At 38.9% G+C, this 142,423-nt stretch overlaps 10 protein-coding genes, 1 long non-coding RNA gene and 1 pseudogene across 20 annotated transcripts in view; 9 read left to right on the top strand and 3 right to left on the bottom strand.

Annotated features, from left to right (window-relative positions):
• kiss1ra (KISS1 receptor a) overlaps nt 1-11,502 on the top strand; it is an 11,525-nt gene extending 23 nt beyond the window's left edge. Inside the window, exons 1-5 of the mRNA XM_032530475.1 lie at nt 1-1,299; nt 2,539-2,663; nt 6,666-6,801; nt 6,996-7,234; nt 8,583-11,502. The exon at nt 1-1,299 is cut by the window's left edge and continues 23 nt beyond it. Coding sequence (XP_032386366.1) covers nt 1,041-1,299; nt 2,539-2,663; nt 6,666-6,801; nt 6,996-7,234; nt 8,583-8,963 — 1,140 coding nt within the window. The 5' untranslated portion in view covers nt 1-1,040 and the 3' untranslated portion in view covers nt 8,964-11,502. The remainder of the gene's footprint in view (nt 1,300-2,538; nt 2,664-6,665; nt 6,802-6,995; nt 7,235-8,582) is intronic.
• A 29,146-nt stretch (nt 11,503-40,648) lies between these two features.
• Nucleotides 40,649-53,162, bottom strand: LOC116698543 (uncharacterized). Its single transcript, XR_004334245.1, has 3 exons — nt 53,002-53,162; nt 43,867-43,869; nt 40,649-40,668 (listed from the first exon to the last, which is right to left on the bottom strand). It is a non-coding gene; the product is annotated as an uncharacterized LOC116698543 (long non-coding RNA).
• Nucleotides 53,163-71,547: 18,385 nt separating this feature from the next.
• LOC116699816 (ATP synthase subunit g, mitochondrial-like) lies at nt 71,548-83,295 on the top strand (annotated as a pseudogene).
• ift22 (intraflagellar transport 22 homolog (Chlamydomonas)) lies at nt 82,771-86,081 on the bottom strand. Its single transcript, XM_032532579.1, has 5 exons — nt 85,738-86,081; nt 84,531-84,616; nt 84,207-84,293; nt 83,919-84,121; nt 82,771-83,833 (listed from the first exon to the last, which is right to left on the bottom strand). Exons 1-5 carry the CDS (start codon nt 85,774-85,776, stop codon nt 83,685-83,687), a joined length of 564 nt encoding a protein of 187 aa, XP_032388470.1. The 5' UTR covers nt 85,777-86,081; the 3' UTR covers nt 82,771-83,684.
• Nucleotides 86,082-86,119: 38 nt separating this feature from the next.
• LOC116699804 (outer dense fiber protein 2) lies at nt 86,120-93,831 on the top strand. 3 transcript variants are annotated; one of them, XM_032532564.1, is made up of 17 exons: nt 86,120-86,270; nt 86,639-86,801; nt 86,919-87,042; nt 87,151-87,282; nt 87,429-87,503; nt 87,815-87,886; nt 87,989-88,105; nt 88,197-88,382; nt 88,495-88,604; nt 88,994-89,129; nt 89,399-89,509; nt 90,105-90,209; nt 90,662-90,820; nt 91,224-91,324; nt 91,431-91,593; nt 91,931-92,056; nt 92,331-93,831. In XM_032532564.1, the coding sequence occupies exons 2-17, from the start codon at nt 86,647-86,649 to the stop codon at nt 92,505-92,507; spliced, it is 2,049 nt and encodes a 682-aa protein (XP_032388455.1). In that variant the 5' UTR covers nt 86,120-86,270; nt 86,639-86,646; the 3' UTR covers nt 92,508-93,831. The 3 variants fall into 3 exon arrangements, with proteins under 3 accessions (XP_032388455.1, XP_032388456.1, XP_032388457.1); XM_032532565.1 differs by lacking the exon at nt 90,662-90,820 and having other exon boundaries at nt 86,122-86,270; XM_032532566.1 differs by lacking the exon at nt 86,120-86,270 and having other exon boundaries at nt 86,633-86,812.
• A 1,279-nt stretch (nt 93,832-95,110) lies between these two features.
• LOC116699811 (CCN family member 1) lies at nt 95,111-97,537 on the bottom strand. 2 transcript variants are annotated; one of them, XM_032532576.1, is made up of 5 exons: nt 97,310-97,537; nt 96,989-97,202; nt 96,523-96,876; nt 96,160-96,365; nt 95,111-95,650 (listed from the first exon to the last, which is right to left on the bottom strand). In XM_032532576.1, the coding sequence occupies exons 1-5, from the start codon at nt 97,343-97,345 to the stop codon at nt 95,348-95,350; spliced, it is 1,113 nt and encodes a 370-aa protein (XP_032388467.1). In that variant the 5' UTR covers nt 97,346-97,537; the 3' UTR covers nt 95,111-95,347. The 2 variants fall into 2 exon arrangements, with proteins under 2 accessions (XP_032388467.1, XP_032388468.1); XM_032532577.1 differs by having other exon boundaries at nt 96,523-96,873.
• A 5,079-nt stretch (nt 97,538-102,616) lies between these two features.
• bcl10 (BCL10 immune signaling adaptor) lies at nt 102,617-104,382 on the top strand. Its single transcript, XM_032532578.1, has 3 exons — nt 102,617-102,929; nt 103,488-103,776; nt 103,893-104,382. Exons 1-3 carry the CDS (start codon nt 102,879-102,881, stop codon nt 104,294-104,296), a joined length of 744 nt encoding a protein of 247 aa, XP_032388469.1. The 5' UTR covers nt 102,617-102,878; the 3' UTR covers nt 104,297-104,382.
• Nucleotides 104,383-105,343: 961 nt separating this feature from the next.
• LOC116699806 (mucolipin-3-like) lies at nt 105,344-110,744 on the top strand. Its single transcript, XM_032532567.1, is given in 14 exon segments — nt 105,344-105,564; nt 106,110-106,381; nt 106,498-106,665; nt 106,772-106,925; nt 107,236-107,247; nt 107,250-107,319; nt 107,404-107,500; nt 107,620-107,719; nt 108,001-108,113; nt 108,590-108,739; nt 108,864-108,965; nt 109,075-109,197; nt 109,333-109,539; nt 109,679-110,744. Coding segments are annotated over 14 exon segments (1,827 nt in total). The 5' UTR covers nt 105,344-105,446; the 3' UTR covers nt 109,820-110,744.
• Nucleotides 110,745-110,890: 146 nt separating this feature from the next.
• Nucleotides 110,891-117,318, top strand: ssx2ipa (synovial sarcoma, X breakpoint 2 interacting protein a). 3 transcript variants are annotated; one of them, XM_032532568.1, is made up of 14 exons: nt 110,891-111,131; nt 112,109-112,255; nt 112,472-112,638; nt 112,755-112,964; nt 114,256-114,366; nt 114,460-114,595; nt 114,667-114,742; nt 114,837-115,014; nt 115,160-115,307; nt 115,514-115,650; nt 115,875-116,048; nt 116,144-116,261; nt 116,441-116,594; nt 116,723-117,318. In XM_032532568.1, exons 2-14 carry the CDS (start codon nt 112,213-112,215, stop codon nt 116,865-116,867), a joined length of 1,797 nt encoding a protein of 598 aa, XP_032388459.1. In that variant the 5' UTR covers nt 110,891-111,131; nt 112,109-112,212; the 3' UTR covers nt 116,868-117,318. The 3 variants fall into 3 exon arrangements, with proteins under 3 accessions (XP_032388459.1, XP_032388460.1, XP_032388462.1); XM_032532569.1 differs by having other exon boundaries at nt 110,928-110,993; XM_032532571.1 differs by lacking the exon at nt 112,109-112,255 and having other exon boundaries at nt 111,036-111,131.
• Nucleotides 117,319-117,325: 7 nt separating this feature from the next.
• LOC116699814 (guanine nucleotide-binding protein G(I)/G(S)/G(O) subunit gamma-5) lies at nt 117,326-119,490 on the top strand. 2 transcript variants are annotated; one of them, XM_032532581.1, is made up of 3 exons: nt 117,326-117,572; nt 118,486-118,628; nt 119,015-119,070. In XM_032532581.1, exons 1-2 carry the CDS (start codon nt 117,492-117,494, stop codon nt 118,609-118,611), a joined length of 207 nt encoding a protein of 68 aa, XP_032388472.1. In that variant the 5' UTR covers nt 117,326-117,491; the 3' UTR covers nt 118,612-118,628; nt 119,015-119,070. The 2 variants fall into 2 exon arrangements, with proteins under 2 accessions (XP_032388472.1, XP_032388471.1); XM_032532580.1 differs by lacking the exon at nt 119,015-119,070 and adding an exon at nt 119,207-119,490 and having other exon boundaries at nt 117,331-117,572.
• A 1,173-nt stretch (nt 119,491-120,663) lies between these two features.
• LOC116699808 (alanine aminotransferase 2-like) lies at nt 120,664-136,138 on the top strand. 4 transcript variants are annotated; one of them, XM_032532573.1, is made up of 12 exons: nt 120,664-120,902; nt 125,224-125,410; nt 129,205-129,294; nt 129,504-129,612; nt 129,773-129,906; nt 130,584-130,827; nt 131,331-131,410; nt 131,827-131,963; nt 132,111-132,285; nt 133,425-133,580; nt 134,841-134,953; nt 135,815-136,136. In XM_032532573.1, exons 1-12 carry the CDS (start codon nt 120,868-120,870, stop codon nt 135,879-135,881), a joined length of 1,527 nt encoding a protein of 508 aa, XP_032388464.1. In that variant the 5' UTR covers nt 120,664-120,867; the 3' UTR covers nt 135,882-136,136. The 4 variants fall into 4 exon arrangements, 3 of the variants coding, with proteins under 3 accessions (XP_032388464.1, XP_032388465.1, XP_032388463.1); XM_032532574.1 differs by lacking the exon at nt 125,224-125,410 and having other exon boundaries at nt 120,796-120,902; nt 135,815-136,137; XM_032532572.1 differs by lacking the exon at nt 120,664-120,902 and having other exon boundaries at nt 124,834-125,410; nt 135,815-136,138.
• Nucleotides 120,909-123,220, top strand: fuz (fuzzy planar cell polarity protein). Its single transcript, XM_032532575.1, has one exon. It carries the CDS (start codon nt 121,251-121,253, stop codon nt 122,556-122,558), a length of 1,308 nt encoding a protein of 435 aa, XP_032388466.1. The 5' UTR covers nt 120,909-121,250; the 3' UTR covers nt 122,559-123,220.
• Nucleotides 136,139-142,423: the final 6,285 nt, after the last annotated feature.

Here is a 142,423-nt window from a genome sequence, read left to right as displayed (position 1 = left end):
GTGTCCTTGCTCTTGCTCATACTACAAAGCCGTCAGCATCGCCTTTGCTCAGCTCTCTGCTTGAGTAAAGTCCAGGCTGAATTAAAGTCAACTCAGCTGTGCCTGACGGGTGATGCTTCAGGTTGTTCATTTTTTAAAACAACACATTTTGGAAGACATGCTTTCATCAGGGTTAGAGAGCAAATATCAACAAATACAAAAGCCCGTCTTTTTTCTTTGAATCGAGTGACTCTTGAATGGAAGGTTAAGACACGGAGAGAAAACATGCTTGAACCACACTACAGAGAAGAAGAGCGGTGGAACTAAGAGAGGTAAAAACAAACTCAAGGAAAGGAAGCTTTTGTTTTCCTTTGGGTGTTTGACTACCAAGCTCATAGAAGACATCTGCCTCTCAGGAAACACTCTGCACCTTATGAACAAATCCCCAGGGCTGCTTGGAGCCCTGCTCATCTCACCAGAGAGCAACACAGCATGCTTTAAAGCTGTCAGGGGCAATGTGGTGGCAACAGTTTTCATCAAACCTAATCTGAAGAAAAGAAGCATTTTCTCCTCTCATTTGCCTGCTATTCTTCTTTTCTAACATATTATGGTCCTACATTGGACTGCAATACAAAGAGCACCTATCCGCAACTTGACGGTTCTTTGTCCCATCTTGTCTGTCCTTCTTTTCACTCTGTCTTCTCCTTCCTTTCACCTTTTATTCGTTGGTGCAAACTAGTCCCTTTGATACCTAACTGCTTTCTCTCCCTCATCCATTTCTTTTCTCCCCTATTGTTCCTCGTCAGCCCTTCCTACCTTGCACTTTCCTCTTCTTTTCCAATGCATATCCCTTGCCTGATTTTTTTCCTTTTCACCTCTATTTTCCTCTCTCTTTTCGACAATCTATTTTTCTCTCCTTTCTTGAGCCTGAGGGCACCAGGACTCAGTGGCTGAGCGCATACTGCTCATTGTCACTCCTAATTGCCATTTCTTCTCGACCCGCTCACCTCCGTGTTTTTTTCTCTTAACTCCCTCACTTTTATCCTTCCTGTCCTGTCACAATGTACTCTACCGCGGAGCTCTGGAACTCTACGGAGCAGGTCTGGATCAACGGCTCCGAAGCAAACGTCTCTCTGGGAAGACATGGGGTTGTAGAAGAGGAGGAGGAGGAAGGAGATCAGCACCCCTTCCTCATGGATGCCTGGCTGGTCCCCCTCTTCTTCTCTCTCATCATGCTGGTCGGACTGGTGGGCAACTCTCTGGTTATTTATGTCATTTCCAAACACAGGCAGATGAGGACAGCAACCAACTTCTACATAGGTGAGTAAGAGCAAATCCTAAATCCAAACACAGTTTATCCTGGAGATCAATGGGCTAGGATGTTTACTTTATCATTAATTCCCACTGCATCATTTTCAAATAAACCCTATAGCTATTTTATACAGATCTCTGTCTCTTTCATCTATCCAGAAACAGGGTTCAAAATAACTGAAAAGATGAATTTAATTTCACTCACTCTCCATTTGCCCAATTAGTCCACAGTTATGCGTGAAATGTCCTTGTTAATTACAGGTTTCCCTTTTACCATTAGGGGGAGAGACAGGTATTACAAGATAAGGCTTACAATGTGTTTGGCTACTCTGTGTACAATTTTCCATGACAAAAAAGGGAGATATGCAAATGTAGCGCAAATTGTAACCACCTTTCCAGAGAAATGCATTTATACAACTTTTCTTGGGATATTTTGAGGATTTTTTTCTCAAATTTACGGTGTTTCCACACATACTTTTTGCATAAAAAAATTGAAAAGGTGCATAAAAACAGGGGGATGGATAGATTGTCTGGGGAACTTTATTCATCTCAGGTGTATCAAGTAGAACAAGATAAATCCAAAGTGCGCATTAATCATGCCTCTGCCTCAAGTCTCCTCTGGTTTTCAGTGCACACCGACTTGAATCCTGGGTGATTGATTTTTGTTGTTGATGTCAATTACAGCCCGTCTGATAGAGCTTTGACGTCATCTGTCACTTGGGAAGAATTGCATAGGTAATTGATTACCGGGGTCCACAGGAGAGAAGAATTAATAGAATAAAACACATGAAATAAAATGGTCTCTTTCTGGAGTTCTGGGATTTACCACAGAATCCATTAGTGTCTGCGTTTGCATATTGCACTGTATATGTGACATGAATTCGATCTTGGATAATATTTCAAGGCCAGAGCATTAGATTAGTAATATTCAGCAACTTTAGATTAACACCTGCACCATCTGCCCACCCTTTCATACATATCAACATAATGGTCCAGCTACTATAACAGAATTAGATCAGCTAGTAAAACAAATCGGAAAATATGTGTGCCGCAATTGTCCCAATGACAGATTACATAGGGAAAGCAAGATCAACCTGCTAAAGTATACCCATTGATGGTAGTGGGATGTTGCAAGAATCTGTGTGTGTGTGTGTGTGTGTGTGTTTACATCCTAAAAAACATAATCTGTACAACACTGTGCTGTAGACTGTATACACCAGACGTGTGTTGTATTTTCTCTTTGTACAGCAAACCTGGCAGCCACTGACATTATCTTCTTGGTGTGCTGCGTGCCCTTCACTGCCACCCTCTATCCTCTCCCTGGATGGATCTTTGGTAACTTCATGTGCAAATTTGTTGCCTTTCTACAACAGGTAAGCTAGCATTATCGCATTCATAATTATATTTTTCCCGGCTCACAAATGTCCTCTTGCACATAATGACAAGTTATTTTTGCTGTGCTTTATAAAAAAGAAACTGAAAAAATATGTTTTTTTCAGATTTGCTCTTAAATTATGAAGTAAACCCTAATTATCCAAATTCAATAAATGTACTCACAGTGATGACAGTTAGGATTTTGGTACAATAAGCTGCCCTTCATCAGGAGCAGACAAATGTACACTCATTTCGTGACTCAACTGTGTGTCATAAAAAAAACATATTTTTAATCCAGTCAAGGAGGTCACAGCTTGTCCTTTTAACATTACAGTAAAGGTCTCAGGGAAGCTTCAAGCAACAATGAAAATCCAGCAAAAAAAAAAAAAGACGGGTGTGGGGGAGAAGCACAAACAAAAGCAGCTGTTAATTTAGAGCAAAATGTTTCTACAAGTTGCAGTAACATATATGTCTATGTGTGCCACCATCTGACCCAGGAATTAACATGATACAAGCCTTCCGTAATCACACACCACCCCCAACCCTCCCCCACACAGTTGCTAGTAGCTAAGGAAAACTCTTAAAAAGCTTATTATAATAACTTATATTATGGTTTACCTGCTTTCGCATTATCACTTTAACTAGATATTCAACTTAATTTTAGCGTCACTTACAACACTGCAATGTGGTTTTTCTTGTACTATGGCAACTGCACTTTACTTTACAATACCTCATGTGACGCCACTTCACTTTACCTTACCTTACTTTGCTTCAGTCTACCTTTCTGCACATTGTCTATTGTTTACCTGTTTTTCTTGTGTGTTTACTTGTTTGTTTGTTTTTGCTTGCATTGTAGAGAATTGCTGCTGTAACAAAGGAATTTCCCCGTTGTGGGATGAATAAAGTATCATCTAATCTAATTATCTTTACTGGAGTTTCTGCACGTTTCTTAGCTTTTTAGCAACTCATTTGGCAACGGCTTGAATGTAACTGACGTTCATTAAAGTCAAAATGTTACGCACGAAAGCTTTAAACCCTCTACACATGATGAAAGCCATCTTCTCTCTATTTAAAGAGTAAAGATGTTGAGCCTTGAGGCAGCCTTTACTGCTTGTTTGTCGATGACCAATGCACTAATGGGATGACAGCTTTATGCAATGTTGCCTGAAAGCAATTCATGTTGAACAAAAAAAACGTATTGCATGTGAACATTAATACATTTTTTGGCCACTCGAGGACAACATCACAAGCTGTGAACACAACACTGACATATTGTCAATCTATAAAGTTATTATTGTGAACATGTTATCAAACGGGATCTTATTTACATGTTCAGCAGCATCTATTTGGAGTTGTGTTTGTAATCCTAAATCTGGAATTATGCTTCTCCAAGATGCACATAGGCAAACATGCACAACATGTTTACATGGATGTTTCTTTTATATTTGTATGTAGTTTATGTTTATTTCTGTTTTTTGTTTCCATTTCGAAGCGACCTCCAGACAGGAGTTGAATCAACGAATCAACGTCTCGGTGTTCGCAGATTTTACGTGCATCTTAAGAGAAGCCGCTCAAATACAACATCACTCTTTCTTTTAGCTCTGTTTTTGTTTCCACCAACCCTTAAAGGAAATATATGGCTCTTTAGCTGATATAAGCTTCACTATGTTCAGCAGCTATTTAATAAATGTGCCTGTCTGCCGTTTGGTGCTGAGCAGGTAGTGTAAAGTGGCTTTTTAGAGCTTTTTAGCTGGAAACAACATCCTGCACTGTTTGGAAACTGTGTTGATGAGTGGTGATATTGAACCAAAACAATTACTATGCATGATTTTTTTTTTATCCTTTGCTAATATGAAAATATGGATTAGGGATGTAACCTATTTAGCTTCTTCAAAGAGGATAGCCAATTTAAATATGCTTATATATACACAACGTGTGGCAGGGAAAGGGCATGAAGCTCAGACATTAAAAAGCTTTTTTCTCTGCTACACTGTAATTAAACTTAGCCATGCACTAATAACGGTTCACTTCTTTAAAAAAATGCTCAATTGCAACCCAGACCCAAGTATCTTGGAAAAAGTACTGTTGCCACAGCTCATGTAGTTAATAAGCAACCTGTCAAGTGACGCAAAATCTAGGCCGTCACTGTCCCCGGGAGAAAAAAAGTATGTTTTACTTTAGAAAACTGAATTTGGAGCCCTTGCGTAGCTCACCTGGTAGAGCGTGCACCCTATGTCCTAAGGCTCAGTCCTTGTCGCAGCAGCCGCAGGTTCAACTCTGACCTTTGACCCTTTGCTGCATGTCATTCCCCCTTTCACATATTTTGCTGTCCTGTATGATAAAAAGAAAACCTAGCTTGACTAAAATATGCAGTAATTTTAATTCATTTTTTATTTTGTTTGGCGATTGAATTACGAGTGTACCTTGTTTATTATGAAGCTAAAAGGGAGGAGACAATCTTGTCAAGAAATGTTTATTTGAATGCAAAGTGACTGTGTTCAGGACTAATTAGAGCATAAAAGAGTAACATGTCAGTCCGAGAGGCAGGCCAAAAACACAGGCAGGCAGGCAGAAAGGCTAAAAGCCTTTTTAATTGAAAAGACAGAGCATGATTTAGTTTATTTATCTGAACATAGAGTCTTGTAGCTACCCTGTGAGCTTGTCATTGGTGAAACATTGACTCTTGCCACAGTCTCACACATTTGCCAAAGAAATATGGACCATTAACTTGAGCAGTGTCTCAAAATTTCCACAATTCAAATGGTAACAGCTGTGAAATGAACTATGCATGCTGTGTTTACATTCAGCATCAGTCTCTTTTAAAGCAACATTAGCAGCAAGCCTTTAAAGAAACATCCTATTGTGTTGAGGAAAATCCACATTTTGCAAAAGATAATACAATCTTTCCTCATCTCACTAAGAGAAAGAAATAAGAAAAGAAATAAAGATGATCTAAATATATTCTCTTTGCAATGTCAAAACCCACTTCTCTAAACAGATATCATGCATTGAAGATAACAACGTAGTGTTTTGTTAATAACCCAGGCGTCTTAAAAATTGAGGGATTACGGTACCCATGTCCTCCGTGGCCTCAACATTAAACTCCCCATGAACCCTTTCTGTCGCTCTCATCATATCCTTTGAAACACTGATGAGGTACTCCAAACCTCTGGAGAGTAATGGGCGCTGGCTTTACAGTCACAGATATGAGGTGGAGAGAGAAATAAGCAGATACATAGACAAAAAGGGACAGAATTAGATTCTCTTTTGAAGAGAACATAGAGAGAACTTCTGACCTCTCATTTGCAACCCCTGCTGCACATATTTCAAAGCAATATGGATATATCTACATATAACACAGTTTGGCCCTCAGAGGTCCATGCATTTGAAGTGAAGAGAATATAATTTGGTGCGTGCTCTACTAAAATTAACGTATAGATGTGTATTAAAGGAAAACATCTATATATACTCTCCATTGAGCATGCTTTGTGCTTTACTACATGATGACTGAGACCTGAGTAAAATTATGAGTATTTTGTAGCAGCAGGGGATGTCTGATAAAAAATGTTGGAGACCGTGTGAGTCAAAGTCTGCAAGTACCTGAACATTTTTATTGAAACATGAATCGTACATTTGGACTAGTTAACATTCTTCTGTTGTGCTTAATGAGGGGTGATTAACTACAAGGATGCATAATGACACCATTAGAAAAGTGATGGCCAACTTCTGTTGCCACCCAAACTTTTTTTTTCTCTTCCTTCCTTGTGCATAAAATTATTTGAAGCACTGGAAATAATCACTGACATTTTACATCGTCAAACAACTTTACAAAATTTGCTACATGAGCTTTTTTCAGTTTGAATGCAAGATGTTGGATCTTCTGAGTCCTAGTGTTGTATTTCTACGGCCAGGATTGGGATCACAGTGCATGTCAAATTTACAAATTTGCAGAAAAAATTATTTATGTGTAAATCATTTGTTTGTTTTACTGTATTTTCCAGGTGACAGTCCAAGCCACCTGTATCACTCTGACAGCTATGAGTGGGGACCGCTGCTACGTCACAGTCTACCCTCTAAAATCCCTCCGCCACCGCACCCCGAGAGTAGCCATGATGGTCAGCATCTGCATTTGGATTGGTACGTCCTGCTTGTTTAATGAACTTCTAATTACTCTCCCACCATTTCCTCTGAGCACATTTAATCTTAATTTTTTTAATGAATTTACCTTACACATCTAACCACTAATAATACTAATTGCATTTACAGTAGGTTAGGGAAATAGTGTACATGATCTCAACTACTTCAACTAACGCAGTCTTTGTGCTTCCCAGGCTCCTTTATCTTATCTAGCCCAATTTTAATATACCAGCGTATAGAGGAGGGTTACTGGTACGGCCCGAGGCAGTACTGCATGGAGAGATTCCCCTCAAAGACACATGAGAGGGCTTTCATCCTCTACCAGTTTATTGCTGCCTACTTGCTGCCTGTCCTCACTATCTCCTTCTGCTACACTCTGATGGTAAAGCGGGTGGGCCAGCCAACTGTGGAACCAGTAGACAACAACTATCAGGTATGGTGTTTTGCTGTGTTTTGTGTTGGGTTGTTTTGCTTTGTGCTTATTTGCAGGCCCTTACTCCTAATTTTCAACGAATTAAAAGTTGGCACTACCTGTCACTTTATTATATTTGTTATCTTGTCATTGATGTTAGCGGTCTTTAAAAATGACCTGAAAGTGGCTATATGTAACTTTCAGTTTGTGCTGATTCTAGCGGCTGCTTTAAATAAAAGCAGTAGTGTTTCGGCGCCCGAATAGCTTAGTTGGTGGAGCGGGCGTCCATATATAGAGGTTTACTTCTCAACGCAGCGGGCCTGGGTTTGACTCTAACCTCGAGCCCTTTGTTGCATGTCATTCCCCCTCTCTCTCCCCTTTCACTTCTTCAGCTGTCCTGTCAATTAAGGTCTAAAAATGCCCCAAAAAATAATCAAATAAATAATTTAATAAAATGGTTTTGTTTTTACCAAAACCTTCTGTCGTAAAGGCCTTTTACATGCAATGCTTATTACCCAATGTATTACCAGGTTAGCGTTACTGGGACGTAAAAAACAATTAGGCCCAGCCTGTACAAAAAAATCTCATGTTACCTGCCTCTCTGAATACCAGGCTTTTTCTGTGTATCTACATGTGTTTCCTACCAAAATTTGTGACCTGTCAGAATGTTGCCGTAGCGCTGTTTTGGTTGACCCTCACCACTCTCATAGTGTGTTTTCAGTTAAAAAGATCTAAAATCAACTCTACAGTACCATCTCAGCAAACAAATGACAAACGTGGTGAACACAGAGGAGCATTTAGCAGCTAATGAACCAGATACTGTATGTCCCTCATGAGCTGGAGGTGGAGATCAAAACCAGAGCTAAAAGTAGAGAGAATATTGGCCTTAGACAAATGACTCCATCTGAATGATGATGTCACTCTGTAACTGCTAAATGTGTAAGTTGGCAACTGTTCATTTGGTAAATCAACTTTAAAGGTGATAATACATCAGTGTTGTATTTCAGCTTGTTTATACTGCCCCAAATTGGCAAAGAAATCTGTAATTGCATGCATTAACAGTTTGTGTAACTCTATGAATTGCGAATTGATGCAATTAAATATCTGTTCAACATGAAAATGTTTTAACTTGATCATAAAATTCATGCTTTGGGCATTTGTAGGACTTAAACGCCCATGCTGCAGTCAAAGTCGGTTCACTAGCTAGCTTATTGCTAACGTTGGTACACTGGCTGTTTGGGGCAAATAAACACAGACCGCACAAACAGTCAATTGGTCAACTTCACGCAAATAGTGCAAAGTGAAAATTCACTTTTCTTTCTGAACACACTTCCAGAAGATTCCGCTCCTTTCATCTTCTCCTTCTCAGGTCAACCTCCTGTCTGAGAGAACTATCAATATTAGGAGAAAAGTCTCCAAGATGGTGGTAGTAATCATCCTCCTCTTCGCCATTTGCTGGGGTCCCATCCAGATTTTCGTCCTCTTCCAGTCTTTCTATCCTAACTACCAGCCCAACTATGCGACATACAAGATCAAGACATGGGCCAACTGTATGTCCTACGCCAACTCTTCGGTCAACCCTATAGTTTACGGTTTCATGGGAGCCACCTTCCAAAAGTCCTTCAGAAAAACCTTCCCATTTCTCTTCAAGCACAAGGTCAGAGACAGCAGCATGGCTTCCAGGACTGCCAACGCTGAGATCAAGTTTGTTGCTGCAGAGGAAGGCAACAATAATAATGCAACAAATTAAATCTGACAGTTAGAAATAGCAAGAAAGAGGTTATTGTTTATATCCACTGCAATCTCTGCAAGAAAACAATAAAAATAATTAAAAAACTCCAGCCATGGGTTCATTGTGTGAATGGCTTCACAGAGAAATTGGCTGATTACGAAAGGACATACTGTGTTTGACAGACACATTTTGGTTATGTCAATAAATACATTAATCAATGAATTGATGTGGTGAAACAGAGACTCATAATACAGATGGACACTAACAGTGTTTGGCACAATGTGTTACCTGTTTGACTGTCAAGGCCAGGTAGCACTGGCATGTAACATCATCCATCGAGCTGCCAAACACCACAGCCAAATAGCACAGTGGCAAACATCTGATAAGGAAAGATGGACTGTCGGCAAGAGCCTTAATTCCTGTAAGAACATGGCTGACAGGGTCTAAAGGCCAGGAGGTGATTAGCTTAGCTTAGCATAAAGACTGGAGGCAGGGGGAAACAAATAGCCTGGCCCTATCCAAAGTTCAAAAATATGTCGACCAGAACCTCTAAAGCTTATGAAGTACTGTAACTATTGGATTTGTTTAATTGGACTATTGTTCTTTAAGAAATATTAGCATCACATAACTCCCCACAAAACTACAAAAAGCTCAGGGGCTAAGATGCCAACCCTGAACATTTGTTGCATTTTTCTCTCCCTCATTTTCTATAATTTTTAACATAAAAACAAACAAGCTAGCTAATTTTCCTCATTTCCAGCCTTATGTGAAGGTAAGAACTGTAGATCATATTGGAGTCATAGTTATTTTCATTAAGAGTTTCCAACTTGTAAATAGTATTCACGTCAAATTGCACCACCAAAGCGCAGCAACCCATTACTGCCGCTGTTACTTCTTCATCACCCGGATTGTTGGTCTGATTGGTTGAAAGAGTATCCAATTGCGTACAGAGCCATTTGAACTATGCCCGTTGGTCACGCCTCATGCGCAGAGGAAATACAGAGCAGACTCCCCAGACCAATGCTCAATCTCAAATTTATAAAGCTTGGCTTGGACTGGTCATAGCTAGACTAATGGGAATATCTGTTGTCGAACGTAATTTAAGACACATTTAATCAATGTGGTGTTATGTTATGAGTTCACAGTATTTTTAATCCTCAAACAACCAACTCTGTAACCACACAACCCTCTTTAGTTTTCTTCAACATTAGATTCTTTTCTACCATCCATCCCACATGACATGATCACGGCATTGATGCACAGACAGGAAAGTGAATAAGCACATTTTCCCAAACTATCACACTATTCCTGTGAAGAATCAGGCTTTATTTTGATGTTCATTTGTTGAAGTCTGGATCTGCACAGTAGAGCCCCTCTCCTTTCCCCTGGTAAACTTGCAACCCAAAAAACTAACCAAAACACTAAAAGTTGTACGTATTTCCATGTTTTCATCAGCAATGTTGTAAGGCCAATTTTGCAAATTCTTCTCTGTTGTCCGTTTTTTTTTCTTAGTTTTTTCCTCCACAGTAACAGCTCAGTATTTTAAACTTTAATTAGGTTAAAGTCTCTTTTTGTGAGAATCTAACAAAGCATGCTGCCAAATGTGATGCGTGGGAGCTGGATAAAGCAGGGGTTATGATTGGTGAAGCATGGACAGTAGTTACCTTTCTTTTGTGTCCCACACACAAACATTCACACCTTCCTCAATACATGTGCACATAGTAGAAACATGCACACACAGTTATGCACTTTCACCAGGTGTTGTTTACTGGAATCAGTTGTCACATCTTTGATAAACAGCCTTGTATGATTTTGTCAGGAGGACTCAATTGTAAATGGGGGAGGTGACCCCTATGGCCTATTCTCTGTAATTTGAAGGATAACTTGTTCAGGGAAAAGCTGTCTGGAGATGGAAAAAGCCTATCATTGTTAATATATATACTTAACCCCTGTCAGCTCATCAGTTCATCACCTCATTTTCTATCCATCCCATCACATTTAAAATCAGAACTTTATAAAAAAAAGCATACAGTGTCCCATGGCAGAGATATTTGCCCATCCATCCCATCTGGAAACCTTTTACTGAGCAGCCAAAAACCTGTGGTATGGTGTCCAGGCTCTATCAGTTTTTGGTGATATCTGGCCACTTAGCCTTCTTATAGAGAGGTTCTGGAAGCGTGATTGCACAGACCCGAGCATTGATTTTAACTGGCGTGATGTATGGTCTAACATTCCAGACGTTTTCACGCAATCCAGACCATCAGCTGATTCACTACAATTTCATTCATAGGACATATCACCCCTGTGAAAATGCATCACATGAAAGTAATTAACAGTCGTACATATCTTCACATGATCTGGGATTGCTCTCCTGTTGGTCAGTTCTGGAACAATATTGCATCCAAAATATCTGCCTTGATTAATGATACTGTAACTGTTACTACCTGTGTGTTGACTATGAATGATTTGTCAGCCCTTTAGCTCTCCAAAATTCAAAAATGTACTGCATTTGCTGGACTTAGAGCTGCTAAGAAAATGATAGTAACATTTTGGAAACCATCTCATGACTCGTATATCCATACATGGACCCTTTCCTTTTGGGATGTCATATACATGGAGCTCTCTACGACTCGTCTAAAGGGAGCGCCACAAAAGATTTTGGACTCTTTGCTCAGCATAGCTGAGTCCTTAAAATCCATGCTGTAGACTTTTGTTTCTGTCTGTGCATGTGTTTTTGTTTGTGTGTCTTGTTGGTGAGCAACGACGCATTCCTATGTCCCAGTGTATTGGATGTTAATTGAATAATTAAATATGATCACAAAAAAGGACTTCATAGAAAATTCTATGAATTCTATAAGTTGAATTTTATACACGGTGGGACTTGCTGTCATTAGGGCTCCATTTGAATTACATCAAAGTGTCTTGCAAGGAAACCAAGAGTGCTTTTATATAAGTATAAGGAAGACATTGGTAACAAAAAGGTGCTTTCTCATTAATTGAGAACATTTGAGCACATGTTGCAAACATAAGTGGAAAAATCTTCATCTGTGGCCACATTAATGTCATTAAAAATGTAACCTAACATGTTCAGTCATACTAATTATATGTAACCCTAAGTACAGTTTTAGTACATGATGAATGAAATTAGCACCTTAATTTCATTTAAATGACTTGCTCTACTTTAGCAGGAAGTAATAAAATGTTATCTTAAGAAAGGGCCCGAGCCCAGCCCAGATCAGCTCAGCGAGAGTCCAGGCTTGCAGACCTCTAGTATTGAGTGCATCGCAAAGCCTTTTATATTCAGTTAAGTGCTTCTGTGAAACATGTTTTTACATGTTTAATTTGACGTTAATTTTTGCTTTTTAATGTATGCTAATTGTGCTATATTTCTTCCACAGAGATTAATGCACATTCATTACAACCAAGATTACCAATAATATGTATATTTTCTGCTTTGCATTAAGTGTTCTCTTGTATTTGTGCTTATTTTGACATTGTAATACTATATGTCTGTTTTGTTTTTTCAGGGATATCTTCACCCTTTAACCTTGAACAATAAAACAAGGTGACCATTAAATGTTTGGGAAGGCCAAATGACTTGACCGGAAATTATGATTTAATAATTTCTCAGGGTTAGGTAAAGTTATGCCGTGAGTTTACTTTTAACTGCTAAACAGTTCAAGTAGAGATGTTGCTATTGTAGAGCCGTATTAGCTGAATTAATTGATCTGGAAATAATGTTTTTCTTTCTTGTCGCCATTAAACAAAAATAGGCCCTTTAGCTGTTCCTCTTGTATTATTTATTAGTACATACTGTAACAGGACTGCACTGACAAGCTCAATCAGAATGGCAATACCTGTAAAAAACTAAATGTACCTCATTCAATTTGGAAACAACAGAAGAGAATGACATTTTGGATTTTTAGGAAAGAAAGGTCTCAATAAGTATAGGATGGCTTGCCATGAAACTTGGTTCAGATATTAATGGTCCCTGTCACCACCTGATGTGAGTCGAGTGCAGACGTGAGTCATGCATGTGTCACTTTGCAACAAGTAGCCTACAAGATGCTAACGAGAGACTTCTGTAATGTCACTACAGCAAAAATGAACCTACATCATTAGGTTTGTTCACTGCTGGCTACAAGTTAGCAATCAAACACAACAAAGGCTGTCACTTCAATGGCGTTTTGAACTAATGTTAGCAATCCAACAATCATTAGCTAAGTTTCCATCCAATTGTCAATCAAATTATCCGAAGTTTGGTAAAAAAACTCATGTGAATAAAGCTGGTGAAAGTGTGTTACCATCCAACGGCTTTAAAACGAGCCATAATCGAATAAAAACCTGTGCATAATGATGTTACATGCTGTTTTGGCATCAAATTGGTATATCTAATTGATTTGATACATTTTAAGGTGTTTCCAATCATTTTTGCACTGAATCACACAAAAATGTTTTACTGGACAAAATGGATCGCGCCATCTACCAACACATGGTCAATATTGCACAAGTTGTAATAGTGCTTATGTGCTAGCTGATAGCGACACATCAAGCTATAATAAGAAAGCAACGACACTATCAACACATTGCTATGATGATGCAGATGCAACGTCCCACAGCTTGTCGTTGCTCTGTTGTGTGCAAACGGAAATACTGGATGGAAATGAACTAAAACTTCTTCTTCTTCGTTTTTGGCGAGTTGCAACCATGAAATGACCTAAAACTTAATGGCAAATCATTATGTATTTGGCAAATAACGTTTACATCAGCGTTTATCGCATAAGCCATATATTAACTCAAGATAAAATCCGATGAGACCAAACGTATAGCCTTTGAGTTGATATTTATGAAATTCCATTGAATTTTACAGTTTCCATAAGGCATTTTCATTCGATATCACTTAATTCGGATAAAAATGTGTGGATAAATAGCTAAAACGTTTTTGAAATTATTTCCATCTTCTGTTATTGATTGCAATGAGGAAAGTTTATTATTTCATGGATTTCACAAATTTCAGTATGACACGTTATGCCGTTTAAATCTGAGCATGCGCGACTCACATCTGCACTCGACACGGGTAGTGACCGTCCCCAAAGGAGGAATTGTAACAACTTTGGTGATCCTCTGGCTCTTTATCTGGAGCCAGGTCATCAGGTCAAAATTCCAATTTGTCCAATATTTAGGGTAATGACCAAATCCCTGCAAATTTGAATTACATCCCAACTGCCCCATCTGCACATCTGCACTTTGTGTGCAGATGTGCATGTTAACAACCTAAATTAAGATGGTGAACATGGCAACCATTACACCTGCTAAACAGCATGTGAGCATATCATTGTGAGCATGGCTCTAGACTATAAATCTCGTTGTAACATTAAGGCACAACCGCCACACAAAATGACAAAGTGTGATACTGGAAGAGAACATTTTTAATCCAGTAAAAACGAGGATGACACTATGTACACAACCTGTTATTGGTGAAATGGAGTCTGTGTTATTTTGAAAAAGATGAAATGCTGCTGATCTTCAGTTCAGTGGCATATGACCACCAACTGTTGAAAGCAGAACAGTCTGTAAAATATAAAGAAAAGCGTTATCTTCATAGTCAAGGATTGACAAAAAATGTCATGGGATACGAATGCACTTTTCTTTATGCTCCTTCACTGAGCCATAAGTGTTTGTGTACAATAAAACAGTCCTGGGGTACCTAATGCAAAAACTTCACAAAAGAAAAGTCTCCATTGCTGAGACAATAATGCAACAACAACCATGACTCATCATTCCTGAATAGAAGATCTGCCCACACTGAGCACAAATGTGCTTGGTAATGAGGACATTAGTAACAATAACTAGTCCAAACTCCATTGTTGTTCATTTAACACTAGTTGAAAAACACATGTGGTAAATGTAACTTTTATGTCATCCAGTACAGGTTGAACTAAATAAAGCCTGCAGGAAACACCAAGTAGTCAGACTGTGGGAGGTGTATTAAATAAAAAAGGTTTAAGCCAGTAACACAAAAGCTTCAGTGTACTCATGTATACTCATGCTCAATGTACTGTAGCTTGTGTGCACCTCTATAACGCATCTCTAAATGTTGCCATTATGCACTTACCCTGTATAGATTCTCTGTATATTGAAAACAATTCCCTTTGATTCATCAAAGCTTTGTGTTTGAATGGACAAATTACTTGAATAAAAAAATTGACTTGGTGATGACTTGTGTGCCAATAATGCCCAGTTGTATGCAGAACATTCTGTTCATGTAAGACTTTCGAAAGTAGACAAAGGTGGCACTCTTTTTGGCCTCAGAGCATGAGTAGTGTTTTAGAGCTGGCCAACTTTGCGGCATTTACGTCATATCGGTGTTGTCTTAATTACCAGTTTCAGACATTAAATAGTGTTCACATAGACAGGTTTGATGCTCTTGAACTTTGTGAATATTCACCTCATACTGTATGTCTGAATAGGGCTGGGCGATGTAGAGAAAATCAAATATCACAATGTTCTTGACCAAATACCTCAATGTTGATATTGCGACGATATTGTTTGGTTGACTATTGGGGAAAATATTTATTACACAATGAGATTTTTGATAAATATTCTCCAGAAAGGATTTAATGACTTAGTGGATAAAGGTAAATAATAGAACAGCTAGAACAGTCTGGTAAGTTCAGAAAATCACTTTACTGTAATGCAGCCTGTAAAACCAGGTAAAGACAACACGTACCATATTACAATCTATCCAAAATCTAAGACAATATCTAGTCTCATATCGCGATATCAATACAACATCGATATATTGCCCAGCCCTATGTCTGAATATTATTTTCTACTGAATTGAAAAATCTAAATATAATATATCTTCTGTTGATTTGTTAAGCAAAGATGAACTTTAGAGTGATAATTATCTGTAGATTCACCATTCAGCACAACCTCTAAATTACATTTGACCCAATATTATTACAAACACATAGTTAAGAGAAGCTTACATTTTTCATGTAGCAGTTTTGACAGTTTTTTTTTTTATTTCTCTGCCGTGTCATGTACTGAAGTAAAGGGTCCTCTGATATTCACTCAACATCCCTCCTTTACCTGCCTACATTAGCACCTTTCCTGTATCTGTGAGCTTAATTTAATCAAAATGTCTCAAGTTGTTGTACTTCCTCACAGTTAACTGTTGAAAATAAACTAGATAATGCTGATCTTTGAGTTGGTAAACATCTCAGAGGCGTGGTGTACTATCTAATGGAATTAAGATCTCATGAACCTCTTCACCTGCCTCTCAATATTCTATAACACAAACTGTTCTACATGATTAATAATTTCACACAGCTACGTGTGTGACTCCCACAGGAAATTAACTTTCAGATTAGAAAATGTATCAACAACAATGATGAAATATGGTCCGGAGAAAAGCCGGGAGAGATGCATAGGCTGCTATTTACCATCCTGTTTCAAGCCTCACCACTTGACAATAAATTGGAAGTGTAATAGAGTATGACAATTAATTTTAATGTCACACTGACACAGCCATTATTTTCCTGACAGTGCCTTCTGGTAAATAGAGCTGTATTCACGCCAAATACAAAGGGTAGGTTTTGAGAATTATTTTGTAAACTGGTCAACAGGCAATTCATTACTCACTGAGGAAGACACAGACAATCAATCAAAGTTCAACTCATTGTGTTGTTTGTTATCTTGACAACCCAGTATAAGCTTCCAAAAGACCCCTGAAGGACTTAAGAAGTTTCCTCAGTGTCCTTGGTATAATGTGCAAAGCAATTGCTTGAAATTACTGTCAAAAGCAATTTGATCGCAAGGCTTTTACCCCTGTGGCTTGTCACCTCAAAAAGATTTTTCTCATTTTGCCTAGGATTCTGGAGAGCTCTTCTTTAGTCCTCTTGCTGCCACCATGATGAGAGTAGCAGCGCTAGGGTTGAGCTCATTTAAAAGCACAGGCTTAGAAGAGCTCACCTGGTCTGCAGTACGATAGGAGAACAGTCGTGACTCCAAAAAAAAACACAACCATATCAAAAGGTAGACGCAATCAGAGGTAGCACTGAGACAAGAACGGCATGATGCAAAATATCAGTGGCATGTGCTCCCGAGAGCCGGTTGGTCCTGAAGAGGGAGACGGAGAGCCAGAGTCAGTTGGGAAAACACCTTTGTTGCAAAGCAGCAAATCACTTTGAGAAAACGTTGAGATGTCTGGTAGAAAGGGCTAATGATCTGTGGTCGTTTTTTCTTGGCACTGGTGCTTGTTTATTGATTGTTTGTGAGAACAGAAAAATAGTATTTCATCAAACTGCAACAGAAACCCCAGTATGTGTGTCAACACAACTGCTTCTGCTCTGGCCCAAAAAATCCAGATAAAATTATTTTTATTTTGTTTTTTCGGGGAGGGGGATGGGGGGGGGGAGAGAATGGGGAAACTGGAGCAACTGGACTCAACTGACATATTCAGAGAATTCTGACGGCTCAGAGAATTGTTGCATATTTTATAAAGCGGCTGGTGATTCAAAGTTGGGCTTTAAAAAATATTTTTCTTGTCATGTGGAGATGGAAATTCCCTTGTGGTCATTGCCTTGATGGCCATGCGATAAATATAAAATAACAAAAATTAAAATAGTATAATTTGGGTGGCCTGGCCTGGCCTGGTAAAATACAGCATATAAAGCTAATAAAAAGCCTTAAACCATTTGAGTTACCATTTTTAGCCTGTGAGCCCCCTGAGCCATCGTCACACTTTAAGTAGTGAAACTTAAAGGTGCAGCTGCTGACATCTAAACTCTTTCTTTCTCAAATAGCTAGATGAAGAATGACGACAGCGGCTCAGTCAGCTGAGGACTCGAGGGGAAAATAATTGTCAGCGGTAAAAAGCCAGAGACGGTCAGACACAAAGAGGCCTTTCTACCAGCAAGCCGAACTGCCTCACGTCACAACACAAGCAGGAAACCACACCAGCACCACCAACCTGCCTCTGGGACTGAGTGTGTGTGTGTGTGTGTGTGTGTGTGTGTGTGTGTGTGTGTGTGTGTGTGTGTGTTGGTGTGTGGGTGGAGGGGAATGGTTGGAGGAGGGAAAAGAAAGGGGTCTGGGAAATTTAATGAAACCCAATATCCTGCCTCAGCTCTAAAAATAAATGTAGCACATAAACACAACGTAGTAAGTGTATGTCCTCATATGTGTGTGTATATGACGTATAAAACTAGTGGTGCAGAGGAGAGGTGTGAGAGAGCTGTATTCATTTTATCAGGTTAATTGGAGCTGAAAATCAATATTGTATCCCCCCCCCTGACTTACCACAGCGCATTCACACACATATAAATAAACTCAATGAGGTGAGGTAACACCAAGTGTGCACTACTGACTGCATGTGAAGGGGTAATGTTAGTTTGATTACAGAAACTATACAGACCATTGACTCTCCGCTGTATAAGCAATTAAATGGTAGACTGGGTGCAAGAAATTAAATTGTGAACTGAAACTTTAGAGCGTTATGCTAAGAGTGTGTGTGCATCAATACTAATTGCTCATGGAAAGGTTTGTCTCCGTAATGTTTTTCTCTGCTAGTTTTCATGCACAAAGGTGTCACCTCACTCAAAATGAAATAAATTAAAAAATATTCAAAGCATCACAGTCGCTTAATACACAAATGCGATGAATGCAGAAAAAATAACGTTGGTAATACTGGTTCAGGAAGCTGATGACAGCTCACTTCAGTGACCTGAGTGCACAGTGAAACAAAATATGTCATTTGAAAAAGGCATGTTGTTACATACATAAATGCAGCCTGCAGCAGGTTGCAAAAAATGATTATTTTTAAAAAGAAAGAAAACAGAGTAAGGTAGTATGAAATTAAAGGAAGCAGTTTTGACCTCTAGTATAATTTTACTATACAGATACAGGTTTTATTTGCACAGGAAGGAATCTTAGGCATCCCTAAATGAGGTATACCACCTCAATCACAATATATGAAACTAAACTGTCACTCTTAGAATGTGAATGTCTGTTCATTTTCTGCATGTATGTCTGTGTGTGTGTGTGTGTGTGTGTGTGGTGTGTGTGTGTGTGTGTGTGTGTGTGTGTGTGTGTGTGTGTGTGTGTGTGTGTGTACGCGCGGGCATGCATATGAGAGCATGCCAAGCCACCTGGAGCAAGGCAGGTATTATTAGTGATGATTCCAAGAGACACTTAAAATGCAGCCACTCTGTCTAGTACAAACACGCCTGTCTGGGCACAGACAGACCTGTAAGAGTGTGTGTGTGTGTGTGTGGTGTGTGTGTGTGTGTGTGTGTGTGTGGTGGTGTGTGTGTGTTTGTGCGATGTTACCTTTGTTGAAGCCTGACAAAGCCCAAGTATTACGCACCTCCCGGGGTTACCCAACATTGTGCGTTTTATGTTTTAAGGGTCTGAACATTTCCAAGGTTGTGGTGACTGACGTTGCTCTCTCTGATCATCCTGTGTTTTCTTTAACGGCACTATCTCTGTGCCAAAAAGTGTCCAAACAAAGATAATCAGAAAACGGTATATCACTGAAAACACCAGTGAAACATTTATTCAGCTTTTCTCCTCCACACCCGCCCTCTCTGGGCTATCAGTCAGTGAGCTTGTAGACAATTTCAACTGTAAAATTACAAATGTTATTGATGCCATTGCTCCCACTAAGGTCAAAGTTGTCTCTGGTAAGAAAAGATCTCCATGGAGAAATGTCCTACTGGTGAGAACAGAAAAAAGAGAGTGTAGGAAAGCTGAACGAAGGTGGCGAAAAAACAAATCTCCTGGTCCATTATAACACCTATAAAGAGAGACTTCGCATTATAATTTGGAACTGAGGAATGCAAGAAGGTCCTTCTTCTCTGATATTATCTCTAGAAACAATAATAATTCACGTGCTTTGTTTGCTACTGTTGATAGGTTAACAAACCCTCCAGTACCAGTAGCATCTGAACTTTTATCTACCAAGGCCTGCAATGACTTTGCCTCCTTCTTCAAAGACAAAATTCAGAAGATTAGACAAACAGTCAGTGCCTCCATATCAAGTTCAGGATATGTGTTGTCACAGTGTTCAAGCAAAACTAGTTCCAATATGACAGAATTTCACACAATCAACCATACAAACCTGGAGGACATTATTCAACATCTGAAAACCTCGACCTGTTGCCTTGATATTCTACCAACGGGACTTTTCAAAAATGTTTCCAATTGTTTGACTTCTGATCTTCTACAGATTGTGAACACATCTCTTCTTTCAGGAATCTTTCCACAGGCCCTGAAAACTGCAGTAATCAAGCCACTCTTAAAAAAGAACAACCTAGACAAGTCACTAATGAGCAACTATAGGCCAATATCAAACCTTCCGTTTTTAAGTAAAATCATTGAAAAAGTAGTCTTTCAACAACTCAACCATTTCTTGTCACTAAGCAACAGTTTTGATACCTTTCAGTCGGGTTTCCGACCACACCACAGCACTGAAACGGCTCTTGTCAAAGTCTTTAATGACATCCACCTTAACACAGATAGTGGCAAAATTTCAATCTTAGTATTACTTGATCTCAGTGCTGCATTTGACACGGTCGACCATGACATATTACTAGACCGATTGGAAAACTGGGTAGGACTTTCTGGCTTAGTACTAAACTGGTTTGAATCCTACCTAAAGAATAGGGATTACTTTGTGTCAATAGGTAATTATACATCTGAGCGTACAAATATGACGTGCGGAGTTCCGCAAGGCTCCATTCTGGGGCCTCTTCTGTTTAACATCTACATGCTTCCACTGGCTCAGATTATGGAGAAAAACAAAATAAGTTACCATAGTTATGCGGATGACACACAAATTTACATAACCTTATCGCCAGGGGACTATAGTCAAATACAAAAACTGACTAACTGCATCAAACAAATTAACGACTGGATGTGCCAGAACTTTCTGAAATTAAATGAAGGAAAAACTGAGGTAGTTGTTTTTCGAAAAAACGAGGAACGATTAAAAGTCTGCGCTCAGCTTCAAACAACAATGTTAAAAACAACAGACAAAGCCAGAAATCTTGGTGTAGTCATGGACTCAGACCTGAACTTTAACAGCCACATTAAGACAATTACAAAGTCAGCCTACTATCACCTAAAGAACATATCAAGGGTTAAAGGACTTATGTGTCAACAGGACTTGGAAAAACTGGTCCATGCTTTCATCTTCAGTAGACTTGACTACTGTAACGGGGTCTTTACAGGTCTCCCTAAAAATCAATCAGACAGCTGCAGCTGATTCAGAACGCTGCTGCTCGAGTCCTCACTAAGACCAAGAGACTGGATCACATCACTCCAGTTCTGAAGTCTTTACACTGGCTTCCTGTGTCTCAAAGAATGATTTCAAAGTACTCTTGCTAGTTTATAAATCCTTTAACGGTTTAAGTCCAAAATACATTTCTGATCTGCTACTACACTATGACCCCCCCAGACCTCTCAGGTCATCTGGGACAGGTCTACTTTCTGTCCCCAGAGTCAGAACTAAACAGGGTGAAGCAGCTTTCAGTTTCTATGCTCCTCATATCTGGAATAAACTCCCAGAAACCTGCAGATCCGCTGCTACTCTCAGTTCTTTTAAATCAAGGCTGAAGACCTTTCTTTTTGATGCTGCCTTTCTTTAAATTAATGCTCATTTCTTTCTTATGCTGCACTGTAACTTTTATTCTTGTGTTTTATGTGTCCTAATGTTTCTATTTTGTTTTTAACTGTCTATTCATGTGTCTTATTGATTTTTAATGCTTATGACTTTTAACTGTTTGTACTTGTGTTTTATCTGTTTTAATGATTTTGTGTAAAGCACTTTGAATTGCCCTGTTGCTGAAATGTGCTATACAAATAAAGCTGCCTTGCCTTGCCTTGCCTATGTGTCATCAGAAAAGCAAAAGGACTGGCCAGTCCAGTTACCTTCAGTCATTTTAGTAATAAAAGATGAAATTCAGCCAGCAGGAGTGCACATTTGTTAGAGATCACTTGACTGCCTGTTGGCACTTATATCTCCTTTTTCCGTTACATTTTCCAAAACAACATAGTGCTGTTACCTAAACACCATTGTAAGTGTTAACATGTGCACAGCTGACAAAACACAAGTTGTTCAGTTGTTCAAAGGTAAACGGATCGGATTTTAGTTATCGGATTGGATCAAATCTTGAAAATGGGTTGTTCAAAAGGGAAAGAAGGAATCTGAAATCAGATTAGATCACGGAATCCAATCCTAGTTTTAATTTGGATCAAACCTTCTGTTTGTGTTGTTTGAAAGGATTTGGATAACATTGATCCAAAAAAACAGGATTATCCTGATCCCTACAGGGGGTAGGATTTCAAGGTGGATTCCAGGAAGAAAATGTAGTAAAACTTTAAAATTAGTCAAATAATACATTTGTATCATTTAGTGTATATACTTTTATTTACATTTTTCACTTTGTTAACTATTTGACTTTTAGCCTTTTTTTAAGATATTTTCAAAATATTCACAATGTATTTGCTAATATATATTTGTTTTTATTTGTTGTGGCTCAGATGAGGGGTCATGAAAGAAAGTATGAATGGAAGTGGATGTTTTTTTTGTGTTTTGTCTCAAAATAAGAAACACTTACAGTGACCCCATGTTGGCTCTTCTAGGTGTTCTTTACCTAGCTGGTAGCCCACATTGTGATATGTTGTCCCATTTAGAGCACTGGTAATCCGGATATGGCAATCTTGAAAACTGTATCTGGATCAGGTTGATCCAGTCCAATGTTGCTTTGAAAAACCTGCATAAAAGTAAAACGGATTACCTGATACTGAATAGCAAAAAATGGGATTTCCAAATCTAGGTCATTTTGATTCGGATTAAATGTTTTGGACAACAGCAAAAGGCGATGAAAAAAAATACTGTGTCACGATAAAGGACATAGTTTAGGTGTCATGACCTTCTGGGATCATCCCAGTCATCAGAACGTCCCGTCACTTTTACTACAGAGAACCAACACTATACGTACATCCCCGTGTAATAACACGCTTTAATAATTGCAGCCGTTGGCCTCTCTGTTTGTTAGGTTGCAGGAATGTTCATTTTGTTAGATGTTTCCATCGCTTGTGTAATCCATTAGTTGGGTCTTGATAATTGCCCTTTTTGTTTACAACAACATGATACCGTTCTTTCTTCTTTATCACAAAATGTTGTGAACGTATTGTGTATCCAGGCTGCGGTGTTGATATCAGGTAACACTGACACAGAGGAGACACTAAGATTTTCTTTTTTGTAAGTGAGGAGGCTTAAGGGCGGGCTGGGGTGGAACACGGCTCGTATCAAGTGTCTGAAACACAGGTGACATTTTGTATGCAATTTGATCAGCAGCAGTACGTTACATTGCAATAATTGTTACTTTTTAAGACTGAACACAAAAAAATGTTAAAATACTTAACTTATGTAAACATTTTAAAAAGCAATGCATTTAAGGGGTGGCAGTAGCCAGTAACTGGAGAGATGCCAGTTCACCTTCTGGGCACTGCCAAGAGGCTCTTGAGCAAGGCGCTCAGGGCGCTGGTCCAGCACTGGCAGCCCACTCACTCTGACATCTCTCCATTAGTACATGTACCTGAGCATGTGTGTATATTTCAGGCCTGTGTGTAGTGTGTAATAACAACCGACTGTAAATTGTAATTTCTCCATAGAGGATCAATAGAGTATAAATTATTGATTCATGTTTTTTTTTTTTTATTAAGTGTAACTGATATTTTGATTTATTTAGTTATTTAAAGTTAATTTTGCCATAACAGTATTTAAAAAGCAAGTGGATCCTGTCTGCCAATGAATAGGACATTTTGACTAGGTCAAAAATTACATTAATTATTATTATTTAAAAATGCAGCGTGTGGAGGCGCTTGCCAGGAAATGAGTCAATTCAATATTTTAAGGCTGATATTCAGTTGTACTCGAGTTGTTATCAAAGTGCGTCTTGATGAGGTTAGAGCTCTATGTAGTGACACTACATCAATTTGATTTGTACACTGTAGTCGACAGTAATAAACCACCCAGAAGTCTTAGATAATATCACTTTTCATGGAGGAGTATTGATTTTACACTCAGTCAAGACATTTCATAACAAATGTGTTTCTGTGTAGTTGCTATTGTTTAGAGAGACAGCAGTTTTTTTCAAGCCATACATATCAGGTCTTGAGCATAAATACAGTCACATAAAGCCACACACTCTAAAGATGCACGACAGACCAGATTTTTACTAGCCAGGTTTTGATTAAAAGCTTAGAAAAATATATTTTTTTAAACTTGTGCTAACAAAAAAAAAATGTGTAAACTGTTTAGTAGAAAAGAGATCCTTGATGAAAATTGCTTAGATGCTTTTAGCACTACAAACAAAACTATTTTATGGTGACAGGCTCAGCAGCAGGTCTTTCAAGGAGTGAAACTAAATCTATCTGTATGGACAGATAAGTGTACTTGAAGTTAGATTAATCTGGGTGAACCCTTTAAACAGCCTCTGCCATGTTCCAACATGAAGAAAATAACAAAATTGAAGCCAGATAGCATTGCTGCTCAACACAACCCACACAATAACATGAATGAATGGAACAAGTTTGGCACGTGTGTGTGTGTGTGTGGGGGGATGGGTGGGTGCGTGCGTGCGTGCGTATGGTTTTTACTCTGCAGTTCACATACAGTTGCTCAGGCGTCGTGCCACAGTGAGTGCCCTGGAATGACTTTTCCTATTTGGAGATTTTCCATTTGAAAGAAGTAACCACATTTCATTAACAAAAACATATTATACAACATATTTAACCTCATGAGTCAACACATCTTGCAGTACAAAATACATACTGTATGTAAAGGAGTTTACACACCAAACAAAAGCTCCACATTCAACGGATTTTAACAGAGCGCTGTAGAGTGAAGTATGTTTGTGAGAGTGTTAACAGCCAGTCAGCTTATAAACACTCAATCTTTATTGTTCTGAAGGGCCTGCCAAAACATAGACAAAAGGCCAGTGTGATGACATAACCTTATCACTACGATATATTGGAATAGTTAGTAACTTTTTCCAAAGCGTAAAACACATACATAAAAGAACACTAAATCTATCAAAAGGAGTCAAAACAAATAATGTACGACCACATCAAGATACAAGTAATCCAAAATGGTAACAAGTAACCCAACTACCATTTTCGATGATTTGAGAACTTTTAAACAATTTTTTTGTTTCTCACAAATGGAATTGGCTGTTTAGTAACAGCAAAGAAAACTCCTTTGGCTGTCATTTTAAAGAAAACTGTCAAATTAATTTGTTAAATAAAAGCCCATTAGCCTGTTCAATCACAACCACAAGCACCGTCTTTATCTGTTTAAGTGGCTTCGGCTGCCATTATTTAAGGTGCCAAAAAGGCTTCTGATGCACAGTCAGAAACCCTATGAAAGTTTTAATTAGTTTGGATAGTCATATCTTGCCAGAGAAGTCAACATTAATTTGCTGAAAACTTTTGTGCAACTAGCAGACGCATGCAAACCAAATGACAAGGGACATACAGTAGAATAGATGGTTTGATATGTGCAACGACTGGAGGGAAGATGCTGTTTCTCCTCCACCCATGCTGCTATCTCTTGGTCTCCTCCCTCTCTCTTGTTTTTTTGCTTACCTGACATTCTGTGATATATATTTTAATTATTTTTCATTTCTGCTCTTATGTTTAAACATGATTGGGTGTTATGTCCTCTTTTTTGGGTTAACCTCCTTAATGTTTTTGGGAAAATACTTGAACACAAAAAACCCAACTAAGCCTTTAAGTTGAAATTAAATTAAAAGAATTCACTTTGACTAGACAACTTTTTAGTTCAAATTTCATTTGTTTTTCTTCAGTTACAGTGCAACCCACATTAGTGTTCTCCATGTTACATGATTTTTGGTTTCACCTGACAATGTCTGTAGTGAGTTTTGATATTCTGGTCATTTGCAATCACTGCAACTTGAACCAGGGAAGAGACACAGCTAAGAGTGCAGTGGGGGCTGATGAGTCAGCAGGTGTTAAAATACCATGCAGAAAAACTAACATCTGGTAGGTATGGCTGCTAATGTTAAGTAACGGTCACTTTCTGAGTAGTCCTGCTCAACAGATGTACATTGCTTGGATAAATCCAGATGCGCCAGGACTCCCCTTTCGCAGTCTCCGCTATCTATTTTTGCAAAGGGCACTGTTGCTGCATGCACAACCTAGGATTGTTGTGATTGGTTTAAAAAAATTACAAAAACCCAGTATCCTTATCCTAGAATAGATAAGCGGTGTTACCAGACCATAGTCCAGTGTGGACACAGCGGTAGTAGTAGGTCTGACAATGCAAGACTACTTTCCAAGTGGAAGTGAGTTATTTAGCCGAGCTTGCCTGCGTCCACTTTCTGAGTGGGATAAAACTTAACAGCACAAGGTGTCTCCACAATTTTTTCATGTTGTGAAAGGACTGCTTAAATTGCTGATGGGGGTGCCCGGAAAGCTCAGTTGGTAAAGCAGGCGCCAATATAGAGATTTACTCCTTAATGCAGCGGGCCAGGGTTCAACTCCAACCTGTGGCCCTTTACTGCACGTCAATCCCCCCCTCTCTGTCCCATTTCCTTTCTTCAGCTGTCCTGTCATTAACGCTAACAGTACACAACCAACGCTATCAGTCTTTGTTAAAAACAGGTCTTGTATCAACATTTGTAGGCCACGCATGGCTATGACACCAAAAGTGTTGCCTTGGGAAATGCTCCGCAAGAGGTTTGAAGCTTAGACACCATTTTGACAAAAAGAAAACACGTCATACTCTTTTGAAAAATTGATAAATGTGCACATATTTCCTCACACAAAACATTGAGAATTGAAACATCCAGTTGACATTAAAAGTGAGTCCATATCCCATAAGTATGTTTTATTCTCTCCTCAGTCTCATTCTCCCACCTATTTCCTTCTCCTCTAGGTTGCTGCATGTTCTTCTCTCTTTATCTCCTCATTCTTTTGCCCAATTAGAGACAAAGTGAAGCCATTACCCCATCGATCACACTAACCTCCTGGGTGACCCCTTGCCAAAAGACGCCCCCAGAAACCCAGGTCTGCTCCATGCTGTTCTTTGTTTGCTCTCTTCCTGTGTTTCTCAGAGCAGCATTGTGGTACTCTCAACAAGTGGCTCATTTAGGCGCTCCAGCAGCAACTCAATGTGTTGAAACATACATCCTGCTCTAAATGGAGGTTATGGTTCCAAAAAAATACAAATAAAGCATTCTATGTGCACTTCGGAAATCAAATTGTCATAATGTCACAACGTAATGGGATTGCTAACTCAGGTTGAAAAAAAAAAAAGATTCTAGTTTAATACTTTTCTCGAATGGAGGCCTATTTTGATTGGTTTCCTTCAGGGCAGAATTTGTTTAGAACAGATGAGAACTCTTAAACCATGATGACCACTTTCATATCACTGAAAATAATTACAGTTCAAGCGACCATTGTTGTGTTGGAATAACTCTCAGCCTGCAAATTCACTTTGTGAATATCGAGACTGAGCTCAAGAGGAAGAGCGCATGGGCAGTTTAGAGCATGGCAATGTTAATAAAAGCAGGATAAATGAGGTGGAGAGGATACTGGAAGGGAAGGGGATAAGGAGGAGAGGTTGAAACAGGAATAAGAGGCTGAAGAAATTAAGAAAAGTGGAGCGAGCCAAAGTGTTAATTTCCCGCAAAAGAAAAACAATATGATTCAGTGGTTCTGAAATTTTTTTAGTAAGCCAAGCAGGAAGGCAGAGTATGGTAAACAAAACTTGCTAAATTTACTGCGTTTACTCCCTTTTTTAGATTTGAAAGTAAAGCTTATTCACAGCGTAGTTCATACTTTTGGATTTTATGTGATTCTCATCAATTAAGAGGGAAAATACATCTAATGCACATCTGAAAATGAAGCTGATTTGCAGCTTATCATAGCTACCTTTAGTTTTGCATAAACTGTTATGACCTTGTGGGGATGCATCAAGAATGCAAACGAATCCCCAGGAATCATTTGCAGCTGTCTCTTATGATTACCTAGCTAAACCAATTTGTAGCTTCACTGAGAGAAATTACAATTCCCTGTATGAATTCATATGTTAAATTTAAAATGAATGCTGGCACGTGTCTTACAAAGCAGTCTGGGTCCAGTTTTTGTACTGAAGACAAGGCAAATATTTGTTGGAGAAGCAAATATCCGTTGGAAAAAGAGATCTCCCCACGGAGGGAGGTTGTGACTCACTCACCTTGAAGAACATTGTTAGTGGCTGAGTCACAGGGTCACACCCCTACACACACACACACACACACACACACACACACACACACACACACACACACACACACACACACACACACACACACACACACAACACACACACACACAACCCAGTCACTCAACCGGTTCCCTCTCTATCTCTGTCTCACACACAAAGACAAACAAACAAATTCACACACCTTTGTGCCTTGCAGGAGCACATGCACAGTGTGCAATGCCAGTTAATTTTATTTTTAAGCAAGCAAACACCTACAAACAGCCTACACAGCATGTAAAAATCATTCACATGATTTAATATTTTACTGTCATAATGTTCCTCACTTAGTGGGGATGCCAGGGACTTTTTTTCCTAATGGAAAACCAAAAAAGGCGAGTAATGTCGAGGTGAGTCGAGTAGCTGCCTACAGTGGAAAACGCCATATGAGACACAACCACAAGTATCATAGCCGATATACCTTGCTTACCCAGGCTTATCTTGGGGACTCATCAGTACAAGACATAAAGCACTATTCATTAAAATGGCCTTAATTGTTGGAAATACTTGTACTGCAGAGGCATGGAAGAATGATGACCCACCCTTTACCTCTATGTTGTTAAAAAAACTATTCTCCCACACAAGAGGCCAGGTGTGAATCTGACATGTTAGGTACAACTTTGTTAGGAGGGAGTTACCTAATTTAACTCTGTACCTGTTGTGTACACAATTCATTCAAATATGTTTGTGGTTATAGCAAGTTATTAGTTATCTATTAACTTATTATCATTGGTATTATTCATTGTTATATTTTATTTATTGTTTATCAACTAATTGTAACAATCCTGTCATCGCTATAATCAATAATGACTTTAACTACAATAAGATGTGTGTGTTTCTCCTCCTTCAACAGAATTGATGCCACTCTCATGTGTGTACAGTACATATAAAGCTTCACAGCCAGCAAACAGTTAGCTTAGTTTAGTATTAAGACTGGAAACAAGGATAAACGACTTTGGTAGGCATTTGTTTCTTCTTTTTCTTTCTTTCTCAGACAGGCCAGCCGTTACCCCCTGCTCCAGTCTTTATGCAAAGATAACTGCAAAGCTACCTGCTGGCTGTAACTTCACATTCACCATATAGACATGAGAGTGGTATTACACATTTTTGGTACATTTTTATTACATTGATCACAATGTAACTGGAAAGTGCTGTTGTTTCTGATAATAGTGTTGCTGCTGAAACGATATCCAGTTCTATTTCTTGATACTGATATTCCACCCGCTCTACATTTTATGCATCAAACATTTAGCCCCCTTTAGGCTTAAGTGGCAGTAAACCCTTCGCAGTTTGCTATTTCATGGAAAATTGCTGATGCTAACTTAAATTCATATTTTATGCAATGGATTGGAATGACGACAAAAGATTTTGAGGAAAACAAAGATTCATAGAAACCTTTTGAAAGAACTCCTGCAGCATAATCTATGTATATGCTTATTGTGGTCCATACATAAAAATTCTAGCCTGAATGCCAGCCGAAATTAGCCCAACTACATCACCAAAGAGCGCTTGGGATGAATTAACAAAGATGGATGCCGCTGGAGATATGAGATGTGTAGATTCCTCCATTGCGTCTGTTATAGAAGATATCAACAGCGAATTAATTTTAAAAGAGGAAGAGAAAACTACAATCAAGGCATTTGTCAATCCTTCCTACAGGATTTGCCAAAAGTTAAATTTATCTGCTAGCCCCGATGGTTGGTAAGAAGATGAGGCACAGTGAAAACACTGTGGTCATTGTGGTTTCTCCTTTGGTCGCACTCATGGAGGACCAAGTTAAAGAAGCAACCGAAATGGGCATCACGGCGATGCAACTCGGCATGCAAGACGAGGTAGACATAACAAGCGGTCGTTGCCAGCTCCTTTTCGGGAGCCCAGAATCATGGCTGCTGAACAAGAAGTGGAGGGAAATGCTAGGCTCCCATTTTTTTCAAGCCAACATAATGGTATTGTCCTGGATGAAGTTCATCTCACTTACAAATGGTAAGAGATGGTCTGACTTAACAACTCACTCATGAATCAAATGTTGTAAACCTATCTTGTACATAGTTGTCGGTGTACGTTTGCTAACTCAGACTTAGTACAATCACTACGTTAGTGTCACTGTCGCAAAATAAACAGTTCAAATATTCTAATGTACTGTCATTTCTGTCAGGGGTCAGGCTGCAAAAGGGCAGATGCCCTTACCGCGAGAGCTTTGCTGGGAGAACTTAGATCCCTAGTTATAATTGAATAATTTGCATACATCTATTGTGTGAATTGATACATGTAAGTTTAAAAGTAAATCATGACACCGTCCCGCCCCCCCCCCCCCCCCCCCCCCCAACCGCTCAGGGCGCTGGTCCAACTGGCAGCCCACTCACTCTTGATATCTCTTCATTTGTGCATAAATAGGTCCTGAGCATGTGTGTATTTCAGGCCTGTGTGTAGTGATTACTGACAAACAGAGTGTAAATTGTAAATTCCCCACTGGGGATCAATAAACAGAATAAATTAAATAAAATAAATATTATATATTAAATGTGGGCATTATAAGGGAATAAGGTAGACAGTTTGTGTCTATCCTACTGTCTACTTTATTCCCTTATAATTCCCATATTCTGACTAGAATCTGAGTATGATCACGTCAGGCTACCAAAATACTGCCAAATGCATTACTTTCAGGGGAGCATCGGGTAGGGCAATAACATTGAAGCATTGTATATCACTATGTCTTGTTGAAACAATAACTGAATATATACTTAGAATCACTTTATGTTTGGACCAAAATCAAAATCAGGGATTTAACATAACACAGTGCCAGATGGTCCACAGATTATACAGTAATTATCATCCTGAATACATGGGTACCTGCTTTTCAAATGAATCATGGTCACATACTGTGTATTCCTGCATTATTGCCCTCTTTGCAACTTTCATTTCCATTCATTAACATATCAATCCCATCTCCTCGTCAATGTCTGTGATCAATATGATTAAGCTCTCCAGGGGTCGGCAGGAGGGTTTCTGCATGATGAGATTCACATTGACTTTGAAAGGCATGCTTTAGGGCTGCATGTCAATGATGGCATTATATAAAGAAAAGGCTTTGAATAGAATATTAAAGATAACATCAAAAGATCTCATAAATTCAATAGCAAGTATGTAAAGTCTGACCCACCACACAAGCAAACTGACTTTCCATTTCTTTTTAAATAATTACACATCCGACAGAAATTATGTTTTGATTTTGGTCTTATACCAAAACTCAGAACCAAGGTACGTCTGGGCTTCTTTCAAAGCAGATGGCAATTCAACACTGGCCTTTGCATTTGATGTTTACCAGTTAAGTTTACCAGTCAGAACTTTACAAAACGTATTGGCAGATATGTTTTGTAGTTATTTAACACAAATTTATGATTTTTAAATGCATTACTTTCTCAACACTGTTTGAAGCAATACATGTATTCTCTTATCCAGTCAAAATACTGTAGCAGGGATATAAATGTCAATCAAGAACTGAAAAATGTATGATTCAAAATTATAGGTAATTTTCAAACTAATAAAAATGCTGAACTTAAATGAACTTGTAAGTTTATTGGTTGTTTTTGTCTTTGGTTTGATATTCAGGGTGCATAGCTGATTCAAGTACCCTTTAAAGTTATCTGGTTATAATGAAACCAACTCCAGTTTGTGTATTCAGCAGTTAATATGCTATTTTATATATGTTCATATGTACTATCAATTATTTTATTACTTGAAGAGTGCAGGTTTTTTGTCAATTTTGCCCTAATGTCATTTTTACCATTATTATTTAACCTTTGGATAGTTTGTTATGCTTCGCTACTTATATGTGAAAATAGTATGATTCTGATTTATAATGAACATTGGCCCTTATCTGCATTTGTCTTATTCTGATCTTTTGATACATTTTTCCCAAGCAAAAATATCTTCTTTTCCTCATTACTTGACAGGCAAGATGTTTGTTTTCTCATGGACTTAATGTTGGTGGTCATCTGATTGGATAATATTGTGTGTTCTATACAGTTGTGATGCTTGTCCTCCAGATGAAGGCCGTGTAGACTAAACATGTTGTAAACAAACCACCAACATGTGCGCTCTCTATAAGAAATTACCGTCTTCTTTTAAAAGTGAAATTGCAAATGCAGAAGGTTAAATCATTAATAAATCAACAAAACCCCACATTTGTTTTAGTGTCTTGCAGTGATAACCGTCACTTCGGAACCCAGTGAATTCAATCATTATCCTGTTCGGACTTGATTTTCCCCTTGAGAGTTGCTTTTCAGTAAAAAGAACAGCCTCAATTGGATTATTATAATGTACTTCCATTTATTTCTTATTGTCACACCCTGAGGCTTTACACACTCTACACACATTTTAAGGCAATGTTGAAAAAGGTTTTGCTGCAGCATAGTTGAATTTACATGTTACTACCCTTCTTTCTTTATAGCCGGCCCTGAGTCAAGAAAGAAAGGTTCCCTCCAAACAGAAACATACACACATGATACATAATGCGTGTACATGCCAGGATTTTTGCTTTTTGAACGAATGCCACTCTGAAGCAGACTTTCCATATGGTCGGCTGGCTCTTCCAGTAACCGGATGGCACACTTCACTCTTTTTCCACACAGAGAGGAAAACTGAATGCGGGTAACGAGGGCGTGGACAATTTAAATGGTTACTTCTAATGCCACACTGGCAGGTGAAAAACTATTAATTTGCCTTTGTTTACTTTCAGTGACAGCCCAGGTGAACAGAATGAAAGCTGGGGTTACAATATTGGCAGGTTTAGTTCCAGGTCTTGTATCTGTGTTACTGTACGTATGTGGTAAATCATACAATTTAACAACATTTTGATGGATTAAAACAGGGATATATTTCCCCCATAGTAGTTATACATTAGTTTGACATTTTGGGAAGTATGCTTAATTTCTTTCTTGCCAAGAGTTAGATGAGAAGATTGATACCACTCGATAAATCTAAAGCTGCAAAGGGGAAGCAAACGGAAGGCCTTTAGTTCACGTTATCATAAAGACTAAAGGTGACAAAATCCACCTACCAGCATCTCCAAAGGGCATTTAATCAACGAGTTATATCTAGTTTGTTTCTTGTGAACAGAAATTTGTGTAAAAATAACACAGAAGGAGCCATGTTAGCTGTTTACTCTTGTTTCCAGTCTGTGCTAATATGTCAAGCATGTATAGTGTAATGAATACAAGCCATGGAGGTTGTGTAAGGTATCATTTGAAGCATTTTGGGGACTTGGCCACCTTACAGGTTGTTTCCTGGATACAGGAATACTTGATTACTTAAAAGAGCGTGACATGAAATGACAACCTCATGGAGGGGATGTAAATATTCATAAATAAAGAATTTACATTTTAGCAACCCTGCAGCAACATACAGATGTATATCTATGTTTGGCGTCACATATTCACGTTTTATTTTAACAAAGTATGTGGATGAATTTGAAATATTTTTTCTGAAGGAAAACACCAAAACAAAAGGTAGTCTGTGCAACATAGAAATTTCAACTGTAACAATATATGTCCCTGTCAGTACCACTGTTCCCCATCAAGCCTATGTAGATGACAGGGCTACAATTTGGGGTCAGGTCTGCTGCATCTCTCTGATGTTGCCTTATAATGAGGGCTGACTAGAGCAGAGATTAACTCTGATCTGGTTTACGTTAACCCCCAAGAGCTTCACAAGCTTCAGATAAAGATTAAATATTTTTAACGTGGTATACAATGCGGGTGGTTACTTGTTTCGCTCAGTTTGTCATGTCTGTTCATAAGAAACACCTGATTAGGCCGAATTGAATGGATGCCCATGAAATCTACACCCAATTATAGCAAAATGAATGGACATCTCCAACAGGGAAACCTTATTAGTGTGAAATGAAAGTCTGTACAGGCTGATGAAAGTCACTGGGAGCAGCAGAAATCGAGTCTAATCTCTCTTAAAGTTAATTTGCTTATGTCACCCAATGCAGCGTTAGGAGATAACAATGAGTAAGGACCAAACAACGCTGATGCTTAAATGCATAATAAGAAGCAGTTTTGCCAATTGTGCCTTGTGACTCAACTTTTATATTCGCCCTCTACTCCTTAGCTTAACAAGACGTGAAGCATGAGGCCCATAAATTTGGGCAGTCAAAACACCACAGTGCACCGTCATCAGGATGAGCCAGACCTCCCAAACACTCTGTAACCGGAACCAGCATGAGTGTTGCACATACGTATGTGTGTTTGCTATACTTTCACATATATATTTAAATATATATATATATATATATAGAAAAAATACAAAGAGACATAAGTAATAGCTATAACTCAACACACTGCCAAGCTGCCATTTTAAAGGATCTTGACACAGTGAGATTGGTTGCAGGTGTTGTTGGCTCACACGCAGCCCATTGGCAAAAGGTTAACAGCCAGAACATTTTAATTTTAATTTTAAAATTTACAGTCTTTTTTTTTTTTTTTAAAGGAGGTGAATCTGAAAGTGATTGCCAAAACTTTGGTTATAATTTTCACATTTGCCAGTGTTTGTTTGTAAAAATGGGGGAAATAGTTTGTATGTTGTGATCATTTGACTGCCTGTGTTTTTGTTAGGGTTAATCTAAATCTTTTTTTTACCACATCTTTGGTCTAATTATCATAGTGTTGCTCATTTTTTAATAGTTTTCATTACAGTTTTCTTACCAAGGTACATTACTTGATTTGTGAAATGCTTTATTATTCCCAAAGGGAAATTGCAGTCTCACAGCAGCCAAATTACATAAAACACAAAAAAAGAAGAAGAAAAAGCAATACAGTAAAAAGCAACATAATTTAAAATGAAATAGATTTTTTTAAAGGTTATAATTAAGCTTAACAGTAAGATTATAATATTTACTCTAATATACACTGAATATACACTGAACAAGGATCATTATCAGCAGATGCATAATAGGGTGCCGGATGGTCTTTGACATTAATAGATTACTGATTGTACGTTGAATATATTTATACTCACATGTTTAGGTAGAGCTCTGTTGTGTAATTCTTTAAATTTAAGAAACAGCATAACATACAAAGGGTACTGAAAGAACAATGATAATAAAAAATGCATTTACTTAAAGGCAAAATTAAATGTGAATGCACATGAAATATTGGTTATAATCCGTCATTGCGCAGAAGAACATGTAACTACAGCAAATAGTCGCAAGTAGTAGCTCAAGTTCAACATTGAGCTGAAATACAATATTTAATTTGCCTCTTCGACGCTAAGCCACACATCCTAACCTCCTCTTTAAGGGTCGATGTGCATGGCTGATGGATTAAGCCCCAGATGGGCCGTCCTTCTTATATTACAAAAATTGTGCACCCTGGTTTTCACTTTCTCCTTCAGCACCAACTTAAAAAATGACCGGGCGGGAACTTTGGCACACAAGTCAAGACATTTTGTAGCGGTTTTCATCCAGGCTTCCCTTAACCCTCGGGTTAAACTCCATTTCTGTTTTGTAACGTATTCATCCATCTGCACCCTCTTGATTCCCCGTCCAAACCACAGCGATGACTCATGGCTAAATGAGCTGAACGAGGAGGAGGAGGGAGAAAAAGACAGAGAGCGGACAGATTAAGTCTCAGGGAACGGTCTGTGGCGGGGAATCAGAGAGACGTAGTTTGAATGAGACTGCTTGCGGGTGCTGGACGTCTATCAGGCGGAGCAGTTGCCTGGAATAACAAACAGAGACTGTCAAGATGACGAGCATGGATGGTGGTCCCTACCGTAAAGCCTTTTCCTTCTCCAGAGAACAGAGAAAGAAAATTAATTCCATTTTAGTTCTGGAAAGTGTGCCCACAGAGGATAGTAAAACCCTGTTGGATGAATACTACAGAGCAACATATGAAACACGACTTCCATTCACATTTATCAGAAGGAAATATTTGGCTGAATATTGAGCTGAATACAAAACATTATATTACAGGTTAAACTTAGGTTATCCATTACTTTAAAGCTTTGGTAACTTTTTTATATTAATGAACGTCCGTTACATTCAAGCCATTGCCAAATGAGTTGATACAAAGCTAATTAAGACCAGCAGCTCCACAAAACTCTCTCTGTATTTCTCAGTATGGCTAATTTACAAAATGGTGTCATCCGGCGATTTGCGCGCGCAGAAAAATCAAGCAAGTATAATTACCTCTTCTGAAGAGTCCATCATGTTTTTGTGTTCTGTGTCCTGCCTGACTACAAGTAACTGCAAGGAGGAGGGGTGGGGGTAGTGTGAAAGGCTTGTATCATGTGGATGCACCAACAGTTTTGTTACTTAGAATTCCTCATGGGAAAGACAGTTTAAAAAAAATCTCGATCCAAATTAACATGCAAAAATACAGTTGAAGCACTGTCTGTCTATAACCCTAACCCTAAAGCCATGTTGTCCAATCAGAAGCCTTTAAACAAAATGGCGCATCAGTCACTCTGTAGCGCATTTGGACGCCTCTGTTCCTCAATATAGTGGAAGAGTAAGGCCACGGTCCAACAGAGCACAGTGTTTAACATGTCTTCTTGTTGATGACGCTCCGATCAGACCAGTTGAGTCTTTTTGTTATTCTCGCTAGGCAACCGTCAAATCATACCTCCTGAGCCAACCGTTATTTTTCTGTAAAGTTAAATGACAAAGGGGAAATATTCAGCACATTGAGCAGTTGAGATGTTTTTGCCTACCAATGTTCAAGCCTTGGTTGTAGTTGAACACCCGGCTGTCTGCCAGTTCACTTCACCAGAGGCACTACCATCCACAGCTGAAAACTCTGTGCTGGTGAGTGTTGAAAAAAAGAAGAAAAACACATCTGTTCTGGTAAAAAAAACAGTCAAACGTTGGGTAAAAAAACTAAGCAAGTTGACTTAAAGTAAAGAAAACTGGAGTTAGTTTTATATGATTGAGTTCACTTTCCTTTAGTACTGTATTCCCCATTAGGATTCATTGTGGCATGCACTCAGCATGACATACCTATAAGCTGTACAAGATACAGTTTTTCTTTCTTTCTTGTAATACAAATAAAATTACACACAGTGCAACACAAACTTTTTTTTTTACTTATTTCTGCTTGTGGTTCCTCTCTGAGGTTACGGCCATTGTTGGTGAACAAGCAATACAGTTCAGCTGGTCAAACATTGCATTGAAAAGGGGCCTATCCAAACCTTTCATTAGCGTGAGTAATGACGAGTAATGTGAGGTGATAATAGCAGAGTTTAGCCAAACAAGACATGCGGCCGGTGTAGGTTACAGATTTAACAATAAAACAGATGTTGGTGCTGAATCAAACGTCTTAAAAACTGTCCATTCTTTGCGTTTCTGTGTTTTAACTGGAATTCTTTCACAAGTAAATCTGAATTTTAACTCTATTAGACCTAAGCCTAAAATCAGCCTTATAGTTATTTTTTTTTATTTAAAATATATTGTATATCATCTCTCTTTTCAGCACAGATTGATCTTAAAATTGATGTCAGTCATTGGGGTTTACTGTAGAATATATCTGATGAAACTGTGTTAATACGTATCCACTGTATGCTTTAATTTTACTGGTGTAGTCTCCAAATACATATTATCTAGTTATATGAAAACATATGTGTGATTATCACCATTCAACATATTACTTGTTTGCTAAACATAAGAATATGTTTAATTTAAAATATTATATGTATTATATATGCAGTGTGTATATATATATATGTATATATATACACACACACACACTGTATATATAATTCTGATGTTCCATTATATTTTAATTAAATACTACATATAAAAAACTGTAATGGGAACATCTTAACTGACATGATATGTTGTACTGTTATTACAATAACAGCAATTCATAAGTGTATTGGCGTTGTTATGACTTTTCTCTCTGATACAGAGTTACACATTGCAGTGACCTCACTCCTGAGTCTCATTTAATTTTTCTCCCTCTGTGCTCTTCTGGTGCCTTTGAAATAAAAGCAGCATGTAGTAGGGTCGACTGAGGTAGCTAAGTCCTTAGCTCTTCAGTGCAATATGTTACTACTCACGCATCTCACTATGTGTGTGTACGTGTGTGTGTGTGTGTGTGTGTGTTTGTGTGTGCCTCACCATCTGGCCGCCATCAGCCGAGGTCCTGCTAACAAACAGTACCAGCTGGCTGACTGGACAATCAAAGAGTTGTACCAAAGCAGACCAGAAGCAGACAGAGGCTGAGTCTGACCCTCAATGTGGGAAAATATTGAGTGTATGGTCTTGATTGTGACATAAAGGAGATTAATAATACTTAAGTCATATCAGTTACAAAACTACAAACCAGTATTCATCTATGCTATTTCTCATGCTTCACCCTTCTTCCCTCCATCGCAGGATGACTTTAATTCTTGCTTTGATAATACTTGATGATGCTTGTATATTTATCTATGTATGTTGATGGAGATAAAGAGAGTATGAGTGGATAGAGATGAAGGACTATGATGTACATTTATGTTTCATGTGTGTGAGTATTCATGTCATAAACCAATGTTTTATGTGAGGGTACTATCAAATCATTTTCTGTATTCATTAAGAGATTGCAAGCAAAAGTCAAAGGCACAAGGCAAAGAAAAAAGGTAATTACAGTATATAAAAGTACTGCTAAATATTGCCTTATTGATGAGAACAAGGCTGATAGTCTGGAGGGGTCGGCTATGTGGGAGAACTACAACAAATGCAGTAAAAGTGTTTAATAATAAAAATAGCCTAAAGCATGCTGCACATGTTTACTTTTGGAGCACCGGTCCAGAAAATAACATCCGTGTTGTATTGTAGTCATTATTTGTGTTATGTTGCTGACAATATATTTACATATTGTGCTAAAGGTTAATCAACAACTGCACTTAAATATTAGTTTGAGACACTTGTACTTAACATTACTTGTTGTTTCCATTTAGTGTTACTTTATCCTTGTTGGCTGGTAATACTTCTATACTTCTTCTACACTTGTTAATCAAGGAAAACACCAAAACGCACACTACGTAAGTCCATCTCTTAATACTTCCCCTCAATACTACAACTTCCTGTCTTTTACCCTGTCTGTGGCACTTAGCCAATTCCTTCCTACTGAAAACATCTGTAGTTTAATTTTTATAAAAGCTTGACTCAGGCTTAAAGGACTATTCCGGCGCAAAATGAATGGTTACAGAAGGATTTATGAAATCAGTCTTAGATGTAATTTTCCCATTACATAACACATGGGTACCGAGTTGACCGTTTTCTGGGTAATGTTTTCATGCTAATCAAATGTGACCAGTTTTAACGCAAACCGCAAAATAGCTTGCAACGCTAGCTGTCAGGGCACTGGTAAAGTAAAAAGAATTTACTATTTCTAAACAACTAGACTCAAAATAGCACCACCTGTCCTCGTTAGCATAATGAGGGTCCCTACACGTAAACTGAAGCATTGAGAACTTTCCCAAGATAGCGCCTGCCTGTATACGCTAACAATACAGTCTTTATAAACTCTTACTAAACTTGTAATATTTTTAATAAACTGTCTGTACACTTACAAGGTTCTCAATGCTTCGGTTTATATGTAGGGACCCAGGGCAACAGTGTGGCTCATTAATGCATTTTTATTCGTTTTTGGACAACAATGAAAATCCATGATTCAAAGGAATAAACTTTGTAATAAGACAATACTTGTTGAAAGGAATTTGTTGACAAAAAGAAAACCATAAAACATTGCTTGCTTTATCGTTTAATGATGAGATAAGAGTCGGGGCCAAACCAGACACAGCGGCAGTAACACTAAGAGGACAAAAATATCCTGCCAAGCGCCTAAGCCTTTGTAGCTGCTCTGTGATCAGCCGTGTAGCTGGCGCACTGCCTCAGTCTGCTCATTGTATATTCAACAAGTATCGAGAATCATGACGCAGATTTTTAATACATTGTGGAAATTGCCTGACCGTCTGTGCAACTCACACTGAGTGAGTCAGTGCATCATTGTTATGTCCACCTTCCTCGAAATGGCCCCTACCGACTAGACTGGACCAAACCACAGCAGAAAGAGAACAAAGCATGGCCTCTGGCCCCGGTGTTGTTCCCACACTTCCACTGCTAATCACAGAGTCCATAACACAGGACAAAACAGGCTTACATGCCTGTGTTGGCATTTGCATCAAAACAATTTTTGAGGAGGAATATAATACAGAATGAGGGAAAACAATAAGATCATTCTAAATCTGGGGAGACAATCTAAATGGCATGTTGCAAGCATATCATGTGTTCTCCTTTTTTAAAGTTCTCAGATCCATTCGTCCCCGCAAACATTCGATCCAGTCCCGTCTGTTTTCAGACACATCATGCATGTTTAAAGGTTAGAGTTTTTGATCTTTCTCCGTGGAATACAGTGTTTGTTTTTTCTGTGTGTGTGTGCACCGACATCTTGTGCAATCAGAGAAGATCCCAATCAGCCACCCACAAAATAAAAAAACAGCATGCTCGTCACGACTGTAGAAACAAAAAAGAAATAAGTCATGGGTAATTTTGTCCATCCATCATCCATCCATCATCCATCCATCTTCGTCCGCTTATCCAGTATTGGGTCGCAGGGGGAGCACCTCCAGCATGGAACCCTGAAGTACCCTTTCCCGAGCCACATTAACCAGTTCAGACTGGGGGATTCCCTAGGCGTTCCCAGGCCAGATTGGAGATATAATCCCTCCACCTAGTCTGGGTCTTCCCCGAGGCCTCCTCCCAGCTGGACGTGCTTGAAACACCTCCCTAGGGAGGCGCCCAAGAGGCATCCTGAACCACCTCAACTGGCTCCTTTCGATGCAAAGGAGCAGCAGCTCCCACAGATGACTGTTCTTCTCACCCTATCTCAAATGGAGACGCCAGTCACCCTCCTGAGGATGCCCGTTTTGGCTGCTTGTATCCTGTGATGGGTCATTTTGTCTCTTTTTCTAACTGTTCAACACTGACAGAAATGTTCTGTAATCATAAAAAGTAAAACTCTAGAACAAAAGCCAACATGACAACACACACACACACATTATATATATATGTATATACACAGTATAGATTTATATAAAATCTAGTTCATTAAAATGTAGCATGGATAAATGAGCCCCAAGTGGTGTTAAAGCTCTTTTTGAAAGGTTGTGTGCAATGACTCCATAATTCTGCAAAATTGTCGTGACATTTTCAGTGATCGTGTATTGTGTCTTCGGAGGCGAGCCTGGATGCCCGGGAGGTCTGAGGGCTGTGACTCATGCTTAAAGCCTTTGCGCCTGTGACATGGAGAAAGGAAATAAGAGCCAGATGCCAACAGATATCCACAAACACATGGCTCACACGATGGCCCCTGCTCTGTGTGTATTCCCAGCAGTCATACACAAAGGATTTAGGTGTGACTTAAGTGATTTTCCAGTAGTGATTTTACGTCAAAGTACAAACAATATGAATACAATTCTAAGAAATTCACCTTAAAAGCCAAAAGAAGGCCGACAAAACACACACACACACACACACACACACACACACACACACACACACACACACACACACACAGCAGGCATTTACAGTATGAGGTATCATGGGTTTTAATTGTTTACTCTGCAACCTATGATTTGGTCCTGGTTTTTATGATGTTCTTTTTTTTTTTCCAGAGTTTTGGCATAAATGAAAATGTTTCAGCTAAAACAGATTTTCCCAACCGTGTTCTACATTAGTAGAATTTAAGTTTCCATCACTAATATCTTAAGGTACTGTGGTGTGCTGCCAACTAATCTGTAAAAATCCAGGATGCACCAGTTTAACTTTCACCATCTGCTTATGTAGTTGTTTCAAATAATTTATTTTTTTATTTATTTTTACAAATTTTACCTATTTTGATGCAAAAACTTGAGCACTCCTGCTGTAAAATTTTATTTTTTTATCCATCATCCATCTATTTGTGGCAAACTCATATGTAATATTTTGTCAGTATAAGGCCACAAAAACTGTCTAAATAAAGTTAAAACCTCACTGGAAAGGCCTCTAACTTAGTATGTGCACACTTTTCATGAATGTCAAGACAGAACATAGCACAGTGGTGGCAGATGTACACAGATCTTTGTCTTAAGTAAAAGTAACAATAACACAATTTAAAAATCCTCCAATCCTCCAAGTAAAAGCCATGCATCTAAAATCTTACTTAGTAAAAGTACATGTATATTATCAGAAAAACGTACTTAAAGTGTCAAAGGTACTATGCATCAACACATAATTAGCATTTCACTATTTTAGCTAGTCAAGGTGGAGCTAATTTGAACTAGTTTAGTCCAGTTGCCCCTTAAAAAAAATGTCAAATGGAGAAGGGCAGCCTATCCTGTGTGGTTACACGGGTGGGTGAGAGTATGTATGTACACAATGTGTAGAGGAGGTATATGTCAGTAAAAAGGAGTGGTCAGGATAACTAAATATAAAAATTATTCAGAAAATTAGAACCGTTCTTTTTGCTGCCTTTACCTCTCCCCTTTGGTACTATTCTCCTGTTGGGAAAGGTGGGTGTCCTCTGCTTTCATTCTAGTCCATCTTACAGTTTATTGCACAAGGATGTTTTATTTTATTATTTACGCATGTCAACATAAATGGACATTAACTCCAAAGAGATCCCTGTGTCACAGCATCTTTATTACTAACCAACAGCTATGCAGATTTCACCTGTTACACATCCCTCAGTGTGTCTGGGACGCTGCACAAGCTGGTTGACAAAAATTCCAGAAAATTCCTGATAAAAAACAAAGACCTTTTCCCTCAAGGATGTGCTGGATGTATCATATTAAAGACAGGGTTATCTCTTACATCAGGGCTCACACTGAAAAGAGATCTGGCACAGTTGTCTTCTAAATACATGAAAGATTATTCACATCTCAGCTGGCTGTTTTAAAAATCTAAATCTATTTTGTACATCTAGAGAACATGGACAGGGGGAGTGGGGAATTATCCAAAATATGCATGTACTCTCAAAGCAATCCATCTTTCTAAAGCTCACACATTTTCACAGTGTTATTTGACTGTTATTGTTTTTTTTTACTTGTGATTTTCTGTTTTATACAAATTTTATTGGTATTGTTGGAGAAGCCTGAGACCCAAGATTTTCAGTGAGAACAACTGCTTTTGTAATTGTGCATTTGACAATAAATAACTTGAAACTTATACAAAGAGTGGGAGAAGTAATTAGAAGATGTAGCGTCACGGCGTTAGAAAAGCCTGCGGGGTGTGGAGTCCTGCAGCGGCCCGGGTTCAAATCCGACTTGCGGCCATTTGCTTCTTGTCATCCCCCTTTCACCACTGTCACTACAATAAAGGAAAAATATATTTCTTTTTTTTTTAAAGGCTGAAAGGTGGTTCATTTTAATTTAAAGTGCCCATATTATGCTCATTTTCAGGTTCATAACTGTATTTTGAGATTGTACCAGAATAGGTTGACATGGTTTCATTTTCAAAAAACACCATATGTTTGTTGTGTTGCACATTGCTGCAGATCCTCTTCTCACCCTGTGTGTTAAGGTCTCTGTTTTAGCTACAGAGACATCTTACTTCTATACTATCTTTATTGGGACTCACACATGTGCCGTAGCTAGGTAAGATCACATCAGATAGATAACTTTTTCTCCAACTTCGGTCAGTACAAGGCAGGATTAGCTGGGAGACTTCTTTTAAACGAGGGGTGCACTTGTGGAATACTTGCAGAACAGGGACATGTAAGTAGTTCTTTTGTAGATTATGGTGAACTAGTGTGTGTTTTGCACTGTTTTGCCATTGAGAATGTGCTAGCATGCTACTGTTAGCCACCTCGTCTCGGCTAGTTACGTAGAAAGCCGGAGACTGAAGGCAAGACATATTCAGAAACCCATTTCTCACTCAAAACAGTACAGATAGTTTTTTTTCCAAGTTTGTATGCGTGTGGAAGCACCAAAATAACAGCAATTAACAACAAATCCCAGAAAAAGGGATTTTTTCATAATATGGGCACTTCAAACGCTGTATGTTGTGAGGACAAATAAATAAATCATATCCACGTACGTGTATAAAGGGCATTTGTACTGATGTGCTCTAGTTGGGTTCAAAACTTGTATCTTTGACAGAATTAGTCACCTGGACATCTGTAACCTGAAACTTAAGAGTTACAATGAGGGTATTATAAACAAAAGCCAGGGGTGACTGGTTCCAATTCATGAGTCACTGACCCGCAGCGCTGCTTCTTGTTCACATAATGCTTTTCAGTTTGACATGAATCCTGATGTGAATTATGATGTTTACATTTTCTACCACATTCTTTTCTTCACTTGAGCGCACAGTGAAAGGTCTTGGTCACAGCAGGGTAGGTGTCGGGTGTGGCCAAGGTCAATAAGAGACGGTTAATAGCAGAGACTCATCAGCATATTGTTTAAACTTGTCCGATTGAGTCACTTGGCTTTGTTTTAAATTCCTGTCTATGTAAAAGTCTTACTTCAAGCATGAGAACCAATGAAATATGTTTGGGGCTTAAATGGATCATGAAATATATACTGTGCCTATACAAAAATGTACGTTGTGTAATTGTTACCTTGCTCAAAACTTACACAGCTTTCACTTGCAGTTTTTGACAGATTTATTAAGATGCATACAAAACAGCCTGAATGAACAACATAAGCACTGAAGAAACTTACATGTACTGTATGACAAGCTGTTTACGGAATGTGATGAATGAAACTATGATCCCACAACATAACTGAACTAACTTTCTCTGTTGGTTGCACCCTTTTTATAGTTGTCTTATTTCCATACCCTAGTTTTACATTGATGTAAAGATGAATAATGACTGGATATTTGTAAAATATTTTAATCTGAATTTAATATTAATATTTCTCTCATCTAACCGCTGAAAAGAAGTTGGCAAAGGGTTCAGTGTTTAGGGTCATGCATTGGTCCCTGCAGGTTTAGTGTTTCCTAATGTTGTGCAACTTCAAAGTTTTAAGATTAAACTTTGTTGACCCGGTAACAACTTTAGTGTTGCCTACGATGGAAGGTTGTGGTCGAAAGTACTTTTTCTCCTTCCTTGGCTCAGTCAGTGGTATCTGAGTCGGAACCTCTGATTGTCTTTTTCTCCCAACCAGCCTCTTTCTCTCTCCTCATTTTGCTATTTAAAATATTTATCTATTTTCCCGCTTTATTTTTGGAACACGGTAACAGTTGAATGGATTTTTTCATAGTTCAACACTAGTTTCAAGTTCTACACTGCTACATATGCGCTGTGCACTGCTACATTCATGGGCATCACACAATGTTCTTAGTGCACCATGTGCCGGCGGGGGAAAACACACAAACAACTTTTACTAGAGACTTGAAAAATAAAGGACATCTACCCCGTGCCCCTTGCCAAAGCCTGACCACAGTGTGGCCTCATCTGTCATGGTGGGTCTCTTCAATCTGTCCTTGGATCAGTGCAGCATGGTGCCTGCCTGCTTCATAACATTTGTTATCGCTGTCCCCCAAAATGCAGAAGAAATGCTTTGGACATATTTACCTGATAACACAACTGCTTCTTCACTCTACAACAGTGATTTTACATCCATGGTCAACGTGTCAAACTTCTTAAGTTTCTGGACAACACTACTATTTTCTGAGACAACTAAGGAAATTTAAACTGAGGAAGGACTACTAGTCATGCCACACATGTCATGTCATAACTCTAATAAACCCGTTGTACAGCCCCCCAATACACAGACTGACAAATGACAGCCATCACAAATCCTTGATCTCCTCCATTCCCTATTTGCATGTTATCCATATTGTACTATTCAAAAATGTTGCACTGTGTATTAATCAGTCCCTCCAGGATTTTGCGATGTGCCATTTCACGCAAATTCAACCAATCACCGTGACTTTGGTGCGACCTTCATTTTTGACCAATCACCGCAACTTTTCCGCAAATTAGACCAATAACCGGAGTTTCCCGCGACTTCAACCAATCCCAGCAGTCCCACGTGCCAGACTTTGTATCAGTATGTGATTCTGAGAGCCAATGGGCAAGCGGGAGTTAGAACAGGTTGACGTCACACTTACGTCGGCGAATTCATTTCCTTGTTTCTGCTATGAAGATGAGATGTATGTGACTTAAGCATCTCACATTTACCAACAAAACTTACAGCAAAAGGTCGTGGAAAACATTTCAGACCGCCCTGCCAACCTGTATACATTTAAACATCAATGCACGCTGTAGCGATTTTTCACTATAGAGTTGCTGAAGTGGCGGTTGTTTCAATCCTGTCAGCTCTTTGCAGCGGGCGGGGCTGCTCAGTTCCACCCAGCAACTGATGCATGCACACACTCAAACACACACGGTGGATGCAGTACAAAAAAAAAAGGAGATGAGACGACACCTACGATGACCTAAATTGAGGACAGCTGCGCTAAGTTAAAGTCCAATAAGGATTTTATCAAACCGTTTAAATGTGTGTCCCAGGCCAGGTTAGGAAATTAACAATGTAAAGATCAACAAGCCACTGACAGATCTGTTCAAATTTGATTCATTCAATAAATTGTAAGTTTTTGTCTTAAATCCACCAGCCATTTTCATATTATAGCAACATTTGCAGCACCCTGAGCCTTTTTGGTAAGGTCACTAGGAAAACTCAGCCTACAGTAGTTTTATTTTCCTCAAAACAAGTTTATTTTTTATTTTTGAAGAACTATACGAGAAAAAAAAAATCTTTCTTTCTTGGTCTCCCACAATTTCATTGCAACAGACATACAAAAGACATCACAACTTTTATTGCAGTATTTTACAAGAGCTCCTGCAAAATCAGGCATTTTGGGCTGCAACAATCTCAAAAAAAGGCCTGCAAAATTATGGAGGGATTCATTAACCTAAACTTCTGATTGCACTGGACTTATCTGACAACATTTAAGCACATCACTGTACATATGAGCATGACTTTCTCTGTAAACTTAGTCTATTTTGTGTATTTGTATAATAATAATAAGTAATGTTTATAAGTAGTTCCACTTGTAGCACAGCTTTTTTTTTATCTCCAGCTATCTAATCTTATTTTTCTTACTTCTGACACCAACACCTAAATAAATTCCTTGTGCACATGGCGAACAAAGTCCAATTCTCACTACAAGAGTAGCCAATATTTGACAAAATGTCTCAGGGATCAGAAGACTTAAAAAATTGTCGTCCAGAAATTATGCATGGAGAAAAATACATGAAACTGAGCGCTTGTTTCATGGTCTGCTGGTTAACATGAATGATTTTCTCCAGAATGTTTACATTCATTTACTGCCCTACCATGCTGTTGAATATTACTGTATACCATGTCTTATTATTATAATTATTTTTAAATGTAATCTAATTCAGGTGACAAAGATAAAAAAAACAAAAATCTGGTCAGTTAGATATTGCTGTCTCCACTCAGTGGTTGTACACACAGTGTAGGGCTAATGGAGTCTACCCGCCTCTGTTTAAGTGTTTCCATATTGCCAGATTGCCTTTAGGTCATACATTTACATTTGACCTTTCTGCCTTGCCAATTCACGTACCATTTAATACTGGGACATCTTAATGTTTCTTGGCACTGGAACACAGATAGAATAAAATGGCTCCATTCTTTTTTGTGAGCACGCTGCCAAAATATCAGTGTGCTTATGAATTTCAATGTGCAGGCCTGATCTTGATGATTTATTGACTTTTCTATGCTTCCAGCGGCATTGTTTATAGAGTCCTTTGAGGATTTCTCATATACATATTGTTTCAGTATACTAATGTAAAGCTATTGATGCGTCAAACCAGAAGAAAAGGCAAGCCTTCCAATGAGTCTGAGTGATGCACAGACGGACACAGGTGATAATTAGTAAAAAACAGAAAACATATTTTTTAAATGTTCTACTTTTGGAACTGGTAGCTGCTATGGTAAACTTTAATTTGAATGTTTGCCGCAGGACAGCTGCTGGTGGGCCACTCAGGATTGAAACCTAATGGTAGGCATTAAAGGGAAATTAAGGGGCCCACATGGCCTCTAACTAACTTGATCTCCTAGCTAGCCAGCGACTTTGGTCTTTACTCAGAAGAAATTTCAAAGTTGAGGACATCAGAGCATAAGCAGCACAGATTCATAACTGGAGCCACACTGCTCCCACAGCAGCTTGTTGTTTCTCTCTTTATGTTTCACTGGGCCAGAGTTTATTTGATGAATTGACACATTGAAAACAGTTTCTTTGCAAGAAGCAGATGGTGCTGAGCTGAAGATTTAAACACAAAAGGCCCCTATGTAGAATAACTGCAGCTGCCACGGGAGCTGACTGTTTAACTGAAGCCCAAAGATGTGATGACACTCAATCTGAAATACATTTATCCTTCAAACCGAGTGAACACGGACTGATATATTGTGATGAGAATAACTAGGCTTAATGCTAATGCCGTTCCTCTTCATACATGGAACCTTTATGTTCTGTACACTGTCAGATTATCTGATTTGAAGGAAAGGCTTTTCAGATGATAAAGGGTTAACACCTGTCTTGCTCACTTGTCAGTGTAAGAGTACACCGGTTTATGACCTGTTGCTGACATCCTTTGTTGTATTCACTGTAGAATCTTAATTAAAAGGCATGATATGACATGAGCTAGTGAAATTTGGGCATTGCTTGACAGACAAAATTTAACTGAATCCAACGGTTTCATGAAACATGGAAGGCAGCTTTGTTAAGCAGATTTGTCCAACACTACTACTCATTGTTTTACTCATGGTTAATTAAATTTGTAGCAAAAAATGTTTAATAAAGAACCTGTCTTAATCATTATTTCCTTTTTTATAGCCCAAGGAAAACTGAAGCTAAATTTTCTGATTGTTCTATCATGTGGTCAATGTGAGCAGCCTAAAGTTTACTTTGGAATGAAGATTCAGTTATATATTTTACAACATAATATACTACAATTACTTAATCTAGGTTGTGTGCTTTAATTCGATGTTCCTATTAGCTTCTTTCATTTTCTTGTGTAACATAAGTTGGTAAGTTAGAGTTTTTGAAATTTGTTTCATAAAAGTGATATCTAAATGGCTCCAATTATTTTCATTAAATAATTATTCAAGTAATGATGGCCACGCCTGTTCTGCAGCCTGTTTCAATACTCTTGTGCTTTGTGAATGTCTCTGTGCCAACTGACTTTACCAAAAACTGAGTCACTGCTAACAGCTCATCTTGAAATACAAGAATAAACCACATCTTATTAAAAGGGGTGTGCATAGGAGTCGGTCAAAAGAGCAAAGTAGCAGTTTCTTCTTATGCTCTTGGTATACAGGTACCCAACCTTACTTTAACATGTATAGGTGGAGCAAACTTTCTCCTGAGAGGCTTAGTCATACTGTGTGAAGTGATGCTCTGGAAATTAACTGGACTCCTCAGTGTTGTAAAGTTCCATGAACAAAACTTTAAGAAGTGCTGTTGCTGTTTTAAGAATCAGTGTGAAGATGCACCTGCCTAAAGTTGCTGATGTGTGTGCACAGTGCATTGAGTTTTATATCTTGATAATAACCTGAAAACAGTCACAGCCTCATCGGGAATTGATGTGTGATTTTCTGTCAAAATCTGAACCTCAGCCTGATGTTCGAGTAATTCGAGGTCAAAACTAATTATCTAACTTTAAAATTGCGAGGACACGTACAACGTTTTGCATGGCCCAGGTAGGAAGTCATTTGGGGAATTACTGTATGCACATGAAAATCAAGATCATTTGTGTGTCTTCCTAAACTGCTACAAATCCTTGTTGAAAAATAAATCTGTTGTATGATGTGACAATGCTATGGTTACGAAATGACTCAAACGTTAAGGTTATGGGGAGCTTTGTTGTCATGGTTGCAATAATAAACACGTGGTTAGGGGATGATTGTGGTCATGCTTTAAAAAAAAAACAGTGTTGACTAGCAGATCAGAGTTGAGTCCAATATTGATTTTTGGGTCTATGCTGCTGAAAAATTGAAAGAGACGATCTATATATCTTATTCAGGCCGGGAAGTAGGGCAAGCTTTGAAGCCATTTTGACATAGTGGCCAAACGGTTGAATTACAACTTCCGGGTCTGTCATGTAATTCACAAATCAGTGGGTAAATTTCATTGAGCGTCACAACCCCAGTAGTAGCTACAGAGTGAGGCATCTCACTTCTGTACCATCTTTGTTGGGAGTCGCACATCCACAGTAAGTACTGCTGGCTAGTCAGTTGCAGAGCATGAGGGAGTGCCATGCTAGCAGCTAGGCAAGCATTATAATGTGTGTTACTAAGGGATGCACAATCATCACGGAAGTAAAGGCTGGACTACAATTGAGCTGTTTGGAGCGGTTTGTGAACAGTGTTTTCTGTGGGAGATGGTAAGTCCCTTTGGGGTGGACTTTGGGCTTTTTCAGTTTGTGAACCTATAGGTTCCAGGATACAGTAGTTGCATGCCTGATAGTTGCATGGCTGTCCCTCACTTTCCACTTTCCATGTGCAACAAGGCAGGCCTACTTGGTTTGGTTCTGTTTTTTCCTATCCTGGAATGTATGTGTGGTGTAGCCAGAACTTACTCAACGCTTTGGAGATATGTCTGGCAATGCAAAACTAATTTAAAACTAATCCAATATGCAAGAAATTTCGAGAATCCCAGTTTTAAATGACCACTACTGTCACTTTGTAACTGGGAAAGAATATCACATTTTTAATATCAATCAATCAATCAATCAAGTTTATTTGTATAGCCCTTTACAATAGCCGAAAGGTACCCAAAGTGCTTTACAACAAAGCCATAAAACAATACATAACACATACAAAACATACAGATTCAATTAAAAGTGCTATAGTGGTGCAGCGCTGCAGGACATTAAAATACGATGCTAAACACGAAAGTTGGTTATGTAATCCTATAATTTAGTATCAAACAACATGTAAGTGGTTTTGAACCCATTTGACACCACGAGCATTTCAGTAAATCTGATTCTCCTCAACTGGAGCATGACACTTTCTTTTTGGCATTTCCGTAATTAGCTAAACAACTTCAAACATTCCCACAAAAGCAAAATTTCAGTTGGTCATGTGCACCAGGAAGTAACGCAGACAAGGAATGAGAAGGATATTCTTACAGGACGATACATAAACAAGATGTTTCGGGGGGGGGGGGGGGGGGGGGGGGGGGGGAAGAAAAGACCGCAGGGTGTTCACTCATCACTGAATGAGCCAATCAGACAAACACAGACAACGCATTTGATTACAAATTTGTATTTTTGTGAACATTAATGAGCTCTAAAGACAAGCCCTGAGGCTTTAATTGAAATGAAACAGAAAAAAATGACGCTAGTACATATAACCCTCCACCCTGGCAACCATCAGTAGTATTCTGTGGGTCGGGCTCAGTCATGGCGGATACAGAGCAATAGAGAAAGACAAGGAAAGAGCGTGAAGGGCAGCGATGGGATCCCTTCTCTTCCTTTGAGAGGACTGACATTTGGAACAAAGAGGCCAGTTATGTGGGCAGTTCTGACTGGGACAGGCCGACTGACAGAGGCCAAATACTCCCAGCCCGCCACATCAACCTCCCACGTAGGGTGGGGTCACTCCGAGATGACTAATTCTCTCTCACGCACGCACGCACGCACGCACACGCACACGCACACGCACACACACACAAAGTATATACTGTTCATATTCAAAACTTCCTTAAAAACATCCGTTCTGTCAGCAAAAGATGTTCAACTGTGCAAATCTGCAAGGAAATGTTTAATGGAACTACATTTCTTGCTCTCACGCATTTCTCCCAGCACTCAGGTTTTGTCTGCAGCGCAGGTGAAAGTGTTCCTGGTAGGGTTGCCTGTCTGGTTGTCTTTCTCTTGTCACTGATACTGAGTGCATAGGTAGCCTTTGTTTTCACCTGCTATCTAGGCAACCTGCCAGACCAAATAAGACTTTTTTTATACTTTGTGAGCTTGCACCTTATATGGCTCCTTAGAAAGGCTTTGTCAATATTTCAGAATCCATTTAGTCACGGTGAATTATGCCAGCCATATTCATAAATAATAATAATAATAATAATAATAATAATAATAATAATAAACACTATTTACTGTTGTTTTTGTAGGTTACTGTAGGCTTTGGTATCACCGATGGTCAGTTGAAGTACCAGTGACAGCTTTTGCATCTTTTTCTGGAACATTTCTTTGTTGTGTCACAAGCTCTGTTAAAAGGGGAAATGATGAGATTTGACATGTGTGTGGCTGACGCTCTCGTTGGGCTGTTAATGTTAATTTGATAAGTTCTATAGAGCTGGATGTTCCCTAGCAACATAATATTTGGCCATAAATAGAAACTAATGGACAAACATCGGCCAGCTTGGCTACCTTCCAATCACCACCTCTGGTTTCAATGTCAATTTTTATGAATGATTACTTCTCAAACGCTGCATGTATGAACTTTGCAAATATTGTGATATTAACATAAGCCAGAGGAAACTCACTGGGACAGGAAATATTAAACAGGTGAGGAAAGGAGTTGTTTGTTTTTCACACCTTAGTTTCAAAGTCGTCAATGTTGAGTCTTCCTTGTTTGGTAAAGTACATAGGAATATTCAATGCTGAGCTTCACTGAGACTTTAAGTTTAGTTTTTGCAACATTATACTAGTTGGAGGACATCAAATTACATACAATACAAAGAGTCAAGTATAAGATACTTATAACCTCCGCTAAGAAGGTTATGTTTTTGGCTCAGTTTGTCTGTCGGTTGGTTGGTTTGTCTGTCAGCAGGATTAAGGGAAAACTGCTGGCCAGATTTTCATGGAACTTGGTGGAAGGGTGAAGCATGGACCAAGAAAGAACCCATTACATTCTGGAGCGGATCCAAAAAACTTTTTTTAATAAATAAAGTTTTTCCGGATTTGTTGTTAGTTTTGTTAACATTGCAAGAAAGGGCATGTGTGCTACATCCTTGTTGTGTCCAAATAAAGAGGAAAAATGACTTCCCGACTGGGAGAATTCACACTGCATTAACATTGTGAGATATTAATAGGGCATGCCTTGGCAGAGGTCTGTTCTCTTTAAGTGCTCTATTAAACTCCATTGTAGTCGTTGATATAAAGCTATTAAATATGCAGGAGTCCAGGTTACTGGGTGACATGGTAACAAACCAACACAATTTATGTAGACAGTATATGATCGTCAACAAAATCACTCCAAGTCAAGTCATTAAACCTTCCTTTTAAAAACTGTGCTGGCTACTTATTATTGTAAATATGTCCAAGGTAACTTATTCCTTTGCCCCAAAGAGCTTGATTGATATCCAAAAACTTTTAAAAAACATCAATGCGCCACAGTGTGACTCCGATTGAATGACGTGTTTTTATTATGATGAACATGGACACTGTACTGTATTTTGAGGCAACACCACAGTTGAATTACCTGCTGGTGCTGTGTATTCACTAGAGCACCACATGTGCGTTAATCCGTCACAAAAAAAAAAAAATTAAATATCTGCACTTATATAGCACATTTCTACACAAAATTATTTATTTAAGACCGATTTTTAAAGATTTACTTCCTCAGTAGAAAGAAATAGGCTTCAGGCAGACAGGGAAGGGAAAACGGAAAGTATTGAGAGACTGACTAACACATTGTGGTTTTGGCCTTTAATGGGATTTGTTAAAGATAATGAAATTCTTTTTTTTTTTAGATTTAGTTTTTTTGCATTTTAGGTCTATTTGTATAGAGATCTTAAACCTGAAAGGGGAGAGAGATGGGAAATAACATTATATTTGGCCATAAATAGAAACTAATGGACAAACATCGGCCAGCTTGGCTACCTTCCAATCACCACCTCTGGTTTCAATGTCAATTTTTATGAATGATTACTTCTCAAACGCTGCATGTACTGTGCAATAATTGTGATATTAACATAAGCCAGAGGGAGAGAAAAGGGAAATGACATGCAGCAAAGGGCCGTAGGTCGGAGTGTAGGTATAGGTGTAAACCTCCATATATGGGCACCTGCTCTACAAGGTGAGCTACCCAGGCGCCCAACAGCAGGAATAGTTTTAAAGACATGGACTAGTTTTTCAGGAAACTTATTGTTCCATGTGAGTTTTGATGACTTTAATCCAAAGCTGTGTCGAACTAAAATATATTTAAAAGGTAGAACGTGGCACAAACATGGCCACAAATAGGACTTTGATTCTCGCCAAGCCCTACTTTGCACTCAATGCATTGTAAAACCCCTTCGGATGAAAGCAGCCACCAAAGGGCCTTCTGTTATGTTAGAATAAAGTGAGATCAAATAAACGGCAGGGGCAGAAGAATTGCTCTGGGATCGCATGTGTTTGGTTAAGGCCAAACAGATGTAGGCATACTGTATGATTACTGCATTATAGCATGGATTGTGTACCCACTCAGACAGGAAAGAGATGACAGCTGTTAGCCATCAGCGTGGAGGCGCAGGCAGCCCCAAAACTATAGGCCGCTCCCGTGCCTACAAACACATTAACATATGCACATGTTCGCAAATGTATACATCGTGCAGCCAAATGGGCAGTCACAGAGGAGCGTGTGGAGGCACAGACACACACACAAACTAATCCCTTTTATCTTGTTATTCCGATGTTTAACGTCAGGGCCCACCGTACGCCTACCGCCATCTTATAAAGTACAGAGAGTCTGCCAAATAACATAAACATCCTGAAATGACAGCTGCTCTGCGTCATAATTTTCTTTTCATAACAGAAAGTATTGCCTGGTTATTTCAGGGCCTTGGGTGACCCAGAAACCAGAAGTTTCCTCACACCACCTCTCTTGTTATTTAAGGAAAACTTCAGTGTTTCCATTTCTGCTCTGTCTTTCTCTCTTGTTCTCTCTCTCTCTCTCTCTCTCTCTCTCTTTTACTGGGTGTGGTTTTTAAGAGGCAAACTTGTGTGAATGATGTAGACTCTCTTTAGTCATTGCTTCGACTCAGTCCACACCCTTCCACTTAAAGAGGAGTTTGGAGGAGGTGGAGCAAAGCAACGCTCGGAGCACAATTTGAGCTTGGACTTGAGCTTGGAGGCTTTTGAGGGCAGCATGTCCATACCCTGCAACCGGTGTGGTCTTTGAGCTGTACTCTGTGAAGTTTGGATCTCTTCAGTTTGAGCGTGTACAGGCGTCAGGTTTTTCTTTAAGTGTCTCTACTCAAAGTTGGTGTAAGTTTGAGAGCAATTTCTGCTTCAGTAAAGTTTCAGAGGTGAGTGAAGTGTGCATGTGGTGGCTGTTGTGAATGTAAAAATGAAGGAGTTGAGGGAGAATCATGTGTTTTGGAGAGGTGTGCTAGTTTAAAACAGTTTACATATGCTTTTATAGTGTTGTAGTTTAAGAAAGTTTAATCTGTGTAATTCCAATACTGTCACTTCATATTTTCATATGAATTAGAGAGGAAATCATATAGTTATATATCTCTTATACTCAAATGATTTTTGTCTGAGGTGATTTATTGTTTTTATTGTTTTTTTTGTTGGTTGCTTATTTCACCAGTAAACACGTTTGTGTGACAATCTGTGAGGGATCAGGACCTGATTTTGCACTACATGATAGAAATTAACGCTTTAATAAACAGAGAAAATTTACAAAACCAGTGGTCACAAATTTTGAAAACTGTAAATATGAATGAGTTTCTCATTTCATACTGCTTGGTTGTTCTGTAGTTTCTGTACTGATATAAACGGGGAACTAGCAGTGAATACAAGAAAGCGAACGAGCGAGGCCCATTTTAATGTTGTCTGTGACTAGACGAGTAATTATTAGGATCCATGGTCAGATCCATGGTGTACGTGGCGGGCTTTAGAGTGTTCTCTCTTCTTTTTAAGACTGCCAAATGTCTTTTGTTGTAATGTTCATGTAGACAACTCTGACATTCAAACTCATAATATATTTTTGGCCCTGTTACTGTACTCTGTTTTTACCAAAAGAGAGTTTCAATTGGTGTGTAATTGGCTTCTCCATTCATCATTTATTTGGCCATCCTCCGCTTTCTTTGTCAATTAACAACTCAACGCAGCAGATTCTGATAGTAAAATCAAGTTGTTAATTGACGAGTAAAGCTGAGGATGGCCAAAGAAAGCCTGGAGTCCTTAATAAAAAATGTAAAATAACTGCACTTATACAGCACATTTCTACACAAAATTATCTATTAAAGACCAATTTTTAAAGATTTACTTCCTCAGTAGGAAGAAATAGGCTTTCCACAGACAGGGAAGGGAAAACACAAACTATTGAGCGACTGACTAACACATTGTTGGTTTTGGCCTTTAATATGATTTGTTACAGATAATGAAAATATAAAACAGTGCCAACTCCATCCTTTAAGGGGAAAACATTTAATCCTTTTAGACAGCAGGAACTTTTTTTTTATTTTTAGAAAAAGTCCTTTAACTGGAGTGACATGATTTTTCAAAGGTAAATTTGGTACTGACAAACCAGGTGGCTTCTCCTCTCTCACTTTCTCTCTTTTTCTTTCTCACTCTGTCTTCCTTCCTCTCTACATACGTTAAAAGTTGGCACAGACGGAGGAAGTAGCCAGTCTTTTCCACCTGACATCACTTAGTCATTACACACATGTACATACATACACAATGGACTAACCCAATTCACTGCTGCCCAGTTGGCTTTACTAGTCTATCTGGGCTTCCTCAGTAAGCCGTAAAAATCAAACTGATACTGTCCAGAAAACCAGAGCAAAACACACCAAACTCTGAGTAGAAAAACACACCTACCTTACTCTCTGTTCAGACAGTCCAGAGTTGGTTTAACTGGTTTAAATGCACTTTACAAAGAACTAGTTGGAGCAGAAGCTTGCAACCATGACAATTACTGTTGACATAAAAATATGTTGTATTGTGACCTTTTTCTTCCACATAAATGTTGATTTTTAAAAGCATGAAAAATACTTCTTTTTTTTTTTAAATAATTTTTATGCCGGCTGTGATACAGTGGGGAATGTCTGCTACCATCATGTCACGGACAGTGTAATGAATCCCAACTGAATGTTGACAAAACTAAAATTTCAGATTTTCTCTTGCTATGATTTATTCTGTGTAATAATACACTTTTTTACAATCTTATTTTATGTTTTTATTTGCATTTTTCTCTACGACACACAAAATAGAAGAAAAAAAATATTCTGGCAATTTCTTTGCAGCATGTTCTGTACGACTGCTTTACATCAGCTTTGGATCTATCAGTGGCAGTGTTCTGAGACAGTGTCCAGGCCTTGCAGATTGAGTTTTATTGAGGCTGATATTTAATGCGCAGAGTGAAACACGGGAATAAATGCTCCCAAATCAAATATGCCATGAGGCTCTTTTATGGATTATAAGTGTTTATAAACACCAGCTCAAAAAAATGTAGAAAATCGTGTGATGTTCAGATGAAAAGATTTTCATAACTAGAATCCAACAAGAATACACACAAATGGAAATAAGAAAGAAATCCAGATAATTTAGCATTTAATTTATATACTGAGTAAGTGCAACTCACAATATATTCTCATTAATCGCTTTCTTTAAATCTGTCACATCTTATTAAATCTAATATTTATAATTTGTAATTTATCACCACAAAAATTAATTAAAGTCCCAATTGTAACAATTTGCTATAGTTACAAGTAAAAATTGCATCATGAATTCGGGGAAAACAGAAGCGCATTTACACCAGCAAGGTGCTTTGTGGACAGGTCAGGAAAGGAAGAAATGGAGAGTGAGAAGGAAGACAGAGTGACAAAGACTGGAAGAAGAGACAGAGAGGCGAACTAAGAGAAAGAAAGCGGAAAGTCAAAGATCCAAGGTGGAAAGCAAGGCAAAGCAAGGGGGCGGGGCGGAGGAAAACAAAGATGAAAGGCTTATTTTAGGCGGCAGGGAAGTGTTGGACGAGTGTGAGAGGATTTGTTCTCCTCAGTCTTGTTTACAGGAAGTTCTTTTAAAGTTCCACAGATGGCTGCATTCACAGAAAGGGGTTTTATTGCATTTTTCCAAACCACATAAACTCCCTATACCTTCATTTATGTGTGGGAAAGTATGATTGCTGCTGCTGCTTGGCTCAAGTTTGGTTTCATCTTGAGTTTTCATCAAAGTGAATTGCACAGAATGGCTACAGTCATCACCTGTGTGTGTGTGTGTGTGTGTGTGTGTGTAAGAAAATAATTCAGCATACATTTATGATGTTGGCCTTATTGTGTAGCCTATATATAACATGACATTATTTCTTAATGTTAAGTCATTTAATTATGGTAAATACCTTTTTAAAGTTAATAAACTAAATGATTACTGTACAATGTAATAATAGCAAGTATTATCATTACCGCCAAAACAATTAGGCCCAATTGATTATCGTTTAAGTCCTTCAACAAGGAAACTTAAGCTACCAAAATTTGCTGGTTAAAGTCTCTCAAACATGAGAAGTTACTGCAATTCTTTCCTTTATATCACTGTTGCTAAAATATTTTTAGCTTCTATTTTAAAAAGTTAATGCAAAAATGAAAATAATGGTTTGTTGTACCCTTAACTTGCATGTAATATAAGTTGCAATACAGTATATTTGTAGGAGGTCTGAAACCAGCCCTGCTGTTTGGTATTTTTGGACATCCCCTTTTGCTGATGTGTAGGGCTTCAGAGATAAAGGGTCGGTTTGGTTCCAAACACCCAAAGCATTAATTTGGTCTTCCAGTCCAGGCCTGCTCCCACACTGAGTCCAAAGAGAGCCCTACCTTCCCCTAGTACCATGTTGAGAGGTAAATAAAGTTTAAGGGCTCCTTAAAGGCTGTTTTGCCTCCAGATTGTTTGGTATGTAAGAGATTTAGTGGGCAAGGAGTTTCTGCAGAAGTGATTTGGCTGCAGTGGGCAAACCTCAACCAAAGTATTTTTGTTGATTTATTTCACAAGCAAATGTAAACCATCCGGTGGTTTGTAATGAGGCTTATTTTCAGGCCTTTTTATTTAGTTTTACACATATGTTGACAATTGAGGCTTTCTCTTGTAAAAGATATCCGCTGTGGGTTATGTTTGGACATTTGGTGGCTGAAAATCTTCAAACAATTGCCAGTGGACAACATGCATTCAATTATAAAATCATTCCATTTGGAGCCTAAACATCAGGAAGTGTCTCCTAACTTTTAATTTGAATAACTAATAATGGACATGGACATAATGCAGATGGAAGACCTTTTCCTAAAAAAAAAAAAAAAAAGATCAAATAACATTTTTGAGCAGTTTGTTCTTTTGAAATACTCAGTAATTGCCACAACTTACTTGTTTTGTCAGTCTGTCAGATGCATGGTTCATATTGGGTAAACATGTAATACTGTAAAATGACATTTAAATTACTACACAATATAATTAATAGCTTCAAACTTGTGAAAAAAGAGGAAATACAGCATTATTCACTGGGATGGCTCATACTAACTATGTAGTTGCCAAAGATTGTAAGGTTAATTTAAATAAATAGATGTAATAATTAGTGCTGTCAAACGATTAAAATATTTAATCGTGATTAATCACATTAATATCATAGTTAACTCGCAATGAATCACACATTTTTAAACTATTCTAAATGTCTCTTGATTTCTTTTTGTCCCATTATTTTTTCTCATTTTAATGCTCTTAACAACATGCAAAAGTGGATTGCTTGCTTTGTGCAATTTTTTTATTATTATAAAACAACATAGGCATATAGCCTACTGTAGTTTTCAATTGTAAAAAAAACAAAAACAACAACAACAACCAAATAATCTCTTACATAGTGTAACACTATCCATCAATAAAAGGGTGAAATGTGGAGAATTAGCATCAGCTGTGGGCTTGGCCATCAAGTGGTATTTCCGACTGGACGTGCTGCGATGATCGCTCAGTTCACAATAACAAAACACACAGATCACTTTGGTCTTATCAATGGAACCGTTTGGCAAATTTTAAAAAGTAAACTTTCCATTCAGAATCTTATTGGTATTCATTTGAGCGTCTCACGCTCGCCATCCACTTAAAACGTATTATTACTACTCTTTGGACGGCTCGCAAGCCCAAACCAGTGTGTGTGGCGTGCCTGTTGGTTTGTATCCGGAAAATCTGATATCACGATATTATTGACCAAATATGTCAATGTCGATGTGTCGATATTGCGACGATATTGCCGGAATTGGTGTTTTAACAAAATATTTACACAATTAGATTTTAGATAAATAATCATCATTAACATGGATATAAATACTGTAATGTGGCCTTTAAAACCAGGAAAAGACAACACCTACCATATAACGATATAACGTTATCCAAAATCTAAGACGATATCTAGTCTCATACCACAATATCGATACAATATTGATATTTTGCCCAGCCCTATGACATCCAAAACACAAGATTCACTTTTTAAAAGTATATATTTATAGTTTTCATTATGCTTGCATATTGAAAACCAGTTTAAACAGTGGATAAACAGTTGAAGCTGTAACGATTGGATCATGGTGGGTGGGGTCAGTGAAGGGTTCATCTGGCAGGGCTGTGGGGGTACATCAGACAAAAAGGTTGGGAACCAATGGCCCACAGGATGTAGAAGTCAGGGTTGGTGACTTTGGCTGATATGCACACTTTCTTCTTCATTTTACTAACAAGTCATGGATGGTCCTGCTGAGCGTTGCATGCTGACTTTTGGAAATGATGTGGAAAAGTAGCTCCAGGTAATCTGAAGTTAAATCTCTCTGTCTAGGAAGCTCCTCTGTTTAGTGCTGTTACAAGTTCTCACTGTCTGCTATTACGTCATGTCGCCTGACTTTGACTTCCCTCTATTCTCTCTTTCTGCCTACTCTCCCCCCTCTTCCTGCCTATCAGTCTGTCCCTTCTTTACGCATGGGGCACAAAGCCATCTCTAGCTCAGGGAACCCTCACACAGGGTCCACAAAAATGCAGTGTGTGCTTTGTCCACACAGACATGGACACAGTGGTGCCACCACATGAGTCACCAGCTCTGGAGTGAAGATTATGACGTTAACAAGAGATAGATTTACAAAGTCCTAATCCTTTGAACATTATGAGCAAAGTGGCAAAACTGATCCAAGCATCCAGCTGTTTTGTCATTCTGCGTTTTTTCTTTTACCTCAGGTTACTGAACGCCACAGGTCAAACTAGGATAAGCCAACTATGTGTAAGCCCCAGACAGACCCTGACCAATCATGTGTGCCCTTGGCCTGGTCCCAAGAAAAGCGTCTAGCCAAAATACACGTAGCTGAGGCTGTTAAAAATCACGGGGTAATCACAAGAAAAGGGCCCTGGCCGTTGGCTCTCCAGAGAGTGAAAATGTAAGCCGAGGAGGAGGGGAGATTGTCTGAGCTCCCATACATGAGGCCAATATGTGTGTTGAGTGTCTAGGTAATGCATTCCCAGGTTGAGGTGGCAACTGCTGATGTTTGAGTGCCTTTAAAATCATCGCAGCACTCTGTGTTTAAAAAAAAAGAGAGAAAGCAATTTCTGCAAACTTTATAACTGTCACTTGAAAAAACATGCCAGCACTTGCAGATATAGGGATTCAGTTATTATTTTCTGCTGAGATAGCCAAGCAGACATCCTTCAGGCATTGTTACAATCACCTTGTTTTTGAGGCTCTTAATTGAAAAAACACTTTTGGGATTAGAGAGGATATTCTTTCTCCATAGCTTGTCTCAGAAGAACACTTCTAACCAGTGGTGGAATGTAACCAAGTACATTTACTCAAGTATTGTACTTAAATACAAATTTGAGGTACTTGTACTTGAGTCTTTTCATGCCACTTTCCACTTCTGCGCCACTACGTTTTTAGAGATAAATATTGTACTTTCTGCTCCATTACATTAATCTGACTGCTTTAGTTACTAGTTACAAATAAAACTTTTTGCACACAAAATACATTCAGTTTATAAAATAAGTTTTATTAGAAATTAAACTACCCAACAATATATATAATAACATATTATATATATTACATATATTATAACAATATAACAAGTACGTGTGAAACAATTAGCCAATTAAACACTGAGTTGATTGACCGAACTGTTATAATCAATTCCAGTTTCTAAAATGTGAAGATTTTTCTACATCGAGTACTTTGCTTTTAATACTTTAAGAATAGTTTCCTGATATTACTTTACATACTTTTACTTAAGTAACATTTTTCAATGCAGGACTTTTACTTCTAACAGAGTATTTTTACCGTGTGGTATTAGTGCTTTTACTTAAGGAATGGATCTTAATCCTTACCGCTTGTAACTGTCATGAGATGCGTCCGTTCAAGCTCTAAAGGCTTATTGGCGATTCATTAACTCAGCAGAGTACTCGATACAATTTGATAAAAAAATATGTCGTGAGGTGAAGGTTAAACATATGTAACCTAATTTAGGTTTATTATTCTCTTTCTTCTATAATTTGTCATGTGTTGGGATGGACAATATTTGTCCCTTCAGTCTTACTTGTAATGTGAAGAAGAAAGCATGGAAAATGAGAGAGAACAGAAAAGAGAAAAAAAGGGTGGAGGGCCTAAGTCGTGTACGTTTTTGAGTAGCACGGCAGCCTGGAGCTCGGCCAGGCCAATTGTTGCTCATTTAGTTGTCAAACAGCCATAGCACGGAGGCAGCCGCAGACGAGGAGTGAACAAGCTTCATGGTTGAAACATAAGACTTTGTTTTAATGTCGTCATGCGAGTGTGTTTTTTGGAGGCATGTTATCGACTTGGATTTGGATTTTTTTTAATTCTAGCTTTAAGTTGTCTCACTTTAGGTGAATCGCTTTTTTTCGGTTTGTTGGTGCCTCGAAAAAATCCTGCAGGTGGACGTACAGGCTCAACAATCCCCTGTGTGCAGGTTAGTCACTCTTGCCAGCCCTAATGCAGTACCACTGTACTGCATAAGTGCACATCACTATCTAAAAATACCACTCTTGGCAGTCAAATTGAGAGTGAGAGGTAGATGGAAAAGTAGATGCAGGCAGGCAGACAGCACCAATCTATTGAGTTACCGTGATTGGCTGTCAAAGTTGAGCCTCAAAACAGACTAGCTTGGGGCTATTACTGTCAGCCAGCTGGGAATCCCTAAAAACGTGAAAACTACTGCAGCACTGAAACCAAGAGAGACAGACATTGATTGCAGGATGCTTATCACTTGTTTCCACAAAAGTAAGCAATTAAACCTGCCGATTTGGGGTGGCAGCTGAAACGAGTTATAAAAACAATGTTGACATACTATCTCACCCTTAAAATTATTATGGTGAACCTGTTCAAAAACAGTTGCAATTTCCAATATTCACTCTCCTCTTAACTGTTTTAATCTCCATCAGCCCCTGAGGGAAATATCGGGCGCTGCTAAATGCTCCACTATGGATAATTATGCTATGAGAGCAGTGAGAGTAAACCAAAACAGTAAAGTTGCTGGGCCTTAAAAACCAAAGCAACAAGCTAAAAGATGTTAAAATTATCTGCAAGGTAATAATAATAGTAATAATAATAATAATAATAATAATAAATAATAAATAAACCTAGCTTTTATTATGTTTAGGGGAGTTGGACCACCAGGTTGCCATTATTTACCTGTTTAGCTTAAAAAAAAAATTTCGTTTGAGTGTGTGTGTGTGTGTGTGCGTGTGCGTGTGCATGTGCGTGTGCGTGTGCGTGTGTGTGTGTGTGCCTGTGCCGAGACTTCAGCAGATTCTTCCCAAAGATCACTTCCCTACAGTACCACCCACCTCGCTCTGTACATGCAGTAGATTAAAGCAAACTCTCTCTGTGATTAAGCGAATCTGCATTAGCAACTCCAAATGTTATGTCCAGCAGCAGCAGAAACATAAGAGAATATAAGTTAGAATATCAGTGTCAGAGGGAGAGGAAAGCTGCTGTTTATACTGGATCAGCATATTTTTCATCAAACACTGTGTTGAGATAAATATTTGCAGAAGCAAGCCACGTGGACCCTTTGAGTCCTGTTTCTGGGACGCAAAATGAGGCAACAGGTTGAGTAGTCAAACTATATTTTCTCCCCTTTTTGTGTCTTCTCATACCTAAAAAAATGAGGCTATGGTTGTCATTGTCACTGTCAATGATGACAGTTGGTTTCAAAACCTGTTAAACGGATTAAGAACTCCTTTCTTACATAAATAGCTGAAAGTCATACTGAGTAATGGATGCTCTTTTGCCTATTTGACGTTGCTAGAGCATAACTGCATGAGCTCTTCTATACTTCCCTCTTTATCTGTTTTTCCTTTTGTCTTTAACAGCTCAAGAGCTTTGTGACTGGAAGCTTATGGTGCCAAACTCAGGGACACCATGCATAGCTTTATTCTGCACCATGTGAAAAAAGTGGGGAAATCCTAGACATAAAGTACCCCTAATAAAAGAGGGGACTCAAAACTTTATAAAAACAGTGGTTAAGGATATAGGTTATACAATCTGCTAAATGTCTAATAGTCAGGGGTTCCTAACCTGGAGTTCCCGCAAGGGGTCGCAAGACACATCTTAGAGGTCAATAGAGGATTAACAGGATACAAAAGCAATTAAAAAAAAAAGTAAAACTATCACTCTTTGGTTGAACTCATCACAAGAGAAACTGCTTTGTTTTAAAAAGGGATCACAATGAACGTCAATGAATGAACGTCAGCAGTAACAGGATATAATGTTAGTGTCCTTTCTCTGTCCTTGCTCACAGAGAGTTTGGGATCAGAATGAAATCTGTTTTAGCCTAATATCACTTCTGTGAATCCTGTTTACCTTAATCCTAACCTTGCTTTACAGATAGTACACATAAATTATGAAAAATTCAGACACATCACACATTTTGCAATGTGCATCTCACATCACATTTTCACTCACTTGGACCACTACTCCTGTCATTATTAAATATTGTGCCGGGATATGAACAAGAACATTGCCGTCAGTGGGCTTCTTTGCTAACGATAGCTACCGTTATCTCAAAACAATCTTGTAAAAAGACGGTACCCTAGGTCACCGTTACCTGACACAAGTGATTTAATGTCATCGCTCATTTTACACACAGTTTAGCAACTAAACAAAATGTTCAGGAAACATTACTACGTTTTTAAAATTTTCGTTTTGAGCGGTATGCACCCCCACTAACCTGGGTAAAGTTGTAAACTGTAACGTTAAGACAGCGTGTCAGGGATATACAATGTCTCCTGCAGCGGGGAGTCAGCGGGACCGCAGCGTTGCTAACGTTAGCTTATTGTCTCATCTGGGTTCTGATAAACAGTAAATTCATCAAATGCTGTGTCAATAACGCTATTTTACAATATGCTGTAGCCGTCGTATTACACGTGACCTGCGTGAGTGCGGTTTTCATATCGAGGCTTTTGCCGCTGTTTGTCACTCAAGCCTTGCGTGGTTGTTTATTTGGTTGCTATGACTCACCCTCAAAGAGGAGAGAGAGCGGCTGATTGTTGTGACCGCTTGAGTTCAGCAGAGCAGATGGCTCTGCAGAGTCGTGTAATTACAACGTCATGACTTATGTATCAAGTGGAAACACGGAAGACTAAAGAAATATGAGTCTTAACTCCCTGACAACCAAACCTGTAATCAACACAGTCCTGCAACGCTCCAAAACAGACGTCTGTGTGAGCTTTATTGATCAATCAGACACAATCTCACACGCAAACCAGCCTGCGTGCATACACTCAGTGACATGGCCTATAGATTTCAAATACTGTTTGTCCAGGTGCGTCAATGAAAGAAAGACAACTTGGCCAATTCTCCTCACAAGTATGTGCAGTGTGTGTGTGTGTGTGAGAGAGTTAGAGAGACTGAGTGTGTGTATTTCCCATAATTACATAGTGATGAGGGAGTAAATGTGCTTTTCCACACTGTGTGCTACTATATTTCTCACTCCGTCCCCACCTGCAACCTACTTTCATCACCATATGCCTCTTTTCTTAGTCATTTTGTATTTGTCATTCACTCACAGTCTCCTTTTTCTCCTCCTCCTCTCCGTCTTCCCAAACATATTGAATCGTTGGTTTAGCTGGAGGGATTCCTGGCAGAGTGATTTGGTTGTGATGTAATGTAAATCACATTGCCAGGGATTTCCAACCAGCTACAGCTGATACCTACACCAGTGTCCAACACCTGACGGCTGCTCGGCAACACCCACCTTTGCAGAAGTCTGACTCCTCTTCTAAATGTTTTCTGACACAACTCTTGCGACATAAATTCAGGCTTATAATCTTGCTCGTGGAGTACTCTACTTTAAATAAAACTACATGAAGCAGCTGATTAGCTAAAGACTAAGACTGGATAAAGACTGGAAACGGGGGAAACAGCTAGCCCAGCTCTGTCCAAACATGAAACAATTCACCAACAAGCATCTCTAAATCTCACAAATGAAAACACTATAACTTTGTTTAATACTATCAAACAAAGAACCATTGTTTAACAAGATATAAGGTATTAATCATTGAGCTTTAGAGTTTCTAGTAGGTGGACTTTCTTACATTTGGAAAGACCCAGGCTAGCTGATTCCCCATTTCCAGTTTTGCTAAGCTAAGCTAAGACAAGCCTCACAATAGCTTCATGTTTGCCATGCACAAATAAGAGCTATATCAACCTTTTCTTCTGTCTCTCAGCAAGAAAGTGAATGAGCACATTTCCCAAAATGTTCAGGGTTTGATGGAGGGGCAGGACTTAGCACGCTCCGTGAACAGTTCAGTAAAAGCCTGTGTTCACAGTGGCTAAGTTCCGCTTCTCTCAAGCCTTTCCAGCATTTAACTCGCACGGTTATATCAGCTGTAAGAAGTCAACATGGGAGCAGAGGTTTTTAGGAATTTATGGGTACACTTTATAACTTATTTACTACTTATTATTAGTAATGCTATCATATAAATATTATATTAACAGTTTATTGTTGCACACAGCATTACAGATTATAAATTATATATGTATTTGTTAATTATTACCAAATTATTTGTAAACTAATAATAAACCTCATTTGGATGCAACTGATGATTATAACACATTGTTAATGGTAAATAAAAACTTTGTAAAACATCTATAAACATTATTTAGATGCTATATCACTGCAAAAATAATAAATTATTCATCTTTTACAAATTACCAACTGTGTAGTAGCCACCAAAATGTTGTATACTACAAGGTATTAACTACCTATCTAAATGTACAAACTATTTTTATTACACTAAACTATTGATAAAAGAAATTAAAGCAATATTTATAATTAGTAAACAGCTCATTTCATTGTTAACAGTCAGTTAAAAATAACTCAATCAATTTACCATTTTGTAATTTTGTTTATTATAAAGTGTCATGTTCTGCGACAATCCACCATACAGAATTGTAAGCGGAGGTGAATACAGAACGTATTGTTGGGTTTTGTGGTTCATCGTTACCGTCACAAATAAAGAAAATGATTATATATACTGTTTAATAGACATATTAGTTGTGTACCTGACATGTTGCAGAGCACACATTGTTTCCTTACAACCCATTCATGTCATGGGAACAAGCATCATTTTATATATATATATAATATATATATATATATATATATATATATATATATATATATATATATATACACACATACATACATGAACACACAGTGCATGCACTTTTCTTCTTTGACTATCCCTTTTGTCTTTTCTTGAAATCAGATGGAGGAAAAACAGCATAGCGAGAGAATAAGAAGAGGAGGATCCTGACAAAAGAGAAATGGGTAAGAGAAGGAGGCGGGAGGCAGGGAACGGAGGGCTTACTCCTACAGGAAGGAAGTACAGGAAATGTCCCATCAGGAAAACAAGTAGCAATTTAATTGTGATTCCTGACCTCATTTACTGTCTGGATGGTCGTGAAAGCAAAGTACTGATTGTGTGTGCATCCGTGTGTGTGTGTGTGTGTGTGTGTGTGTGTGTGTGTGTGTGTGTGTTTGTGTGTGTCTGGATGTTGTTACCCATGTATGGTATGGAAGGAAAAAAGTGAAAGAAACTTTGGTAAATGGCTCTTGACCACACAGTGCTGCTAACATTGTTATTTGTGTGAATCTTCCCAACGAGGAATCTTAAAACATACTTGTTAAGTTTGCATGTAATACCATTTCTGTTTTTATGAATTATTTTACTTCCTTTCTGTCACCTTTTTGATCAAACTTTATTTCTTCATTGATTTTATTACCTTATTGTTATGCATGTTTAACTTGTATTTTTAATCCTGTGCAGCACTTTCTAAATTTCAGGTTTTGGAAAGTGCCATAAAAATAGCTATTATTATTATTATTATTAGTAGTACTATTAGTTTTGTTTTGTCTTCAAAGATAATAGAGCAACAATGATTTAGACAAACACTACTGTATATATACTGTATTTATATACAGTGCATAATCATAGCTTGATCCTTTAAAAAAGTTGTGTTTTGCACTTTAGCAATATGCGTAAGTAAGACCTTTTTACATATCCAGACTTGGTGTAGCAGTGTACCAGTTGTTTTCATCCCTTGTGGTGAATGTGAGGGTGGTGCAGGTGCCTGGGCTCAACCTCCTGTGCCTACTGAGCTGATAACAGTTTGATGTTAAACAAACACTGGCTCAGTTCAGCAGGAACCGGAGTTAGGCCCTCTAAAAACAACAACGGATGTGATCACAATTCAAGATGATATAATTTCTATGTGCCTATGTTTGCCATAATACTGCACATCCAGAAGATTTGCATCTGTAGCAATATACTGTAGATGGCTTATGAGTGTTTTCTCCTACTGAGTGTTTTTTTTTTTTTTTTACAGTTGTGAAATTGCCTTTAGACTTTTTCCACAAAGCCCCATTAAGGCCAATTCTCCAGAGCTGAGGAAACACAGAACTCACATAAACGTAGCCACACATCCTCTCTGAATTTAAACCTTGCTCAGTAAAGCTCTTGATGGAGGAAATCTGCTTCTGTTGGTTTTGTGTTACTAAAAGATCACAGGAGCAGAGTTTTTCCAGTTGTACTCTCTGCGTCGGACTGCACGAAGGTTCCAGAAAGACTCCTTTGGGTGTAATTACAGTCATGTGGTGCATTTCAATAATAGTTTGACAAGCCTTCATTCAGTTTCTTCCGGCACTTCTTGCAGCATACGTCAGACTTGCCCTTGAACAGAACTAATCATCGAGAATATTAAATTATAGTTAAAACTACTCAGAAGAGTTATTTTCATAGATAAATCCTATGTTTATAAACATCACTGCCATATTACCACCGGGTTTCGTACCCAACCATATAACTGAGCCGTGTTTATTACGTATCGTCACGTTTCATGTTTTCTGTTTTATTTTGAAAATTCTGTTCCCCTAGTGTTATCTTGCTTTGCTTCCTGTTGTAGATTCTCCCACCTGTGTGATTTCTTTAACTGTCTATGGTGATTATATGTCCCCACCCTAATGTGTTGCACCTGTGTCTCATTGTCTCCCGTCTTGTGTATTTAAGTTCAGTCTTCCCCTAACCCCAGTGCAAGATTGTCTGCTTCTCTGTGTTCAGCTTTTAAGCGGTTTTCCCTGTGTCCTGTCAAAGTCTGCTTTATTGTCAATTTCTTCACATGTCAAAACATACAAAGAAATCGAAATTGCGTTTCCCTCTATCCCACGGTGACAACAAGACATTTTTAACCAATTAGGTCCACAGACAAACATAGCATTCAAGCAAACAATATAAAAAGTAAAAATAAGAAGATATATACAATGAGGATAATAAGAGCAGCAAAATTTGAGTTAAAAAATGTGCAATTATGCATACAGTCGACAGTCAATGTAATGTGCAAAAGTCATTCTGAGTTCCTGTTGTCTCCTTGGATTTTGAACATTGCCTGAATTTCCCTTTGCTGGCTAATTTGGATACTGTTGCTCTAAGTTTATTAAGCTTGCTAAATAAACTTTTGCTTTTTTACATACCTGAGTTGTGTATTGTGGGTCCATCCTTCTGTGTGAGTGATATTTATAAATTCCTGGTCATTATGTAAGAGCTTCTTTAGACATCACGACACAGCACTAGGACTGCGCCATCTTATTGCTCTTTTCAAGATTTCATTCTCCAAATATACTGTAGCCTACATACATAATACTAGAAAAAATAAATTTGTGCATTGTAATTTTAACTGGGGAGGAAAGATGGAATTGGTGGGATGACACTATATAAGTAACAATAAACATGTTTACAAGCTGTATTTTTCCTTTTTTATCTCACTTGCAAAAGAAGAGGATATGGGAGTTTTTTAGCACCTCATCCTCCATTTCCTCCATCTGCATTCTGCAGTCAATGAGTCATGTACCTGTTTTGTTTGGCATCTACCCTATTGTATCGGAACAAAAATTCTTTATTGGCTACACACAAATATATAATCATCCCCACAAACTCCCCTCTTGCATAACCTGTAATTCTTTACAGGTACATACAGTTTACCCAGTTCAACAAGCTCAAACTTTAGATACATGCCAGCTACGTACAAAAGGCTCTCCATTTTTCTGTGCCAATGAAGACAGCACACAGCACTAATGTTAAACTGAAGGAGAAACCAGTTTGCGTGACAACAGATCATCTTCCCTGTGTGGGAGAAACCACTGCAACAGTTGTGTGCAATCTGTGTTCACTACAAAAATAAATAAATCATTTGAAAGTGTGTGTCAAGCTTTCTTGTGACAGCCTCAAAGCCAAACCCAGCACAAGGTCTCAAATTTCGCTCACACACATTCCCACACATGATACTTTACTGGTTCATTTAAGAAAACATTTCTCATATTAAAATTGACTGGATCAAAACTGTCAAATATAAAAGGTGCTATGACTGCTTTTAGACTTAACAAATATGGATTTGAAGGTGAATGTTTAATTAAACGTACGATATGTAACTTTCCGGCGCAAGTGGTCTCTCAACCAGATCAATGGATGGTCAACACAGACTTTTGATGATGTTGGGAAGCTGTGTGGAATTATTGAAGTTGTAGTTTTTAGTGTTAAACACCACCGCTGAATAGAATGCATCTCTTCACGGACGAATTTACCAATTCAATGTTATTCACGTTACGTTTAGTAACATTTCTTTATGCAATTCTAATAAAATAGCTACATTTTCCTGAACATAATTAGGTTTTTCCTGATTAAATTAGATTTTTATTGGTACCTGACCAGTTAGCCGGGAAAGTGAGGCAGACAGACCGGGGTGTGCTAAACTGTGTGAAAAACTTAGTTAAGCATAGTGAAGTGAAGCAGGGAGGAAAGAGACGCGTTTGTCCAAAACATCCTCCGACAATAGGACACGAAGAAACATGCATCGGAAGCTTCAAGTGCATGTTTGAGGCATCAAAAGTGTGTTTGTGGCCTATATCTAGGATGAAACAATTATTCCTCCACAAAAGCTATCCTAAAGCATCATAACTGGACGGTTGGCAGGCGAGCAAGCTTGTTAAATGCTATACGAACAACAACATTGGTAGAAGCTTGGGATTAAAGCAGATACAGCAGAATGTTTTGAGCAACAGCAGAACAAAGCAGAGCAAAAGAGTGTGCAGAGCAGTTTAAATAGGCCACATCATTGCAAAGGGTGCGTTTCATATATTAGCCTACGGTAATACAATTTTCAGAATTTTTTGGGGGAGAAAACACAGTATGATATCCGAGGAGACGAGTTGTGGTCTCTGCATTACAGAATGATCCTTCAGCTAATTCTTGTCTATTCGTGGTAAGCTTTAGTCCTTGTTTGTCATTCTGCATATGGAGAAAATGCTTCAGGCCACGCTCGTGGAGCAGACAGCTACACCTTATACGTTTGCATGATGTACAGCTTAAAAAAAATTCTATTCTATTCAATTCTATTTGTAGTGCCAAATCATAAAAGAAAAATCTAAATTTGCTAATCATACAGAAATAAACTACTCAATAGGTGCATTTCACTTATTATTTGATAGCTTCTCGCTCCTCGGTTAAAGCGGAAGTTGTTCTGGCCCTCCCATGGATTTGGGGCCCTCCTTCGTTAAGGCCGTCTCAAAGCTCTTATTCCTGCACCAAGGAGCGAGGATCATGGATCTCGGACCCATTTCTCACTTGATTTATTACCTCAGTAAACATTTTCATAATGACTTTATGGTCTCAATTGCTAGTTTTAAGTCTTCTGCAACACAGAATGATGTTCATTTTGTGAATTATGGTCTCGTTAATTTTAAAATCAACGATAAAGCAAGGGGTGTTTTAGGGCGTGGCTATGATGTGATTGCCAGTGAAAGTGTGTAATGTAACGTAGAGCAGCTACTCTCTCTTACGCCTGTGACGCCAAACTGGACGATCTCCAAAAAAACAACGGGTGACTTCACACATGCGCTGTCCACTAATATAAAGTCTATGGATGCACCTGATGTCTTTGCCAAAGTGCTCTTAATCAATGGTGCTAGTCTACATGATACACAGGTATATGCAGCATACCCACTAAGAAATCTCAAGGATTTCCATATCCCCACTTACAAATATGCAATGATACGCAACAACATGTTTCTTTGACATCACTTCAGATATCTGTATTCACAAATATGGGGTTGAGTAATGTGACAGCAAACTAAACTAACACTGCAGAAGACGCAGGGAGACTTTCTCATCTTTCATCGACCGTGGTGTGTGCGTAGCGACCAGGATGCTCCGCCTACACCAACGCCAGCGTCCTCCCTTCACCACTCATGTAAGACAAATATAAGTAGCCTATTTTAATTTGTCCTCGTTGCTTTGGGGTCAACTTTTGTGATCCAGGCTTAGCTCTCTGACGTGAAAGCCCCCTTACTGCTTCACATTCAATTATATTTTAGATATATTTTGAATGTCATCCGTGTTTTCCTTCTCATAGGATAATTAAAGTTATTCCCAGCATAAATTGTTGCATACAAGGACATCAGAAAAAAAGAGAGCCAAATAAAAGAATATTTTATATCAGCAGGTGCAGAGTCCAGCAATGTCCTCAGTAGTTAAGATCCATGCTGATCAGCTGTTAATGTATCAACAGGTAATGTAATCATTTAGAAATAAGTTTAAAAATAAAATGAAGGGCAGTATATAAAAATACATTACTTGATTTGAGCAGTTTTCATGAGCCCTATCAGTGTGTGATAATGCAGATCAAAATAATCAAAATAACCCTGGGGGAGGATACCCAGACCCCCCCCCCCCAAAAAAAAAACAAGGCCCAATCTGGGCCAGGAAAAAAAGTGGTACAGTTAACCCACTAAAATACATTACATTACCGGTACGCCACTGCTCTTTGGTCAGAGCCCTCCTCGCCATCACAGTGCAGAACAAACATTTTCCAATGAAAATAATGCTGCTGAAGCAAACTATTACTAATTCCACGAGCCGGAGTTTAAAAAACACTGCCACCTCTGTTTTGCTCAACACAACGTTACTGCTAAAGAACCACAACACAAATCTGCATTAAAGACGGTAACGGACTTACCGTGGAGCTGCCGGCGACTCGTCTCGGTGCTGAATCTCCCAAGGATCCTGTACGTCCAAACATTCAGGCATTTGTGCGTGAAGTCTCTCTTGTCTTACGTGCATGGCGCATGGACCGACGGTGGTCAACGAAGACGTTCCTCAATACTGAAAAAATGTTCTCACTTCCAAGATCATCTGGAGGCAGAAGTAAGTTAGTTAGTTAGTGGTCCATTGACAGTCACACCGCGCACTAACGGCAGCGGTGGTGCTCAAGCCCGGGAGCTAATGTTAGCTTGGCCTTCTATCGTGATTTCGTCCCCTCCTCCTTCCATAACTTCGGATTCCAAGCTGCACGCAACTTTATTTTTCTCAGTTGAATTTCCTTGTGCAACTTTCTTGTATCCACGATGATTATCAACCATACATTAGCCTATTTGCTAATGCTAGCTCCCGAAATTTTGCGCTAACGTTAGCTACACGCCCAAACCCACTTTTGACCTCGCGGGTAATCCTTAATCTCGCAGTTATGTGCGAGATTTATTGGATAACTGTCTTCCTACTAAATCAGACTGAAATCCCCCAAAACACATATATTTTACACATTCTGTCATATGGTTTATCCTGCTGTAATATTATTTCCACACAAGTTTCAGCTCTGTCAGCTGTTTATTCTAAACATTAAGGTATCCAAAACAACACAGTTTTTTTTTTAAATTAATTTTTTATTGCATATAACAGTAGCAGGATACAGCTACAATTGTATACAATGGGCTACAAACTGGTCAAGTACGCCAGTGGAGAAAAAATAATGAAAAGAAAGAAAACAAATCAATTTACATAAACCATTTGAAAAGTACAAATAGTGTGTGGGTTCTAACAGCCTTCTTATTACTGCAACAGGATAGAAATATGGTGTTTAATGTGAATGGACAGCTCTATGAAGTTAGGTGTTTTATTTTGGAATTTGGACTTATGGATGTAAAATTTGGTCAAAATGAATCAGGTACATAATGTCTTTTTTGAGAGTCTGTAAATAGTGGGTAAAACCCATGAAGCATTTTGAAAGAAATCTCTTTGACTTTATTAGTCAGAAGAAATATCTGCGGCAGAAGCCAGACCTTGTCCCAACATATATCTCTAACAAAACTGGACCAGTGTGATAAAGAGGAGGCTGTACTAATGATGTCATGTTGAAAAAGTTGACCAATTATTTTGTTAATATTCTTACAGTGTGGAGAGAAGCAACTTCTACCAATATCAGTTTTAAGTACATTGCTTAAAACAGGGAGATTTCCATCAGCCCTATATCCTCTAAAAAAAAATGGAGTATGGATACCATACTGCTGAAGCCAAAGCAGCACAGTTATCAGTTATACTTTTGTTTTTTTCTGAGTCAGAAAAAGTAGGCGTGGCCTGAGATCTGTGAATTGTGAATGACGTGGGAAGCCGTTTTAAAATGTAATCGAACAACTCTTCTATCTGTAATTACAGTTTAGATATTCATAATAGCAGTTCTTCTTTGATTGTAGTCAAAACTACATTTAAGATACCTTTAAATCCTTAACAAAGTAGCCTATGAGTGGCCGTTTTTCCATGTATAGCTGGACTGGATATTTCTGTAATTCGATTCTTTCTAGTCAAAAAGACCATTTCAGATATCTACAATGACATTCTGGACAAATGGCGTCACTTTTGCTATTCATGTGTATTGAGTTGTTAATTTATCCAAAATTATATTTTTCCAATCCAAACTGAACATTCTGAATATTTGCATAGATTTCTTACTAGGAAAAACTCCCATTTCAGATATCTACAATCCAATTGTAGTTATAATTTTAATTTCAGGTATCAAAGCAAGAATTATTTTGAAGATAGGAAGAATGGCATTGTGGATATCTAAAATTAAGACACTTGCAACAATTGCACTGGCAATAAAACACTCCTCTACTTATTCATCAACCTACTTTTGTAGCAATGACAGCCGTCCCCTCAGTGTTTCAGGGCACTGGGGTTTCTTCACCAGGGGGGGAACAATCCTAACTCAAGTACCACATTACCTGGCTCTCTCTCCTCATGTTGGAGCAATAACTCTGACGGCCTTATGCACTGCTGAGCTCAACAGATGAAGAACCCCCTGTAGAAAGGCTTCATATCAGCTTTAATGGCTGAGTAAGTGTCAACACTGAGCATATATAAGGAATTTGACCCTGGCTTTTTGGTGCATCAATGTACACAGAACGAGACAACAGAATGTGGCTCAAAACAAGGACAACAAAGCTGAAAAATGGTGCTGGAATAAGTAAAGAATTATTAATATAACAGGTTGCTTTTATATCTGCGGTAGGTGGATACGACAATTTATACAGTCTATATATGATAGATGACATGTTAACATTATGCGTTTAACATTATAAAATATATAATTTACTTCCAGGCTCCTCCTGAAGACCAATGTCTTGTCTTACTTAGATCCTCTAACTATAAATGTTTGCCAGAACAATGATCAATCTGTAAATCAAGACCCACGTGGTAAGGTCACTAACTCGTATTACCTCTGGGGTCTGACATAATGGTCCCAATGTGTTGTGTTCACTGTTCTTTATGTAAAATTCACTGAGAAGGTTTGGAGAGTGTCTGACTGACATTACAGTGGAATATCTGCGGTTTGCGTTTGGTGCAGTGCGTCTGGCATCATCACACAGCAGAGATAGGAAGTAACAAAAGTACAAATACTTTGTTGAAGTACTCAAATGATTTTTCAGATTTTTTTTTTTTTTTACTTATTTATTTTTGTGCCATTTTTACTTTTAATCCTTACATTTTAACAAGAATATTGGTACTTTCTCCTTACATTTTACAAAATTGGCTTGTTACTTTAGTTTCAGTGAAGTTATCGTTATTATTTTTCGCGTCATCAATACCGAGTTCAATCTCATTGGATGGGATTATACGTTGCACTTGACGCATCGCTACAAGACGACTCGACAGAATTAGCGGCATTCAGTCGCGACAAATTATTGCGGCTTGATGGCGGTAATGTTAGCACCTAGTAGTATGGACGGCAACATGATTGAAAATGAAGAAAACGGAGATTCCAAGACATTCAGCCTCATCTGAGAGAGATGTTTGAGATGTGCTGCGTAACTCTAAAAGTATGGGGAACTTCTAATTAACGTCTGTTTAGTAATTCATATTTTATCCTTTATTTTTGTTCCAGAAGCCATATTTGAGCCCACGCACATACATGTAGATTCCTTGAAATGTTAAGGGGAAGATTAAAAAAAGAGAAACTGGATATCTTGCTGCTCATTAACTTGGAGTCCCAGGACGTTTTCACACCTGTAGTTCGTTTGCTTTGGTCCGAATCAATTGGTGAGTTTGTAAACTTGGAGAGATTTTCCCTGGGTTGGTTTGGTTTGATTTGATTTCACACCTGGAAAAATCCAAGCGTACCAAAATGCACCATTACAAATCACGCGAGAACGTCCATTCCTCTTTCTATTGGTCGGATGTTTCTGGGGGCGGGAGCAAAAAAGTAAATACAGGAACAAGGTCCCGTGTTCTGGACTAGTGCATATTTCTTGCATCTCCATGTTCAAACCAGCTCAATTCAATAAAATTATCAGACATTGTTTCGTGAGAGACGTTACTACATCTGCTCTGCCGCCGTCTGTCTCCAATTGTAGCGGCAGCTGGTTTAACCACGGAGATACGGGGGACGGACGGCGAGCTTGACCGCAGTCCGTTTCTGTGGTAGAAACCCTGAGCTGCTACAGTCGGCTGCTCCGCTGCATCGCAGACCGCTCAACACACCTGACTACAGGAGACACTAGCTCAGACTGGAGGAGTATGTATAGTTGGTGCGGTTTGAGTAAATCACGTTCTCACCACTAAGCTCCAGAGGTCGTTTGACAGCGTACCGAGACCACCTTTTCCAGCAGGTCTCGGTGCGCACCAGCGGGACAAACGAACTCTAGTTCGATTCAACCGAACTAAAGGCTGTCGGTGTGAAAACGCCCCCAGTCTGTGATGTTTTAGGCCTATTGGCAGACATCCACTTAAAATGTAGGCAATGTCATATAAAGAGCCTTAACCCCTGAAGCATCTCAGCTTGCACCCTAGTAACATCTGTGTGGTCCAGGTAGCTTTGCATAAAAAACGGTTGTCATTCACAAGGCAATAGTAAATTTCCAAGCCTGTACTTTTTTACTTTTACTTGAATAAAGAAGTTAAATAAGTACTACTTTCTACCAGAGTATTTTCAACACAAGTATTTGTACTTCTACTTGAGTACAGGAAGTGAGTAGGCCTACTTTACCATCTCTGTCCACCAATGTGTGCTGAAGCGGTTTGCAGCTCAGTGTGAAACCTTCAGGATGAAATCCTTAGGCCTACATCACCCAAGTCTGAAAATATTGTTCTTTTACAAAGCGGGTAATTTTTTGGTGAAAAGAAGAGAAGCTCAATTAGCCTATATCACATATAATCATGAGTGGAAGTGAGGATCCAACATCACTTATTATGAATATTACCGGAGTCCAAAAAGAAAAGAAAATCATATCAATTTAAAAACCAGAGCTGTGAGATAATTATCTGTGGGTTCTTTAGTCCTTAGGCATCAGCCAGTCATTTGATCTTCTTCAATATAAAAATATTGATTTAAGCAGCTTGAAGGCTTCAAGAGAAATCCAGGCACAGACACAGTGTTTCACATGATACAAAAATAAAGTCAAAGGAGCCTGTTTAGACTTGGTATTAACATGTGTGCTGGTTGACCAAATTACAAATTAACTTGCAGGTGTGAAAACACCCTAGATTGTGGTGTTTGGTGCATTTTGAGTTTTAAAGTTTTATCCAATATGCCAATATACACAATAATCCTCTTCCCTGTAGCAGCACAACCACAGACAAAATGTGCAATGGGGAAGCAAAATCTCATCAAAGCGTGCATGAGATCAATTTTAATCAAGTTGCTGCCGCCTGTTTTGGATTAATTATCTACAAACAGTCAGGATATGGGGATGCTACATCTCAACAGGGCCAGAGAGGGAGAGAAAACAGACAGACGGACAGATAGAAGAAAACAGAACCGTTTGGTGTCCCAAATTCCAAAGTAGCTACATGTGAGATGAAAACAAATGACTTCATCACCTCACTCTTGGCAATCGACTTGACACAGATCCCCACACAGAACTGGATGATGTCCTTATCTGTCTTCATACCCTGGAGGACTAAAGACTGGAGTGTGTGTGTGCGTGTCTGTGTGTGTGTGTGTGTGTGTTGATTGTCAAAGCTGAGGCGGTGATATCATCTGTTTTAATCTCACCCGCATGTATGAACAGTTTTAGACAATTAAAGGCAAGATTTACTCAGCCACTGCAGCCTCCTTTCCTGTCTGTTTTTGTCTTCCTGTCTGTGTATATTTCTATCTGTCTCAGTCTGTTTCTATGACTCACACACTTCTACTGTGTGGAACACATCACTACTGAATGAACGTTTCACAGAAGGTCACAGGGATATCTGAAATGCAAAAAAGCCTCTGACAAGCCTTTAACATTTCTTAAAATTGGTTTCTTATCTTATTTCATTTAAGAAATTAAATTAACTTCCATGATGCACTTTTCAGTGTTACTCAGTTTAAATGTGTCAGCTAAAAGCCAGCAACTATATAGTCATTAAAATTTTCTGTTTTGACTTCAAATGTACTTATACCTAAAGAAATAGTTCTTTTTTGCTAAGAGTTGGAGAAGATTGATAACTCTCTCTGCATAGCTTGGCCTGGCCGTGAGTTATGTTTACATTCCATCACTCACCAAAATGCATTGTGTGTCTCTGTGAGGTCTAACAAACGTGTTGAATGCATTTCCTTCCTAATAAACATTTGCAAAGCTAATTGTAGGAACATTTTAAATCCTGTGTTGTTAACATTCATGTTTACTAGCTTGCAGTCTGGCACATTGCTGCGTTTCGTCTCTTCCTGTAGGTCAGTGGAATAGTGTGAAACCCTTGGCAGAAATGTGTATCCCATTACCCACTCTTCCCGCGGGTGTATGTGACACACAAAACAAGGACCCAACCATTAAAAAAAAACTGCTGTGGCACTACTAAAGGTCAAAAGGAAAGGAAATGAACACAATACATTGTGTACAAAAACACATGTAAAAACAAGTTGTTGCTTTACTTGATGTCATGTGTTGTACTATATCTTACAGTGACTTCCAATGCTTCATATTCGCAATTGAAAAATGAAAGGGGGTATTGTGATTTGTACTGTGTATTGCAGTAAATCCCTAATACTGTGTCACTGCTTAACATTAACATTTTAAAATGTTCCACCTAAAATGACTGTTTAATAACCTCAAAGTTAGTTCAACATGTTTTTTTCCACACTGTCTGAATAAACCTATACTGAAGGAAATCCAAAGTGACATTTTCTTGGCTACTTTTAATGGAAAATGATGTAGGCCTTTGCCTTTTTTCTTTTGATGACATTGCCCTGTAATTCAGACTGACAAATTTGGTATTTTTTGGAAATTGTGGCAATTTGAGTTGAGCTCAAAATAAAGTTCTGTGTGATCAAACAGTGTTTGTCTGTGCAGAATGAGTTTTACATGAAACCAACGAATGCTCTAATGGGAGATGAAGGACTCCCCCATGAGGCAAGGCAAGGCAATGGTATTTATAGAACGTTCATTACAGGTAAGCTCAATGTGCTGAAGCAACAGGGGACATGATGAGAATATAATGACAAATACCCAACCTCCAAAATATAAACTACACAGCCATGCCACAGCAATGTGGAAATAAACTAATGTACAATTTAAAACTACTGTTTAACCAATGCTTTTGCTGAACAAAAGGTGGTTCCGCACATGGGCGGAGTTTAAAGCAAAGACAGTTTCCTGCTCTTTATCTCTCTCTAACTCTGTTTGGCAACCTATTAGAGAGCCCCCTCTAGTGAATTATCCTTTGGAAATCTAATTTCACTACAGGTCTACTACAGCAGGCAAGCTGCTCTCCGTCATCTTAACTCTCACAGACAGCTATCTGCAAAATGTCCAATTTTGCGATATTCTTGTTTGATCAGAATGCATTTACATTACATTACATTACATTACATCAATAACAGTGTTTTCTCAAATCACAAAGCCCCCTGAGGCAAAGTTGTAATTTTTGATATTGTGTTTTTATAATTAAAGATAATAATATATAATACAAATAAGATGTCTTGTAGGCATACAGTGAATGAACAGTTTGTTTAAAACTATGGCACCATTAGTTGGGTGTTTGCCTCGAAATGCAGTTTTTTTTATCCTGCACCATTTTTTTTTTTTATGAGGGCTGGAGGCTGAGTCAGAGGAGAGTGAGTAGTCATCCATGTGATCTTTTTTCTTTCACTTTCCACAATAAACACATACACACAAGTATCCTATAACTGATACAATTTATAACATTATCCATTTTGTGGGGCAAATTTTGGATATTCATATCAGTGGATGTCATCCTCGTGGCGGTCTTGTATTGAAATAACTACAGTATGAAGGCATGTTGGTGTGTGTACTTTATGTCTTGACAAACGAGTTCTTCTGAAAACCCTTAAATATGCTGCCTTGTAAATGTCGATGGTTTAGCGGTTTCCTCTAAAGAATTGAAATAATGGATAAAACACTGCAATCAAACATCCTGTGGAGATCAAAATCCTTTCCTTTGTTTAAAATCTGAATTATGGAAACTACTTTACTAACTCAGTTTGATTAAAATGTCTTTTTAAAAACAAAGTTCTCTTGTGCCTTTGATTGAATGGTAGGCCCACTGCACTTTTATTTCCTTCATTTTCTTTTGTTGTATCTTTAAATACCAATATACATGTCTTTGTCTTATTTAAGCTACATTGAATCGCCTCTGATTGAAGTTGCTATACAAATACATTAGCTTTGCTTGCCTGCTTTATGAAATAATGGAAAGGGATGTCCAGTTTGTCCTTCATCTTCTGTATGGCTATATTCCCCATACAGTGTGACTGGCTAATATGACAAATTAACATGACATACATTTTAACTTTGTATGCTTTCAAAATATTTTATTTAGAAAATAAACATCTGAATCTCAATTTCACTTTTCCCCTTATATTTGGAAATCAACAACACGGAAACCTTCTTTCTTGGCGTACTTGTTCCATAGACAGTTGAGGGACTTTTTCATTACAAGGAGCCAGAGACCGCACTCTTCGTCATGGCTCAGGCGGGACAGAAACTCGCTGCAAAAGTACCAACTTTACTCGGTGGTAAGCTTACCTTAATTTCCACGTTGTTACAGCTTGTTAGCAGCTGCACACCTTTAGTGTGACCTCTGGTAAGATCAGGTGTCAAAACACAAAACAACCATTGCAACAGGTCGTTAGAAACTTGTGATTTTCCAATTTGGCTGTAGGCTAGATAGACGTTAGAGAAAGGCGAAATGGCTCTGTGGCTTTTGACTCTGCTGCTCCAATGTTATTGGTTTTGTGTTTGGATCACTTGCAGCAGTTGTCACATACTCCAAACCCTGACTTGCGACCTTCTGGCACTACGCCCGGGTGGAGCTCGTCCCACCGTGCCCAGCTGAGAGCCCTAAAGCCGTAGAAGCAACATCGAGTCTCATTTAAGAGCTTCTGGGCAGGACGCCTGGGACTAACTACAGTAAAAGTGAGTCCGTACAAGTTTGATTACTGATTTGATTTTTTTTTTTTTAATCAAACTATGAAATGGCAAAGCCAAAATGCCAGTTTAAATTAGTTGCACACTGTATACACGAAGAACGTTATTTTACAGAATATAGTAATAACCATAGACTGTTACTACAAATACATCTGATGTGACTGAGGTTGTGCAGGCCAGTTGCAATATTTGGTTAGCCCCTCGGCTCAGATGTCCATTCTGCAGTGTGTTGTATACACCAGTTGTTGGGTTGAGTTTACTTGCATATAGAAATGACTGAATAATTGGATAAGACCAAAAAAGTAAACTACGTGGGCCACATAAATAAACTACAACTGTAGGAAGATGAAATTCCATCTTAGTTAGTTCAATGGAAAATCAGTGGAAAAACACTCCCAAGATAACAAAACAAAGTTATTTATGGAAAGATGTCAGACAATGTCAAAAGTTAACAATTACACAAACATCATAAACAGGTGACATAAAATATGCGTTTGTGTGCGTTCTCATAGTGTGGTGTCTGTGACAGGTAGTGGATAATTGTATGCATGGGAAGGGACTCATTTTTACACTCTACAATTAATCTGTCATGTTACATTGTCAGGCCTCATTAACATATAAAACTATTATAACTAATTAAAGAAATTGTCTAGAGTTAAATTAGATTTTGGCTTTTTTAGGATGCTTTATGGAATGGACTCATGGCCACTGAGGTGCTGATGTGGTTCTACATTGGAGAGTGCACTGGCAAAAGAGGCATTATTGGATATGTCTAAATGTACTGTTCTTTCTTCTTTTACACTTTTAATTGTCACATTCTCAGCAACTTACACCAATTTTTCAAAATAAACGATGTCTATAGTAAGAGAAGTTTAGTTATTTTGTATTTCTTGAGACCTACTTTCCAGAGTAAGTTAGAGTTCATGTAGGCCTACAGCTGACCGCAAAGATGTGTTATTACTGGGTGGTAGTAGCTCAGTCCATAGGGAGTTGGGTTGGGAACCGGAGGGTTACTGGTTCAAGTCCCCGTACAGACCTAAGTATGGTGGTGGACTGGTAGCTGGAGAGGTGCCAGTTCACCACCTGGGCACTGCCAAGGAGCTGGGGATTAATAAAGTAATAAAGTAAAATAAAATAAAAATTACCGGTAACAACTTTAAAAATGGGAGATGTTGATGAATGTTACTTGAACAGAGATTGAAGATGCAAAGAAAATGTCTTCATTAAGCTGCACATTTGATAGATTTTGCTATTATGTAATAATGGACATCTCCTCTTGCTCTCGGCTTTCCGACATTGTATTTATAACATTTCCCAAGTATCTGCGGAAAGATTTCCCCAACTCCTCTGGTTCCTCTTCCAGGTTGCAGTGAATAAGTGGCAGTCTAGCCAAATGTGAGGCTGCATCAAAAAGAATGAACATGTTATCCCAGAAATGGTAATAATAACGCAAACAACAGCTTTGGGAGGCTTAAGGTGGAAATACCTAAAGGCAGCCGTCCACCTTCTACGCTGCTGCCAGGCTTGTGGTGAGCCATGAGTAAACACTGGTTGTCTTGCAAACCTTGAGAGGAGATGAACATCGAATGCCACGTCTCTATTTCTTTGAGGTGACTTGGAACATCAGGATTAAAAACGATCACCACACCGCTGGATTCCTTTATCAGTGCTGGCCAGCATGATTCAAATCTGTATGAAGAGAACATATTGTACATCTTCATCTGGGTAAACAAAAACAAATATAAAATATTGGAAGTGTTTGATATTAACTTACTTAAAATCTCCTGAACAGTCCCAAAGTTCAACCTCACATTTTGCGTAGTCACCACTGCCTTCAGGTTGCGATTCAAATTCCAGTATCCTTGAAACAGAAGAAAACTGCTGCGTTTTGTTTTTCTAACTTCCAACAATAATACTGCTCATGCAAAATAATATATATGACTTCAAACGTCTAATCATGACTGTAATTAATTACAAAAAAATGTAAAATGAGGCTCCAAACATTCCTTCATGTTATTTCAATCTTCTCAAGGATTTGGTGAGTTTGGGTAAACTGTGTATCATGAGGAAAGCAGTAAAGTGGATAAAGGGTTTGTACCTTACTCCTTGAGTAGGTCTGTATTCACCGCCAACATTTTCTGCTGCTGTGTCTGAGAGAAAATTAGCAACAACCGTTTTCCCACTCTAAAAAAACAGATGATTTAAAAATAGTAAAATCCGGTACACTCAGAACATAAATTAACCATCTTTATTATTATTTCCTACTTTTGACATGTATGTTTATTTTACTGCTAATAGGCCTTTTTTAATAGCAGACATTTTGACTTTTCATAGTAGGAAAAGCACAGGTGTTACTATTAACAATGGATGCACTCTGTTTAAACGTTCAAGTTGCAGGGCTTGTGTAGGAATGTACATTTTTACTTAGGTTTTTGTTGCTTGCAGTGGAGTAATGTTTTTTATTGCAGCCTTTTTAACACAGCAGGAAATTCACAGCTGTATTTAATAACCTTAAGAAAGGCTTCCTTCCAGTTAGGTGTGGTTGTGCATGCAGTATGGCTTATTGAAACACCCAAAGGGAACAGAGGGTAGGCTACATAGCAAGTCTCCTAAATGTCGTCATTAATGTAATCAGTTACACCTGTGCTTTTCCAGCAACACACAAAGGTAGAAGTATTGAAGACATTTTACCCAAATATACCACAAGTAAATGTAATCTTAATGCAGGCAGAATTACATCATCTTAGTGTATATGCATTTTAATATCAGACCATTATTAAGCAGCATTTTAATGTTGAGGATGGTCAAGGTTGACATCATTTACATATTCACATGTTATGTTTTTATAGATTAAACTACCTAGCGTCGCTGTTAATGTAAAATTATATCCTGCAAAGCCACTAATAGTAAGTATTTAGCTGTCATATAAATGTAGTGGAGTGAAAAGAATAAAACTTAACAATTTCTTTATCCAACAAGTTGAGTAAATGTATTTAACACTAGTTGCATTAACGTTCCACACTGCACGCTTCTCAGTCACACACACACACACACACACACACACACACACACACACACACACACACACACACACCACACACACACACACACACACACACACATATATATATAAAGCTAGTCAACATTAAAACTACGCAAGTGCTCTTTATGATCCAACCAAGCATAGCGTTACATTTCTGAACATGATATTAGCTAGCTAACGTAATAAAATATCTCAGTCAAGCCAGTTACCAGTAAAAAATAATAAGAGGCTGCGCTACTGTGGGGGAAAGGCATTCACGTACCTCACTGGGTCCAATAAAGAGTATTTTTGCTTTGAACATTTCCACTCGCCGAACATTAACGCTAACGTTAGTTAGCTAGCTGTCTAGCTAACTAAGACTAAAGAAGCTCTGGCAGGACTAAGGTAACGCTACTTCACCAAAACAAGTTAAATAGCACTGCGTTTTAAACTGAGTGTATATCTTAACAATGTTATGCGGTGTTTTGAGTTTCACGCAACTACAAACTTAATAATCTTCGTAACTTGAGGTTAGCCAAACATGGTTTGAGAAGATAGTTGTGAGGTATAGCTAGCTAGGTTTGAGGCAGTAAACGTCCTTTTCGTTTCTATGGTTTCAACCAGTTCCTCTGCTTTCTTTTGTCCATTGGCTGTTCGCAACTTAAACCAAACATAGTTCCGCCTACTTTATCCTTGGGGGACAAATCAGCAGTGATCAAATAAGTACGTGACACCATAGCTAACCAATCCAGTTCGACGTTATAAAAGTGGGCACTTCAGCTTGGACTAACGGTGCTCACTCACAACCGACACAAGGTAAAAGCGCAAGTAAAATTTACATTTGTAGTGTCATTGTTTTGTTAAGGATTGCTATGTTTTTTTGTTTTAGTTCTAATATCCATAATGTAACGTTAGATGTCAGAGGTTTTGCATGGTATAATCAACATAATGCTTTCTTTCTTTAATCCAACGTAAATTTAGCAGCCACTTCCGGTCTGTTGCTATGGAGTGGGCTCAGTTAGCTTGCTTGACAACCTAATTTATACTCTCTCTGTTCTTCATTATAATGTGCAAGCTAGGTCATGCAGTGTAAATAAACTAATTTTAAAAGTCATGTTAGTATGAACTCACTTCCTGTTATTGTATTTTAGCACTAATGTGTACTGTATGTTGTTTGGCACTAGTAAGAGCAATGTCTCCAGAGGATGAGCTCCAAAGTCCCCCTCTTGGTTTCAGCTCTACCAGGGACGATGTCACTCTGAGCTGTGGTGATTTAGCTAGCTCTCATGAGCTGGGGATAAGGAGCAGAGAACGCAGCATCCTCCACACAGAGGCTGACATCAATTGGTGAGGTCTTGGTATGCACGAACATTTAAACATACTGTAACAGCATTACTTGTGGGGTTAAACAACCACTCACCAGTAGCCACAGCCAAACTAATTTACTCCCTGTTTTTCATTTAGTTATAAAGAATTTGGCTATGGAAAAAGTCCATTCCTGAAAACACTGATGGATGCAGAAGCAGCTGCCAACTCTGCTGCCATACAACTTGTGTCTTTTAAAGATGCAATGGAAGATGAATTTGCTGTATGTTTGTTGCCATTTGAGCATACATCAAGTTTGGTTCAAACATAGGCCCTCCATTTTGGAAACCCTTCACGACCCATTATTCTGACTTCTTCTCTTACGATTTAGGATTCAAGACATTTTGCCACTGATAAGCGCAGAATTGCAAGGCAAAGAGGACTTTTGCTGGAGAAGTTGGAGGATTTTAGACGAATAAACAAGTCTGTTCGACAGAAACTGAAACAGCTCCAAGATGTAGAGGTTGGTTACAATAGTTCCACCTTGTATATTTTTCAGGATACTTATCCATAGGTCTATATTTGTAGTGGTACTCTATATTAATTACTTTAAGTTCCTTGCAGCAAACTGAACACTATTTAATGCTCTTTTATTGTTTTTACATATAGGCTGATCAAATTGATGCCAAGCACCAAACTGACATCTTATTGAAGAAGATCACACAGGCTGAGAGTGAAAATGAGGTGAGAACTTAATTTAAGTGTAAGCAAATTAAGTTTTGTGCTTAAATAGTGGAAACCTGGTTTAGGTTTAGTCTGTGAAAAGGTTTATTCTTATATACTGTATTCTGGTTTGAATGGTTCAATTCATAAGAGCAGGTCAAATAAATATTGAAGCTGTGCCACCCAACATTGGGTACTAAATGAATGTGATACCTGAAAGATATGACATAAATGCATCTACTCTATGAGACGGAATGCACTTTATTGCATGAGAACTCTGACATTTTGCAAATTCTCATCTCAAATCATCCACTTTCATTTTTCTCCTGAAGCATTTAAAAAGAGATTTGAGTGAGACAGAAAGAAAAGTTGAGGAACTGATGGATCTGCGGAGAGAAGAGCAGGTAAGCACAGCAGAAGTGATCATATAGATGTGCTTGCAGACTTTAATAATGCAATGGATGCAGAGTGAATTTTAAAGCATCTGTCCATAATTGTCATCACAGGAGAACATAAAGAGTGCAGTTCACATGACCAAGTCTGTTGAGGCGACTCGTGCTCACCTGCAGGGGCAGCTTCGCAACAAGGAAGCTGAAAACAATCGTCTGACTGTCCAGCTACGGGTACAGACATCTTTATCAGCTTGTGTACTCGCTAGACAAACTGCTTCAAAGAAAATGTAATTTTATAGCATGTCTTTTTTTCCCTTTTCAGACTGTGGAGAGAACCCTGATTGAGCAAAAGATGGAGATTGATGATTTGAAAGGCTCCATCACCTCTATGACTGAGAAGGCAGCACAGGACAAAGAATGTCTCAAGAAAGCCACCCGAGCACAGAAATTGAGAGCTGAGAGATTTGAAGCCGCTATTGAGAAATGCTATGCACAATTGAGGGATAAGGTACATAGTCAAAATGGCAAGGATTTGATGGTCTTAAAAATGGTGTATTTTCTATACACCACTGCATAGTTTACGGTCTTGCTTTGACTTTCTTTTCTCGGTTGGCATCCAGGATGCTGAGCTGGCCAACGCCCGCTTAGAAAGAGACTCCAGGAGACGACAAAAAGAGCAGGAGAAGGATGAGAAAGACAAACTTGTAGCTCATATAGAGTTGTTGAAAAGGTTGGTCACTTCTCTTTCCCAAACAATACTCTGTCACCACACTTTTACAGTGGAATGTCAATAGAGAAGGTTCTGGGTTTGAATCCAGGTGGTTCCGGGCCTTTCTGTGAGGAGTTTTTATGTCCTCCCCATGTTTGCGTGGGTTTCCTCCGCGTGCTCCATGTAACATGTACTAGGTTCTCCAGTCAGTGGCCATGATCAAAGCACTGGCTCAGATCTGGATTTGGTCCCCTGCTGCTGTAAATCGCTGCCCGCTGCTCCCTTGAGGGATGGGTTAAATGCAGAGAATGAATTTTACTACATGTATGTGCATGTGACAATAAAGCACCTTTTACCTTTATTTCACCAACTATCTCACTGATTCAGTTTTAATGTGTATTTCAATAAAGTCAAATTGCGGAAATGACAGCAAGGCTGCAGAAGGAAAAGGACGAGCTCACTGCAGCTAATGAAACTGTGATGCAACGGCTGGAAAAACTCAGCGCTGAAAAAGAAGACCTCAACGTCAATAATGCGACACTCAAGGTACAAGTTGCTAAGCTTGCCCTTGAAAAACGTTACTGTGAAAGGTATTAAAAAAAACTAAAAAAACAAGCTTGCTGCATAGATGTGTTGTCCATATTATTCATACAACCATTTTGGCACACTGACCGATGAACAACTGTTCAGTTTGTCAATTCTGTCGGGCTTCTTACGTTTGTCCATGTTCATCATCTACCTTAAAGTTTGAAAACACCCTCTCTCTGATTTTTATTTATATCACTAAAATTACTTTAATCTTTGTGTGATTACAGGTATCCATTGCTCAGTTTGAGCAGCAGCTAGCTGATTGTGAGTCCGCCCTGATAGAGGAAAAGGTTGTGTCTCAGGAGAGGAAACAACAGGTCGAACAGTGTCAATATCAGGTAGACATCAGCTCATTAATTTGAGTTATTTTAAGAACTCTTTACCTTTTTTTTTCTTTTAATTATTTTTTACAGCTCCAATCTGGGAGATTATGGTTCCCTTAACAGAGTTTTGCATTTAAAAAATAAAGATAATTCACTCTGTAGCCAACAAATACTTCCCATGCAAACATTTTGTTCCTAAAAATGCATCTCCACAACACACACACACACATAATAAATATTACTGGACAGCTAACATAATACTGCTTTAAAAAAGTTTTTTTTATGATTCACTGTGGGGGGGGGGAGCATTAGACATCTGGCTAGGGGACACAGGGGAAGCTGTTAATCCTTTCTTCCTTTCTTTTCATGCCATGTATTTTTTTAAACTTTTCTAACATTGTTTTCTATTTGTGTTTTGGAAAGTGCTTCACAAAAAAAGAGGATGGTCATAATGATTATATCAGATTATTCTTACCAGCCTTTTAATTACAGCCAAGCGTTGAATGTGCTCTGTTGAGATTGCTGAATGATTCATGAATCAATGATTCTAGTTTTCAGTTGTAGGGAAGGACACAGCAGGTTTGGTCGTACTGATCTGTATTTCTTCTAGGTTGCAGAGTATCAAGCTGAGTTAGATGATCTGAGGACAAAATATGCAAATATTTTAAGAGAGACAGAGAAGACACGAGATGGAAAAGATACAAAAGTTGAGAAGGTAACCTTCTCTCGTCTCCATGTAAATGTTTTTCTTATACAGTATATTACGTACACACATCCTAATAAAGACCAGTATGTTTATTTTACAATATATATATGATATTTAAGATGACTTATTTCTTTCCTTTTTGTTCTATTAATAACCGGACTATTGTGCTTTTCTATTATATTCAGCTCCGGAGCACGGCCTCCTGCTTTTGAATGGCCAGTCAGTGACTTTTTAAAAATGTAATATTTGTAGCCCCTGGACCTTCTAACTAGAAAACCTAAAATAATTCTTAGCAGCAAAACCCTTCAACTAACAACTGCCAAATCTCACTCTAAAGACAAATCTGGGTGCATTCTGCTCGCTTAAAGCATGCCCATCTGCTAGCATCTCTTAGGAGGTGTGATTAATCTTTATGCTAATATATTGTCACCCCACTCCTTCTGCCATCCTCTGGAGCCCAGGTGAGACAGGAGCTGCAGGGGCGTGTGGACGAACTGAAGTCTTACCCTGAGTTACTGAGTGCAGCTGAGCAGAATCTCTTTGAGTGCCAGGAGAACCTGCGACGCTCGGAGAGGATGTGCTCAGAAAAGTCAGAGTCCGTTAGGCAACTGCAGGTTAAGGTGTGCAATGTGAGCTGTGGTGGGCAGAATGTAAAATGCAGTCATTTTCCATCCGTCTGACCACTAGGCGGTAGTACGACCCCATGTGTCCGTCACCGCATCTTGTTTTCTGGTCCTGCTGTGAGTTTGATGTTTGTGATTAAAAAAATAATCTTTGACTGCAGTGGAAAAAATCCTTACTTTTGCACCCATTTGTGAGTGTAGTTGTGCTGCGTGAGTCCTTTTCAATCACCTACATGTTTCTATTAGCAATGATGATTTGGTATCTGGACAACTGCTCATTTAGTGTATGCCAGATAATAGTATTTATTACAGTTTAACATGTGATGTAAAATCCTCTTTTCTGCTCCAGTTACTTGTAACTAATACAGGTGGTTCTGAACTTTACATTTTGCATATACAGATGCAGAGTCAGACCAAATTGCTGAAATCATCTGTGGAGATGAAGGAGTCCATCCATGATGCCAATTTACAACTACAGGAGAAAGTGAATTTTCTCCAAAAGTAAGGCATCCTCTTGTCTCTGTTGGTTAGATGTCAAGTGTTTGTCTCATTTTGTATGCAACAAGAAATAGAAAGTGTGTGTATGTGTATGTTGGTGTGTATGTAGGAAAATGGATGAGCTGCAGCTGGAGAACCTGGAGCTGGTACGGAGGCTTGCAGCACAGGAGGAAGGTCTGAGCTACAGTGACCGGCAGCTGGAGCAGCGCTCGTCAGACTGCCAGGCCCTCAGCCGGCAGCTGGAGGCCGCTTTATCAGACGTCAAACAACAGGTACAGCGCAGAGACAGTCTAGTGGTAGTCAAAGAGACCAACAAAAGATGACTAAGCAGCACCCTTAGTTGGAAGTCTTTTTCCACACTTACAGTGAAGGCTTTATTAAAGTGATAATTTTTGACATCTTCAAATAAAGACATATCTGTTCTGTCACTGATTGATATGATACATTACCATGGAGCCCATACGTCCAGTTCCTGAAACCGTTTATATTTTCTGTACTTGTTGTTCGAAAACACACAAAGTCGTTGATACTGTAGGTGTTTCCTTTTATGGATCTGGCACACACGAAGTTGTGTGTTCCACTCTGCTGGATAATTTAATTTTTTTTCAGGTCGACAAGGTGAAAAACAAGGCTGTTGCCAGAGAAGAGGCTCTTCAGACCAAAATCTTGGAGCTGGCAGCAGACAAGAGCAGAAAGGACAATGAGCTGAGGCTCCTTCGCCAGAGCAAGCTCACCGTAAGTATCATGCTTTTCTTGAGCATATAATAATAATAATAATAAATAATAATAAATAATAATACATTATTAGGCGCCTTATAAACACCCAAGGTCACCTTATATTAGATAAAAACATAATAAAACAGCAAGACAGGCAATGACATAACATGAGAAAATTGTGACACTAGTTAAAAACCCAAATGTGGTTGTGGAAGGGGACTCATCTTATAAATGTATAATGTGTTGATGTCAGGCGAGGAAATTCACTGTCTGTCTGTATGTTAATTTGCAGGCAGAGAAACAGTTTGAGGTGCGTCTGAAGGACCTGCAGCTCAGCCTGGACCAATCAGAGAGCAACAAGCAAAGCATTCAGAACTACATTGATTTTCTCAAAAACTCTTATAAGACAATGTTTGATGAGGGATTGCAAACATCAACTTTTGGATCGTCATATTTTCTAAAACGATAATGGATTTATTTGTATTAATTTATTTATTTTTTGTGCACTGTAATATTTATATGGGCTATTGAATAAAAGAAACGGAGGCAATAATTTGGTTATTGACGCTCTACATTTAGCTAACAATAATCGAGAATAGACTCCCCCCCCCCCAAAAGAGCTCTTGGTGCTGCTGTGTCTTATTCCCATACGAGGAGCCAGTTGCAAAAAAAGACTATCTACTTGTTGTTATAGCAACATGTGTGATGAGCTCTGAGTTGGTAACCTAAGATTTGCTGTTTTTCTGTTTTGTTTTTTATCACTTTAAATTGAATACTTTGGGTTTTGGACTGTTGGACAGGTAAAACAAGCAATCTTAAGATGTTACATTGGGCTCTGTAACTGTAAAGCATGTCTTCACCATTTTCTTATGTGTCATAGTCTAAAATAATGAATCAAAAACATAAAAAGGGGTTTCCAGCTGGAGAAAAGTAATGCGCCCACTAGGTGGAAGTGTTTTGTCAGCCAATCTTTCCTTCTGTCGAGTGTCTCATTTTACCCACAATGCACTGTGCATCAGTCTTACCTAAGTACCTGCTAAATGGGATCCATTCAACCTAAAAACGTTCGTTGTCAATCATCATTGGAACTGTTAACACTTGGAAGTTTAAGATTAGGTCTGTCTTTGTGCAACTTGCTTCAGAACAAATTGTTGGCCTAATTTTGAAGCTGTACCTACACCTCCTCATTAAAGCAACTGTTAATCAACACAAGTGGTGCTTGAAAACCAAATGTTAGTAGGTGCATATGTCCCTGCCGTGTTTACCTGTGGTAGAATAAACCACGTTTTCCATCATAAAATATACTCCAACTTTGCTCCCAGTCAAGCCATCATCATTTTTCTATAGCGTCTGATATGATGGGAAATTTGGAGCCCCGACACTCGAAATGTTACCGTTTCTGTTATCCTGCTGATCCTGGGATCAAACAGACACACTTTTCTGTTTTTGTTTTAATAAAGTGATAATATATTGAATGTGTTTATGTTCTGACTTTCAGCTGGAATGAGATGAACGATGCAGAAAATCAATTATGTAGTTGCCAGTTGTGAAGCTCATGCCTTTCGGGCTTCAAACATAATTACTGAAATGCATGTAACACTGGGGCATTTCCAAACCACTTAAAAATCTGTTGCTGGTTTGATCTCATGCTTTTGTAATGGAACTTTTTATATTATTGAGTCATAGAAGAACACATGAGAACACTGGTACCTGCTGCAGTATGACTTACCTAACAATTGAACTATGTCTTGTACTATACCCATACTGTATCTATGGCAATGAACTACCAGACCGGAGTAAGGCTATGTGTTCTACCAGTGGACCTATTCCCCCGAGTGAGCGGTTCTCAAGTTCATACAGACAAAGCCCTATTGTTGTTGTGTTCTCCGTCAAGGGATAGAAACATTTCATCTCTTTGTGTGTCAGAACTCCTGTTTTTCCTTTGCTTTTTTTCTCACTCTCTTACCCAAATACGTAATATTGATCAAACTTTGGAAATTTGCTTTTCTCTTTTTTCTTGCTTTTTGCTGGAAAATAAGCTTACCTGTTAGTTCTGGCAATTAGTTTGGTACCACGATTCATCACCATGATGGAAACACCCTGAGTTTACGTGCTTTAAATTTCAAATTTAGCTAGTTGACCCATTTGTCTCTTTATTTATTTTCTTTTTTTAACAAGTTTTTGACTGCTTTCTGAAGCTCACATACAGTAGTCTAATTCACACATAAACTTTGTTGGATGGACAATAAACTCAAAATATTTGCATTTAAACTATTGAGCAACATTACATAATTTGCTATTTCTCATTCTTAGTTTTGAAATAAACTTTAGAAAAAAGCGATATTGCATTCAATATCAAGAGTAACACATTTCTAAATTTAGGTTTGTGCATCCTGGATTGAGGATTGTACATATATATATATATATATATATATATATATATATATATATATATATATATATTTATTGTAAATCTGTGGAAAGTTTAGATTATAGAATAGAACTAAATTTTGCAGCTGCTCAGCATCTGTCCAACAGCAGGGAAACCACTCTGGGGTTTACATTACACTCATTCCCTAAACTATTCAGTGGCATGTAGGTTGTCTCAGAACTGGGTCAGCCAGATGCAGTTGAAATAGCATAGCTCATTTCCTACTGAAAACTGTTACAACAGACCGCCCCCCCCCCCCACCCACCACAACCCTCCTTGCAATCCCCAAGTGTTACATAAAAAACTGCAGTGTTTTATGTGTTTATTTTTGATAAATTAAAACATCAAATTGAAAATGTTGCAATAATTGGCTAAGACCAATACAGAGTACAGTATCTTTTCAGCCTTAAGTTATATTAAAACATTTTACATAGTCAAGAAGATGTCAAACCAATACTATTGTACAATATCCATGAGCATAACAATTAATGAAGTGTGATGTATTAATCCTTATAAATAAAATTAATGAGTACAGTAAATCAACAGAAACATGGCAACGTTTGCATGTGCGACATATATGTAATGACTGATAGCTGCCGTGGTATTTACGTCATTAATATCCTGTTGTCATGCTCTCTGTCTTGTCAATATGTTATGTATATGTATAAAACCAATTAAAAATTTAAACTAGTAAAATAAGAATTTTCACAATTAAAAAGACAGCTTCACAAAGAAGCAAACCTCAAGGCTCCAATGTTATGAAGCAAACTTATGAACAATACAGTTCAAGAAATTCATCCTCCAGATGTCTGCAACCTCAACGTGCACTTTTTTTTTATTGTTATCAGCCAACACTTAAGGGGTCTTGTGTTAGAACTTTACATTTTAAGTTTATGAATTTCGTTCAAAAGTCCGTAGTGGGCAGGAGTCTTTTCATTGCTGCCATCGCAGTTTAAGTTACATTTGCAAGACTCAATCATCATCACCATCCTGCTGATGATCTCTCCATGTTTGCATCGGAAGTGGACAGGTAACGTCTGGGTTCGGTGAGGCCTGCAGCATTGGCCATCAGAGCAGGACCCGCAGTACCTCGGTTGGAACTTTTTTAGGCTACGGCAGCCTGCGTGGGACAGTTTAACTGGACGTCTGGCCTTGTCTATGTGGTTACATTTCTGACCTTTCTGTTAGAGGGAAGACATCAAAAGCACATGCAAATCGTAGTGTTATTCATTGTTAGAGCTATAGTGCGTAGCTTCTGTCTCCCACATGAGAAGTTCTAAGTAATGACAACAACACTGTCGTCCACATGATGCAAGCCTTCCGTGATCGTGCACCACCCACACCCAAGGAGGACACAGAGAATTAAAAAAACAGGATGGACTCTTCAGAAGAGGTAATTATGTTCACTCAAGCTTCTGCATGCAAAAGTTGCCGGACTACACCATTTCGTAAACATGGCCATACTGAGAAATACAGAGTTTTGTGAAGCTGATAGTCTTAAGTTAGCTTTGGATCAATTCATTAGGTAATTGCTTGAATGTAACAGATGTCCATTATCATAAAATAAAGTCACGAACTAAAGTTTTAAGATCTAAGACACTGTAATGCTTACGTAATGCTCACAGACCACCATCAAATGAAATAATGAAATTGTATCATGCTAAAGAATAAAAAAAAGTGTTGAATATACCTTTAATCTGGTAATGGTATTTTGGTTGCATGGTCGAACTTCACAGATCCGAGTCTCTTTCACCAGTTTGCAACGAGTGTTAGTGTTGGTCATCCTGGTGGACACTCCAGCGCCACAGGATTTGGAGCACGGTGACCAAGCTGTGGTTTGAGACACACACTTGACTCCTCTGACCAACATGTGGCTTGTTGGGTGACTCCGGAAAGCTGCACAAAGAAAAAAAAAAAAAAAGCTTAAGAGGTTTAAAGGCAAGACATCTCATGCACATGACTCTATGTTTGTAATCTGATATACATGTCCTTATATATTTGTCTCCCTCTTTAGCAATGACATCAGAAAGGATACAGTGCAAAAACTACTCACCAGGTAATGAATTTGAATCTCCTCTCCACGCAGGAGCCAACTCATTCTTGTTGGTAAGGTCGTCTTCAGACGGTCTGTTTTTGTCATGCTTTTTTCTGTGTTTCTTTACCACAGAGCTCTCTGTCTTTGTCTCCTCAGGGCAGACGAGTTGTTCACAGCACTGTCCCTGCACCTTGACCCGCTTGGGCTTGGCACAGCCAACTTTGGGCAGAGTGAACTGATGTGGGCAGAGGGAGACACATCCAACAGCACCGTCCATGCATGTGCACTGGTGTTTGCAGTTTGGCCGGAATATTTCCCCATTCTGATAAATCTTGTTGTTGTACTCACATGTTCTTCCATCTGATTTGGTTGCTTTAGAGAAACAGAGACAGTAGTGAGGGGGTTTGACATGACAGGAGTAAAATGACAAAACGAGTAAAACAATAAAAAAGAAGAGAAGGGAACAGAGCAAAAGTCATTGTACCTCGACAGATGCCATTAGACGAGCCATGTCCCCCTCCAAAGTTGCACTCCAGTCCCTTTGTGTGGTCACACGGCTGTGTCTTGCTGCAGTCTTCAAAGAGCTGCCGTGCACAAACTTTACAGCATCCACATCCATCCAGCATGAGACTGACTCCAGCTGCACATCTGGGGTTGTCGGGGGGACATTGACAGTCCTTTGGACATGAGGCTGACACCTGCGGAAAAATAGACATGTCCAATAAAATGTTTGCATTCCAAAAAAATGGTCCTCTTATAACAGCTAGAAAAACAGCTTATGAATTAACAGTGATTATTTCCTCACCAGTGTAACACAGACAATCACAAAGACTTTCCACATCTTCAGAAGTTAAGTAATCTTTGGAAGTAAAATCTTTCCTGAGTGAAAAACTAAGTCTCTATCCAACACAAGACTTGGCAGTGAGTCGACGAGTTCTTTCTCTCCCTTCTTTTGGAGTCCCCATCTCCTTTTATTCACTCCGAGCAGATCTGACGTACGCAGGGGCTGAAGAGGTGTCCCAAAACTATGGGAGGAATGCGTCTCCACGAGTCCTCCCATAAGATGTCCCCCCCTCCTGTTTCTCACTCAGTGAACCAAGAACCGTAGCTTCCATTCTTTCAGGGCTTTCTCTCCAACAGCCATGTCATTATCATTTTATGTTAGTTACGTAATCCTGAAGTCACCCTTCTATCATAATGTAAACCAGTTCCTTAAAATATTATTTCTATATAATGAAACACTACAAATACAAGTGGCTTAATTACATGTTCTGCCCTAAAAAACGGAATTGTATATCTTCGAGCATTGTCTTACATTGTTTGCTGAAATGATGCACTTCACACTCTGCATCCTAATATGACATTCGTGTAAGGGCTTACTTATGTGGTTTGTCAAAGGTATTTATTAGAGTTGATTTTGTATTGTGTGCAGTGTTGTAACAATTTTTTTTATGTCACTTTCTTGGCCAGGTCTTTATTAACCCAAATTTTACCTGATAAAGGAAAAGAAGGAAGAAGAAACACCACTGGTAAAATATGTTTATGTAAAGGAAAGGCAAAACAAAAAGTATGATACCTGATTTTTTTAATAACCAGCCCCATGCATGTGAGAGCAGCCCCAAAGAAGGATTCAACATCAGGGCACCACAAGTTCTGACATAAATATTGAAGAAAAGCTACATATTTCTATGACCAACTGAATTTCTATCTTGGCCGAAGCAGTGTTTAGACTGCTGCATGTAGTCTGTGATCCGTGTTTGTGTTCTCTAACTTTGCATAGTGTTAAAAGTCACAGATGAAATTCCATTCAGTCACCTATTAGTGTGTGGATGGATTACAGTTTGTTTGACTTAAATATTTTGAAAAAGGAGACAAGAGCCTTGTGGAATGTTTGAATCGTAAGTATCCTTTGTTCGGCACACCAAATAACACACCAAATAAGAATAAAGAAGAAAACTTGAGAAATGCCTAGAGCAACATTCCACTCAGGATGAACATTGAAGGTTTCTTTGAAATAGCTGCCAGGATAAAAAGCATCCTCTACTATCCACATCAAAGAACAATGAGAGTTTTCAGGAAAAATGCCTTTCCTTTCATTACAACCTGTGAGAACAAGAGGCTGAGCAGGGCAGACTGGCACAGCCTCCCCCTCTTATCTAATGGAGGTTATACAACTGAGGTCTGAATCAGTGCCAGGCAGATGAAGAGCGAACAAGCGTGAGCACGGTGCATTCACACATGCGTGGAAATCGCTGCGGACTTGTGGTTTGGAGTGGAAACTTTTCCTTCCAAAGCTGTATTATAAAGAATTTGCAGAACCATGTTAAGTAAGGGAAACATATCAAATATTAAACATAGAAAGCAGCTGGACAAGTTAGATGGGATTGCAGTTGCAGGTTCTGACAGTGTTTGACAATGTTAGACTCAGTTTATCCCAATCCCACAGAGATGCATGTGAATGTGTCTTCCATTGTATAAAATTATAGTATTGATGTAAGTATAAAACTAATTTCCAAAGAGAAATCCTCATTCATCTTGCCTCTTTCTCAAAGTCAGAGATCGAGGTAAATGGGCTATGTTCAAAGACACAATAGCCCTTGAGTAGCCTATTTTAACAAATAAATTAAAAATTTAATTAGATTGAACATCTGTCTTCAGCTGATTTTGTTCCGTTATTTTTAAGAAATAACAATGAGGTATATAAAGAATATAAGCATTGTGGCTAACGTTAGCTAGCTAGTTTTAAATTTGTACCAGTGTGTGAGTGCTGTGGTAAAGTAGAAATGAATGTTAAAGCTTGTGTGTGTGACCCCTTAAAGTCCAGCATTTATTTTAAATTTCAAGCATCTATATTTCATGTATCTGCATCAGAGCCTTTAACATTTGTGTTTTGTAAAGTAGTTAGGGCTAACAGTTACACAATATGTGTATGTAAATGCTTGCTTGGACAGTTTACGGGTATGAAAACAAAGGAAAATGATGGTTCATTGTCAAGGTGTCATCATGTATCAAATTATGCAATATGCATAGCACCTGTGTTGTGAGCCAGCCCAGTCTCATGGCAGTTCGTGAAATGGTGACGTTATTTAATCTATTGATTAGTGTGCAGGGACACAATTTCCCCACTTTGTTTGTGGCGGTGAGTATGAATTTAAAAGTAATGTTTTCAATGGGAAGCGCCTTTCAAAAACGAAATCATAAGAAAATCATGTTACTGTTGACAAATCAATAAATTCAAATAACATGACCATTTCACAAACTGCCGTGAGCTTGCAGATAAAAAATATAACTTCAGACCAATGCTGTCTGGGTGAGATGGTTCCTGTTCTGTTGCCATGAACCACGAGGCTTGTATGGTGGCCTTGAACTGGGTGTGAAATAAGTAAGTTAACATTAGAGCTCATTTAAATACATTGCCTTCCCTTAAGATGACGATGAACTGAATTTCTTATTAATGAAACTGCAAAAAGCTACAAGGTCAGGGACTTTCAACAAGTCTACTTGACAAGCTGAATGATAGCAGAATACAAATTATAATTACGACTTGGATGTTGACATGAGTGCCATTTACAAATCGGAAACTTGAAACTCTATTGTGACATGAACGCGGCCAAAAGCCAGGAAGCTGTTAGGTTAGCTTAGCATAAAGACTGGAAGCAGGGGGAAACAGTAAGCTCTCATTCCCTGGCAGCCTCATTGCTGGAAAGGAATCACAAGGAAAAAAGGGCAGCTGGCAAGCTCACACCATGCACAATGAAATCCATCCACACGTCTTCACAAAAGATGTGCGTCTGGAGGCTGATGGCTGATTGGTAAACTACTGTAGGCAACAAGCTAACTTCTAAAGTGTTAGCCAGCAGAAAACGTGCTAAAGTTGTTTAGTCACACAATACCCCCCACAAAAAAACCTAGCAAGCTTGCTACTGTAAGCAAAGATCCTTTGCTGTCAACAGGACAATAAGGTAAACAATTCAAGAACGTATTTGTACCATCAGCTACTGTCTCCTAACATTTTTTGAGGATCACTTTATCCTCCAATAGAGGAGATTAAAAGAAAAAAGTGTAACAACAAAGCTAATATGCTAGGCCTCCATGTTGGCCTCTCTGCTCCCTCAAAGGACATCATTGTCAAAACAGCGTCTGCCAAACTTAAAGTCAACTAAAAAAAAATTAATGCAGATTAATTTGGCCTCTGTAAGTGAATCCAACACCATGAAATGATTTTTCAGCAAAATTGTAAATGCTGGTCCGACCTGAAGGAAGTCAGTGTGCTGTTGTTTTGTCAAGAAATACACAATGTAGGATATAGCTTCCCATAGGGCTACAACCAGCATTGCTTTTACAAGTACAGTATGTTTGTGTGTGGATTAAACAAAGATACGGCTTGTTAATAGGGAAGCTTTGGATGTCTCAGGAGGCTTTTTTTTTTAAAAACTTTGACCAGTCTGACCTGTTTCCATGCTTTATGTTAAGCTAGCCAAACCCCTTGATAGTTGTAGTTCATTACATAGACACCCCCTTAAAGATGACATCTTAAGGGAGAGGTTGGTGGACAGCAAATACATGATGAGAGGGTGGAGAAAAGAAGTGTAAAAAGTAATGTTATGCTAAATCACATATGCATGAAAGAAGAATATAGACAAAAATTTTGGATTCAAATTCTGTGTGGCATGAAGATTGGCTACAGAGAATGGAAAGGCAGAAAAATCTTCCCAATGCTACTGAGTGTAAAACCACTATAGGTCTTAGACAAGCTTATTTTGGCTAGTATGTGAGAGTGGGTCATACACGGTACCACAGACAGTACAGTTCAAGAAATTCATCCTGCTGATGTCTGCAACCTCAACGTGCACTTTGTTTTAATTATCATCAGCCAACACTTAAGGGGTCTTGTGTTAGAACTTTACATTTTAAGTTTATGAATTTCGTTCAAAAGTCTGTAGTGGGCAGGAGTCTTTTCATTGCTGCCATCGCAGTTTAAGTTACATTTGCAAGACTCAGTCATCATCACCATCCTGCTGTTTCTGTCTGTAAGGGTTGTGAAGATACAGCATGATTGCAAATCCAGTTCATTACATCATGTCTGATTCACTGTAGAGGCCTCTCACAAGTCGTACACTGGGTTCTTCTGAATCTCTCACAGCTGATTCATCATTATTCCAGGCTACTGCTCTTTTCTGTTTAACAGGAATGATGTGAATCATCATAATGCTTTTGAGGAGAAAAGTGGGCATGCATTTTTAGTTTTTGTGGCTGCTTTGATGCCATTTAACAAAATATATATATATATATTTGGTCGTCATACAGTAGACATTTAAAAAGGACATCTTTTGGCTGCAATTGTCCTCTAGAATTTGCTTGGATGCAAAAGCAGCAACGTGGAGCCTGTTTTTCCCCTTCATTTCAAACCATTATCGTTACAGTGAAAACCTTTGAGCAAGTAACAGAAGGTCGTGGCTTGATTTACAGTTAGCATGGCTTGGTGTTTTCAAGCTGCACGGTACATATTACATTGCAGGACATGACAAAACATGCCTGACAACAATCTCCTCAGGGGGCACCCGTTCTTCAACAGTTTGTGGCATATCATGATTAGAGGGAAGTGAATATCATGTTTTGCCATTTTGCAAATTAATTTTTGTATACCGGAGTGTTGTTTTTGTTTTTTTCATGCTGTACGTTTCCCTGTGATACTGTATAAGTTCCTCAAAATAAATTTGGTAGGCCTAAAGTACTTACACAATCTCTATCTTACATATTTAGGTATACTGTATGACTGGTGGTGTGTGTGTGTGTGTGTGTGTGTGTGTGTGTGTGTGTGTGTGTGTGTGTGTGTGTGTGTGTGTGTGTGTGTGTGTGTGTTTGAGAGAGAGAGAGAGAAAGAGAGAGAAATATCAAACAGCGACACCCAGTGGACTCAATCGAAATAGCATTTCACCTGCAGCAGAAACATTTTATTTCACTTTTTACACGGATAAACACGAGGACATTTTCACGAGGAAAAAGTTGAACAACTGTAACTTAGTCTGCTGTTGTAAGACGTTTTATCTTATTTTTAGACAACCTGACTACATAAATCGGCTCTTGGTTTAAAACCGACAACTGAGCTATCTGAAACCTTACTTCTCTGCTTCTGGTTTTTAAACCTCAACAGTCTGTGACACGAATCAGGAAGTCCGGGGATTTTTTGAAACAAAAGTTGTGTGGACAGTGGCTGTACGCCACCTTTTAACGACAAATAATGAAGAGCCACATTTGTTAACTCTTACAGTTGATTTATCAATGTAGTGCGTTTTATTATTACTATCTTGTTAACTCATCTTAGTCGTCACGTTACCCGGAACACCTGGATTTTCACTTTACGGGTGAAAGGGATGGATGTTCCTCACCTCAGTGAAGATGAAATGGCAGAAATTAAAAAAGACGTGAGTAGCCTACTATAATTCAGCCAAATCATGGTTCCGAATAAATAATACTTCTGTTAAAGTAAGTTATGTCCAAAATACAGAAAGATGTATTGCTATACTGACACTTTGTTTGGCGTTTAAGGCCTGTTAAAAGGAGGAAATAACGTTACCCCACACCCCACCTTCTCTGTGCCCACGTCAACTTCCAAATCTCTGTAGGATTGGACAACAAAACGTAATATTGAACAAACGGGTTGGAATTTGAGTGCGCTTTTTTTTGTAAATACATACAGTATTTGCTCATTTGTTAAAGCTGACTTGTCAAAAGCACTAGCAGAAGCTACAACAGGGACAGACAACTCGAGAGGAGAACCCGACCAGGTTAGAGAAGTGATTTCAGACCACCTGCTGTAGACTTTTGACTAGTATGCTACTAGTAGGCTACTGTAGAGTGAAAACCTGCAGATTCTCAGCCTTCCCAGACTCTATGCAACAAGTTACCCCTCCTGCTCAGAACCTCCTACAGCTCAGGTTGTTTCCCTTTTGTTCCCCTAAATGGCTGCTGTGGATTTCCAGGTGCTGACCAGACTGCGACCCTATCTCTGTGACAAGATCAAAGCCGAACGCCACCTTGACTACCTGCGCTCTCGCAGGATCCTGACACGAGACGATGCGGAGGAAATCAGCTGCAGGACCACACAGACCAAGAGGACGGCCGTGTTGTTGGACATACTGGCCGAGAACCCCCGGGGCCTGGATGCCTTGATTGAGTCCATAAGGGAGATGCGCTCACAGAACTTCATCATCACTAAAATCACAGATGAGGTGCAAAAGGCGAAGAACGAGAAGATCGAGTCTCTCAGAGGTTAATAGGCCAAGTCAAAAATTAAATCTGTTGTGTATTTTCAAATCTGAGATGTTATCGATGCTCTAATTCAACTCTCCTGACCACTTTTCCCCTCCTCATCTGTCGCTCCACAGCTTCTAGTTCCTTGTCTGACAGCAGCCTCTGCACTCCGAGCACAACCAGCGTCATCAGCACAACGTTTTCGAACAACTCCACCCTCCTCTTTCACCCAGATGGAGAACGCAGTTTTTCAACCTCAGATGTAGCAGGCTCATTCAATCTGCCATCGTTACAGAGAGGTGGAGACTTGCCTTCAATGGCCGGTGCTAGCATCGGCATAGCTTCCTCCACAACCTCATCCAGTCTCCCGAAGCCCGGAGACCCTGGAGCTCCTCCGCTGCCAGAGGAGGAAACGGTTCAATCCCCTTCCAACATAGATGCCGGAACACCAGGTTGTACCAATAGCGGAGGGGACCCAAACTTCCAGCCCCTCCGGTCGCGCTCTCTCACTCCAACATCACACAGGAACATCTTTTGATTTCACATCTCAATAAGACACTTCTCATGAAGTTAAAGGGACAAACCAGCATAATCTGCAGCTACTCATAAACAAACACTCTCTCATTGTTGTCTCGTACGCTTGTTGGTGTTGCTCATGCCTTTGATTGCTACAATATTATTCTAATTCACTTGGGCTGAAGTATTGTTTGAATGTTTTTAACACAGGTGCCAATTTGTGACCTTAGCTTTGATACTAGGCTAAAATAATAGCATAGTTTCAAGAATATATACAGTACATTTTTCTAAAAATGCTATTTTATTAAACAAAATAAAGCCACTTTGTTAAATGTTCTTCAAATATACGTAGGTGTACAATAACTTTGCCTAAATAAAAAAAATAAGTTTAAACTGGCAAAATTATGACTTAAATCTGTATATGATCCAAAACAAAAGTAAAGAAGAATATCGATTTGAGCAAGCATTTCAGTACAGTACTATACAGTTTTTGATACTTCAAACATATTTTGGTACCCTAAAGTATTCATTTCCTTTTTGATTCCTATGTAATGAGCTAAGGAAACCTGACCCTCCCACTCTGAAACTTTCTACTCCTCTTCTTTGACCAAAGGTGTGAGTTCCTGAAAAACTGTGTGAAAACACGGCAGCAACAGTTTTTAGAGAAACTGTTTTACACTGGAAGAAGTAATTGAACTGAACTAATCGGCCCGTCGGATCTCATAAGGCGCTGCCTTTGACCAGAGCAGTGTAGTTCCAAATTAGGATGATTTCCAGTTCATTCAGCGAAGCATTAAGTTGGCAAGGAGTTGCTTTACATTTTCGTCACTACAGAGTCTCAATTCCCGCTTATTACTTCTTTCACTGGTCATGTACAATATTCTACTGCATAAAGGTTTTCTAAATGAATTCAGCACGCGCTTCCTTTCTTCGATGGTGACCGTGTTGTGGTTTAGGAAAAAATGGTTAAGTTTGCTGATTTCATCAGAGATAGCGAGGACATCTTTTTAAGGTAACACCAATACATCCCACAATCTTCTGAGACTCTTGATAGCTCTTGTAATACAATATTAATACATTGCAGAAGCATACTAGCTGTGTCAGTTTCTGTGTGTGCTGAGATTCTGTAACTGTTTTGGAAAAACTGGAAAAGCCGAAAATGACACAGAGGAATGACATGCCATGTCATTGTTGTGAAGGCTGGTATGGTGACTGCACTGTCTGATCTTCATTCAGACAGAGAAGCCCCAAGTGCTACCCTAGTCGCTCTGTGGCTCGCTGGTGCAAAAGGTAATTCATTTATCATTACATATACTGTATATATCAATTTATATTTATGTATCTATTGACTGTTTACTCAAATTTGGTGCTTTTACTATATGTACCAATTACATATCCCAACAAGGTGTTATAATATTGTATAATTATTGTATAATTACCCTACAATTATATCTACAACCTAAGTGCCTTTAACTTTCATTCATTCCTTTTTGCTGCTGTGATTTTCACAAAAAGATTTTAAATTGAATAGCCTGATAGGTTAAGTAATTGTAAAAAGTAGTAGAAGTCTGCATTTGCCGTCTCACAGTTGTCTACAATAAGCCATGGTTGAGATAAGAATTATTGATGCTGAAAAACACTTTTTTTGCTGTGTTTTTAGAGCATTATGGCTTGTGTTAGCGTGATAAGTCTGCACTTCATACTCAGATTTTAAAGATAAATGACAGCAGTGAGTGCACGCAGTGAGTGCACGCAGAAGAACCAGTTCAACATCACAATGAATGGCATGGTTAAACCCTTATCTTATCTTAAACGCATGTCTGACATCTATATAGAAAACTCTCAAAAACAGCCAAATTCTATTCTGTACTGGAGTATGACGGAGGACTCTGAGCAGCTGTTGGCCTCCCGGCCAGAGGAGAGGAGGCTAAACGGTCGCTGCAGACGCAGCACTCACACTCACACCCTGCAGTCCAAGGTGGTGGAGGACTTCAGACGGAGGCTCAAATACTTCTTCATGAACCCCTGTGAGAAATACAGAGCCAGGGGTCGCAAACCATGGAAACTGATGTTACAAATATTAAAAATTGCAATCATCACAGTCCAGGTACTACATGGAATTCTTTACTAATTTATAAAACATACATGTGCACAGAGAGTAGGTCCTTTTTCTTTTCTTTTCTTTTTTTAAATCAAGTGTATGCCCCCCTTACCATTCTTCAGTTGGTCTCTTTCGGCCTGAGCAACGAAATGATGGTCACCTTCAAAGATGAAAATCTGATGACATTCAGACATCTGTTTCTAAAAGAATACAAGGATCACCGGCTGGGAAACTACGCTCTGTACACGAAAGCAGATGTGCATGATCACATCTACTACATTATCGACAGGGTACTTATGTCATTTTTTTATGGAAGATAAGAGTTTACCTTCATACCACACAGGGGTTTGATGTATGAAAAAATGTGTTTCACTCTTTTCTGATTTTTTTCCCCAGTACATTAATCTCCAAAACTTGACTGTAGGCAATCTGGCATACGACAGTTCTGATGGCAAGTACACTCCTCTGTCTGTCTGTCAAGAGTTTTACAGAAACAGCAGCATCGATCCTGGAAATGAGACCTTTGATATTGATCCACATATTGATAAAGGTACAAAAGTACAACATTGCTTCAAAAAATAAAACAATAATGTAATCATCAAATAGAGTCATAAGTAGCTGTAGAACTTGTGTATTTATGTCTACCATGAGTTGTATCCATTATGTTTGATGTATTTATGGAAGCTGAATCATGGCATGGATGGAAAATAATCAGTGTGGATTTACTTGTGATTCCATGAAAAGAGGAAGTAGCATATTCAGAGGATTGAAGGCTGACTAACTCCTCTGTTTGACTATCAAATGAAATAAAGGCTAACTGTTTTGTTTTTTAATGTATTGCCTGTTTTTTCTCCTCCCAGAATGTATTTTCATATTCCTTTACAGTCGTTCGACAACCATAGCAGTTTGGCCACACATGTGAACTTCTCGTTAAATTTCAAAAGGTGAAATCTGTGGCAAACTGAAAATGCTTCTTTTAATGCTAGTTGATGAGAGTGCTGCCTGCTAATATATGTTTGGGTGCCCAGGCTGCTATCGGTGAACATCTACCTTGCTCTGAAAACAATCAACCTGCAGACTGTGCGGCACCACGAGCTACCAGACTGTTATGAATTCCATATAATGGTTGGTGACAATGTCTGGAAAATGCCACGCCCTCATCTGAGTGTTTAGGATCATTTAACATGCTGATAAGCAGTATCTCTTAAACTTGCCAATCACTCAATCTTTGTGTTGTTATACAGATCAATTTTGACAATCGTGCACACAGCGGAAAGATAAAGGTTGAGGTCAAACATAATGCAAGAATTTATGAATGCAGAGACTGGAATGTGGAAGGCACATGTAAGTTCAACCCAAACTCAATTTCATTCCACCCATTGATATATTATATTATGAGCCAGACAATCAAAAATACCCATACTGGTTATTGCTTCAAATGCCAGCAGGGGGCGGAGTGACATTATTCTGTCCCCCTTGACATCTGTATATTATGATCTAACTCAGCATGGCGGCTAACCTGACTATTAGAAGAAAAACAACAGTGTGTGTCTCAGCTTTGTCGAAGCAGCAGCAACAAAAACAAGCTGTTAATGCAACCTGAAATCTGTGGCTCTGGTTTCCAGCTGGTCAGAACGACTACCTCCTCCTGTCATTAGATTCTGTGGTCATCCTCGCCTGCTTCATCTCTCTCACCCTCTGCATTCGATCTGTCATCAATGGCATCCAACTGCAGTTTGTAAGTTATGAGAAACAAGTCAATTATTAGTGTCACCATTTTTTCACTATTACAGATAAGCTATGGGGTCAATTGTTCATTAATAAAGGACTGATATAATCAGCACAACACATAATATGCAAAACAAGAAACTGATGCAGGACTGTAGAACACTGATATCATGTCCTCCCCTTTCCCTGCCAGAATTTGAATCTTGTCAATGTGTATTCATACATTTGTAAAATATGACTGAAAATAATAATTCTTATTTTTTTGAGGGGGTTGCATTGTGGGGGCTTACAACCTCAGTATTATTGATGGGGCAGAGCCGTAGACAGTATTTTATACTGATCAAAAAAAATGTACAAACCTCTCATAAGTAAAAACGTGAAACCATGTAATGTGGAAATTGAGCAATCGACCCACTATGTGTTGATGGTATGAATCCTGGTTTGTTGTGTTTTTATTTTAGGACATCTGATTTTTCTCTCATGCAGGAGTTCAACATATTCTTCCATGCCTACTACAATAAAATTGTGTCTTGGTCAGACCGCATGGAGTTTGTGAATGGCTGGTATATCCTCATCATTGTGAGTGACACATTGACCATCACTGGGTCAGCACTCAAAATTGGAATACAAACAAAGGTTTGTTTTTCATATTATTGGCTATATTTTAATTATATTATTCACTATAGGCATGTTGGACTTGGAGTAAAAGCAGTGTGTAATGTGTAAAGTTGATCTATTTGTTCTCTCTTTCCTCTTGCAGTACCTGACAAACTATGACGTCTGCAGTATCCTGCTGGGTACAGCCACAATGCTTGTCTGGGTCGGCGTGATTCGTTACCTTGGTTTCTTCAAGAAATACAATGTAAGAAATTCCATGTTTTTTTGTGTTTTTGTTTTTGCATATTACATCAGACAGTAACAAAGTAGCAAATGCATATTCAGAGGAAATGACAACCTATATTCCTCTCTAGATATTAATCTTAACCCTAAGGGCAGCGTTCCCAAATGTGATCCGATTCTGCTGTTGTGCAGCCATGATCTACCTCGGGTACTGTTTCTGTGGCTGGATCGTCCTTGGGCCTTACCATGAGAAAGTATGAACATTATAATCATAATTAATCTTTTTCAAGTGTCATTGTGGTCTAATAAATCCACCTACGCATCAGGGAGCTTATTTCTGGTGATAGTAAAATATTATAATATATATATATATTATATAAATTTTCCAGTTTCGAACGCTCGACAAGGTGACAGAGTGCCTCTTCTCTCTCATCAACGGGGACGACATGTTCGCCACGTTCCTGAAGATGAGACACGAGGGCTACATGGTGTGGCTGTTCAGCCGACTTTACCTCTACTCCTTCATCTCCCTCTTCATCTACATGGTGCTCAGCCTCTTCATCGCTGTCATCACTGACACCTATGAGACCATCAAGGTCAGTCTGAGTTACCTAGATTCACCGTACTGAGAAATATTATTTGACCTTGCTGCAAACAGATGTTTTTCAGATCATAGTTTTTATTTATTCTTCCACTTGAGTTGCCTGATGCTTTACAATGACTTTTTTCCCCCAGCATAACCAGCAAGACAAGGTGCCAGTGTCCCAGCTTCAGGCTTTCATAGCAGAGTGCAGGGACCAGCCTGAGTCTGGAAGATACCAGACTGATGAAGAGCCTGCTGCCTGCTGCCTCTCTCCATGCTGCTGCTTTGGGTGACGTGAGAAGAGGATGGCTTTTATCTTTGTGTGGACAAAGAGTTTGCGTGTCGAGACTGAATAAGAACGCAAAGGGTCCTGTCTGCGTGCATGGAGAATTTGATAATACTGATGCCTGATGTGAATGCTAGAATATCTTCTTATTTAAGTAGAATTATTTCAACTTGTTTCTTTTTACTTGAATTGCTGAACACTACTGAAGTAAGTGCTCAGAGGACCAGTAAGTTATATGGTCACCAGTGTAACAACCTGATATATTACTAGTAGTAATTTCAATATGAATATACACTTACAGCCAATACCTCCTCAGTTCAGTGATGCATCCAAAGTGGTATTCAACTTAACTTTTCTTTACAAAACAGATTTCTCAGAGATTACCTGAAGAGGAATTTCCTTCTGACTGCACAATAACAGCATAACATAGGCTATGTGTCTTTTTTACAAGCACTTGAACGTACTAGCTACTTAATTAAGAAGTGAAAGTAGATTTACTGATTTTCAAATCTAGCTTACCCTGAATGTACTAACCTATATAAAGAAATTAATGTATTAATTAATTAATCATTACAAAGTTCAGTGTAACTGTTTGTACTTGATCCTTTGCAGTAGGCCTATCTTGTACTGTGCCCTTTTCTCTTAAAAATGTGTAACTAAATTGATACAGGCCTGTTTGTCTAAGTGGTTTTACTAGCCGTTTATGTACTGGTTTTGCTGCTCTGGACAAATTATTTTTCGTTTTTTACCGATTTAGATAATTCTGAATCATTCTATTATACGATTTATCTTTAGGTCAACGTTATTTTTTCAATGACAACGATTAAATTTTTTTTTTTTTAAATGTATTCAGGTGTATCAAACGTCTCTAGAGTGCAATGTATATTTAGTTTGCCACAGCATAATGCAAAAAAAATGAACTGTATATTACATTTATAAATGCAACTTAATATACTGCCTTACCTTGCGTCGACACCTGACAGCATTTCTCATTTGCATAATCGTTCACTGCACACGTGTATATCCAATGCACGGCTCAGATACTGGTTGCTTAACAACGCTGCCTCCAATAACAATGACGTATGCTTTGAAGCCAGCGGAGGAATAGACTTTAAAAAAAACAACACAATCAGCAGCAGCAGCAACAGCCATTCACTCTGCTTCACTGCTTTCAGATTAAAGTAGGTGAGGTTTGGGCTTGTTTTTGCTGCCGAAGAGGTGACGACTGAACTTGAAGCATTTTGTTAATTTTGACAGCATCACTGAACTCGGCAAGTGTTGGACTTGACTAGCTAGTTGACCCATTTCACGCCGCAACCGTGAGTATATGTTTAACTTAGCAAAACGTTACAGCTAATATCTTATCCAGGTCAGCAAACAACAATAGCAATTTACGTTAGTAACGTGGTTGTAAATTTAGATTTAACGTCTTGGCTAGTTAAAATTAAAGTCATGTTACAAATCAGGACGTTTAGTCTAACTAAGTTATCTTGCTGAAGCATACTAGCGAGCCAACTAAACGTTAAAGTTAGTAAATTATTTTACTGTAACCTTGTAATCAAAACACAAGGGGTTAGCTAGCTACCGTTAGCAAACCTTGCAAACGTTAACGTTACCTTGTAAGTTACCCGACTCGACAGTAACTTAACAGTAACTGCTCTTTAACGATACTACTGTACAACAAGGTAATACAACTACGTTAAGCCAAAGCACACTGGACTTATCTCTGCCTCAGTTAGTGTAACTTCAGATAAAAATTGTGCATGTCTTCTGGTTTGTTAGATAACAACATTGCCAATGACCTAACCAAGCAGGGATGTACATTGACACAGAAAAGCAGACACTTTTATTGACTTATTGACTAGTATTAAGGGCCTCACCAACATAGTGTTTTCAGCTTTTACTGTTGCATTACCTAACATGTCTCCTTTTGGTCCAGACAATGTGCTTGACAGCCCCTGAACACAAGTTGGAACATTTCAGTGCCTTGTAAAGTTGCGGGAGTGGTTGGTAGCAGGCTCATCTGGTTTCACAGCATGTCAACATCATAGTGACCTGAGGGCACTAAAGTAAAGAAACCACACACAGCATTTTTTTATTTTTTATTTATTTATTTTTTAATCTTTGTAAATCTTTTGGCTCTTTGCTGAGATCATTTTACCACCATGCAATTCAGTTGCCTGTGGCCAATAGGAGAGCCCCACTGGGACATAACAGCAGTTAATCCTGTGTGGGTGAAACAGCAGCCCAGATTATCTATTACTGGTTTATCTCATGGCTTGATGCTCCATTGCAGGGCTCAATTCCAGTGGGAGCCTCTGATCCACCGCCCGCGTGCTAATCCATCTTCCGTTTGGTAACTCATGACCTCACATCCGTGTGTCCTGATGTATCAGTGATATGGGAGAGTGGTGGACAACTGTGCCAGTAGGGACATCTATGGGTAAGTTTCTCTGCTAATGGGATGTATTTTGTACAATAGGTCAAAAATAGAAAGACTAATCAGCTGTGCTTTCTTTCTTTTTTTCTGCTAGGGGTGACCCAAATTTTTGTTCTCTTTTTAGACCAGCAACCTAATTCAAGCCTCTCTGTATAAGTAATGTACTGTTGATGTAATGTGAGTTGCCGTCATTTTCTCGTCTCTTTTCTCTGTTTTAAGGAAACTATGAGATCTCCAGCATATCGCATGTGACAATGTCGCCCTCAAGACAGAACAACCTTGTGTCAATGCAATCTTCTTTGCCCCTGTCCAGAAGCTCCTACAATGTGATAAGTGCCTTTTGCACAGAGGATACTATTCCTCAATGCATTTCATACATCAATCAGGTACAGACGTGTCCTACTAAATGCTCATTATTGCAATATATTATTTGCACTTGGAATTGTTAATTTCTGTAAAGTACAGTCACTACAGTGGTGACATAATTCCTCTTTATTCACAGGAGCTTGACTCACTGGGTCTTTCCTCCACATGTATTGAGGCCAGCTCACTAGAGGGAGCCGACCTGAAGACAGTGCCAGCTCTGAATGCCATGTATGAGCTAATACAAATTCACAGACGCAGTATGTGCACTTTAGAAGAGCTTGAGAAAGAACAGCTGAAAAAATCCAGCACCTTGGACCACATGCAGATGAACAACTCCAGACTCAAGGTACATATGACAAGGAGATCTGTCACTCCCTAATGTAAGTCGAGTGCAAATTTGAGTCATGCATGCGTCACTTTGTGACAAGTGAAGATGTGAGTTGTGCATACGTCACTTTGTAAAAAGTAGCCTACAAGATGCTAACAAGAGACTTCTGTAATGTCAATACAGTAAAAATTGACCTACTTAACAAAGTTCATTCACTGCTGGCTACGAGTTAGCAATCAAACACAACAAGGTTTTCAGATGAATGGCGTTTTGAGCTAACGTTGGCAATCAAACAATCACAGATAGCTAAAACATGTTTGAAATAATTTCCATCTTCTGTTGTTGTTTGTAATGAGAAGTTTATTTTATGGATTTTACAAATTTCAGTATAACATGTTATGCCGTAAACCGTTTAAATCTGAGCATGCGTGACTCAAATCTGCACTCAACTTATATGGGAGTGACAGGGTCTCTCAGGGTTATGTCTGTCTCAGTCCAGTTTCAATACAAGACAGTGGTTGCATCTCATAACCCTTAAAATGCCTCCTTGCCTCCCTTAATCGCATCTTAATCCCTCCCACCTTGGAGGCATGGGAGAGACGGAAGAAAGTTATGGGAGGATAGAGGCAACAAGTGTTTTAGAGTGACAAGACGACCTTTCTTCTGATGCGTTGCATGAATTTGAGAGCTGTTTGGTCTGAGTTTGCAACTCCTTCAGCTGCACGGCTTCTGGGAAGGCTTCTCTTGTGTGCAGTAATACATTGGTAACCACTAGAGGGCAGGAAATAAATACACAGGAAATGTTCTTAATCCCATTCTTCCAAAAAGAAATTAATAGGACTGCTATACTACAGAAACCAAACAAGGACAAACCTTGCACAAGTACTGTGCTCGGATGTCTCACTACTTACATTCGTTTTGAATAGCACAATGATGGTCGTGATCCCTTATCCCAACAGTTGTCTCTGCTTGCTAGGCAAAACAAACGTAATCTATGTTATATACATCTAAACTACCAGTAAAGAAGTCTAAGGTATTTGTATCACAATAATGTATAATTATTGTAATAATAGAGTGTAGAGGTAGGAGTGGTGGAAAATGAAAAAAAGAATTGAACAGCGAATATGTGGCCCACATGTGTGAGAATTGTTGGTGTATTTACAGCCTGTCTTATTATATCCTCAGATCATGCTGTTCTGTTTTAAGATGTTGCATTCAGGAATCCACTTTTGTAGCTTTAACTCTGAACTGATTGCTCATGAAAAACGGTCCCACCTCAGTGTGTTCATAAGAGTGTATTTCCTTCCAGGATCAGTTGGAACTGTCTATAAGGGAGAAGTCGGGTCTACATGAGACAGAGAGGCAGCTGCACCTCAAAATTAAGACTTTGCAGAGCTGCTTAAAAACAGAAAAAGATGAGGTATCTTATAATGACAAACACACTATGTTTTGCTGTTACAAAATGTGCTAATGCGTGAGCCTAGCCAACTCACAATTCAATCATTCTCGACAGGTTCAGAAACTCCAGAGTATCATAGCCAGCCGGGCCTCTCAGTACAGCCATGACGCCAAGAGAAAAGAGAGAGAAGCTGCAAAGCTCAAGGAACGCCTTGGCCAGTTACTGGTTGACAGAAAGGATCGAAAACTGGGTATGTAAACTATTACTCTTTATTCTGTTAATTTCAGAGCAAGTTAATTCAGTTTTATTACTCCCAACTAGCTATCGACGTACTGAATTGTTTGGGACGTTCAGATGGGAAAAGGAGCCACTGGAAGACTACAAAAGCGACAGCCAGGTATCATGAAAGCCATCTTCTCACTTGTTGACCATATTGTCACAATTTGAAATCATCAGTCACATAACCGTATTTGTAAAAATACTTTCTGTAGCCATGAGGGTGAGATGTACAAGTCCTTGCTCAATGACTACGAGGCAAGTCAGAGGTCCTTGATGCTGGAGAATGCTGAGCTGAAGAAAGTCCTCCAACAGATGAAGAAGGAGATGATTCATATGCTAAGTCCACATCAGCCCACCAGAGGAGCTAATGCTGATGAGAGTCAGGAGCAGGTATTTGTATCTGGTTTTCACCATAGTACTAATACGCAAAAAAGAAATTTGATAAATGGGTTTGAGTAGTTTTTACCTGTGTGTCAGATTGTAGTGACATGATGTGCTTGCATGTTGAAGAGTTTGTTTTGGCTGTTTTGCTTAGGCTGATTCAGATGGGGAGGAGAAGGCGGGTGATTTTAGCAAGGAAACTCTTGACCAATCCTGTGAGCATGCCAGGGAGCAGCTCACCAACAGCATCCGCCAGCAGTGGAGGAAACTGAGGAACCACATGGAGAAGTTAGACAGCCAAGGTACCTGCAGCACTGTCCCACGCCCTGAAATACTGCAAAAGTAACTCCATGTTCTTGTGGTGCTAAGTTGATAGAGTAAAGGTTGTTTAACAAGTTCATGTTAGTTTATTAAAAAGTTGGATTCTGGGAAAATTTGTAGCTGTTACAGACCTACAGTATGGAATGACATTTTAGATGATCAGCTGCCGGTGTATTTGTTTGCCAAGCCTCGCAAATGCAGAATCAGCTGGAGTCCAATAAAGAGGTGATACCAAGGGACACCCACGAGGATGAGATGGAGAGGATGAGGCATGAAGTGCAGCAGTGCAAAGAGTTCATTCATGCACAGCAACAGCTCCTCCAGGTCAGCTTCTGCTTGTTTATATAAGAGCAGAGATGATGAGCAGGTCTGTTAAGGCTCAACATTTGCTAAGAGTTTTATACCAATATAGGAGGCTTCTTATTATGAGTGAAAATTAGGAGATGAAATTGCCGATAAATTAGCCTTTGTCTGTATCTTAATATTTGGGAAGTTTGAAAAAGTAAGTAAAAAAGGATTAAAGCGTCTGTCCGTTTCTGCCCATCCAGCAACAACTCAACACATCATTTGATGACGAGACAGCAGCTCTTCTTAATGACTGCTACACACTTGAGGAGAAGGAGCGTCTCAAAGAGGAATGGAGGCTCTTTGAGGACCAGAAGAGAAACTTTGAGAGGGAAAGAATGAACTTCACGGAGGCTGCTATTCGCCTGGGGCGAGAGGTACTTAAGTCCTCTGATGTACCTTTTTTTTTTTTTTTTTTCCTCATGTACCAATTAATTATTTAACATAATAACAATCTTTTTCTTCTCTACAGAAAAAGGCCTTTGAGGAGGACCGCGCCTCTTGGCTGAAGAATCAGTTTTTGAACTCGACTCCCTTTACAGACCACAGGAGATGTTCCTCTTCTGACGGTCAAAGTGCCTTATCAATCAGTAAGTCGGTGCAGTTGAGACACGAGATGGTGACGCGGACAAAAACGATGATAAACATAATTTAAAGAATACAAAATTTGTCAGAAAACTACAACGAACAAGGAAAAACTGCATGCAAACACCAGTGACTGTACAAAGCGTTTTCAATTACTTCAATTTGAATATCCGCTGCATTTCAGGAAGCGAGCCCGAGGTGAGGATGTCTTCCTCTAAAGCTCGGCTGGTCCCATCGTCGACCCACGCCACGTTCTCCACTCCTAAACCTACACAAAGTGCTACTGTGCCATCCACGACTGAACTTTATCGGACACTCCGCCTCATACCAGACAGCAGGTATTATTCAGTCCTTTGATATTACTAGTGACTGTATTTTTTTGCAGTGCTGCGATCAGACCCTTTTTGCTGGTTGGTTTGGTGCCAAGTCATAACTATGAACCCTTTTTTTTTTTTTTTTTTTTCAGTTCCTCCAGACATTCAAATCGAGGACGATGGCGAGAGTCCAGCAGCATTGAAGATGGAGATATTCGGGTCAAATCAAAGAACAGAGTTCGATGTGGAGACTTGAGTATCTTCTCTTTGGGTGAAGATGAGAACAGCCTCACTTAATGAACTTTCAGTGTATATATATATATATATAATTTTGCAGTTTCCGTTAGCATCAATCCATGGCTGAATTCAATTACCACTGAACACTACAGTTGCTTTGCAGCACTTTTATGTTGCGTTTTTATGGACATGCACATATCATTCAACAAAGCTGACAAGAAAGCACATTGATTGTACTTTTATTTCCTTTACAAACAAATCAAAACTGACAATTCAGTATTTTAAGCTGTATTCAAATGTATCTACCAAGTATTGATTTGAACATATTGGAGTAAGAAATCTCTTTTTACATGTGGGTTACAAGCCGTCTCTGATTATATGTTTAAGTTTAGAATAAACATGTTTTCATATCCTTGATGTATAAATTATGATTTTAATGGGAGCATAAATTGACATGAAATTTATAATTATCTGCTATGCCATAACGGCACAATAAAGGTATTTTAACAAAGGTTTTTATTCTCTTTGATTTGGCGCCAACTAGTGTGTTTAAATGGGATCTGCAGTCACAAGTTTCGTACACCCAACCGGAATCCGGATGTCATCATCTGCTTTTGTCTCAGCATCCAGCCCAGAATCCCACCCCACCGCCCTACGTTTATTTTTCTCAAAAACACATCGAGAATGTCGGGTTCTTCTAATCTTGTAGCTATGAAAAAAGTCGTACAGCAGCTCCGTTTCGAGGCGAGCATTAACAGAGTGAAGGTAATTTATGTGCTTATTGTTTTTCTGCCACATAACTGAGCGGGAAATCTCAATCGCTAACGCTAGCTGGTGCCGGAGGCTAGCCGCTAAAGTTAGCCGCTAGTCAACAGGCGTAGCAGGGCGTTTCTTGGACCGAAGCGAAGTATTTAAGCCTGCTACATTGTTGAGATTAATCACTTAACATCTGACAGAGTAGAGATAATGTCGAGACCTTTAGCTTATTACAGAATCCGTATATAAAGATCACCAGACCCGGGTTGTAACTTAACTTGACGTTACGTTAAAGTAACGTTAAAACGGTTAACTTGGACATTTTCTAACGTTACTTGAACATTTACCTGCTTAATAACCTCTTTAACGACATTCCTTTTCAGAAGTCTAAAGCCCCGTCATTGTTTTCACAGAGATAATGTAGATACCTTTTATTTTGTAAAATAAAGGTACAGAACAAACTGACAAGACAACTCTGAGAAGTCGATTGACTAGCTCAAATGAACAAAGGAATACGATTTAAACAGAAATAATGTGTGTGTACTTAAGATTATGAATGCAGGAGGTTGGTTTTGAATATTCGGATATTAAAGTAGTTTTCCTTATAATTAGAGGACTCATAAGTGAAGGATTAAAAAATAAATAAGGCCCAATTGAAGCAGCAAGAGCCATAGATATGCTCAGTCAAGCTTAATAAAAACTTTCTGCAATTTCCAAATATTGCAATCGAGTACAGTCTTTCCGGATGGTGTCAGGGTTATTTTTCAGACTTTGAAAAGCTCGCTCCCGATCCATTGAAGACATTATACAACTGCTTTCAGTGGCTGAAAACTCAATGGAATGTCCCTTTTAACCAGTGTTTTTAAGACTCTAAGACAACCCTATGTCATGGTTTACATTGTGGTTCCTCTTCTGTTCCCAGGTCTCTCAGGCAGCTGCAGACCTTCAACAGTTTTGCATGCAGAACGCCACGCAGGACCCTTTGCTCACCGGTGTGTCCTCCAGCACCAACCCTTTCAGGCCACAGAAGGTCTGCTCCTTCTTGTGAAACCACTTCATTCATTGGTGAGTCCGCCACCCTGTTGACCCATTCAGGCACACACCTGTACATACTGGACATACCGCACGTGCAGCTGGTGGGATTTCTGAAAAGGTCTGAAGAGTAGCTGATGTACTGGTTAAAAATTCCGTAATTGCATTTTGATAAAGAAAAGTGTTCCCTTATGTGCATCTTGAAATTCAGGGTTTCAGTGAAATAAAATGTACTTTAATGAAAACTTTTAATTTTTTTAATGTGGCTGTTTAATGTTGATGGTTTCCTCCACAATAAAACAGTGACTGTGGTCAGCTTGAATCAGTTTTTAAGAGAGCTTCTTTTTTTTTTTTAACTCATAAGTTATTTAAAAAAAAAAAAAAGATTCACAGTGGTGCGGCCCCCCCACACCATTGTGAATCTTCTCAGATGACTCCAGCATAATGTACTACTTTGCTGTCTACATGAATGCATACTATTGTTTTCCTACAAAATTAAGAAACGCATGCTTCAGTTAGCTACTAACTTGGGAACATTATGGATGTTTGGTATTCCAATCCTCAACCTAATCTATTTTCTATTTGTCTTTTTTATTTGTTTGGTCCTGCAGGCCTTCATGTTGATGCTACAGGGAAAAGTTGACCTCAACACTGCTCCTCATGCCAAGCCATTATACTGCCACAGGATCTCTCGAGTGTAGAACACATTGGAATCATGTCAGGAAGATGCCCATCTATTTTCAGCCACAGTAGAAGAAAGGAGACCGTTTTATTTTTCATGGCACAGTGTGATTTTTGAGGAAATAATTGTGCCTTTTCTATTGTTCTATTTTAGTCATCACTGTTCTGGACTTTTTTGTATTTAATGAATTAAAAAAAAAAACATTCTTTACTACTCCAATGTTTTATTTGATGTGATTTTGATTGGCATTTTAATTTTTTTTCTCCCCTGCAAATTGACAACATTGCATGATAGTTCTGCTGTCTGAAGTATTTTATTATATTCTAGAGGCAACAGTAGCAGGTGATGTATAAGTTCTAAGTTTTATATTTCAATACAAAACAAAGAACAGGGATTTAAAAAAAATAAAAAAAGAATAATAAATAGAAAGTATTTATTACAAAAAGTATTTATTACAAAAATTGGGTTATAGGGGATCATGAGCAGTGGTGGAAGAAGTAACTATTTATACTTTGTAAAATATACTTCACAGGCCTTTTTCCACTTAAGACATTTTGACATGTCACAGTAGCAACAATGGCCAAATTCCATTTAGCTGCTTCTGTTTTAGGGTCCTGGTATTGTGCATGGTGGCCCACTTTCACAGTGTCATGGCTAACTGTCTGGGACACTTAAATAGAGCGCTAATACGAGTGTTATGAGTAACGCGTGCACCTTTTCCTTTCATGACAAGTGAAACTATAACTAACTCAATAAGTCTTGCATTCTAAATTGCATTTAAAAATACATGACATGAAAATATAGTATAAACTGTAAGTGACAAGGAAAAGTGACTTGAAATAAATTGACTTAAAGTTTTTTTTGGAAAATAACACTAAATTGAAAACACACTTTGAAAAGGGAATTTAAAAAAAAAAACAATGAATGCAAGTACTCTCAGTACTCAGTAAAACTGTTAAAAACGATGAAATAAGATTTCATACTGGAATTTATCCCCCTAAAATATATTGCTTTTTTTGTTGTTGCTGTGTAGCTATATTTATTGTGATATTTTTTTTTCCGTCATTTTTGAATTAATATTAAACACATAGGGTTCAATAGAGCAGAAGTATACAGTATCATAATATGGAAATTAAGTAGAGTACAAGTACCTCAAAATTCTAAAGTACAATATGATCTAAACCAGATGTCTCTTAATTAAAATATCAAATGTAGATTTTGTTGGCATACTAATGCACATGTAACTGATTGTACTTATATGAACTCAGTCATACAACATTCATCAATTAATGATAAAATACATGATCAAGTCATCAAATATTAAGAAAATAGTATCGCACCGTCATCCGTAGGGAGCCCATGATCATCCGAAAGCGATTGATTTGGCTCTCGCGAGAAGTGAACCAACGGATGATGTCGGTCAGATCCTTTCTTCAACTGTCTATGGTCAGAACGCTTCCGTGAACTCTAGGGGCTGAACCCAGGTCGGTCTTCTCGTCTCGCTCCTTCTGCGGTTACACCACAGCTCGTAAATCAAAACTGCTGCTCGACCAGCCGAATGAAACCATCCTTTTCTGACCATTGTGAAGAATGAATCATGGGACAACGTTACTGTGGAAACAACGGTAACTCATTTTGTTAACCTAGCATGTTAAAAACGATAAGCTAACAAAAGCAAATGTTGAGCGACGATATGTCACGTGCAGGCATTTGCTATATATATGTTTGCTGCATGGTATCTCTTGTCTCCCCGTTGTTTGTACCCGGTTTCAGCCAGCTGCAGGGAATGGTTTAACGTTACGTGATGCTAACGGCTAAACAACGTGCTCATCCTTGCTGATGTAACGTTAACGCTAGAACCATGAAAGTGTTTTTTACAATCAGCTCAATGAATACCATTGGTTGACTGGCTCGGTAATCCGCTGTGGTTGAAAGCAATACAAGAGTGAATGCGATAGTGAACCACAGCTAGCATGACGATGCTCCAGCATGGGTCAACGCAGCTCCTTTGCCTCACAGCCAGCAGTGGGGTGCCTCTTTTCACAAGAGGAGCCGCCAAACAGCTACCCTTCTCTGTCATCGGCTCCCTGAATGGTGTCCACATGTTCGGGGGTGGGCAGGGAGTGGTGTTGTCTAGCTGTGAGACTGAAGGTGGGGGTAAAGTAGTTTGGAGAGTTTTCCAGGACAGTGTGATGCTCATCGCTGTGAGCGGAGGTGAACAAGGTGGTGCATGCAGCAGCAAAGAGGAGCAGGTCCGCTTACAACGCCTCCTGGACAATGTGTGGAGCTGCATGGTGCTGGTGTTGGGGCAGGATGAGCTGACCAATGTCAAGAATGTTGAGAGGCTGAAGAGGGACTTGCGATCCTGCTTCAGCCTCATTGATCAGCTGTTGGAGGAGAGACAAGAGGGCATCCTGGGTAACTTGACACACTGCGCTGATTCACTGCTGCCTCCAAACCCCACTCTTCTTCAAGAGGCCGTGGATGGCTTTGCTCAGGCTGCAGACAGTGAATTTAGCTGCCTCATCGTCCATGGACGGATAGCTGCAGCAACTGAGAAGTGGTGGCGCCTGGCACCGCAGGAGGTTGTGCTGCTCTCTGGTTTGTTGCGATCCCTCTCAGCCTCTGGATCTGTCTCTTGTGATTACCCAGTTTTCCTTCCTCAGGGCAGCCCCACCGTGGCCCACCGCCTGCTCCGTTTCCAACTGCTCCCTGGGGCAGATGTGTGTGTGCTGTGCGGGCCAACCCCGTCCCTGCACAGTGCCGAGAGTGGGCTGGTGGGTCGTTTTTGGACACCCCTGGTGGAGACCCTGAGAGACTGTCTGGCTGTTGGAGAGCGCTGCTTACCAGGATCTGTATCCCTGCGCCCTGATGTGCTGGCACTTCTTCTCATCAACCGTGAAACGCGACGCTCAGTCTCCTGTGTGCGGACTTCGACTAGTCATCCAATCGGGGACCCTCTTTTACCCTCCAAGGCCCGCTGCTGGGAGCTACTGAAGCTCTTCTACATCTTCAGCACGACACGCTACTTCAACCAGGAGGAGATTTTGTGTGTCTTGCCAGAGGATAGGGCTCAGAGAAGCAACACTGAAGACTTTGTGCTTGGATTCTCCCATCAGCCGCTACAGTGCTATCTAGTTACAGAAGAATGCAAAAGCTATGGAATTCAGACACCCCAGCACCAGCTCTTTCTGCTCTTCCCACTGTCAGTGCCCACCTTTGCACTGCGTACGGTGGCCACAAAGACTCTCTCTGATATAGTCGCAGCCACCGGGTTTTAAGTTTACATTGTTACATATTTATTTTAGGTAAACTCACCATCTTTGACTTAGTAATATATTAAATTACAGGTAATTCCTTCCAATGTGAATTTGGATTTTGCTTATATTAATGACTGCAAACATTTATGTTGACTAACCGATGTAGAGGCGTTCAAATAAGCTTCTATCTATCTTTTGTACGGACAATGATTAACAGACCACTGGTAAGAGATTCACAATATAAAAGAATATCACTGTTAATGGTCTCACTGGGTATTTTCAACAAATCACTGCTCAAGATTGTAATACTGACTGAAACATTTGAAAATGTCATATCAACGTGAACTGCTTTGAGCTTTGTTTTGCATTCAAGAGTTAAGTCTAACTTCGCTGGCTTCAATGCTGTCCCGGTAATGCAAGCTGGTTAGATTTACTGAATAATTAACATTATCATTACGATTGCACTCTAGCCTTTTTCACAATGTATAAGAGAAACGTGAAAATGTGACACTGGGATAAATAAGTGCCTTCTGTTTGTTGTTTTGGCATTTTGAATCATTTGGTGACAATTTCTTGTGGTTTCATTTCTAAATATAGTTGATGGATGTGGGGGTTTGTATCATTGTGTGATTCATTAAAATGTGTCCTTATGCTAATGTGATACTGATACAGTTTAGAGATGCCACGTTCGTGTTTGTTTTTACCGCCATTACCAATTGCCGATCGTCAATGAGCCATATCGATCGATACGATTGTTTTTTGTAATAGCTGTATTACAGTTTAGGTAAGTTTAACTGATGGTAGGGTATTAGGGTCTCCACCAGGTGGCAGCGTAACCTAAGATATAACTGGAGAATGTGAAGTTGCCGTCAGGCTGTATTGCATTTTTGGGGGGGTACCATCTTGTGAAGAGCTGTTAAACTGCCACGGTGGTTCCCTAAAAAAACCTGGTTTCATTTGGGTTAAAAGTTGTTAAAACTGTCAAATGTGATCGAGAAGGGAGTAAAAAACAGAGCGCATCCTTACAAGATGGCGCCCCCTACCAACATGTGTTAAAAATAACTATACGTTATGCTGTGTATGATTCTACCACAGCCATGGATTCTACAGTATATTTTAAGGATAACAAAAAGGTAACTCGCTGGTAATCCGCTTGTTGTGCTAACCGCAGTAGGCTACATGTTGCTAACCGCGTAATGTTACAGCTAAGTGTCAGATCGGAACTCATGCTTGTGATCTTTGGTTCAACTTTACGTTCATCGATCATTTTACAGAGTAAAAAAATCTTAATCTGAGAATAGAAAGCATATCTGATGATCACCCGATTGCATGCAATTACCGAATATCGGCGGCCTATCAATCGGTGCATTCTTAATGTTGGCTCTACCGGTTGAACGCGAAACTTGATGAAAATGAACTGCAAATAAGAACCACTTGCCAAAATGAGGCTAAGGGCAATTAAGCAGCCCGTTTTAATATTTGTATTTGTACTGAAACTGCTCGTCAAAGATAGTAACTTTTTCTCAGATATTTTCCTAACAGTTATGAGGCACAGACACTTTATGGGAGTTAATGTGTATTCAACTATGAAAAGAAAAATTAAAAGCATCTGCCAGAGAGTCTGCTCTAATCACTATCTGTACCCCCACCACATGCAATATAATAATAATAATAATAATGGCAGTGACTAGTGACAAAATACCTACCCGTATTGAATGAATACTTCATCTCATGATAATTCCAGGTATTCCATGTTTTGTGTTACCTGCACTGCTAAATTGCAGTCACAATTTCTGTGTAAAAACACAGTTTTACTAGAAGTCACACTGAGGTTCAGTAAGATCCCGGTATGTAGTTTCTAATTTTAGATGCTCGTTTTGTGTGTTTAAGTTCCTTTTGTTTATAGCATGTTACAATTACTGTGATTACAGAATTATTACAGATCTTATCAAAGGAATTTGCATTAAACCACCTTAGCAGGTAGAGGAAAGTGGGCTGCAGTCAAACTAGAAGGAGCCAAGAAACCTTCAAAGTATCCACCCAAACCGCATGAACACTCAGGACACAAAAAGTGAGGTGCAGGGAGCTCAAGACAAAGGTGGAAGATGCACCCGGTTCGCTGATATCCCCCTAAACCACGTGTGCAGTCTAAAACGGTTTCAGCTCGGTAACCGGAGAACCGACGGTGCGTAACATAACGGAACGGAGGAAAGGGGGGGGGGGGACTGTTGACTTGAAGCCACACAAAGGGGAGGGATAGCCTACGCCCGCTGGCTATGGTGTTGACATGTGTGCAGGAGCGATCATACCCCGATCATCTCAGAGTGAAACGCTTAGCCAGTTACAGCAGGGTCTTTAGAAACTTTGATTCGTTTGGTCGAAGCCGCACTTGTCCTGTAACTAACCTCTGGAAGGTCTGAGGCGGAACGTTTTTAGCAGCGCACAACTTTGATTTCCCTCCTCTCGAGTGAAGCATCCACCGTGGTGCAAGTCGCTGTGCACCGCAGAGACTTTAAAAGCTACCCAACTTGTTGAAAGAAGGCCGTTGAAACATGTCAGCCACACGGTTGCAGTTGCTGGCGCACAGAAACGCCCTGCTTTTAAGCCGGGGGCCAAACGAAATGTTAGCCGGTGGTGGTCCCAGAGTCCGAACCCTCACATCTCAAACTCTGTCCTCTCCCGCCAGAGCTTTATCGAGTCTGAGCGCGACTCGGCGTGGGCTCCCCAAAGAGAAGATGTCCGAGAATGGCGTGCGATGCCGGGCCAAGGTGTTGACCATCGACAGCATGAACCCCACGGTGAAGAAGGTGGAGTACGCCGTGCGGGGGCCCATCGTGCTGCGGGCTGTGGAGCTGGAGAGGGAGCTCTCTGAGGTTTGTACCACTGTTCATACCAAAACAATCCTCTCTGGACCATACTTTGTATCTACTCTCTTATTGAAAGCTCCAGTCATCTGCTTTCTGTCTTCCATTAAATCAATTATAGGCTACCTGTCAGACTGTGGTTAAAAAAAAAAAGTGTTGTACCTTTTGTAGATCCAAATACACCAGTGTGCCCAATATATTTTATATCAGAAGAAATTTGGTACTCAACCTAAAAGTTTGAAAGCCATTTAACTGAATTTAAAACAAAAGACTGGAAAAGTGTTGCTCAGTCTGGACTTGCCATAGTGATCTGTTCATATTCATTTAAATCTCTTTGAACTTTAAATGTTAACCTCTTTATGATACATAGCAGATTTCAACTTAAAGGGTGCTCTGAAAGCAAATGTGTGCACATTTGTGCTTTTTGGCTGAGTATTAATTAAGTCAGCGTCTTGTCAGGAGACATGGTCTAACTGCAGAACAGCAGGTTTCCCTTCCTGGTTATACTTTCACTATTAACATATAGCATTAACAAAGCATGATCCCATAAGTGAACTCTGCGTGTTATCGCTTGCTATGCTGCTTACACACACCCTCTAATCAAAGTCCATCAGGTAGTCAGTAATTCCGGTTGAACTCGCTCATGTCATAAAGTCACTAGACTAGTATGACGTTAATGCATAACTTGTTTTGAAGCAGCTATCTCCAAATCACAGTGGCTTCTGGGACGATCCTCAGTGAGAGGTTAATGTCCACAGTGTCACTGTCTGACTAGTGATGCACATACAGGATGCCTCGCTTTACTTCTGATATTCCTCAATGTTCAATATGTCCAACTTGGCTGATCTGTCAACTATTAACAACTGGGGAAAAACAGTGTTATATTTGTTGTGACTGATCCCCTCAAAGGTTTAAAAATGGCGCCGAATTTAAGTAAGCTTTTCAAAATCCATTCTTTTTCCTTTGTTTTTGTCCAAGATATACATAGGCCAGTTCCAGCTTGTTTCTAATATAAATGCAGACCATTTGTGCATTTCTTTTTCTTTGTTTTTACTCTATATTTGATTCCTTCCTCTCACACAGTTCATGGTGATGTGGCAACCAGCTGTTATTGTACCGAGTGCAGTCTGGTGTGAAAACTGTCCTCTTTTGAGTGCTTTTCCCAGGAAGGGATGAGTATTGCAAACAGGTTCTTGCACAGGTGAAAGGGCCAGCAGGGACTGTAATGACAATGGCACCAAAGATTTGTTCTGTTGGCTTTGACCTGTGCTTGTCTGCAGCTGACCCCCGCTCTCTTTATAGCATATTTGTTTTCTTAGAGTTTGATCAGGCATGATCAAACTGATGTTTGCATGTTCGAAAAGCAGAATAAATAGCTTTTGGATTCAGCTTGTAAAATCTAGTCAATTACAATACCTTATCACATTTCTATCTAAGACAGGGGAAACACTGCGATTTCTTTGTTTTTTACTGCAGACTTTCCCGTTGCCCGTCTTTTCAATACTACACCGCTCAGCCACAAGGTAAAAATGTACCATAAATCATCTCCAGTCCTCCCAACTGTTGTTCTTTTGTCAAAAACAAGTTTGCCTTCGTTTTACAAACTCCTCCCTTGTGGTTTTGATGTGTGCTTCTTGGAAATGGTCCAGGCATTTGCTTTCTAGATCAACAGCTATCACTCACAACAATCACACACACACCACACACCCACACACACACACACACACACACACACACACACACACACAACACACACACCACACCACACCGACAACATGTGATACCCTACTCCACTTTCCTACACACACCTTGATTTTTGGAACTGAGGTATTTGCTTTTCAATTGCTATACAAGCGCATCCTTTTTCTTTGAGACAATATATTTATTTTAGATTTTTTGAACAGGAAATGGAAACTATACAGACTTGGAGCCATCTTTATGCACCAGTTAACAGGTGCACAAATAAAGCTTTCACATGCAGTTACTACATTGTGCTCTTTGTTTGTCCTAATGAGCTGCTAGTGAATGGGGACCTTTCTGACGTCGCTATGGTGACAGACCACAGATGCACCAGGCTAGTTTTTTATTTATTTATTTATTTCAAATTCTTTCCGCATATTCTACCAGAATAAAAAGCAATATGCAAATATCCAAAAATCTTTTCCATTGTACAAATAATGAGTGTATATGGTCTTAGTTAACTCAGAACTTGAAAAAAAATATTTTTTTTCCTTCTTTTTTTATAAAGTTTATGATAAAGTTAAACATTTGTCAGCTCAAGTCACAACGTTATTTAAAAGTACTTTAATGTCATTGGTGAAATGTTTTCTTGGCAGAACCATGGGAGACTAAATAAGTACTGCTGAGCTTTACGTCAAGAGAGCAGTTTTACCTTCTGTATTGTTTGCTTGACTGTTTTATCAGCGATGGCGGACAAAAAGCTCTGGCCTTTCGAGTTGGTTCTCAGGAACAGGGGTCAGTGTATTTCTAAAAGATCCCCATAATGAATGGGCGGTACTGATGACCTAGGGCTGTTATTCTCCTGATATGATGTTATTGGCACAGACTGAGAGACGCCTCTAACGTGTGACCAATGAGAGAGCCGGAGACTCAAGCCCATTAAAATCATCTGAACTGGATTGGACCAGCCAAAACAAACAGGTTGTTTTGATTTCCACAGGGTGCCAGTGTGAGGTTCCAGCTGTGGCTTTTCTGCAGTGTTATGCTGTACCTAACATCTGGTGTTAACAGCATGTGTGTGTGTGCGCGTGTTTGTTTGTGCACGTGTTTGCCTGCATTGCTGTTTGTTGTCTGTCGGTGGTCTCAGTTGCTCAAGAGATCATCTTTCAGAAACATTATATTATTGGCCTGGAAGGCAGTAAATGAATACCTATTATCCTAATTATTTTTGACCATGTTTACTGCTGTCATATGTCCCGTTCTGTTTCAGGCCACACTAAGGAGGTTAAAAGTCTCTGGGTAATGTGTGTCAGAAGGTCAATGCTATCAGTACGATAAGGTATATTTGCACAGTTCAAAACTTTGCTCCCATGTTTGTACCTACTCTCTGCATCATGGCTGTTGAAAATACACAAAAGTGTCTGCAAGTGGAATAAAAACAAAATGTAGAGAATGAACCGTTGACACCTTACACTACCTTTCCTGAGTAATCATGACAGTGAATTATTATTATTGGGGCAATTATGAACAGATGGTACACACTTGAACAATATACTTGTGTGTACAGTGTGTCGTTTTGCTAATACGGTAAACATACCTGTTTGGAGGCACTTTACTTTGGCCTGGATAAAGGCGTAGCGGCAAGTCCAGAAAGGTTAACGTTTTGGACATGATACAGAAGTGACGGTATAGCTCATAGTTAATTGAGCCCCTAAGCTTGCTAGATATTTTAATTCCCACCATTTTTGTAAGAACCTGCAGGAAAGTTACTGGTTCAGTGCAAGCAACAACCAATCTAATCTATCCCACAAAAGTAGTTATTAGTAAACTACCAAACCCACTGTGCACTCAGCAGCTGCTGGGCTCTCAGCCTCTCGTGGCATGACTGTTTATAGAAAATGTATGTGTGTGTTTAAGCCTGTGTGCGGGCGCACATGTCAAAGGCGTTTAGTTGCAGTGGGTGTTCTCAGCCAACCCCATTCTCTCTGACAATTCTAGTCAGCTGAGGAAATGGACAGCCACATTTCTTGTGTACAAAGTGAAGAAATTCCCTCATTGTTTTACACTTTTGTCCATACTTCCGATGTATAATCATTTCTTTTTGTCATGTTTATGCTCTGCAGGGAATGAAGAAGCCCTTTTCGGAGGTCATCAAGGCCAACATTGGTGACGCTCATGCTATGGGCCAGCAGCCAATCACTTTCTTCCGACAGGTCTGCTCCTTAACCTTACCCCTACCTCTTATCTAAATTTAGCACCTGACTTCTGACTTGTCTGTGTATATGAAACCGATTTCTTACTCCTTAATGAAGTTTTTTAACACATTCTTTTTTTTTTTTGTCCCGTCTTATCCCGTAATCTGTGCAGGGTTTTGCATATTGTCCCCTCCACCCTTCATCCTCACACCTCTCTTTGTTTCAAGGTCTTGGCACTGTGCTCGTACCCCGAACTGCTGAATGACAGCACATTCCCAGAGGATGCTAAAAGTAGAGCACGCCGCATTCTGCAGTCCTGTGGAGGGAACAGTATGGGTGCGTTGGTTTTCTGCACAAGCACAATGAGCCTTGTTAAACCACAGTTGCTATTTATCACTTTTCTCTTTGTGTTAAATGCGGCTTTCTGCTGGTTTGGCTTGTTACGTTTAAAGATTTAAGTAGAAACTTGTATTGTCTCCATCTAAATCTCCCTCAGGTTCCTACACGGCAAGTCAGGGCATAAACTCTGTGCGTCAGGATGTGGCCCGCTACATTGAGCGAAGAGATGGCGGTGTGCCCTGCGACCCAGACGACATTTATCTCACCACAGGGGCCAGCGACGGCATTGTGGTACAAAACACCTCGTCTTTTAAACTGACTTTGTGTCTCTATTGTACTTTTGCTTATTTATGTTTGTTAAAAGTTACTAGATGTCTCAATCATTTTGTAGGGTAATTTATTGACAACATTGAACTGACAAAACTAATGGATTTTGGAGTAACTATTTTTGAAGGACACATCACACAAGCTGAAACTAGCAGGAAAACAAACCTCCTGCAAGAACAAAAGTAGCATTTATATAAGATCAACAAGAAGCTACGAAGAAATTCAGTGATGAAAGCTTGGTCTAACATACTCACAACCCCTTGTAATAGGTTGTCTATGAGTTTAAGAATAAATGTTTCCTGTTTATACTATTTCAATTCAAGTAGATTACAGAGTCCTGATGAGTTAAAACCAAAAAACGAACACACACAACATACTCATACACTTTTATATAGCAGTAATGTTTTGTCATCATCAAACGGTTTGCATGATGTGTTCTTTTAAAAGAGAACTAACTAGATACAAAGCACTCATCGTAAAAATGTAAGTTAAAGATCGGAAAAGAGTGCACTTTTTTCTGATCTTTAACTTACATTTTTACGCCTATAAAGTGTCATGCGTACAAAGCTACAATGTATATATAATTCTAAAATATACAGCTGACATATATCATGTTTATACTCCCTATTCTGCACTATAAGACCATGCTGAAACTGCTGGTGTGTGGCGAGGGTGCGACCCGTGCAGGCGTCATGATCTCCATACCTCAGTATCCCCTGTACTCGGCTGCGTTGGCCGAATTGGGCGCCGTGCAGATCAACTATTACCTTAATGAGCAGAAGTGCTGGAGTATGGACATCAGCGAGTTGCAGCGTGCCCTGGATGAGGCCCGGCGCCACTGCAACCCCCGAGCGCTGTGCATCATCAACCCTGGAAACCCCACCGGTAAAGTTTCCTTAGTAGTTGTCAGTAATTTTACATATGAAATCATCTCATTCAGCACTCTAGATAATCAAGTATGAGTTTAAGGAGATAGACAATTAAAAAAGACTTGAAAGTGTAAAATTAGGTTTCGGGTCTGTTTGCATTATCTAGTTTAGCACACAATGTAGTCAGACAATTTGGCCTTAATTTTAAAGACCAAAACATTATTGGGGGCAATTCTTGGATAGTTTACAGAGATGGAGACAGGAATAAAATGTAATTGGCTGGGATCAATGGGACGTTGCTGTGCAACCTGAAACTACTAGGTCCACTAGAAGGCCCAGGAATGAAATTACTTTAAAATGAGCTCCTTTCTGCATGAGATGTATTGCATCATTTTGGATCTTTGTAACCACACATTCCATGCACCCTGAAAGAAGAGCCACTAGATGGCAGTAAATGGACATAACTGCCTGGCTAGCCACCACTGCAAACCTTTCTCCTTAACACCTTCATGTTCACAGGGCAGGTTCAGAGCAGACAGTGCATTGAGGACGTAATCCGATTTGCAGCAAATGAACGTCTCCTCCTCATGGCTGATGAGGTACCGTCTCTCTGCATCTCTTTTGATATCCGCATGTTAGAGCTGCACGATATGAGGAAATGATCTAATTGCGATAATTTTTGACTGATATTGCGACATGATTTACAATATTGGAGGGAATGATCATTTTTGTATCATTCTGATTTTCATTGAAAAATATTAAGATCTAAAAATCATTTATAGTGTGATTTATTTTTTATTTTTTTATTAACGAGGATCTGTACAAAACAGATTTTTTTCTTCAATCTGTAGGATACAATTTGTAGGCTAGGACATCTCTGCAGCACCACAATACATCATTCAGATTGGTTTGACACTTATTTTGTCCTCCATATTGTGATTTCAATAAAATTGCAATTAATTGTGCAGCCGTACTGCCCGCGTTATTGTTTTTCTGTACTGTCTTCATCTCCCAGGTGTACCAGGACAATGTGTATGCTGAAGGTTGCCAGTTCCACTCTTTTAAGAAGGTTCTGTTTGAAATGGGGCCAGAGTACTCGGATACAGTGGAGCTGGTATCGTTCCACTCCACCTCAAAATGTTACATGGGAGAGTAAGCAATTCTACTCTACTACATTCTGGGATGAATCTAAAAACAAGTTATTTGCTGTTTACTGTAACTCCATCTCATTCTGTCTTTTTTGTTTTCTTTCTTACGTTTTTTTTTGCGTCACATCCTAATGTTTTCTCTCCCTCTCAGGTGTGGCTTTCGTGGAGGCTACATGGAGATCATCAACATGGACGATGAGGTGAAGGCCCAGCTGACCAAGCTCGTGTCTGTCCGTCTGTGTCCTCCTGTTCCTGGACAGGCTCTAATGGACCTTGTGGTTAACCCCCCTCAGCCTGGGGAACCGTCACATGACACCTTTATCAAGGTACACACTCTACAGCCCATAAGCAGAAGGGGTTGGATTTTGATTTCATATTGATTATACACCGACACCAGTATCATTATTCATTCTCTTTGCAATCAGTACACTGCAATTGATTATGGATTTTACCTAGTGATATATTTATTTATTTTTGCTTTAATTGACTCTTTTGAGTTTTTTTCTTAAGCTAATTTCAACACACTCAAAACATCTGAAATACTGTGATAATCAAGGTGTTAGTTCAGCCTTTTGATAGTTTATGGCTGCTTAACGTATATAAAAATGTCTGGTACATGTTGCTATGTTAAACATGACTTCGGCTAAATGCATTTTGTTACTGTTACATTTTTAAAAAATACAATCTCTGTAAAACTAAATACAGTCAGTATGCATTATTTCCTGTTATATCCCATTATATTATTGTTCTATGAAAAATAACTGTTATTCATGTGGTTCATTTTTAAGATTGTTTTGACTGATTGACTTGTATGTAATGTATCACAATAGTGTCGTATCGTGAGTTACACCACAAAGCTGCTTTTGGAAATCTTAATATAGTAGCATCAGTGACTTATGTCTTATTATCAAGTTATCTTGTGTGTAGAAAGATGCTTTGTTTACCTCATGGCATTCATATGGTCCCTGTTTACACTTACGGTAGAATAACTAGCACGACTGTTCGTCTATCTCATGGAGCTTACAGAAGTCGGGAGAAGTTTTAGTAGAAAACTTTGTTAGAAAAGGCCTGAGACACAGTTGGCCATTGCTTTACTTCCAACTAATAAAATGTTCAGAATCTGAATCAGCAAAGGGTTAATTGCCACAGTAAGTTACTGTATTTGCCTTGGTGAATGGTGCCTACTTACACAAACACACATATTAAACATAAACTATAAATACAGAAACAAATATGCTAATTAGCTATTTTATATAAGAAAAAGGATGCTCAGCCAGGTACTGGTACTATAACATAACCTTTTCCGTAATTGGTCATTTGTTGTCATTTGATTTAGAATCTAAAAAGAAGAAATATTGCCAGAGAACTGGAGAGTCTTGATGACATCTCTCTTTGGTTTACTTTCTATTCTCTCTGTCCTCTCTATTCTGTGTTTCCTCTACTTTCTCTACTCTCTCTTACCCAGGAGCGCACAGCCACCTTAAGTGCCTTAGCAGAGAAGGCCAAGCTCACAGAACAGGTTCTCAATACTATTCAAGGCATCAGCTGTAATCCTGTTCAGGGCGCCATGTACTCCTTCCCTCGCATAACCATCCCTGAAAAGGCCGTCCAAGAAGCCATGGTATGTCTACTCCTTATAAAAGTTTCAATGATTTAAGTTTGACTGTGTCGGCCCTCCAAGGAAATGACATTGATGCGGAGTAAATGGATGTTATAGTAAAATCTTTTCTACTCATCTATCACTAATCGACTAATCGTTTGGTCTTATTATTGTTATTATGATGTTTCCATGGTCTTAACAGCCCTCATTATTCATGTTCTACTTGTACACAAGACCCACATATCATACTCTACACTATGCTAGATTAACTAACCCCATAGCTTGATTCAGTACACTGGGCGTTCACCACTTTGTTTGCTAAAGCAAACAAATGATTTCCAATAGCTTGTGGTTTCAAATCTGTCCCGAGGTTGACTGCTCACTACGAATTTCAGGGAGGGCTGATGAGTCGAGCCACTGAGAATCTGATTTGCCTTAAAGAGGATAAAGTCAGAGTACAGCTGATCTACTGACACTTGATCAATCCCAGTATCTTGCTCACCATCTTGATCACAGTCTTAGCATTGCTTAGTTTTTTGCAATGGTATTTCCCAAAACAACGCATAAAGACAGAGCTTCATTGACCACACACAGCATTACCTTCGGCAGTTTGAATAGAACTTATGTGCGGTTTATTGAGCTTGTTCCTGATATCAATACTCAGCTACTTCTAAGGCTGACACATTTTAAAACTGATTTAAATTAATTAATTTAAAAAGGCACTTTTGCAAAAGCCAGTGGACATGAGACACTTACGATTTAATGTATCTCAAATAGTGCTCCATCAACCTTAAGTTATCTTTGTACCAATGAAGAAAACGTTTTAAACTCTGAAGGGTACCTGTGAAGATAAAACCATGGAATTGTAGAATACAGTTAACACAGTAAAAATAAATTAACTTAAAGAGCCTTTTGAGTTTTTTTTCTTCTAATATATATATATAATAATATAAGCTCTGTATAATTATTTACGATTACCCATTTTCATGTTTAAAGAACAGGAATGGACTGTTGCAAAAAAAGCTCAGTTAACTGTATCTGCTTTCATTTGGTCTGATTCTTCTTTAAAGGGATTCGATTTTCTACAAATAAGAAAATATTAAGAATGTCAGTGTTGTGTTGGACATATAGCTACAGGGGTCGGCTACTATTGGCTGCACTTGTAAAAATAAATAAAAGTATCTACATTTTTGATCAAATACTTGCTACTTGAAATAATCTTATGCAAGCAGAATATTAAGCCTCCCATAGTGTTTTAATGTGTCTTTCCCTCTCTTTTAGGACAAAGGTCAGGAGCCAGATATGTTTTACTGCATGAAGATGCTGGAGGAGACGGGGATCTGCCTTGTACCTGGAAGCGGCTTTGGCCAGGCAGATGGAACCTACCACTTCAGGTACAGAACAATTCTATACTGTATATATAAAATAAGTATATCTCTCATATATTGATCTCTTCTAGAACTGCAACTAACAATTGTTACCATTATCTGTAGATTATTTTTGGATGAACAATTGAATTTTATGAAAAATACCAGTCACAGTTCCCTCGTGCCCAGTTTGGTTTAAATTGCTTTTTTTGTCTGACCACTGGTCCAAACCCCAAAGGTATCTACTTATTTATTTGAAATGTAGTCCTTAAAAAGATAACGTGATTATCAAAAGTATTCTGTTGATGGATTGATTGATTGATTGATTGATTGATTGATCAATCAACCAATTGTTTCATCTCTAGTTTCTTTGTATCTGAGCTTGTTGAAAAATAAAAGTAAGTTTGACATTGAAGCTCCTTACAGACATCCATCTCTAATTGTAAATCTGACTGCAATTTAGAATTTAGTTCTCACTTTGAATGAGTGCCTGGGTTATGTAAAAGAAACAAAGGTTAAAAAAAAAAAACATACATTAAAACATACAAAAAATACATTTTGATTCATTCCAACTGCATGGTGGAAATATTGCGCATGCAAAGTGGCTCTATGTCCTGTCATATCTGAATGAAGCTATAAGTAACATTGATGTAGAAGTCACCTAATAAGTCAGAATGTCAAAAAGGGCAGATAGGTGAAGCCAGCAATGTTACATATTCCATGTCTGAAAAGGGCTTGATGGAAGACACTCTTTAGTTATTGAATTACTTTACAAGATGATTTTTGAGCAATTCTTCAACATTCAAAAAATATTAAAACACTTGCGACACTGCTGTTCAAACCACTTTTACCCTTATGTCTTTCTTTTCTTATCCCCCTCCCTCCCAGAATGACTATCTTCCCAAACCGACGAAAAACTAAAAATCCTCTGAAAAAACCCCCCCCGGATTCCTAAAATTCACACCCGTATTCTAAATTGCCCTCTCTTCTTCTTTCATCGCTGACCCCAACAAAAGAACCAACCTCAAAATTCCTGCCGAAAAGTGCCTTTTCTCCCCTACTTGGCTCGGTGTCCTGTGAGGGGCAATTCCCTCTAAAACTTTCTCTTTGGACTTGGGCAACGGATAAAAGGCACTGTTTTTGTTTTAAAAACAAACAAACTAAAGAAGAGTTTAAATTTCAAGATGATTGAATTTTGGTAAATAAAACAAATAGGGTTTTTAAAATTTTGAAAAATACATGTACTTTAGGTCTTGTATTTTTAATATACCGATAATTGTCGGGGAATCCCAAAGATAAATAAAAAGGTCAATTAAAAAAGGGTGAGATGCTTTTAAATTTTTTTAAAGGGGTATAACTTTAAAAAAATTACTTACTACTTAAAATGGTATTTTACGGAGAACAGCAAAAAAGTCCCCATTTCCTACTTCAGAAAGAAGTTTTGGAAAAAAAAATAATCTAAAAATTTCTACATGTCTTGTTATTTTTAAAAGAAATTACTTTTGTTTAGAGTTCTGACGTGATTTTCCCCTTTTTTTTTTTTTAATTTCTCATACTTTTTTTCCTCTATCGAAAAGACAACTTAAAACCCTTTTTATCCTCAGTTTATGCAACAAACATAGTTATATATCTATTATATATTTATATCTCTGCATTCATTTACTGGAATAGTTCACTTGTAAAATGTTAATCATTTAAGAGAATAGGAGGGTTAATGTAATGCTTGACAGAAAAACACCTTTTTCCTCTTAATTCAGAAGCAATTCAAAACAAACCCTTGCTAAACTCATTTAACCCAGTAATGTTGCTGCTACTGCCTTGCTTGGTCTACTATGACCAGTGTCAAAGTGTACTTTTAGCGAACTTGTGATTAGTGTTGCAATGTAACTGACAGTAGGTCACTTTTCTCTCTACTTATGTGTTTTTATTACAAAAGTAAGTCAAGAAGTTAACACACTGCCCATTCCATGAGTGTTCATTTAGAGTGGTGTTTCAGGACAGCTCATTAATGAACGCCAATATTCACTAAACCAATTTATGGATTCATTATCATTAGGAGAGGCTGAACTCATAATTAGTCAAGTCATGTGGACCAGTGATTCTTATAGTGGAGTCCATGGCACTCTACCAGGGAGTCAGTGAAATGTCTTCAGATTCATTAATTTAAATGATCATGATATCAACATTTTTATTTTTTTACATTATACACAATAGTTCATACATTACTTTATAATCTAATTATGCATGTCTAACATCTTTCTAATATGTTCTTTTGTGTTGTTCTTTGACATAATCAACTATAGAAGTGTAAAAACTAGGTTAGGTCAAATTATTCCAAGGGACATGTAAGAGGGAATCCCCAGTATATTCTCCTGTTGGGAAGTCTTCTTGGCTGAAAAAAGATTGAGAACCTGATATAGACATTTTCCACTAGCAATAAAGAGTGGGATTGCTCCTCAGATGTCCCACACATTTGGGAACTGTCACCTCACCAATATTCAAAATGTTGAACAACATGTAGAAACTGCATCTATTAATCAGTCATATGTTTTATTGCCTAGTTTGCAGTATCCAAGCAGGCTGGGATGATGGATGGTAGTGGAGAGTGTGTGTGTGTGAGTAAGTAAGAGAGAGAGAGAGTGAGGAGTATAGACTTTGAAAGACTGTGTAGAAAGTGTGTTAAAGTGAAGCATAGTCTGAAGGTGTTTCCTGCTCTCTTTCTCTCTTCTCCACAGTGGCTGTCAGCTTTAATTATCTTTGACAATGGGTCTCCTGAATCCTAATTATACTGAGCCTTGTCTTTCCTGGAGCTCCTCACCATTCACTCCAGCAACATGACGCGCTCCAACGTTCCAGTCCTCTTCACCCTAAATTAATTGGGTGTGTTTGCGTTTTTTTCTCTCATCTCCTGACATCTTTAGGGAATCAAAGGTCATCATTAGTTTGGGTGAGGATGGCGGGCGACAGAGACAGTCATGCATCAGGCAGCAGCGCTATCATGTGACTGTCCTGATTATGAGAATGGCCGGCCTTTATTCCCTGTAAAGTTGACGAGATTCATGTGACTGACCTGAACACTTTCTTGGGGCTCAGTAGTTTTTCAAAAATTGACAATTATGTTATGTGCAATATTCTGTTTGTGGGAACCGTTATGGCCATTATAGTTCTTTTAGCTAGTTCAAGTCTTAACTTTGCCTGGCATTTAAGATAGAAATGGAAGGTCATTCCACAGAAAATGTCCCAGAAGACTCACACCAAAGGTATGCCTATTCAATATCATAACTTTAAATTAATTATTTTTCAATCCAACTGTTAAACAGGAATTTATAATCAAATTTATAAATACATTTATAATCAAAATTAACAACTGAAACCCAACAAATTTGTTCCTCAGGGAAAAAAAGTAATTTCACATTGCTACTGGGTATGGAAATACTGTAGCTGCAACCCCATTAACATACAGGATTTACAATCCAGGTAGCAGAGTTTGCTTCCTGGGGAAAACAACCCACTGGCAGCTTGCAGTTCTCTGTAGGCCTACTCAGTCAGTAGTCACCTATTCTGGGGTAACTAGACCATAAACTACCGCTGACCTGACAGAGCATCAAGACCGGCAGCACACAATCACCTGGCATACGTGCAGTTTAGTGTCCCAAATTCCACTATGGCCACACCAAGACCTGCTCTACGAAGCAGCTTGATTGGTTGGGGTTAGGTATTTGACCTTGAGTAGTTAAGGTTAGGCTAGAGTTAGGATTAGGGTTACGTATTCGTTACGGAATTTGGGACACAAAACTGCACGTATACCACGTATACCCAGCATAGGCTAGATCACCTACTCTGGTGTAACTGAACCACCAACTACCACTGACTTGATGGAGCACCACCACCCGGCTGCCCGCGGTGTTCTGTACCCTGTGCACAGTCAGCTATGCTACGGTAACTGAACCACCGACTACCGCTGAAGTGACGGAGCACCACGACCGGCAGCTCGCGGTGCTCTGTACCCATTACACAGTCACCTATTCTGTGGTAACTGAACCATCAACTAATGACCTGACGGAGCACCACGACAGCTGTACAAATTCACTGTAGCGGCCTAAACAGCTAGCAACTGCTGCTCTGCAGCACAGAGCTTTGTAGTCAATGTCATGTGACCAGTCGGAGGTCTCATAGTTTTCTTAGCCTATAATACGTTTTAGTGTTCATATGACTTGTTTAAATTCACATTCATTAGAATGTGTTGCAGCTGGCACTACCTCGCATATTTTGCAACAAGTCTACAGAAAGTATTCAGAAATGCTAAATCATCCAGGTCTGTTCTATCTTTCAACTTCATGTATTATTATGCTGCAAAGAATAGATAATGCAATGTGTAAAGGAGTCTGAGGATCCATCAGCATCTCCAATCAACAGAGCTGCATTGTTTTCTCGACGGTATGTGAAGTGTGGTACTACTTAAGGTTGAGCTAAACTCTATCTGCAATCACTATGTTAAACCCAGGATTGCAGTTAGTTGTATAATTGCAGATCTGAGGAAAAAAAGGGATTTATTTTCCCCCTATCATGTTTCTGAATGTAAGCCTGATTTGTGTAAGCATAAGATATTGTCTTTCACATCATCTTCCTTTTGTCTCTTTCTCCTTTTTCGACAGAGAGACTGTTTCTACAACTTTTAGAATTTGAAAGGCAAAGTCCCTCCCCTGTCTAGTGTCCTCTATGGGAACGGAAAAAAAATATGAAGCCTAATTGTGCGTTTCATTTGTAGTAGCCTAGTCAGATTATCCGAGTTCTAAATCGGAAACATGCCCCCTGAAGTTGGATTTCCGAGTTAGGAAGTCGGAGAACCTCAAAGTAGTACCCTGAGGTTGTCAACAATTCATTTTTTGATCCCGTTTGAATTTTGCCATCCATACACGTTTGTCAATTTGAAAAGATAATTTGCCAAAAGTTGAAGGTTGGCGTAGGTTTGTCACAGTACCATTTTGTTTTGTGTGAAACTGCTCAGTGAACTACATCTCTCCTCTCCTAATCACCTGGCTTGCTAGCTAGCTGAGTAACTTATGTGTTCCACCTTCAAATGTTCAAATGGAACATACCTTACTTACTTGATGTGTTTTATCCAGCATCTATTAATCACCTGGGAAGCAAAGGAACTAACGAGACGCGTTGCTTGTGTGAGTAACATTACATCTTGGTACGAAACACAGGCAAGACACACTCAGTCAATGAAGAAGGGCAGCTCTAAATATATAATAAAAAAACAGTGAGAGGGAGGGAGTGATGATACAGAGATTGGGTGATAAATCTTGTTCTGATCAGGTTTCTCTGGTGCCCTCACACCCAAGTCTCTTTCGTGGGGTAATTAATCAATCCCAGACTGGAGGCATTGATCAGCCTCCTGCGGCCCTCGGTATGTTTACACTCCTCGATTGTATTTGCCACTAAGCCCCTCGCTGCCGCTCAATCTCATCGGCAGAACTGTGACACTCCGCCTGCTGACGCCCTAAGCAAAACGATGCATCGATTGACATCTCGATGAAAATCAATCTACTTATTTTTTTTTGATGCAAGGGGGATTTGGTTTTGTTATAATCCTTTGTTGTAATCCTGTATTCCAGGTTGCAATACATAACATTGTATCACAAGCAATCAAAACACTCCTGGAGTGCAGGGCCAAGAATTTCCTCAGAGACAGTTACACACACCTCCAAACATCTACAATATTTTCTTATTTCATTTATATGTTTCTCACAAAATATGAAGCCATAAAAGAGACTATTTGAAGTAGTTCTATAATTTGCAATATAACTGATAACACTGACCCTTTTAATATGGTTTGCATGGTTTATCAGACAGTTCTTGCTTCCTAAAGACAATAAAATAAGTATCAAGATCCTTTATTAAAGTGAAAGTAGTGGCAGGGCAATGTCAAATTTCGTAAAGGGCCTGCATTCAAATTTTAAGTTAAGAAAAGTATTATAAGAAGTAGTAAAGGGTCAAATGACTCATTAAGCGGAGTGAACTCGTTTAGTTTTTAAAATGATATAATTATTATTAACATTAAAACATAGGCAACCTTTTAATGTTGGAGTTGGTTGAGGTGGAACTAATTTGAACTAGATACTGTTTTGTGTTATAGTTAAATAAAAAAATGTAAAATGTATCATACATCATTAGAAAAGCATGTATTTTGTGTATACAATTTTAAACTGCAAAGTAAATAAAGGTTTTAAAGTTTTTGTTTGTCTGTCAACTGGAAGCAAATAACTCCGCATTTCACCCATCAACCCTATCAGGGGTGGGCAGCCATGATTGTTATTGCTTCCCTACCTTAAATACATCTAACGTTTCCTTTGGGATGAATACAGTATCTATCTTATCTTATCTTATCTTATCTTATCTCATCTATCTATCTATCTATCTATCTATCTATCTATCTATCTATCTATCTATCTATCTATCTATCTATCTCTTATCTTATCTTATCTTATCTATCTTATCTTATCTTATCTTATCTATCTATCTATCTATCTATCTGACCAGCTTTGAGTGGGTGGTGTGGCAACGCATTCTGTTGCCCCCCCCTCCCTGCTGAGCTGATTTGTTGAGCCCAGCCTATTCACTGGCTTCTCTGTGGAAATAGAAAAATAAACACTCAAATTCTGAAAGAGCAGAAGGTGTGAAAAGCAAGGAGGGACATTCATCTTATCACTGGCTGGGACACATGCTGTTTTATGAGTTGATAAACACTTGTCATTGCTCACATATTATTTCTGTTTATATTCCTGGCTGGTAATGAGAGATCCATTCAGCTTCCCTTCCCATTCACCACATCCACTCTTTGACAAACCTGTCTCAGCTATGATTGATACAAACACAATTGAACCCTGCTTAGCCACCCAGGTCAGGCTACATAAATGCCATACATATTTCATACAGCATCCCACTTTTCTGACAGAGGGATATTTTTTTTGTGTGTGAATTGAATTCACGCCTCATATTTCATTAGACACTGTGAAAGTCTTCTGTCTGTGGTCAGATGGGCTATATGTTTTATTCATGTCCTCTGAACATCTGCTTGTCCGGATGTCAAAAATCATCAGGCTCCCCCAGGACTCCTGCTTGACTGGCTGTAAATGAACTCCAATGTCGAGATTTAAAACAACCTGTCAGAGTTCTTCACCACCAGAGGAATCTTTCAATACAGCAGCCGAGGTGAGCTGACTAACTAAGATCTGGAGAAGAGTGATGAAAGTCAACTTTGGACACATTTTTTTTAGAAAAAGAAATACAATGTGTGCACTCTGATTCATTTGATGACACTGTTAAAAGCGTTCTAATATAAATTGTGTTCTTCCCACAGCTTTTGGTGGATTTTGACACTGCTGTTCACTTTGGCTGCTGGTCGACAAGTCTCCCTGAGTCACTGGAGGCTTGTGCCAACTAGAGGGAAAGAGCCTGACCACTAACAAGTGTTCAGTGACTCATAGCCAC

Source organism: Etheostoma spectabile, chromosome 12 (assembly GCF_008692095.1).
Source record: "Etheostoma spectabile isolate EspeVRDwgs_2016 chromosome 12, UIUC_Espe_1.0, whole genome shotgun sequence".
Lineage (NCBI taxonomy): Eukaryota > Metazoa > Chordata > Actinopteri > Perciformes > Percidae > Etheostoma > Etheostoma spectabile.
The sequence above is the reverse complement of the archived record's forward strand: the minus strand, read 5'-3'. Positions and strand labels throughout refer to the sequence as shown.

Excerpts from the sequence above, each read along its gene's own strand:
- ift22 (XM_032532579.1), bottom strand. The coding sequence starts at position 85,776 with ATGTTCAAAGCAAAAATACTCTTTATTGGACCCAGTGAG. Across the intron at positions 84,294-84,530 it reads AGACCTACTCAAGGAGTAAG|GATACTGGAATTTGAATCGC; the intron begins GTACAAACCCTT and ends TTCTGTTTCAAG. Across the intron at positions 84,122-84,206 it reads GACTGTTCAGGAGATTTTAA|ATTTGAATCATGCTGGCCAG; the intron begins GTAAGTTAATAT and ends CTCTTCATACAG.
- LOC116699804 (XM_032532564.1), top strand. The coding sequence starts at position 86,647 with ATGTCTCCAGAGGATGAGCTCCAAAGTCCCCCTCTTGGTTTCAGCTCT. Across the intron at positions 87,283-87,428 it reads AACAGCTCCAAGATGTAGAG|GCTGATCAAATTGATGCCAA; the intron begins GTTGGTTACAAT and ends TTTTACATATAG. Across the intron at positions 87,887-87,988 it reads ATCTGCGGAGAGAAGAGCAG|GAGAACATAAAGAGTGCAGT; the intron begins GTAAGCACAGCA and ends TTGTCATCACAG.
- LOC116699811 (XM_032532576.1), bottom strand. The coding sequence starts at position 97,345 with ATGTGGAAAGTCTTTGTGATTGTCTGTGTTACACTG. Across the intron at positions 96,877-96,988 it reads GTCTAATGGCATCTGTCGAG|CAACCAAATCAGATGGAAGA; the intron begins GTACAATGACTT and ends GTTTCTCTAAAG. Across the intron at positions 95,651-96,159 it reads ATACCATTACCAGATTAAAG|AAAGGTCAGAAATGTAACCA; the intron begins GTATATTCAACA and ends TCCCTCTAACAG.
- bcl10 (XM_032532578.1), top strand. The coding sequence starts at position 102,879 with ATGGATGTTCCTCACCTCAGTGAAGATGAAATGGCAGAAATTAAAAAA. Across the intron at positions 102,930-103,487 it reads TGGCAGAAATTAAAAAAGAC|GTGCTGACCAGACTGCGACC; the intron begins GTGAGTAGCCTA and ends GTGGATTTCCAG. Across the intron at positions 103,777-103,892 it reads GAAGATCGAGTCTCTCAGAG|CTTCTAGTTCCTTGTCTGAC; the intron begins GTTAATAGGCCA and ends GTCGCTCCACAG.
- ssx2ipa (XM_032532568.1), top strand. The coding sequence starts at position 112,213 with ATGGGAGAGTGGTGGACAACTGTGCCAGTAGGGACATCTATGG. Across the intron at positions 114,743-114,836 it reads ACTACAAAAGCGACAGCCAG|CCATGAGGGTGAGATGTACA; the intron begins GTATCATGAAAG and ends TACTTTCTGTAG. Across the intron at positions 116,049-116,143 it reads CTATTCGCCTGGGGCGAGAG|AAAAAGGCCTTTGAGGAGGA; the intron begins GTACTTAAGTCC and ends TCTTCTCTACAG.
- LOC116699814 (XM_032532580.1), top strand. The coding sequence starts at position 117,492 with ATGTCGGGTTCTTCTAATCTTGTAGCTATGAAAAAAGTCGTACAGCAG. Across the intron at positions 117,573-118,485 it reads CGAGCATTAACAGAGTGAAG|GTCTCTCAGGCAGCTGCAGA; the intron begins GTAATTTATGTG and ends TTCTGTTCCCAG.
- fuz (XM_032532575.1), top strand. The coding sequence starts at position 121,251 with ATGACGATGCTCCAGCATGGGTCAACGCAGCTCCTTTGCCTCACAGCC.
- LOC116699808 (XM_032532572.1), top strand. The coding sequence starts at position 125,090 with ATGTCAGCCACACGGTTGCAGTTGCTGGCGCACAGAAACGCCCTGCTT. Across the intron at positions 129,907-130,583 it reads GGGCCAGCGACGGCATTGTG|ACCATGCTGAAACTGCTGGT; the intron begins GTACAAAACACC and ends CTGCACTATAAG. Across the intron at positions 130,828-131,330 it reads CAACCCTGGAAACCCCACCG|GGCAGGTTCAGAGCAGACAG; the intron begins GTAAAGTTTCCT and ends TCATGTTCACAG.